At 43.5% G+C, this 142,536-nt stretch overlaps 4 protein-coding genes and 1 long non-coding RNA gene across 9 annotated transcripts; 2 read left to right on the plus strand and 3 right to left on the minus strand.

Moving 5' to 3' along the window:
- The first annotated feature begins 271 nt into the window (after positions 1-271).
- On the plus strand, positions 272-1,729 carry LOC146389290 (uncharacterized). The gene is made up of 4 exons (XM_084924733.1): positions 272-401; positions 539-790; positions 1,282-1,299; positions 1,470-1,729. The coding sequence occupies exons 1-4, from the start codon at positions 272-274 to the stop codon at positions 1,727-1,729; spliced, it is 660 nt and encodes a 219-aa protein (XP_084780859.1).
- A 21,838-nt stretch (positions 1,730-23,567) lies between these two features.
- On the minus strand, positions 23,568-44,391 carry hao1 (hydroxyacid oxidase (glycolate oxidase) 1). Its single transcript, XM_084927070.1, has 8 exons — positions 43,625-44,391; positions 42,849-43,000; positions 37,598-37,868; positions 37,314-37,486; positions 35,398-35,489; positions 28,860-29,018; positions 28,688-28,757; positions 23,568-25,589 (listed from the first exon to the last, which is right to left on the minus strand). Exons 1-8 carry the CDS (start codon positions 43,753-43,755, stop codon positions 25,522-25,524), a joined length of 1,116 nt encoding a protein of 371 aa, XP_084783196.1. The 5' UTR covers positions 43,756-44,391; the 3' UTR covers positions 23,568-25,521.
- Positions 44,392-51,585: 7,194 nt separating this feature from the next.
- Positions 51,586-109,196, minus strand: smg1 (SMG1 nonsense mediated mRNA decay associated PI3K related kinase). 5 transcript variants are annotated; one of them, XM_084927069.1, is made up of 65 exons: positions 108,965-109,016; positions 107,458-107,473; positions 106,753-106,901; positions 106,190-106,342; positions 105,614-105,750; positions 104,669-104,727; positions 102,265-102,478; positions 101,537-101,662; positions 101,361-101,433; positions 98,853-98,950; positions 98,071-98,244; positions 97,204-97,425; positions 96,798-96,899; positions 96,168-96,446; positions 94,499-94,629; positions 91,390-91,551; positions 91,105-91,223; positions 90,932-91,019; positions 90,713-90,814; positions 89,683-89,823; positions 89,218-89,444; positions 88,838-89,037; positions 88,263-88,424; positions 87,379-87,533; positions 87,132-87,265; positions 86,599-86,910; positions 86,184-86,325; positions 83,045-83,195; positions 82,654-82,774; positions 81,980-82,228; positions 78,589-78,743; positions 77,747-77,882; positions 76,233-76,377; positions 75,950-76,088; positions 75,098-75,316; positions 74,790-74,970; positions 73,597-73,758; positions 73,011-73,225; positions 72,720-72,874; positions 71,413-71,635; positions 69,983-70,229; positions 68,407-68,642; positions 68,053-68,298; positions 67,794-67,932; positions 67,321-67,430; positions 66,481-66,699; positions 65,867-66,060; positions 64,651-64,823; positions 63,329-63,608; positions 62,372-62,644; positions 61,005-61,239; positions 60,692-60,903; positions 60,437-60,593; positions 59,623-59,812; positions 57,683-57,963; positions 56,867-57,076; positions 56,475-56,612; positions 55,556-55,708; positions 55,291-55,470; positions 54,444-54,671; positions 54,039-54,250; positions 53,830-53,930; positions 53,518-53,691; positions 53,122-53,228; positions 51,586-52,790 (listed from the first exon to the last, which is right to left on the minus strand). In XM_084927069.1, the coding sequence occupies exons 4-65, from the start codon at positions 106,203-106,205 to the stop codon at positions 52,713-52,715; spliced, it is 10,599 nt and encodes a 3,532-aa protein (XP_084783195.1). In that variant the 5' UTR covers positions 106,206-106,342; positions 106,753-106,901; positions 107,458-107,473; positions 108,965-109,016; the 3' UTR covers positions 51,586-52,712. The 5 variants fall into 5 exon arrangements, with proteins under 5 accessions (XP_084783195.1, XP_084783194.1, XP_084783192.1 ...); XM_084927068.1 differs by lacking the exon at positions 107,458-107,473 and having other exon boundaries at positions 68,413-68,642; positions 78,589-78,740; positions 108,965-109,196; XM_084927066.1 differs by lacking the exon at positions 107,458-107,473 and having other exon boundaries at positions 78,589-78,740; positions 108,965-109,196.
- A 9,076-nt stretch (positions 109,197-118,272) lies between these two features.
- On the plus strand, positions 118,273-121,943 carry LOC146389293 (tripartite motif-containing protein 16-like). Its single transcript, XM_084927071.1, has one exon. The coding sequence runs from the start codon at positions 118,544-118,546 to the stop codon at positions 120,056-120,058; it is 1,515 nt and encodes a 504-aa protein (XP_084783197.1). The 5' UTR covers positions 118,273-118,543; the 3' UTR covers positions 120,059-121,943.
- A 4,125-nt stretch (positions 121,944-126,068) lies between these two features.
- On the minus strand, positions 126,069-135,706 carry LOC146389294 (uncharacterized). The gene is made up of 3 exons (XR_014800137.1): positions 135,608-135,706; positions 135,478-135,529; positions 126,069-126,474 (listed from the first exon to the last, which is right to left on the minus strand). It is a non-coding gene; the product is annotated as an uncharacterized LOC146389294 (long non-coding RNA).
- Between the last annotated feature and the right edge of the window lie 6,830 nt (positions 135,707-142,536).

The raw sequence follows: 142,536 nt of genomic DNA on the forward strand, positions 1-142,536 counted from the left end.
CTCCCGCGAAAATTTGGAAGCAGATTTGCGTTGCCAAAACGCACGTCAGTCTAGCGCGTTTCAGGCGTTTGACTTGCGAAAAAAAACCACGCGCGTGAGTTTTTGTGTTGCATTTTGTGCATACGCGCGTTACGCGTCTACCGCTCGAGTTGGAAAAATCTGAACTCCAGCGTCAAATCGCGCCGCGACAACCAATCAGGAGCCTGGTGACGTGGCTCTGACCTAGGTCAAAGGGGCAGATCCAGCCAAAGCCCTTCATTCTTCATTCAGTATGGAGGAAAAGCTCATCAGTGCCGTGGCTAATCACCCCGAGCTATATGATGCTAGCTACTACTTCTACCGAGACAGGAATAAAAAGGACCTAGCTTGGAGACACATAAGTGAGGAGATCGGGCAACCTGGTAAGTTCATTCCTCCTTCTTTTTAATTTTCAGACCCGATGAAGCCGCGCAAAAGCTAGCAAGCCCGCCTACTGTCCCGCGATTTTCCCACTGATGTACAAATACCTTTCCGCTAACAAGATAATGCGTTTATTCAGAGGACATCTGCAGGAGAAAGTGGAAGAGCCTCAGGGACACGTATAATAAGGAGAAGAGGACAGAGAAGGAGAAGAGGAGTGGGTCTGCAGCAGGTTCGGGGAAGAGATGGAAGTTCTTCGCGGTCATGGGGTTTCTGGACCCCTTCCTCACCCCGCGGGAGACAAGCGGCAATATGGTGCGGACCGTGGAGAACGTCTCCCCCGAGGACCAGGGACAGCCCGAAGAGGCAGCAGGGGAGTGTCAGTCAGAAGGTATGTTTACAATGAATTAATGTAGGCAGTTAATTTATGCGTGCTGTCATACAGGAATATATTTTGTTTATTAATAAACAGTATACAGTAGTCCCGCTGTTCATCCGTCACTGCCTCGCCTTTTCGCTGATTTTTTTTATTGCACCGTACAGCTTTCAACAATGCGCATTGCATTCTGCAGCCCAAATGACAAATCTCCTCCGTGTTGTGTCTCCTGCGCTTGCCAAACTTATCATGTTTGGTTTTGATAACCATCACGTCCAATAGAAAAAAACAGCACAAAAACACTCTTAACTATGACCCTCATTCGGAAATAGACACCTGCACCGCGAGGGAAAAAGGCGCACGAAAGTGGCGCCGCAGACGGAGAAAAACCGCGGCATAATACTTTTACGTTTTAAAATCGACAAAGGTTTGCACTTTGAGAATCAACTTGTGAGAACTGTGACTACTGTTCATGTGCTGCAATAAATGAGAGACCACTGTATATACTGCTGCTGCACCCACAGGTATGAACATCAAGCACTGATAGCTTTTTACTTGCTTGAATCCCCTTGTGATCACCTTTACTAAATATCTACAACCAATCTGTTCATATCCTGGTTTTTTTCAATTTTGAAAATGAAAATCTAGTAGCAGCCTTCTCATTACTTTGTGTTGTTTTTGCTGTGTTTTACAGGCCCACAGAGGAGGACAGCTCGAAGGCGGGCGAGGGACGGGTCCCAGGACGGTCCGTCGGCGGTGGAGCTGGCCATCCTGGAGTCCCTAAAGAGGCCACGCCCGTCTCCAACAGAATATTTTCTCCTCAGCCTTGTTCCTGCTCTGGAGAGCATGCCGCCTCAGACACGAGAATTCGTGAAATTTCAAATTCATAAATTAGCTTTTGAAAGCAGCACAGCTGTGTTAAATTTGGGAACATTGGACCCTAATGATCAGTAGTTTTCTGATGAGGCAGCAATTTCCCTCCAATTGCCCAGCCAGTACCACTCACTCAACTGAGGGATCTAAAACTCTACACAGATGATCTAAAAACACAAAACCTCTACACACTTCTAATATGCACATTTACACAACTAAATGGCAGTATTAACAAAAGGAAAAACATTCAACAAATCCCTTTAAACCTTAACACAAACAAAAGGAAGCATCTCTATGGACAAAGAAACCCCTCCACTTGGTTTGACCTGATGATGTCATCATCAGGACTTTAAAATGAGGAAATGCCAGGCGGGCGTTTCCCCACACCTGACCCTTATGAAGACTGAAAAGACAAACAAAGTAAGTATGAACAAATGACTTAATCTGTAACATAATAAAATATAAAGAAACATAACTTAGTATTTGTCTTAATTTGCAGAATGTTTGATTTGCCGGCAACAAAACGCTTCCACAAACAAACCCGGGATAGTGAGTGAAGCAATGTTACTTGACAAATAGCAAATCATAGCAAATACATAGAAACAGAATAATGTGTAAAATGTGCAAAAAAAAAAAGGTAAACACATATGGGACAAATGGAGAGAATTACAACTGCTCCTCCACTTTGTCACAGGGCTGTCTTTTGGATGAAATAGATGAAATGGTGGATTTCAATGGAGGAAACCACTACACCAACGAGATGTATAAGGCGGCCCAGAAGAAACTCGAAGGAGAAAGGCTGAAGAGGAGAAAGGAGGAAGAACAAAGAAAAAGGGAAGAAGAGGAGAGGATCGAATTGAAGGAGCGGTGTAAATTCTTCAGCCTCGCTTCCCTGGGATTATTTGGCGCAGGAGCGTACTTTACATCTTATGTTCTCATGGGGCTCGGTGGAGCCCTTGGATATTCTCAGTTAAATTGTACACTGGCGATGTTCGCTTAGCTAAACCCACCCGGTTTCTCCTTGTTACACTATGAAGGCTGAGTTTCATTTCACTTGTTTTCTAGGATTTCTAGTTCTAATGCAGTCTATGTACTTACTTACTTACTTACTTACTCACTCACTGAATGTTTGCCTATGCTGTAGCTGTTCTATGAAGTCGCTATAAAACAACAACAAAAAATATAAGCCCCCCTTTCTAGTATTTTCAATAGAAGGCGATTGTCTCGTTCGCTCCGAAACTTTTTTTTTGTCAAAACCTTCTCCCTCGCTCAATACCGAGGGAGATAAAAAGAAAAAGATGGACTCTGCACCCCTGCGTCGCGACGAGGAGGACAGTTCCTCGGACGGCTCAACTGACAGTTCCTCGGAAGAGGGAGAGATACTGTCCGACGCGGAGTGTGACAGCGGCGGGCGAGCGGCAAGACGCCGAGCTTGACGGTTGGGCGTCTTCTTTACTCGTCGATACCGTGAAAACTGCGTAGGTGTATCACCTACTCGACCTAGTGATCAACGAGTACCGCACCGAAGCATGCAACGGGTGCAAGACCAATCACCCCAGCCAGAGACAACACGAGTGTCTGCGAGTCTTGGTGTCAGGGTCCCTGTGCCTACCCGGTCGGCTCACCTGTGGGCTTCTGCCCTTGGTCCACGCACCTGGTCGCCATCACGCACCTGTGGCTCGTTACGAGAGTGTTCCAGCTCCTTTATAAGACGGCAGCTCTGTGTTTCTCGTCGCTGGACCGTTGCCGACCCGCATTCCCTGGACCAACCCCTGTGTTTCCTGAGTGATTGAGTGTGCGAGGAGTGGAGTACGTCATCGTGTTTTCTGTGGAGTGTGGAGAGGAGCGTGAGGAGTGGACGGAGTGCGTGTGGACTTTCAGCGTCTTTTCCCTTTGTGTGTGGACCCCCGGAGCCCGGCTTCCCCCCTCATCTCTGTAAATAGATCACCTGGTGTGCTGTAATAAAGATTCTTGTGTTTCCCAACTCAGAGCCTGCACGTGTGTCCGTTCCGTCCCGCTGTGACACTTGGAGGATGACTTTTACGCTGAACATTATTACAGCATCAGGAAAAGACTCCTCACGCCTCGTTTCATTCCTTCCATTCAACGTCTCCTGATCATGTATTCACAGCCACCGGAGGCGCTGTACAGCACCGAGAACCTGAAACACGGACAGTTTGTTGATATTGTAATCAAAAATACAGCGTTTTAAAAACGCACCCCCCCCTATTGCGCATGTCCCTAAATGGTATGGCCTTCCAGATTGCCTCAGTTGTATTGTGAGTGTAATTTCAAATAAAATAAAATGAAACTCAGAAGCGTCTGTGTTCTGTATTCTTCTTTTTCTTCATCTTCATCTTCTTCTTCTTCTTATTATTATCATTATTATCATTATTGTGATTATGCTTCATTTTCATGTACTGGGGTATCAATGACCCCCACGCTGCCGCAGCAGCTTCTGTGCGTGGCCCCCAAGTGCTACGTTTTCTTTCCCAATCCCCTGACGACCCCAAATGATCGTTCTCTTTTTTTTTTCATTTTCATTCACCTGTCTCTACTGAGGGTGGGGTACTCTGGGACCCCCGGGGTCTGGGGCTGCCCTGAAGGGGAGCACAAGGGTTAACAGCGGCCTCCCATGGACGAACGTGATAGAGCCTGGCTGAAACTAGGAGAAAAATTGAAACAGGAGTGGCATTCAGGGAGGGAAACGTGGGTGTACGGGGCGCGGGAGCCAACCCTGATGCGCGGCCTGTGAAATGTGACCCAGGGGTACTCTGGGACCCCCGGGGTCCGGAGCTGCCCCGAAGGGGAGCACGAGGGTTAAAGGCAAACTGCATGTTTTGTAATTTTAGAGAGTTGTCACGGAAACTGTTGAAATGCAGACTTACCTTATTTTATGCCCAATTCAGTGCACAGCTGATTTCCTTTTGTTTTAAGCCTTTGTTGAACAATGTTATTATCATCGTATCTTGAAAGGTTAAGTGTAACAACAACAGTCTAATTGATCACCCACCTCTTACACTGAACATAAGTAATTAACCAGTAAATTACTAAATCTTTTTATGTGGCAATTACACTAAAAGCATCGTCTATTCAGTGCCCACAAATAAAATATGTGTAGCAAAAAATACACTTCTTTGATATGAAAGAGGTGAACAGTAGTTAATAAATAAGTTGTACTTTAGTCATTTATTTTTAATGCTCTTTTTTTTAAATAAAAAAAAGTATTTTTGGTACAGTCATAGGAACCAGCCAGAGTCGGATACTCCTTTCATCATCATCAGATGACATATTGCAGCAAAGTCTAAAAACAACAACAGAAAAAAAACATATCGGGATCAAAAAATATCCCGACAGTAGCAATATAGAAAAGAGAAATAAAGAAAAAGAGCGACAGAAAGGATGCAGGCTGCTCGTAAGCTTTCAGCTTGTCCATTTGCTGAAATGTATACAAAACAATTACTGAACAGTTTAAATTTAAATCACGTTTCACCACTGTTGCTAGCTAGAATGAATTAGCCAGACAAAAATAGTACTGATTTGGTTTCGTACAAAACTAGCTTTCCTTCTCTGATATGTAACTTTCACAACATAACCGCAACTTAATATAACACAACTGTGGCAAAAATATGAACAAAAGGGAGAAAAAGTTAAACTTACCTTGTGTCGTTAGGAGCCTGAACCGCAGTAAAACTCCGGTGAGGTCAATGACCTTACGCTCTCCCACTGTCACACGTTGATGACGTATTTGGAAATCAATTCGGGTGGGACATGACAACAGCGCCACCTGCAGGAAGATTTTCTCTCTGTCTGGTACCTTGTGTTCTGATACCTGACAACTTTTTTCCTGACAACTGAGACCTGACAATTTTTTGTCTGATACCTGACAACTTTTTTCTTGAGACCTGACCAGTGTTGGGTAAGTTACTTTAAATTAGTAACTTAGTTACATTACTAGTTACTTCTATCAAAAGTAACTCAGTTACTTCAAGTTACTCGTTACTTTCAGAGTAACTAGTTACTAGGGAAAGTAACTTTGGTTTTACTCAGAATTCTCTTGTTAATGTGTTGCTTCTGTAACTGGATACCCAGCCAGATTGCCAGTCTTCTAGCTTGCTTACTTGCCACAGTGCACTGTGCCACCTACCAATAGAAAGGAAAAGATAATGTGCATATTTCCATGAGAGAAATCCCACGCCTGATTCTATCCTAGCCTGCTTTTTACATCCAACACAAAAACTGCAGTCGTGGTGCTTTGATTGTACTCAGAACTCGGAAATTCTGCCTTCTGAATAGGAAGATGTAGGTAACACCAGACTGAAGATGAGCTGCATACAGAGCTGGACTGGGACAAAAAAAATCGTCCCGGGCATTTTGACTAGAGACCGGCCGCCAATATAGGAAAAATCATAAAGCCTTTGAATAAAAATAAACACTGTTGTGACAGTGATGTACACTGTTCTGATGGTATATATGTATCAATCTATCAATTGTTTGTTGCAAGACTCAGATAATTATTTTTTTAAAAGTGAGACATTTTAAATGAGAATAAGAAAGTATTTCCTTGTGCCCCCCTTTCCCTTTTAATTCCCTACATGGACCCCTGGCAACACTTTGCTAGACCCGCCCCTGCACAGTTACCAGCTGTCAGCTACTTAGAAAAGGATCCTGGTGTTATTTGTCTCTCAGAAACAGTTCATAACTTCCCTTCAACTCATTCATGTTAACTAAAAGGTAAACCTGTTTCTCCATCACAGCTCTGATGATTCAGTAAGGACATCTCCTGGTTTCATCTTCATGTTTCCCTCTCATCACATAACCAAACCGACATCATGACCAGCAGCTTTACAGCTGTGGCTCCAGCAAACATCAGCTGATACTAGGAATTAATATTAAATAAATTCTAACAACAGCTGATCAAGCTTAAAAGTGCTGCTGTTGTTTACTGCGACATCCGCTGGTTTCCTCTTTCTGGCGCAAAGTGGGCGATAAATAAACAAGAGAGAAAAGCCGATCAGCTGATCATTGATCAGTTTCATGATTGAAGTAGAAACAGGAGAGGGAGGGGAGAGAATGAGAGAAGAAGAGGCAGCTGTGCAGCGTAAACACAGAATAAATCCAGCTTTGTGCCTTTTTCATTGTAGCTGAAGTCCGGGACAAACTGTTCCTTTTCACGTCAACACGAAACGCGTAATATTTTCTCTGAATACGAGACGATTCCGTTTTTTACGGGACGGTTGGCAACTCTAATAATTAACCTTATGAACAAAATAAAGTTCAACATCAGTAACATAGCACCCACCCAGCTGTATAGAAACTCCGTCATGCTAGCTAGCACGCAGTACGAAAAAATGAGCATAACGAAAATAAACTCCACCTAAACTTGGTTTATATCTGACCCAGATGGACTGCAGGTCATAACTTCTTACCTGAAGTTCAGTTCACCTGACACTCTCGGACCAGCGGCCGCTTCGGGTCTCTCCTCTTGCCTCCCTTTTCCTTCATCCACCTGCTGGCTTCCACCACTTGCTAATGTTATTGAATCTGTGGAAACTCCGCGATAGCCACCACACGAAGTAACGAATAACGAGCCTATCTAAATCCCAGTAACGAGTAACGCGTTCCCGGTTTTGGCATAATAACTAGTTACCGTGCTCGTTACCACAATAATAACGTAGTTACTGTAACGCGTTACTTAATAACGCGTTAGTCCCAACACTGGACCTGACGATGTCCTAAAATGTACACTGTACAGGACAGTGGTAACAACAGCAGGCTACAAACAATTTTAAGTTTTAGATTTTAAATAGGCTGTATAACTTTAAATGGGAGCAACAGGACGGTCAGATGTCGCTGATTTTACTACACGAGGACGTAGGGCTGTGCGATATGACAAAAATCCCATATCCCGATATAAGACATTTATCGTCCTGACAACAATATAAATCACAAAAATGTAACATTTTCAGTGAAATTCTGTGAATCTCGGGCAAATTGACTTGCGTTTAGTTTTTCCAGTTTGGCGTCCTTTACCTGGATTCGAGTGTTTTAACTGATGCATGAAACTATACATTTTTAGACATAAGTTGTAACGGCCGCCATTATCTTTCAAAGTTTGAGTCTAAACTTTATTTTTTAGCACCTGACGGCTCTTTTTTGCTTCTCATCCGTAAACACTCTGCATACTCTTTCACGTGATTCAGTTTATTGTGAAAAGTCTCAACAGGATCTTGAGCTTTATTGTGAAAGATTTACGTGGAAAACAAACAAGCAGACACGTGATGGTTTTACCGTCATTGTTGCTAAAGACAACACGTAAAAACAGGCGCTTGTCCGTCCGTAATGTGGTTATAGTAAATATAAGAGAAAGAGAGAACTTAAAGAAATTAATATAGCCACTACAGTGACCATCAAAACGGTGAAAAAATATTGCTGTAAACAGTATATTTTAAGATACCACGAAACAAACGATAGCGTAAAATGAAACGATAGACGATCGTAGCTCAAGAGTTGGGAGTTCGCCTTGTAATCGGAAGGTTGCCGGTTTGAGCCCCGGCTCGGACAGTTTCGGTCGTTGTGTCCTTGGGCAAGACACTTCACCTACCGCCTACTGGTGTTGGCCAGAGGGGCCGATGGCGCGATATGGCAGCCTCGCTTCTGTCAGTGCGCCCCAGGGCAGCTGTGGCTACAATGTAGCTGCCTCCACCAGTGTGTGAATGTGTGTGTGAATGGGTGGATGACTGGGTGTGTAAAGCGCTTTGGGGTCCCTAGGGGGGGACTAGTAAAAGCGCTATACAAATACAGGCCATTTACCATTTAGACGTTTTTATATCGTCATCCGATATATATTGTTATATCGAACAGCCCTACGAGGACGGATTGTAGGGTAGCAAACATCGTCGGAAAACACGTTTTCAACACTGCAGGTTACCTGGGTGTAATGTTTTTCAGCTAAAAAGAGATAAGAGTCCTGTTTAACTATATAAAGATTAACTGAAGGTTAAATGCAGCTAACATGTCCTGTTTTAAGCCAGGCACTCACACATCCGCTCAGCTGCGTCTCAGCCACCATCGCTCTGGCAGAAAGGGCGCTAGAGCCAGAGCAGGGGAGAGGCGAGCTGGAACAAACCATTTTGGCGGGGGGGGGGGATATCTATACTTTTGTTGTTAAAATGTTCCGTCTCAATTAAGTACTGTATGCTTTTTATATTTTTAGTAGTGTGTCACTCAAACAGCAAATATTGTCAAAAAAAGTAAGAAATCTTTGGGGGTGCTTTGATTCATTTTGGGGAATGGGCTAAACTCGCCCCTGTCAAGTGTTATGAAGAGAGTGAACTTTGCTGCATGTGCGTCATAGCTCACAACAAGGGAGTTTCTGCTTTGCACCTTTTGTGTAGAGTGTGCATATAGACCACGTGACTTTCGCGCATTGCTTTGTGGGTACCCGTGGCAACAAAATCAAAACACTGCATCAAGTAGTGATGGGATTTCCGGCTCTTTTTAGAGAACCGGCTCTTTCGGTTCGGCTCACTAAAAAGAGCCGGCTCTTTCGGCTCCGAACCGGCTATTCAGGTTGTTTTGTTGCTTTAATTAATTTATTATTAACAATAATATAAAATTATGCACAAACGGAATTACTAATGTAAAAAAAAAAGTGGTTTTATTTATATATGTTTATATATAAATATATGCGGTGGCTCCTAGAGACAAAGCACGTACAAACTCCAAAACACATTTCTAGCATGAACTGAACTTCCAAAACAGAGCTACCTAGATCACTTAACTTACACAATTGAAAGCATGAAAGCATATGTGTATTGTTTGTGTATTTATACACAAGCATTCATATATAGTCAAATAAAAAAAATAAAATAAAAAGTTCATTTACCTGTTATTACCACACACCAAATCCGGTCGTTGGTACTTGCTGGGTTGTGTAGCCACTAGGTAACAAAAGCTCAACACTGCCCCTAGCATCCTGGAGCACTTCTGTGGTGTTTTGTACGTGTTTTGAGTTTTTATGTGCTTCAGGGTTTGTACGTGCTTCAGAGTTCGTACGTGATTTGAAGTTTGTATGTGCTTTGTCTGTAGGGGCCACCGTAAATTTACTTTTATTTATTCACTCCACATAAAATGTAATAAATAAATCATATAATACAAAAATCAACTATTCACATTTCAACTTTTAACTATTTAAATTTTCAGCTTTTTCCTTTTACAAATTTAAAGTGAAACAACACAAAACACTGCAAACCACAACACAATTAAATATAAATTAAAATATGAAAACAAAAAGAAGATGCACATTTTCTGTCATATGGGCCTGCATGAATAAACTTTCTGAATCCTTTATCATCTGCAACTGAAAATAGTTGTGGATGATTACTATACCTTTCTAATGTGACGTTGTTGTCCCTGGCTCTCTTTCTCTCTCTCTCCCTCCCGCTCTGTTCCTGTGCTACTGAGTGTAACTACCGCCCCTCCCCCCTCTGCCCAGGGCAAAGCACAAGGCTCGCGTGCAGAGTGAAGTGGAAAAAAGTGCGAGAGAGAGGGTGAGAGAAAGAAAAAAAAAAGCCCCACGGCTCGCGATAAGAAGCCGGCTCGCGTCGTTCACGTCAAAGAGCCGGCTCTAAGAGCCATTTCGTTTGCGACTGACCCATCATTAGCAACAAGCGCAAGCATTTGCAGCACTGGTAATCATTATTTCTGCGGTTTTAATCCCTACTTGCATTTTATTTGGCCCTAAAACAGTTATGTACAAAACGACGGAGAACACGGCAGCTCCGTACAAAGACAGACTTGACAGAAAGGAAAAAAAAAAGTACAAGGGCAAGATCAAAGGAGTGAAATGGTGAGACCCATAGGACGTTAGCGAGCTGCCAGAAGAATATAACAGGCACCTATATGGGGGTGGGGCTGGTGGAGGGGGGGTATGCCCCCCACTCCCCATTCCCGAGCTTAAAAACAGGCACCTTTTGCACGTACGAGCACGCGCACGTGTACACTCATGCACACCCGCTCACTCATCTAAAATGCGGCACTTCCGGGCCATGCGGTTCCACTGTGCACGCTCTGTCTTCTCCTAGCGGGGTGTGTTTTAATTAGGTTCATCATCCGCTGTGTGCATTTTGGCTTTTCATGGTAAATTTATACAAACAGGAATTACTTTGTCTTTTTATCCTGACACTATAGAAAGACTTTTGTTGTTAGACAGTCGAGCTGAAAGGGCAAATTGTGTGTGTGTGTGTGTGTGTGTGTGTGTGTTGCATTGCCACATTGTTTTTAACAACTGCGCTTTGTTGACTGTTTCAGACTTTAAGACACCGTGTATCTCAAGAAATGGTGAATAGAGAGATGGTGTGCTTAGGGACCAAACTTTATGATATCCGTTTCATCAAATATTTGCATCCCCAAAAAGCCTTTCACCTAACAACAGTGCCGTTAGTTCGCATAAATTTCCAGTTAAATTTAAAATTATTAAAGCAAAAATACGCGTTGACTTCCCATGCCTTCTTTAAAACACAGATGTGCAACGCATTATTTAATTTATGTTTATCAACCGCTGTGTGCGTTTTGGTCTTCAGTGTGAATTTTCTATGCAAGTCTAGAATTACTTTATCTTTTACCCTAACAACATGGATAAGTCTTATAGAAAGAATGTGTGTTTTAGACACTCGAACTAAAACAGCATTAAAATTATTAAAACAAAAACTTCGTGTTGACTTCCCATGCCTTCTTTAAAACACAGATGTGCAACGCATTATTTAATTTATGTTTATCAACAATGTGTGCGTTTTGGTTTTCAGTGTGAATTCATATAAACAGGAGTTACTTTTGTAAATGCAGGATCAAATTTTTTAATGGAGACACTCAAACTGAAACGGTAGATTGTGTGAAGCAGATTTTCCCTAATTTGCGCCGCCGACCAAGTATTGTTTTTAACAATAGCGCTTTGCTGACTGTTTCAGACTTTAAGACAGCGTGTATCCCACGAAATGGGGAGATTAACTGCTTTTTTGTTTGTTTGTTTTGAGGGTGGAGGGAAGAGGCATAAAGTCTAAAACGAGCCGCGGAACTCTTTCCGGCTGGAGATCAAAAAATGTTTGAACAACTTTTGAAAGGTTTTTTTTATATGGCATATCCTCTCTTCAATTTGGTTGCGGGGTGTTTATTCTGTCTGTTCTGTGCGATGTTTCATCGCTATTTATTGTATGTGGGAAATAATCACATCAAACATCTGCTTGTCTAAATTTCAAATTGTTTAGCCAAAATACGCATTTGCTTTTGATGCCATCTTTAAAACATAGATGCGCAATACATTATTTAATTCTGTTTATTAAACACTGTGTATTTTTGGTTTTATCAGTGGCAAGTCAGCCCCCAGCTCAGTTTTACTGGTTGGCTGGCTTCTGCTTACGTGTTTTTTTTCCACGCCACCCCCCCCAACTGGCTTTTTAAAAACCCGCAGTAGCCTAGCCGAGTTCTCTTACATTGAACAGCGACAACGCGACTCTTTGCATCCAACAAATCCCAGCGCAAAAGACACCTTTTCATCATCGACGTGGACTCCAGTAAGTCTTGCATTTTTTTGTCTGCTTTGCATTTGCATGCTTAGTTTTTTCCATGTTGTTGTTGTTGTTATTATTATTATTATTATTATTATTAATAATAATAATAATAATAATAATAATAATAATAATAATAATAATAATATTATTATTATTATTAATATATTTTTTTTTTATTCAAAAAAAGCTTTTTTCTTTTGTAAACCAAAAGTTTGATTGTAGGCGGTGTTTGGATTAACTCCACTGAGAGTTTACCTCCAGCCCAAAACCAGAAGAGGCAGCATGATAATTCTCAAGTGATAGAGGACGAGAATATCCGGTAAATATAGAAAGCCTGACAATACACATAATTTTAAATTACTATCAATTTATAATTCGGGTTTATAACATGTATATTATTTTAATCCTGTCTCCAGGTTTAGCGGCCAATATAGACATCACCAACCATCTTTCTTGGATGACCTCGCCAATATTCACTGGTCAGAGGAGTGGGACAGTGTCACTCCATACCCCGAGAACCCTAATCAACCGATTTTTTTCAAGAAACATCGGCCTCAACAAGTTCAGTGCCCGCGTAGACGGAGACACACAAAACCTGCTTCTTAATGAGGTGTTGGGAAGGGAGCATACAAGTACTCCTGCTGGTGAGCCATCTCCTTCTTCTTCTTCAAACGATGTGTTGCCTACTATTCCTACATGTCTCAGGAAGGATAGGAATCTGGATGTAGAAATAACTGATGCAGAAATCTCAGATACTGACATGCTTGAAGCCTGTAATGCTTGTAAGAATTCATTCGCCATCTGTGATCGTGTGTTTATTCAGCAACAGGAACAACAAAAATATTTTGAACAATTTCTCAAACAGCAGAAAGAAACAAATCAAAAATTAAAACAACTTCACAGACTCTTTCAGGAAAACCGACAAAAAACAAATCAAAAATTAGACCAGCTCCACTCCCTTTTTCATCAGGACAGGCAAAAATCGGACCTGATCCTGAGCAAAATACAAGAAATTGAGGGGATTGTTTTTAGGGTAAAAGAAATTGACATAAGCGTTGCAGAGCTCTTATTACAGTTATCAGAATCAACAATCTCCTTAGCATCCGCAATTTAAGAGCAAAACCTACATTTAAAAAAATGTCTTCAGAACCACCCAATAAAATATTCAAGCGCAGGGATGGGTGCGGTCAGCCTGCTGATACTCCTTCAGAGAGCAGTCTAAGGAATAGCGACCAATTTGACATTAGCAGTTTTAGAACCAGGTGTGCTGAGCTGACCGATAGATTAAAACACCTTTGTCAGACACATGAATCCCGGGCTAACTCTGCTGTTTCTGCTCCTGTTTGTACTAGACCTGTCACTGTTAATTCTCATGTTGGCAATGCTAATAATCTGGGTGATGGTGATGACAGAGATGCAGAATGCTTTGATGCAATTGGCAATATTGACGCCACACCCTCTGCTGGCCATTTTTGACATTGATGAGCTTCTTTCACAATCTGTACTTTGGTATCAAGCAATTGACAGTGTTAATGATGACCTTCTATCGCCACCTACTGCGCATTCTGATGCAATTGGTAGTCTTGATGTTGTGGCCTCTGCTGACCATTTTGACACTAATGAGCATCCGCCTTCTCCTAGCGATGATTTTGATGCAGCTGTTGATGTATTAGATCAGGGGTGTCAAACTCAATTGCACAGGGGGCCAAAACTCAAGGCACACTTTAGGTCGCGGGCCAAACAAGATAAACATTTATTGAACACTAAAACAATGTTTTTTAAACATAAATATGGATAAAAACAGACAGGAATATTATTCCAGATTAAATAAACTTAAAAAAATAAACTTTAACTTGAAATGTTTTGCTCTTCATAAAAATATATCCTGTCAAAATTATGCAAGTTAGAAATATGAACATGCTGCCAAAACCCCGGAAAAAATAAATGAAAGCAAACACAAGGTTGGAGCCGCATGTAGACGGAGCTGGGCGTTGCTTCAGGGATGGAGCTAATAAACTGTGCGGGCCATTCAGTGTCGTACTTTGCCTGAGTGCATCATTACACTGCAGCTCCATCTGAATCTGCACAGGTGCAGCTCAGCAAAGTCCACTGACTTGGTTCAACATTACTTGGCAACAGGGAAAGTGAGGCAGGCTGCACTGGTGCATTTGTGACAGCTTGAAATGCCTTCACCGCATCATACATGTCCATGAACTGACAGGTTTCCTTGCTGAGCTCAAAAACTCTATTGAGAACTTTTATCCCAACTCAGCCAACAGACCTCTGTATGAAGGAATGTCTGCAAACTCTGAATCTATTTCCCACATAAAAGACTGAAACTGACAGTGATTTAAACTTTTAGCTCAGATAAAATGTACGGTTAGGGTTAGGGTTACCACACAGCCTTTCCTGGTGTGTGATGCAGTGATATGCTGTTAACTCACCGGTACAGTTCTCCTCCTGCATCTTTATTCGCATCCTGCTGACTAGTCCGCTTTTTCACCGCACAACACCGGCGCTCCATGTAATGTAAGTCCAACAAGTTTGTCCCAGGGCAGTTTCATGTCGGTTACACTTTGACATACATTTTAAAAAATGTCTTTTCCTGTCGTTGTGCATCGATTTAATGTTCAATATTTCCTCTCCACGGATGAAGATGGTCAGCTGTGCAATGTCCATAATGTCTGTACTTTCATCCACAAAGAGTATGCAATAAAGTTTTTGCTTCTTTCACACAACTGTGTTCTTAAATCAGTGGCCATCTCACAAACCCGATCAGCAATCGTATTTCTGCTCAGGCTCACATTTGCCAAAATCTGCGTTTTGTCTGGACACAAGACGTCGCACAGCTTCATCCTGCAGCTCTTCAGAGCGGTACCGGGCTGATTTGGCTCCTCTGCTACGATAAAACTTGCTTTCACAACAGCTTCACTTTGTGATTTTGCTCTGGTGAAAAACGTCTGCTGAAATGTCAGATTCTTCTTTAGCTCTTCTACTTTCTGTAGTTTCTGCATTTAGGTTTTTCAGCTTATCCTGACGTTTTGTCTCGTAGTGCCGTCTTAAATTAAATTCCTTAATTACAGCCACATTAGCTCCACTAATAAGACACACGGGTTTACCAGCATGTCTGTGTCATGATCGGAGGCAATAAGACGCAGGGTTCTCAAGCACGAACCGCTTTTATTGAATTGTAGTAGCAGTGTACGTGGCTACATACATTTTTTTGGGAAAACATATACACACCAGTATTCTAGCGACCTCTAGTGGCTGCCCCCATGGTAGCCTTACTAGGACAACATAAACAGATTTCACAACATCTCCCCCTTTAACAAAAGTACTTTAAACATAAAACAGTGTTGTCAGAACGCAGAACATCACGGGGGTAGACTACCCTCAGTCCTGATAAGGGATTATTCTGCCCATAGAACATAGAAAGGAGATAGTCCTCAGTCTCTGAATCTGAGAGGTACTTTAATCATCCGCCCCCTGGAAGTCACTCTCACAGGTGTGGTAGGGCAGAGAGGAGACCCCGGGACAGGGATGGGCAATGCCTGCCTTACTGGTGGTTCTTGGGAGCTGCAGCATCTCTTTGGCACACCGTGTCCCTATTGACTGGACTGGGCAGCAATGTCTTTTCGAGTACTGGGACGGTGGTGCGGATTTGACATCCTGTCATAAGTTGAGCTGGGCTTGCACTGGTTGCTGCAATTGGTGTAGAGCGGTAACTCATCAAGGCTAATCAGGGGTCAGGCTGTTTGAGGATGTACTTGGCCGTTTGGACAGCTCTTTCAGCAGCTCCATTTGACTGGGGGTAATGAGGGCTCGACGTAGTGTGGGTGAAGCCATAACTCAGTTTGAAGGAACTCTGATGATGTGAACTGTGTCCCATTATCACTGACCAGGGATGCCCCATCTAACGAACATGTGTTTAAGCTTCATCATAATAACAAAGTGCTGGTGCAGCCACGAGCACTGCTTTTGCTTTGTTGAATGCTTGCTCCTGAGGCTCACCCCACACCCATACAGTCTCTTTTTTGAGTAGGTTGGAGAGGGGGTGCAGCACCATGGACAGGCCTGGCAGGAATTTTCCAACATAGTTTATTAATCCGAGTACCTGCCTGAGTTGTTCTACATTGGTGGGGCTGGGCATCCTGGCAATAGTCTCCACCTTGCCATCATCAGGTTTCACACCATCCGCACTGATGATGTGACCGAAGAACTGTAGCTCATTCTTCCCGAAGTGGCACTTGGACCTGTTAAGCTTAAGGCCTGATGCTTTGATTGTCTGTAATACTGCATCTAAGCGTTGGTCATGCTCCTCTTTGTTAGCCCCGAAAACCAATATGTCGTCCATCACGACGACAGTCCCATCTAGGCCCTTGAGCAAGGTGCTCATGAGCCGCTGGAAGATCTCGGGTGCTGAAGTTATGCCAAATGGCAGGCGTCTGAAGCAAAACCTGCCCATGGGAGTTATGAACGTGGTTGGTTTTTGGCTGGGGTCCAGTGGTATTTGCCAGAACCCACTGGAGGCATCCAAAGCGGAGAAAACTTTAGCCCCTGCTAACTTGGGAGTTATGCCATCCAATGTGGGCAAGATGTACCGTTCGCGCTTTACTCCCTTATTCAGACGTTTTAAGTCCACACACACCCTGACCTCATCCTTGTTGCGCTTTGGAGCAGGCACCATTGGTGCACACCAGTCTGTTGGCTCAGTGACTTCCTCAATGATGCCAAGTTTGAGCATGCGCTTAATTTCCTTTTCCACTTTTGGGAGGAGAGGAAAAGGCACCCGGCGTGGTGTGGTTACACTGTACGGCACTGCATCTTCGGTCGGCTCGATTTTTACAGGTTCACAGTTCAGCAGGCCAATTTCTCCGAACACATCCTCTGTTAAGTCACTACTGATTTTGTTAACTCTAGCGATTAGTCCCATGCGCTTCGTCACTGTCTTCCCCAGTAGGTTACTTGCGTATTGCCCTTTTATAACTGTAATCCAGTACTGGTACTTTTGGCCTTTGTACACTGTAGTAGCAAGGAATTTACATATTGCACTTGACTTTTCCACCAGGGCTGTACACAGTTGGCTTACACTGGATAAGTTTGGGTCTCTGCTGTAGCTTATTAAGGGTCGTTTCTGTCATAACAGTGGTGTCTGCGCCTGTTTCAATGCTGAAATCAACTGGACTGCCATTTACCAGTAGCTCAATGTCCCAGTCGGCATCTGAGCCTGACTCCTCAATGACTGTTGTTTTTGGCTCAGTTACTGCTCCCAGGAAAAGCTCCCCTATGAAGAATGAATCCTCATCTGAGTCCTCTACAGCCTCAGCCCTGACCTCTTTTAGCATTTTGGTTTTGCATACAACTTCAAAGTGTCCCAACTTATTGCACTTTCTGCATCGTTTATTGCGGGCTGGGCAGTTTTCTCTTTTGTCATGCACCCTGTCTTTGGCATTTTGGTTTACTCTCACCATGTTGTTGCTCACGTACCTGACGAGGTTGGTAGTAACTCCTTCTCATGCTGTTATAATGCCTCTGTTTCACCTCATTCACCGTGCTTTCCACTCGCTCTGCACTTTGCTGTTTGACTTGTTCATTCTGCCGCGCTAGTTGAATAGCTCTATCCAGAGTTAAGTCCGCCTCGAGCTGGAGTTTTTGTGAAACATCTTTGTCAATTAATCCAATGATGATACGATCCCGGATCTGCTCGTCTTTACTGCCGCCAAACTCGCAGTGCTGCGCGAGCTCATACAGGCTCCGCACGAAAGCCTCGACTGTCTCCCCAGCCCTCTGGCTCCATTTGTGAAAACAGGCGCGGTCGTGGATAACGTTTCTCTTTGGGACAAAGTGCTCATCGAACTTTTGTATAACCAGATCATACTCAAACTGCGGACTTGGCCTGGCCTCCGTAGCAGCAGGAAACACAAATGAGCCATATATTGGTTCAGCATCTCTCCCCATGGAGTAAAGAAGCGAGTTCACCTGCACTTCGCCGCTCTCCATCCCTAGCTCTCCATCCCTAGCTTGGACGCCACTCGAAAACGGGAGAATCTCTGCCGCCATATCGGCCACTCTGCCGGCTGTGTAAAGTCGAACGGCTCCGGAGGTCCAAATTTAGCCATTTCTTCGTGTAACTCGGCGTGAAGTCCTCAATTCTGACATCATGTCATGATCGGAGGCAATAAGACGCAGGGTTCTCAAGCACGAACCGCTTTTATTGAATTGTAGCAGCAGTGTACGTGCCTACATCCATTTTTTTTGGGAAAACATATGCACACCAGTATTCTAGCGACCTCTATTGGCTGCCCCCATGGTAGCCTTACTAGGACAACATAAACAGATTTCACAACAGTCTGTAAACATATATTCAGTCACCCACTGGCGCTGAAAGGCTCTGCTTTCAGAATCAACTTTTCTCTCCACCATTGTGAGCGGCTAGCTTCGCAATTACAGAAGTTTGACTTGATTGACGCAGGAATGTTCCCAGTTAGCCTAGCTAAGGATTACGCTGCATTATGGGATCTGTAGTTTGTATATTATTAGCGCCTCATATCGCCGGGCCATGCATAATAATAATAATAGTACATCTATTAGTGATGTGCGGATCGATTCTGAAATATCGATTCCTTCGATACCAATCATTTATGTTCTAGAATCGATTCTCACATTAAAATATCGAGATTTTAGTAATTTAGGGTAAATTTGTATTTTATCATTAACAGGAACACAGTGGAAAGAAACTATAACATTCGGATTGTCTACATTCGAAGGAACTACTTCCTCTTCCGCCTTTCAAAGTCATGTGCGAAATACGGCTGTATAAACGTGTTGCAGCCCCTTGGCGTGCGCACTCACAACAATGGCTGAGTGTAAACAGAGTCATGTGCGGACGTATTTTACCTCCACAAACAGCTGAGACGTGGTTTGCGATACATGTGGCAAAAAAGTGAGGTGTTGTGGCAACACCACTAACCTTGTCCTTACCTCAGAGTAAATCATATCACAGAATATGACGAGCGTATGTTGAGGCGAAGAGGAGGAGAGGGACAGGTGCTGCTAAGGCGAGACAGACGTCTCTCATGTACAATGTTCCCTCTAATTTTTCATGTGTCTGAGCGAACACACAAACTCCCTGAGCGGTCCCTTGGACCACTGTGAGCAACAGCAGACGTGTGCACTGTGGTCACGCCAGCATTGAATCCATCCAAGTTACATGGTTTATTAAAATAATCAAATTACAGCATTTTCTGCAGTGATGCCTGGTGACTGTGTGGGGACATGCTTGGCCTTCCTTATAATGAAACAAGTGACATGTGGTCTCTGGGGCTGGTAGCTGTGGAGCTTGCTACAGGGGTGCCACTCTATCCTTCGGAGAATGACTATGACTATCTGAAATTCATCATAGAGACTCAGGGTCAGTCACCAGATCATGTTCTAGACTCTGGCGTGTACACTGAAGACTATTTCATTGAAGACAAAGACAAGCAACAGCGCTGGACATTTGAGACGGAAGAACAATTTAAATGCTCTGTTCCAGGGACAGGACATGAATCCCTGGAGACAAGATACTTAAAACTTACACATCTGGATGATCTTGAACAAATAGTGATGTTTAGACAAGGACCAGAAGATGGCCAACGTTTATTTGTCAGCCTAATTAAAGAGATGTTGGCCTTGGATGCACACCAGCGGATAACACCCTCTGAGGTTCTCCGGCATCCCTTTTTCAACCCTGGCCTCTCTAACAGGTTCCCATGTATCAACATTGAAAGACCATACAGAATCAATCTCCAGCATGGCATCTTCCACCCTGGACAAAAGTGATGAAGACACAAACTGGGGTTGAAAAAGGATATTAACAGCAAATTACACTGGAAAAATTAATTAAGCTGCTCCAATAATTATCACTTTGCCTTTTTTTTGGTTTTTTTTTAAATTTTCACTCCCCCCACCCCAACCAGTCGCGGCAGATGGCTGTCCCTTCCTAAGCCCGGTTCTGTCGAAGGTTTCTTCCTTTTTAAAGGGAGTTTTTCCTTCCCATTGTTGCTAAATGCTTGCTCATAGGGAATCGTCTGATTGTTGGGGTGGCCAAAACTCTAGGGGAAGTAGCAATTCTTGTGAAAATTAAAAAAAAAAAAAAAAGCCTACCAATATTCAAAGTGGAGCCATTAGTCCTCTGGCTTATTGCCAGCTACCAGCCAAATAGCTTGTGCACTTTATTATCTTAGTGTGTTAAAGATTCTAGCTCTTATTCTGGTCAAACTGTGCTTCTTTTAGAGTGGGATAAAGACAAAAAGAAACAAGAGAGAGTGGATTTGTAGTTAGAAATCCAAAGTTGCTTCTGTTTTGCCCACACACATTGATGATGATTTGGACCGCTTCAGCCGCCTGTTCCCGCTGGAGGGTCTGAGGGGCCCGTCCAGCCTTCTGCCTCCGCTGGAGGGTCTGAGGGGCCCGTCCAGCCTTCTGCCTCCGCTGGACGGGCCCCTCGGACCCTCCGCTGCAGCGCCACCACCTGCGGCTCCCACGCCATCGCCTGCAGCGCCACTGCCTGCGGCTCCCACGCCGTCGCCTGCAGCGCCACCGCCTGCTCCTCCATCCGCGGCTCCCACGCTGTCGCCTGCAGCGCCACCGCCTGCTCCTCCATCCGCGGCTCCCACGCCGTTGCCTGCAGCGCCTTCCTCGTCTGGTCCGGCCTCCAAGTCTTCACCCTCGTCTGGTCCGGCTTCAGCTACAGCTTCATCCCGCCTGGTCCGGCTTCAGCTACAGCTTCAGCCTCGCTTGGTCCAGCTTCAGACTCTTCACCCTCGCCTGCAGCAGCCTTTGCTTCTGCCTCACCTCGTCCTGTCCGGCCTGCACGTCCTCATCCTGTCCGGCCTGCACGTCCTCGTCCTGTCCGTCCAGGCTGTTGGCTGGACATCGTCATTGTCGCGGTCGGCCTCCGAACCTGCCCCGGCGTTGCCGTCCGCGCGGTCGGCCCCCTGAACTGTCTGCCCGCCGTTGCCGTCCACGCGGTCGGCCCCCTGAACTGTTCGGGCTCCTGTGCTGTCGGCCCCCGGGCCGGCCCCCTGAACCGGTCTGTTTTGGACTCGTGTTTTGTTTTTTGGCCCTCTTGGTGCTCCTTGTGTTTCGTTTGTTTCTGTAAGTTCAGTGTGTTATGTTTCCTGTTTTACTTTGAAAGTCCTTGTCTCATGTAAATGCGTCTGGTTATGCTTCCTTTGTCTCGTTAGGCCTGATTTGCCCCAGCTGTGTTTCCCTCCTGTTACCCATTAGTGATGCGCGAATCATGAACGAATCGTTCAATACTCGAGAATCACTTTACTGACTCATGAATCATGATTCACAAGCCCAGTGTGTGAATGTGTGGATGACTGGTTGTGTAAAGCACTTTGGGGTCCTTAGGGACTAGAAAAGCACTATACAAATACAGGCCATTTACCATTTACCATAACTGACTCACTGACTCATCCCTGTTGCTGTTAGCAGCAATGTATCTAGCTTATAATTAAAATTGTGGAGAAAAACACAACATCCAGTATCTTAACAAAAACATTTCTGCTCTGAACTGGAAGAAAAAACCCTGAGTAGAAGCTCACATCAAGACAATAGCTCCTCGGTTCACAGTAGCATCGCTCTGCTAACATGCTAACAGCACATTTGAGCTACTCACCCCCTCCCTTCCTGTGCTGAATCGACAGCAAGGGGTATCTTCATAAGGTGTGGCACTTGAGGAAATTGTGGATCTCAAGTCCATCACTTTATTTACAAAGTAATTAAGGAAAGTATTAAAATTTTCATCAGAAAGTAACAGAGCATGCTGGGTTGGAGGAAAAACAATACTGTTGACGGTATCAAATAGAACTCTGGAATTATTTTTATGACGATTTATAATATTATTGAAGTAAGAGGATCTGGCCTCTTTGACTGACTCATTATATAGGTAAAGTAGTTCTTTAAAGTGCTCACAATGGACAATCAGACCAGTGGACTTCCACAGACGCTCTGCTTTTCGATAGGAGCGTCGAAGACCACGAGTCTGATTATTGTGTGGTGTGCGGGAGCTAACAGAGCAACAACTGGTTTTGAAAGGAGCAACCTGATTTAGAATGGCAAGACAGTGTTCATTAAAAGAATTAGTTAAAAGCTCAACCTCGTAAGAAGAACTTTTAAAATTAAAAAGAGAGGAAAACTCAGAAATTATAGAGTCGTCAATAAAGCGCCTGCGCCTAATAAAACCTTGAGGATGGGACTCTGAATTAACAGATACAGTAAAAGAGACTGACTTATGGTTGCTAAAAACAACTTAATTTAAATGCAAGTGGTCAAGGGAAACACCATAGGTGAAGACCAAGTCCAGAGTGTGCCCAGCCGTATGAGTAGCCCCTGCTACATGCTGAACAAAGTTGAAAGAGTCCATAATGCTCAGGAACTCCTTAGTGGTACTGTTTGTTGAGTCATCCACATGAATGCTGAAATCTCCAACAATGATAACCATGCCCATTTTAATAGTGGAAGTTAAAAATTGTTGTCGGTCTGACAGAAAAGACGCGGCAGACCCAGGTGGACGATAAATTAAAATGCCGTATAAGGGCTGTTCTCTTCCAATTTTTATCATAAGCATCTCAAAAGAGTTGTAGCAGCTTGAAGAAATCATCTGGCATAAAAATGTATTTTTAAAAACATTCTGTCTGACTACTGACACTGTTTCACGGACAGGCAGTCACAAAGCGCTGTACACAAATACATGTATGACATTTATTAAACATAGATTTAATGAACCCAATCCAAAGAGGAAGTCTGGAAGTCCGCCATTTTGAATGTAAAATGATATTTTGGCACGTTTTCCAGGCATCGCTGGTTTACACATTCGCCTGCGAAGTGAGAGGTCACTGGTTAAATTCCATTTGGTTACTTCAGGAACTTTTTGGGGTTACGTCAGAAAGGGACATCTTCGTCAAAGCCATGTTTGTGGTGGAATTTTGATCATTTACCACTGAACACAAGATTTTCATCTCTAAAAATGTATTTTGTCCAGTCTGTCCCAAACTTCACATGTTTGATGACAGTCTGGCGACGACTACATGCCAATATCTGGTCACACATGGTGCCACAGTTCTCATATAACATTTTAATCAAGACTGTGATTGAAGTATTTCTTGCAAAACAATCATAACCAAACAAAACCTTTCCTGTACTGTAAATGAACAGTAGGACAAAAAGAGACCTGCTAAGAAACAGATTGTTTTTATGGTATTTTTTTTTACTATGACTACAAATACGGATTTTAGCCATCTAGAGCAAGGCAGAGTGAAAGATGGAAAACAGAACATAGAAAAAAAACAGAGGTTAACGTTATTTATTGTCTCAAAATATCTCAAAACACCCACAGATCAAACTGGAAGAGGACTTACACCCTGTAACAAAAGAAAACGGCAGACGAATGAAAGAGAAAATCAGAGAGATAAAGGCTGAAAAAAGTAAGTATACCTCTGAAAACACTCTGTAAACTACACACGATTGGACGTTCAACCCTGTTATTTCAGTCAGTGTTCGTAAAGACCATTTCAACGTGCACAGCTGTCAGGTCAAAATTCCTCGCTACGTAACACGTCAGCCAAAACTGTCATGCGCGCCCCCGCTGTTTCGTGAACGCGGTAGCTCTGATTGCATTCAAATACTGTAGTAATTTTAAAAAAGAGAAACAACCTCCCTATAGGAGTTTATTCATGTAATAACACAAGGTAATAACTTGGCATTTTTATTACTTGTCGTCCTTTCCAACATCTTGAGACAATGTTCCACATTTTGACTGGCTCTGCAGGACATGGCTGGCTTTTAACTAATGCAACATTGCAGTCAAGCGACGGTTCGGCAGTCCAGTGCTATGCTGAAAGTTACGAGTTACCAGAAAGTCACAAGTCAACATGGTGGGAAGTAGATAATTTTTTTTCCCATTTCAATGCGGTGTGTGTGTGTGTGTGTGTGTGTGTGTGTGTGTGTGTGTGTGTGTGTGTGTGTGTGTGTGTGTGTGAGTATATAATGACTAATACATGAAATCATATAGGGAACAAAATTCAGCTGCCTGTTATATTACTTGATTTGGAAACGTTTCATTTAAATATAATGTGTCTGACAAGATAACCCCGGACTGTAAAGGAACACTTTGCCCCACACAAACTCTGTGCTAGTTTGTTGGGGTCTGGTCGCCCTGGTCAGCCTGTACAGTCTGCTTAGTATTTGATATCAAACACCGATGTAGCTTAAAAGCAAATACAGTTTCCACAAAGTGCTGTTCACGGAGTTCTGTTTTCCTTCGTTTCCCCATTTTAACAAATCAGCTGGTGCGTTACGGAATATGACATATTTTAAATATTGTCACAAGCGAGAGGAAGTGTTGGTGAATATGTTTATTGAGACTGGGATATCTACACAACTGTGTGAGTCAGTTGCCTTCAAAAAGTTTAGCAATGCACCCGGTGCTGCAAGAGTTAATAGTCTTATTGGGGCCAAGATATATCTTTTATAGTTGCCTGCTATCAATGGTTGTTCATCTGCCCTCATTTTTTATTTTTTTAAAGAACCCAGAGGTTCCCCTTAGGTGGGAATGTGAGTTGTCTGTCTCTGCGTGTTAGCCCTGCGACAGACTGGGGACCTGTCCAGGGTGCAGAGTATGGTAGCTGTAATAGCAACATACCCAAGGATAAGCAGAAGAGCATGACTGGTATGATGAAACTGGGATTTTGTTACACTTAATTATTGCAAACAAAACTAAAACTATAACTGAAACTAATCAAAACTAAACTGAAACTAAGGATTTTCAAAAAAATAAAAACTGAACTAAGCTAGCAAACAAATGGTAAAAACTAATTAAAACTGATATAAAATTGAAAATCTGAAGTCAAAACTGAATAAAAATAAAAACTCTTGAATTTCGACTTTGCTAATGAAACAACTTCATCCTTAAGTGTTTTTGACGGGGCTAGATGTGATGTGACTCGAATGTGTTTTTCTCAATCAAACAACATATTTATATTAACAATTCACAGTTAGATTTAATCTCAATATTGAGCGTTTCAGTTAAAAGATACTAAATACAAGTTCATTACTCACAATCAGCTCCAGGGCTCGTCTTATGGGAGACTGTCCAAAGATTTACGGCCCTGTATTTTGTATCAGTTTTTACATGCTCTAGTCAAAAGCACCACTTTAAAAACATTACCTTTTAACAGGAAACATAGCACTTTGTTTTGACATCAAGAATTCATTTAGTGATTCATAAAAAAATGATTCGTGTATTCTTCAGTTCTCTCACATCCTCGAGGTGAAGTCCATTCTCCTGACCAGGGACCTGCTTACTTCAGAAACTGAACGACAACCTGGACACAAACACACAAAACCATGTTTGTCATTGTAAATAGTCTCCAGTGATGACAAAGTCTGACATCTGAACTGATGTAAATGTAACAAGACTCAATCAGGTTAAATATATTGATACAATAAAATAGCTTACTTCATCTTGTGTTTTCAAGATTGGAGGAACCAAATATTCTAGAATAATTTCTCCACTTTTAACAACATATCACAGTCTTTGACTTTAACGTTTTAGTTCTGTTAATTATACATTTCTAATCAGTTTGTTTTCATATTCCTTCTTACATCTCTCATTCCCAGCAGAAAAAACCCCTAATCAAAGTCATATTCTGATGCTGACTGAGAGAAAGTCTCCGAGCTTTAAAGTATTTAAGGACTGGGCAGTGGGAATGTTTCACTTAATACTTCATTATGTTTTTTGTGGATTCTTCAGTATAGAAAATTACATGGTGTCAAAATCCTGAAATGAAAAAAAAAACATCAATACATATGAATGAAATTAATATAAAACAATTGCAGTAAAAAGGCACATGTAATGTAAAACTAGCAAAGCAGATCCACATAATAAAACAAATGTTAAAGCTTCTTAATAAAAAACAAAGATCTATTTGAGCTGCATCATCAACACATGCTGATCACAGAGCTCTACAATCAGAACAATCAGAGCTTTATATTCATGTTTGAACTTGGCTGAAGGTCGACAAATATCTTATCCATGGCGTAGAGACAGAGCCTCTGAGAGTCTTCACCTGGAACTCCATGCTACTGTTTTGGGATATTGTGGGTGAAAACCAGCAGGAGGCAGCAGAGACCTGAGCAGACCTGGCATACACAGGCCTCCTCTGTCTGTCATACGGGAGATATAGTAAAGATGGGCCTAATCTGGGTTGTCTTTCATTTTAAATACGTTTATTGAAGATTGTTTTTATCCTTGCATCCTTGTTTATGCATTTAGTCATAGACATTGGCAGCATAGAACATGTAATGATTGATTCCACAACAGTTCATTGTTGGCGTGTAGTTTGCACAATTCATCTGTTTTTAGAGTCATTTTAACAACAGATAGGTAAGGCTGTCTTTGGCAACTTAAAACATTGTTTAAACAGGTGGTTCATTCTTTTGAAATATTAAAAAAAGGAAATATTTATAGCCAGAGGTGTTGCCAAATGAGCACCTGGGGAGTTAAACACTTTCATTTGGACAATGTCCACTGTCATAGACAAATAATGACATTTTGGACTTAATTAGCTTATTCTGTTGTCAGAGATATGAGGGGCGAGGGTCCAGCCTTGGCATGTACACACTGGTCCTTTTGAAGTGTAACTTTCCAGTAACATATAACGCTTTAAATATTTTTTAAAGGTCTAAAGGGATTCCATCTGTGCTGGGTGTTTTTCCTGTGTTTAACGTCTCTGTGGCATTTGAATGTTCACTCACTGATTTCTGTCCAAGCGCTTTAGACCAGACTGTAATGTTTTCATCTGCAGTTCATTTATTGTCCTCTCATTCACTAATGATTTTATGCGCCATACCAAAAGCTTGGTTTTATGTGCCAGATGGGCTACAACTAAAAGTAACAGCTGATTAATGGAGTAGTCCGATAGGAGAACTCTTTTATATGAACAACTGTTAATTCTGGGGACAAGAGAGTTCTAATTAAGGAAGTAACCTATAGGACTGCAGCTATTGTGTCTGGTTGAATGACAAGAGTATTTTCTCATTGTTGGGTTTTCTAGTCTCCGTATATCTTTAGTTCGGACATGAATTGTTGGATAACCCGTCTGCTTTCCAGATGAGAAGAGTGTAAACCTATCACCACAAAGAGCTGCAGTATAAAGGAACAAAGTGTTGTAAAGACTGGAGACCATACAGATTAACTAAAGTCAGGTTCATCAGTGAGCTTTGTATTATGATGAATCTCCCTGTGGGGTCTAAGATTTGGTTTTGTTTTAAATAAGTATTGCTACTCCCCTAGCATGTGATGAGATGTGTGCTAGAAAACACCTGACTTAGCCATGTTGTAATTTTACTCACAAGTAAGTGTGTTTCTTGGATAAAGACTACTTTTGAGTGATACTGTTTGAGTCTTTTCATAACTTCTTTTAGTTTGATAAATTTCCCAAGGCCTCTTGGAGTCACTACTCATTCAGTTTATGCCCTTAGTATCTTAACACTAACTGCCTTTTTGTCTCAACGGTAGTGGAAAAAGCTCCAATTACATCCTTTATTTCTTGATGCGATGTTACAACTTCCCGTAGTTCTAGACAGCTCTAGACAAACAAGCAACTGCTGGTCAGCCATCCAGATATAATGGTGGTTAACAAGAAGCAGAAGATCAGTTGTAGTAATCCCAGTGGACAGCAGATAGGAGGAGCATACTGGGAACAGAAGGCAGAACTGGAGCAGGTGTGTACAGTCCAAAGCAATCCAAGTAGTAATAGGAGCATTAGGAGCTTTAACCTCAGCAGATTCCAAGCACAACATCAGAGGTTTCTGTCCAGACGAGTGCAGTCCTATGAAAAGCTAACATACTCTGCAGAAATCTCAAACTCATAAGCCTGTGGTAGTAGACTCGAGCTTGAGGAATACTGGCATCGGACCAGGCAACATTGCACACAATCTTCTACAGTTCACATGGTGAACCCTGTTCTTAGCTACTGGAGTGATACTGGTATGTTCTTTTGCTGTTGCAACCCAATGTGCTTGATAGATGCTCTTCTGCATACCTTGGTTGTAACGGGTGGTTATTTTTCTTAATATAGCTAATATACTTCCTGTGAGCTTTAAGCAGTCTGGCGATTCTCCTCTGACATCAGCAAGGCATTTCATCGATGTTGCATTATCAAGCAGTTGAACAGGTATACCTAATGAAGTGGCCGTGAATAAGTATATGGTTCACATAAACTAAATAACATACAATATAATTCCTTTTTAACAAATTAAGATAAATTGCTGCTTTCTGAAACCAAACCTTAACCCTAGTCTTCACTTTAACATACACAATGTGCTTTTTTTGTCCACATTTGTGTTTATATTCAACGGGTTTGTAAAAATAGTTTATAGGTAACTTTTCTGCAAAGTACATTTCCTGTGTTCTTGTTACCTGACAGGGCCATAGCCAGTCGCAGTTCATCTTTCAGAAGCTCCAGAAGCTCAATAACTCCTTGTTCCCCCTGGGCAGACATAGAAAACCAAGGTGATGTTTTTATAAATAACCATCTTTATTTTGGAGCCCAAAAATGTGATGGTGGAAAAAAGCTACTGAAGTGCTTCACCTGACAGGCAAGGCCCCACAGCACAGGTCGACCAATGAAAACAGCCTTTGCTCCCAGAGCTAAGGCCTTTAGGACGTCTGTCCCGCGTCTCACTCCTCCATCCATGTAGACTTCACATCGACCCTGCACTGCCCTCACCACCTCCTCCAAGGCATCTAGCTACACACACAAAACACACAGTGATCAACTACAATGACAATTATTAACTCAAATCATATCCTCAAATTCTAATGTATCAATGTTCCAAATGAATTTGGTATAGATGTTTAACATTTTGTTCAAGCACACGTCAAGAAATAACACTAGTGTTGAACTAAAAAGTAAACTAAATGTCTACAGGAACTAAAGTTAGCAAATACTGAAAACTCCAACAAGAATTCAATAAAACTTGAAAAGAAAAATAAAGACTTCTAAACTAAACAAAGAATTAATCTAAAGCAGGGGTGTCAAACTCAAATACACAGTGGGCCAAAATTCAAAACTGGAACAAAGTCGCGGGCTAACGCTAATATTTATTGAAATATATTTATTCCTCCAGATTTAAGAATGAATCTTTTCTTATGGACTCAAACACGTTTTGCTGAAAAACTGAATATGGAACAAGCAAAGCTTAATACTAAACAAAATATATATTAGCTGTATAATACCAGTAGGCCAGCTCTAATAGTAATTTGTTATGGCTTCGCGGGCCAAATGTAATAAGGCTGCGGGCCAAATTTGGCCCACGGGCCAGAGTTTGACAGCTATGATCTAAAGCAACAACTTCACAAACAGTAAACCAGGTATCACCTAGAATAAAAGACAAATTGACTCCAATCCAGACGAAAACCAAAAGTACACGACACAAATTACAAACTAAATGAACTTTAACAAAATGTAAGGAAATCTGTGTTTGGTTGATTATTCATTGCAACCACGTTTCCTGGCAATAAACAGTCTTTCCAACAGTAAGATTCATTTCCCCTTAAATGTTGCCACATTCTTAAAGAAAATACATCGATGGGTTGAGCAGAGGACTTACGTCCTCTCATACACCCCTTCGTACATCAAATTACTTTTTGCACAGCCCATTGTTGCATTTGCATTGTTCTGTTCTGTCTGGTGTTGCACCGTCTTTGTTTTGTTTCTGTTGCAATTTTTGCACACTTGCACTTTATGTATTCTTGTGTTGATTGCCTGTTATATGTAGCACCGTGGTCTTTGAGGAACGTTGTCTCGCTTCACTGTGTACTGTACCACTGCACATGGCTGAAATGACTGTCAATGACTTGACTTAAGTGACTTGACTTGTTTTGAGCTGCTGGTATCCCAAGTGCTGACAATTAAGAGTCTGATTGGTGCCTGAGTGAGCATGTCAGCAGTCAGTTGGTGTCTGCTCCCATCATGCCAAGTTTGACTGATCTGGATAGGGCCTGTGCCAGAGGGCATTTTCAAGCTGCTGTTCCTAAAACAACCAAAAACCCCAAATTACAGCATTATTTGGAGTGCCCTAGTACCATCTTCAAATTGAAGGCCAAGTTGCATATAACAGGGGATGTCAGACACAGGCCATGAAGTGGGCGTCCCAAGATGACGACACCACAAGAATAACATTTCCTCTCCCTGTCAGCACTTAGGAAACATAAGCCTTCAACAGATTTGCAGTCAAGGTTTTCAGGACAATATGGTTGACTGCTCTCTACCCAGACAATCCAGAACAAACTGCACACAGCCAATGTCTGGTCTCTGCCAGGAGTCCTGCCATGACTGCCCTTCATCGTCAGGCCCATATTTCAGCGATGAGTCCAGATTCTGCCTATGGCAGGTGGAAGTGGGTGGGTAGAAGTGTGGAGAAGACTTGTTGAATGCAATACTGAGGGCAACATGTTTTGGTGGAAAAGGTGTGATGATGTGGGGTGCTGTCTCCCACAACGAGACAAGGCTTGTCATCATCTGAGGTGTTAGAAAGCCCGTTTACATGTTGGTTATTTCTCTATAGTATTATGTTTCATCCACTGATAGTCTGTGAAAGCCATCTCTATACTGGAGCTCCTTCAATGCACGACCTGTGTTTGATGCCATGTGGTGAATGTTTATAATGTCTACTTTCTCCCATTACGGCTGCTGATAGCACACATCTTTTTCTTTTGCCCTTTTTACTGGATAGCTGTATTTTCTTGGTTAACTGCTCTGTGTGAATGCCAGAAGGTGAGTTCTGATGATGTCATGTAGATTAAATATTAGCACATGTATTTGTTCACTTGTGTATAAAATAATTATTGTGGGTGATTTTAACATCCATGTAGATGCTAAAAATGACAGCCTCAACATGGCATTTAGTCTGTTATTAGACTCAATTGGCTTCTCTCAAAATGTAAAAGAACCCACCCACCACTTTAATCACACTCTAGATCTTGTTTTAACATATGGCATAGAAACTGAACATTTAACAGTGTTTCCTGAAAACCCTCTGCTGTCTGATCATTTCCTGATAACATTTACAATAATTGATTACACAGCAGTGGAGAGTAGATTTTATCAAAGTAGATGTCTTTCTGAAAGCGCTGTAACTAAGTTTAAGAATATAATCCACCCACTGTTATCATCTTCAATGCCCTGTACCAACACAGAGCAGAGCAGCTATCTGAACGCTACTCCAACAGAGGTCGATTATCTTGTTAATAATTTCACCTCCTCACTACGTACGACTCTGGATACTGTAGCTCCAGTGAAAACTAAGGTCTCTAATCAGAAGTACCTGACTCCGTGGTATAATTCTCAAACACGTAGCCTAAAGCAGATGACTCGTAAGCTGGAGAGGAAATGGCGTGTCACAAATTTAGAGGATCATCATTTAGCCTGGAGAAATAGTTTGCTGCTTTATAAGAAAGCCCTCCGCAAAGCCAGAACATCTTACTATTCATCACTGATTGAAGAAAATAAGAACAACCCCAGGTTTCTCTTCAGCACTGTAGCCAGGCTGACAAAGAGTCAGAGCTCTGTTGAGCCAACCATCCCTTTAACGTTAACTAGTAATGACTTCATGAACTTCTTCACAAATAACATTTTTATCATTAGAGAAAAAATTACCAGTAATCATCCCACAGATGTAATATTATCTACAGCTACTCTTAGTACCATTGATGTTAAGTTAGACTCTTTTTCTCCAATTGATCTTTCTGAGTTAACTTCAATAATTACTTCCTCCAAACCATCAACGTGTCTTTTAGACCCCATTCCTACAAAACTGCTCAAAGAAGTCCTGCCATTAATTAATTCTTCGATCTTAAATATGATCAACCTATCTCTAATAATCAGCTATGTACCACAGGCCTTCAAGCTGGCTGTAGTTAAACCTTTACTCAAAAAGCATCTCTAGACCCAGCAGTCTTAGCTAATTATAGGCCAATCTCCAACCTTCCTTTCATATCAAACATCCTTGAAAGAGTAGTTGTCAAACAGCTAACAGATCATCTGCAGAGGAATGGTTTATTTGAAGAGTTTCAGTCAGGTTTCAGAGCTCATCACAGCACAGAAACAGCTTTAGTGAAGGTTACAAATGATCTTCTTATGGCCTCTGACAGTGGACTCATCTCTGTGCTTGTCCTGCTAGACCTCAGTGCAGCGTTCGATACTGTTGACCATAATATCCTATTGGAGCAATTAGAACATGCTGTAGGTATTACAGGTACTGCGCTGCAGTGGTTTGTATCATATCTATCTAATAGACTCCAATTTGTGCATGTAAATGGAGAGTCCTCTTCACACACTGAGGTTAATTATGGAGTTCCACAGGGTTCAGTGCTAGGACCAATTCTGTTTACATTATACATGCTTCCCTTAGGCAGCATCATTAGAAGACATAGCATACATTTTCACTGCTATGCAGATGACACCCAGCTCTATCTGTCCATGAAGCCAGATAACACACACCAATTAGTTAAACTGCAGGAATGTCTTAAAGACATAAAGACCTGGATGGCCGCTAACTTTCTGCTTCTTAATTCAGATAAAACTGAGGTTATTGTACTCGGCCCTGAAAATCTTAGAAATATGGTATCTAACCAGATTCATACTCTGGATGGCATTACCTTGGCCTCCAGTAACGCTGTGAGGAACCTTGGAGTCATTTTTGACCAGGACATGTCCTTCAACGCACATATTAAACAAATATGTAAGACTGCTTTCTTCCATTTGCGCAACATCTCTAAAATTAGAAATATCCTGTCTCAGAGTGACGCTGAAAAACTAGTTCATGCATTTATTACTTCCAGGCTGGACGACTGTAATTCATTATTATCAGGATGTCCAAAAAACTCACTGAAAAGCCTTCAGCTAATCCAAAATGCTGCAGCAAGAGTCCTGACAGGGACTAGAAAGAGAGAGCAGATTTCTCCTGTTTTGGCTTCCCTTCATTGGCTTCCTGTTAAGTCCAGAATTGAATTCAAAATCCTGCTCCTCACATACAAGGTCTTAAATAATCAGGCCCCATCTTATCTTAATGACCTTGTAGTACCATATCACCCTATTAGAGCACTTCGCTCTCGCTCTGCAGGCCTACTTGTTGTTCCTAGAGTATTTAAAAGTAGAATGGGAGGCAGAGCCTTCAGTTTTCAGGCCCCTCTTCTGTGGAACCAGCTTCCAGTTTGGATTCGGGAGACAGAAACTATCTCTACTTTTAAGATTAGGCTTAAAACTTTCCTTTTTGCTAAAGCATATAGTTAGGGCTGGACCAGGTGACCCTGAATCCTCCCTTAGTTATGCTGCAATAGACGTAGGCTGCCGGGGGATTCCCATGATGCATTGAGTTTTTCCTTTCCAGTCACCTTTCTCACTCACTATGTATTAATAGACCTCTCTGCATTGAATCATATCTGTTATTAACCTCTGTCTCTCTTCCACAGCATGTCTTTTATCCTGTCTTCCTTCTCTCACCCCAACCGGTCGCAGCAGATGGCCCCGCCCCTCCCTGAGCCTGGTTCTGCCGGAGGTTTCTTCCTGTTAAAAGGGAGTTTTTCCTTCCCACTGTCGCCAAAGTGCTTGCTCATAGGGGGTCATATGATTGTTGGGTTTTTCTCTGCATCTATGAAGCGCCTTGAGGCGACTTTTGTTGTGATTTGGCGCTATATAAATAAAATTGAATTGAATTGAATTGAATTGTATACACTAATCTTATGCTAAGGCACCATTCATGCTACTAAGCTAATTTATGCTAGTTTTAACCCTCCTGTGAGGTGATTGTTTACGTTACTGATACATTTGATTGCTGAATACAGTCCTGTTCTGTAATCTTAGTTCTAGGATTATGTTTGTGTATAGAATATATGTCGCTTGCTTGCTGTACTGATTGTTTAGTTGTTTGTATTATTACTACAGACTACAGCAGAATCAAGCCTAACCTAACCAAGCTGCACCTTACCACTTTAGAGGACATGTCTCCACTGTTCTGTGCCTGTCCTTGTTAGGAGGCAGTCTCTATGCAAAGTGATATTTGTCAGGCGTTGTGTGGAGGCGAGGAAGAAGGAACCCAAACGCAGGACTCGCAGGTAGGTGAAGACTGGTGAAGGTTTATTATAAGGAGTGGATGAACAGAACAGAGGTAGGAAATGGCTGGCAGGCTGGACGACTGACTGAATGGCTGGCTGGCTGAACGCAGGCGGAAACGACAACATAACATCACATGTACATCAATGACACGACAACGATCGGATGGAACTGAGGACTTAAATACACGCTGGGTGATGAATGATTAGAAACCGGTGAGTACGCAGCTGAACTTAGCCTGACTAATGATACATGGAAATAACTGGAACACAATACGCAGGCGGTATGCTGGCACAGAAAACATAGATGTGAAAATAAACTGAACATGACAAAACGGAAAACACTGGGTCAGCGACCCAGGAACCCTGACAATATTAAGATGAGATTGACAATCCTTTATCTCCATAGTCTGGAACCAAACTCCAACCACGCTCGTGCCCACAGAGTGGGTTTTTATTAAAGACTACCTCCGGTGGAAAGGATGGAATGGTTTCCTGCAGTTCTGAATTTTATATGCAAGGCCACAAGAGAGGCACAAAATGATAACTACAACCAAAGCCCTCAAAGATAAATCACTTCCAAAACCAAAAGGAAACATGAACTCAAACTCAAAACTGTCACCGTAACACTGCACGCAGAGTAGGAAGTGAGAGTCTTAAGAAAAGTAGATAAGATTTCATATTTAAACATATTTAAGACAATGCTGGGTTCAGCAGTCAGGTCCTTCTTCAGCAGCCCCAGTTTTATCCAAAACAATCATTTCAGTTCACCTCATGCATCTGTGAAGCCACTTTTACTGGATGGACGCACCGAGTATAAAAAGAGATTCAGGTTATGCATTTTTACTATTATTATTATTATTATTATTATTATTATTATTATTATTATTATAAGATCAAACAATTAGGGCTGCATAATGAAAACTTGTATTTGTCAGAGTTCAATTGCAATCCACCCAAAAACAGAAAAATTCAAATGCACACACACACACACACACACACACACACACACAGACCGTGGCAGAAACCCCGTCCAGTTGCCGAGCTCCGTGATTGGACACCAGGATGCCACTGACACCACAGTTCACAGCCTTGGCAGCATCCTCACCTGACACAAAAAATCAGAGAAAAAAGCTCAGGGTTTCTGTGTGATGAGCATATTCTGTATTTGAATACAGTTACTCTTGATAGCATTGTTTTCCTAGTACACCTGTGAGGAACCAGTGTGTATGTACCTCACCAAATGTCTGGGACTTTCTTTCATTTTCCTAATACTGCCAAAATATAACCACTGATGTGTGCAGCACTGGATGCTTTAAAGTCTACTTGAAAAGCATCTTAAGTCAAATTTATTTGTATACAACTATCCAGACAAGCCAACTCAGAGGGATAGAAAGGAGTATAAAGATACATGTATACAGGTCATGATATAAACCGTACAAAACTAATCAGAGAAATAGAAAAGTCTTGTTTCTTTTTTGCTTCTAATCGGAAGAGTTGTTTTCTGTGTTTGCAGATCTGCAGTAATATACATTTATTAGAGATTAGAGGTTATTTCTGCGACAACTTTGGTAAAAGTAATGTCAAAACAGTTTATTACGAGAAGATCCAGTCCTCTGTAGACAACTCTTAGTCTGCTCTCTGACATCTAACTTTTAGACCACAAAAAGGTGAACATGAGGGACCACCCACTAGAAATTAAATGGAATCAAATCAGTTTGCAGATGTGGTTCATTAATAAGCTACTTCCAATAATAAAACGTTTTGAGGCCTGATTTAAATGAAATAAAACTCGATGATTTCAGGGTTTCAGAAAGTTTGTTCCACAGTTGAGGACAAAAAAAAGACTAAATGATTTTTCTTTGTTTTTTTTCTTGATTGGGGATATTTTGAAGGTCTGTTACTGCGAGTTCAGTACATAGTGTAAGTTACAATGGATGCCTTAGTATTAAGCTGATTCAGTCCAAGTCCATTTAGTTCTTTTTAAACTAGTAGAAGAGTTTTAAAATACATCCATTGTGACATCAGATGCTAATGTATAGATTTGAAAACAGGACCAATGTTCTCAACATTTTTGAACCTAGTTGATTCAGCTCCAGCATCTGAATAAGCTGTAGGAGTCAGATCTTTTGCTAAGACCTGTAAGACCTAAAAACCGTTTTATTTTCTAAAACTAAACGAGGGTAGGAGCTATGGTTCTGAGTTGATGATAAAATATAGAGTTGTGTGTCATCAGGACTCTGTGCCTGCCAGTCAAGTTCTTCCACACCACACTCACTTAATCTTGTGCGTTGGTGCACAGACATGTTGGAACACAACGAGGCCATCCCCACACTGTTCCCACATAGTTCTAGGTATGTTCTAGGTATACTGAAGCATGAGTTCCTTTCACTGTAACTAAAGGGCTGAGCCAGCTCCTGAAAAAGAACCCCACACCAGAATCTTACGTCGGCACAGTGTAGTCAGACAAGGCTCCTGACCACATCCAGACTTGTCCATGGAATTGCCAGACGGACAAGCATGACGTGTCACTTCAGAGGACATGTCTGCACTGTTCGACAGTCTAGTGGCGGAGTGCCCCACAACCCTGCACTTTGCACTTGCTCATGTAAGACGTAGATGCAGCTGCTTGGCCATGGAAACTGAGCTGAGAGCGACCCATCCTTTCACAAATGTTTGTAGAAGCAGCCTCCAGGTACCTGATTCCATGTGGCCATGGAAGTGACTGGAACACCTGGATGGGTGAGTGAACAGTTTTGGTAATATGGTGGATATATGAGTGAGATGGTGACTGTCATGATCCCCAAGCCTCCAACACTGTTGTTGTTCTCTTTCCTCACTCCGATCTGTGTGTGTGTGTGTGTGTGTATGTTTGTGTGTGTGTGTGTGTGTGTATGTGTGTATGTTTGTGTGTGTGTGTGTGTCCATCTACCATTTAATACTCCTTTTACAATCACAGGGAGGCGTGTGTGTTTTTTCAGCCACGTGATGTCATCCCAACAGATAGAAGGGTCTATGGCGTTTGCAACATAAACAGCCAGGCCACTGTCATTGCCGTAGTCTCCCTCGGAGAAAGCCAGAGAGGCTGTTGAGAAGTTAGCCATGCTGGAATCACACATGCACAAAGACACAGAGAGAAAGAAGAGTTCAGAGTTGGATGCTACAAAGGAACGTGGTGTAATTACACAGCCTGTACTGTTCTTTTTGTTTCCCTACCTCAGGTGTGGGGGCATCTTAAAGCGGTTGCGCACATCATCCAATCTCTTCCCTAGGTATGGTGTATCCACGGTAACAAAGATGGCTTTATAGCCCGCCTTCTCGGCCCGGCGCACCAACGACAGCGTGAGCTCTCTGTCTTTATAGATGTAGAGCTGCAGCCAGAGGACACCACCACTGCCCAGTGAGGTAGTCATTGCTGACATCACTTCCTCTATTGTTGAGGTGGCCCAGGAACTCAGCATCATCCCAGTTCCCATTGCTTTGCATGCTGTGAAGAAATGTTATATTACTGGTGACCAGAGATGGGCAGTAACGCGTTACTTGCAACATTCCAGCACAACACGCGTTACTTGTAACGCGTTACTGTAATCCGATTACTTTTTTCAGGTAACGAGTAAAGTAAGGGATTACTATTGCAAAAACGGTAATTAGATTACCGTTACTTTCCCGTAGGAACGCTGCGTTACTGCGTTACTAAAACCGTGATTTTTTTGCCAGAATGTCTCATGACAGTGACGTAAGCGAGTGTGACGTTCGTGACAACAGCTGTGTGCAGATCAACAATGGATCATATATCGAGTGCGGAGAGAGTATGAGCGTGCAGCGTTTAAAGCGTGGAAGTACTGACCTTACTTTGAGTTTGATTCCATAAAAAGTGACAAAAACATTAGTGTCCGTTGTTCGTGGGAAGAAAACTTCTTTTTACAGCGAAAAAAACCCCTAAACTTCCGAGCAAGCTCTGAGTGCGCTGCGACATAATGGGAAACTCACAGAGAAACTCGCAGATTCTTCCACTGACCGCTGCGGCACACCTGCACCAGGGTAAGCCTCCGCCTACCCCACTCCTGCTTTACAGGTGAAAATAGAGCAACAGGACCGCTGAGTCTTTGACTTTATTTATTTTCTGCTGTGTTTTACTTGCATCTATTTGAAAGACTGAGTGTAAACACACAAAAAAATATATATATTTTATGTGCTGGAATGTGCAGAAAATAGGTTTAAATGTTAAACAAATTTCTTCCAGTCACGAATGTTGCATATAATTAAATTTTTGCTTGATGCATAAAGTTAAAAGATTAAAACTAATAAAACAAGTTTTAAAAAGGGACTTTTCCATTTGATTACATTTTGTATGATGGATTATGCAGAAAAAGTAGAATTGGGCTGAAAGATCTATCGCTTTATCACCTATTCAGGTTGTAAATCATGTTTTTAAAAAGTAACTAAGTAACTAAGCAACTAAGTAATTAATTACTTTTGAAAATAAGTAATCAGTAAAGTAACGGGATTACTTTTTTGGGGAAGTAATCGGTAATTAGTTACTGATTACTTTTTTCAAGTAACTTACCAACACTGCTGGTGACAATGGTGTTTTCCAAAGAAGTTTCAAAGGTGGTTATGATAATACTTTAACCTAACTAACCCAACTCAAGTATTCAGTAAAGATCTCGCCCTCTCCCCTTCCTCACCTACCTAATAATTTTTCCATAGATCTCTCCAGTTGCCCTTTGCCCACTAGTCGTCTCTACAACTTAACTGAACCCAAATGAACAGCTATGGAGAAATATTTCACTCACTCTCTTGCTTCCAGTATAATCCGCCCCTTTCCTCTCCTATTGGTGATGTTTTTTCTTTGTTGAAAAGAGACAAAGATAGATTTCTATGGCCTCAACAAAATCACAATAAAGAACAAACTCCTAAACACCTCTAAACTCCTACAGGGGCATGTCATACATGTGACGTGTGAGGGTTGTGATGCCCCAAATGCAGAGGCTTTGAGGCAGTGTAAATTTAATCGAAGACTAGCCGCTTAGTAGGCTGACACAAAAAGTGAAAAAATGAAAATAAATTAAACTTGAAAACTAACCTATGAGTAGGGAGCAATGGACCGAGAGACACGAGGGAAATGTCCTCATGTCAGGTTTTGGGGTTTTTTGTTTTTTAAATGATGTGTCACTTTTATACAGTGATACTTAACACTGAATAATATATTAATCATGCAAAGACTATAATATAATTATTTAGGATTACAGAACAGAACAAGATAATTATCAGAACAAACTTATAGAAGACCTTGATAACACTATTGCCATATTTTATAGATATATATGTTCTGACAACTGTAATTCCTTCATGTTCCTATGATTTTCAAAGCAATCACATGAATCCTTTTGTAAGTAATGTACTTACTTTTTCGGGGGTAGTATTTGTCTTCAATACAGAACTTTTGAATAATCGAAACAGCCACCGTGAACATGTAGCACCACATGAGGCACAGCAGGGAAGAATGTACCTTTTTTATCTTAGTTCTATTAATTAACTTTTAATCAGGACACAGTGTTTTTCTGTGTGCTGATGCTGTGTTCATGTCTTCAGCGTGCTGGAATATTCATGTTCCTCCCGTGGGGGGCACTCTTGAGTCACACAGAGAAAAAGTGAGTGAGAGTTTTGTCAGACAGAGAAATGACCAGTGTAGGGACTAACGCGTTATTAAGTAACGCGTTACAGTAACTACGGTATTATTGTGGTAACGAGCACGGTAACTAGTTATTATGCCAAAATCAGGAACGCGTTACTCGTTACTGGGATTTAGATAGACTCGTTATTCGTTACTTCGTGTGGTGGCATCGTGGAGCTTCCACAGATTCAGTAACATTAGCAAGTGGTGGAGGCCAGCAGGTGGAGGAGGGAAAGGGGAGGCAGGAGGAGCAGAGACCCGAGGCGGGCGCTGGTCCGAGTGTCAGGTGAACTGAACTTCAGGTAAGAAGTTATGACCTGCAGTCTATCTGGTCAGATATGAACCAAGTTTAGGTGGAGTTTATTTTCGTTGTGCTGACTTTTTCATGCTGGGTACTAGCTAGCATGACGGAGTTTCTGTACAGCTGGGTGGTGCTATGATGTTACTGATGTTGAACTTTATTTTGTTCATAAGGTTAATTATTAGAGTTGCCAACCGTTTCCTAAAAAATGGAATCGTCTCATATTCAGAGAAAATATTACGCGTTTCGTATTGAGGTGAAAAAGAACACAGTTTGTCCCGGACTTCAGCTACAATGAAAAAGACACAAAGCTGGAGTTATTCTGTGTCTTTGCTGCACAGCTGCCTCTTCTTCTCTCATTCTCTCCCTCCCTCTCCTGTTTCTACTTCAATCATGAAACTGATCAATGATCAGCTGATCGTCTCTCTTGTTTGTTTATCGCTCACTTGCCAGAAAGAAGAAACCAGCGGATGTCGGGTTAAACAACAGCAGCACGTTCAAGCTTGGTCAGCTGTTGTTAGTAGAGATGGCACAATACCACTTTTTTATGTCCGATACCGATATCAAAAATTTGGATATCTGCCGATACCAATATGAATCCGATATAGTGTTTTTTTTAATCAATAAAACAGTTTTTTAATATCTTGCTGCTTTTTGTATAAGTTCATACTCAAGTTAAAAAAAAAAACAATTCCACTATTCATTCACACACTGGTGGAGGCAGCTACGGTTGTAGCCACAGCTGCCCTGGGGCAGACTGACAGAAGCGAGGCTGCCATATCGCGCCATCGGCCCCTCTGGCCATCACCAGTAGGCAACAGGTGAAGTGTCTTGCCCAAGGACACAACGACCGAGACTGTCCGAGCCGGGGCTCGAACCGGCAACCTTCCAATTACAAGACAAACTACCAACTCCTGAGCCACGATTGCACCTTAAAATACAGATATTTGGAAAAAGGCTATCACCAAGGGATAGGGAAAAGAAGATCCTCCTACCCTGGACCAGTGGACACAGATTGTAGAGGAAATCTACATTATGGAAGAGGTGACACACCAAAGGAAGCTCAGCACAAAGAAAAAAGGACTAAATGGACACTTTATAAACCAGAACAGCAACAAAAAATTCAGAACAACCGGAAAGGAAAATTTACCAATAAAACTAAAGTGACAAAAAAGGCTCCTAACTCAGAGGATGAATCAAACTTGGCAAAGACTTTTCACTTGCTTGTTTAGGCAATTTTACTGGCAGATGGTCACAGAATAAATCTATGACAAATGCCAACGATAACACAGTAACAGACAAAACAATATTTTTGCACCAACAAGGTGATTCCCAAAGTTTCCCAAAGTATCTCAGTTGGAGTATGTCCTAAAGAAAAGATCTGAGGAAATAACTGAACCCTGTGATCGACTAATAAAACAGTAAAATAAAAAGATGAGAAGGCAAAGAATCTCTGAATTGAAATTCTAATTCGAATGTTTTCACTCGGCTTGAATCTGTTATGAGAATGAGAACTTTTTAGCTGTTGTGTGTTTGAGGGCGGCTTTGCTTCCACAGAACAATGAGAACAGTCAGGGGTTAAAGTGGGAGCCTGAGATCTGTGCAGTGTCTCACAGCTCGCAGTGATGTGTAATGTGAGCTCCAGGACAGGCTGTGCAGGGTGTGACCAGCTGACCATTGTGGATTTACAAAACTGAATCCAACAAGACAGAAGCAGACGTTTCACAAGCTGTCCTTTACAGCATGCTGTTTGTACCATCTTTATCCACTGGGGATAGCCCACTACCATCCTTATACTGTATACAGTTGTTATAAAGGTTGAATTAAGTGGGTTAATCTAAGCATTATCATCTTAAATGCTAAGTAACCTACTGCGTAACATAACTCTGACCATAAGCAACAGCCTAACAGTGCTTTACTAGGAATTCACCTCAGTACAGCACAAAACTACCCAGTACTTTGATGCAACAAATTGTAGGATGTCTCACAATATGAAAATACATAATTTATGAAAACACCCCATATACAGATTCAATTTGTGATGAAACATTATGACATAAATATGCAGTTCTTCCCTTCAAATACAACCTCTCATCTTCCTCTCTTTCTTAGCGTTCTCTGTCTCTGACTGCAGATATCTGCACGCATTTCTCCTCCTGAGAAATCCAGCAGCTGGACCTTCAGCGAGCATCACACTGTGCAGCAGATTGCACAGTTTGTGTGTTTGTTGTTGTTTGTTGAGCCAACAGAAACATTGCCACTTGTTTTATGATTGCTCCTCTTCTGTAGCACCAGATGCAGAAGTAATAACCATAACTTACAGACACCTGCACACTCTGGCTGATGTTGTCTCTACATAGCACAGCTATACTGTGACAAAACGATCTGGGTTATGTTATCCATTCATTTTAACTGATTGGAAAACCCAGGTTACATTTTTTCCATTTTGTGTTCCCAGTTTTGTGCGTGTGTCTTTAGTGTGTGTTAACCTTTTGCTGTGGCTGTCTCTCCTTCAGGATGAGCCATCCTCTGCATTGCTGTGGCAGCGACGCAGAGAGGCATGCTGAGCTTCTCCCCCAGCACTGAGACAGACAGATCCACTGTAGACACATCCCTCAGCACTCGAGGAACCAGATACCACCTACACACATGTGTGTAATAGTGGAAGAGATCATTCTACAGTTACACTTCTTCTTTTTACTTACAAAGATTCATTCACACTCTGATGTCCATTGAAAAACGGAGACAGACTGATTCTGAAAAGAAAACACGTTTTTATTTCTACAGCTGAAAGCTTTGGTAGAAGCACATCAATATACAGATATAGACAAAGTACTGGGCTGTTACATTTATCTGAATTACATATTACACAGCTGTTGAAAGCCATTAAGCTTCCAGCACACAGGAGGCTTGGAGCTCTGCAGGCTTGCAGTAGTGTGTTTGTAAAGGCAGCCTGCATGGCTAACTCCTGGATTTTATACACCTGTGGAAATGGCACAGAAAACACCTGGATCCAAAGATAAACAGGTGTGGTACTTATGTCCCTATAGTGTAATTCATCACACATCAAACGTACCTGTTAGCACATAAATAATGTAAAATGATAAAAAGACAAGCATCAGAGTCCAGAGCAGCTGCTGTGTGTAATTTCAGCTTTGGATTCAGGCTCCAACACTGTTTGTAGAAATTCTTACTCTGAATGTTCAGTTCGGTATTTTTGTATTACCACATCAACGACAGTGACCTCCACACGTCTGTGTTTTACCTGTTGAAGGCAGCCACATTGTCAGCTAGTGTCTTTTGCTCATCAGCTCCTGAGCGGTAGTAGTCATACACAGCTTTAGGAAGAATTTTCCTGGCTTCCTCCTCAAAGTCCGACACACACACACGCTGCATTGTTTTTCACTTCGAACTACCAGAAAACTGAAAACTGCAACCTCTCTGTGATTTGCAATAAACAGAACTAGTTTAATCATTAACCTGCCAGAGGTTTCACAAGCTGTGAGCCTGTTCACGTCCTGACTCCTGTGCTTTACTTTTCTCTTCAGCCCTTATTGATGGCATCAGACGCGACGCCTCCCTGAGCCTGATTGAGCAGAAGGTTTCTTCCTATTAAAGCCCAGTTTGTCCTTCCTGTGCTTTGATTGTTTTATTGTTGGGGTCGACTGTTGTTGTGACTCTGTCCTATAGAAATAAATCATAAATGAATTAAACTCAGAGGAGTTTCTACTTTGCTCTGTTTACACAAGATAAGACTGCAGCTGTGAGGATTCCACACCATCTGGGCCTGTGTGTTGCCAGATTAGAGCGTTGCCATGTCTAGTGCTGACTGCCTACGAACTTTGAAACTTCATGTGCCTTCTGTGAACTTTGAACCCAATGATGTTTTCATTAAAAACAGCAGAGAGGTGGTACTTTGTGGATACTTTGTGTCAAACCAGTGATTTATAAGGGTTAGCGTGTTTTGGGGGTTAAAAGCCACAGAAACTCAGTGTTTAGAAAAAATGCGTCTCAGCTGTTCTGATACTCCTGACATGTACGGGATCACTACAGGTTTTCTCTTAGGCAACGGTCGTCCTTCTCTCCTGGATCGGCTGGAGCTTTCTTTAGGAGTCTTCCCAGCTTTGGCAAAAGTCCAGGTGGGACAACTACACTTACTCAGGGCCTTCTTGATGTGCTGTTCTTCTGCCTCCCTTTTTGTATTTTCACCACTGAGCAGTGACAACATTTTCTCATGATAGTCTTTCTGGTTTAGCAAAACTGTGCACATACCCTTGCCTGTCATTACCAAGTGATGTGAGTGCTTTCCTCTCCTCCATGCTGATGTTGGATGCTGGGGGCTTTGCATTGCTGAGACAGGCCGAAACTTTTGTCCGTAGTTGCTCTGCTTCCACTTTTGCAATATTGTTGCTGTTTCGAATTGCAGTTTCTGTGGCTGTGATCAGCTCCGATCAGATTTGTCTCTGCGTCACAGCAAAATTCAACCCTTTAGCAAGGATGTTTTTCTCTGCTTGGGTGAGCTGTCTGTCAGACAAATTCTTCACCCACTTGTCCACATCCATGGAGTGGCATCCTTCTCTCTTCTGGCCGCTGAGGACACTCGCCGTATTTGGCTGTGGTTTACGCTACATGCAGATGAACAGAATCAACTTTTGGGGATTAAATGATGCTTGTACTACTGAAAATCACTTTATCCTTAAAAACCACGTAAACAGACATGAAGAAGAATGTGTTTGTAACACTAACATTCAGTAAAAAGGACTAGATGTTACAGTCCCTGATAATGCATTGCTTTAGATGGAGAGACTCTTGAGGGATGGCTGTTATGAGGAAAGGCAGCCCAGAAACTTTGCCAGCAGCACACATCGTTATGTGCCTCAACTTTCGGTCTTTTACCCAGGCTAATCTGCCATTTTCCCTCCTTGGTTAGGTTTAGGGATTACAGATCTGATCTAGATTATCATTTTAAATTTGGGACACATCGTCAGTAGTGGACCTTGGATTCATCGGATGTTTCGGCCATTATCACTAGACACCCTCATCCAAGGAGGCCCTGCCAGGGTTGATCAGGCCCCGGAGTGTGTCACTGGTTTATGTTAAATTGTTATTTCTCTTCTTCTTTCTTCTGTTTAGTTTTCTAAGTTTATTTTCTTCTATCTATTCACTGCAACTGAGAAATAATACTTACCTCTTTAGCATTTATGGAGCCTCACTTCTTCAAAGGGATAGAAAAGGTGACAGAGAGAAGTAAGACAAAAAGGACACGATAGGAGAGAGCAGAGAGGAGAGCCGGAAGGGGGGCGCCCGACCTGGCTTCCCACACCTCCCGACCAGATTGGGCTGTACGCTCTACCTTCCCACTTTCGCCCAGAAAAGGGAAGAAGAGCAGAGGGGAGTAGAGCGGAATATTTCTTTTCTCTCGCAGTTAGCTGACTGCCTTAGGTGCCCAAGTGATGTCAGCCCTTTTTAACCATAGCCAGTGACTGGTCCTCTGATCCCAATCTCTCTAAGCAGCTTTGCTGTTGTGCTGGCAACAAAGCCCCTGCACCCCACTTCCACCGGGCGCACCTTGATCTTCCAGCCTCTGTCCTCTGCCTCAGCTGCCAAGTTGGCATACCGCAGCTTCTTACGCTCAAACACTTCCTCAGTTGCTTCCTCCCATGGTACCGTCAGCTCAATGATGTATGCAAGTTTCGGGGAGTTAGACCAAAGGACGAGGTCTGGTCGCAGAGTTGTTGTTATGATCTCTGTGAGAAAAATTAGCCTCTGATCCAAGTTCACCTGCATCTGCCAATCCCTGGCAACCTTCAGCGGGCCCGGGTCTGGGGTTGAGGGGCTCGTCCTCGGCTTGTCTCCTTCCCGGGCAAATGTTGATGAAAACTGACGCTCCTCTTGGTTCGTGAAAGGTTGAGCGTTGGTGGATTTTCTTTTGCACTCAACTTTCTTGGCTAGACACCTGAGAACCTGGTTGTGTCTCCATGTGTGTCTGCCCTGAGTAAGGCTAGTCCTACAACCAACCAAGATGTGCTTGAGTGTTGCTGGGACTGTACACAAGGGGGAGGATGGGTCCTTTCCAAACCACAGCTGCAGATTTATTGGAGAAGGTAGCACATCGTATGTCACGCGGATGATGAAACTTAGTCTATTAGACTCCAAGCCCCAGATTTCACTCCATGAGAGTTTCCTCTTTTCCACACTCTCCCAATTCATCCAGCGACCCTGTTTGGCCAGCGCTATGGCTCTGGCATGTCTGGCTGTTTCCTCCTGTCGCTGCACCTCCTCCACCACCATTTTTCGACATTCGGTTACAGATGCCTGTTGCCACCGAGGTGTTACTGCTCCAAGACCAAATCCACCTCTGCCCTGTTGGACGTGACCCACCACGTCACGATGCCGAAGAGCAGATTTGGCCTGTAGCACAGATGTGACTGGGGTCCACTTCCTCCCCGTTGCTAGGGTGGGAGCAGCGCCTCCCACTATGGGGTCCCGGGAGTCCGTGAGTGACATCTCAAGCCTCACTTTTGCACATTTAAACTCTGCAACCAGGCTGGGGATAGGCAATGACAGTATCCCGTCGCTGTAGACTCCAATGCTGCTGAGGCACTTGGGAAGTCCGAGCCACTTCTTAACGTAGGAGCTCACTAACCTCTCTAGTCAATTGGCATGATTGAGTGAGACCTAGTAGTAGTCTGGGTAATAATCCAAACTGGAAGCACCAGAGCTTCAGTTTCCCTGGGAGTGCAGGGTTGTTAATCCGCTTGAGGTCATCAGCCAAGTTCTGCCTTAATTGTTCTAGTTGCCACGTATCATTGAGGTCTGCATTGTACCACCGTCCCAGGCTCTTTCTGGGCTTCCCTAAGACTGTTGGAATTGGTTCTCCACTGATATAGAATTGCTTGGCTGTCAGTTTTCCTTTTATGATGGAGATGCTGCAAGATTTACTTGGCTTAAACTCCATCCTTGCCCATTGTTTTCCAGGAGCTTCTGTAGGAATCACCTAGTACATGGTTTTGTTGTTGTAATGATGGTCATGTCATCCATGTAGGCTCTAATGGGAGGAAGACGCTGAAATAGTTTAAGGCCATCCACAAGATCTCTTGTGGGACTGACCCAAAGGTGTTGGCAAGGTCTAAAAAGACCACATGAAGGTCTCTTCGTTCTTTTTTGGCAGTTTGAATCTGGTGCCAGACGACGCTGGCATGCTCCAGACATCCCGAGAAGCCCCGGATGCCAGCCTTCTAAACTGATGTGTCAACATAGTTGTTTCTTTGCAGGAAAGCAGATAGTCTTTGGGCCAAATCACTGAAGAAGATCTTTCCCTGTACATTCAGCAGGCTGATCTGGCAAAACTGGCTGATGGATGAAGAGTTCTTCTCCTTAGGGATCAGAATACCTCCTGCTCTTCGCCAAGCCTTTGGAATCACTCCTTTCTGCCACGCTACCTTCATCAGCTTGTTCTAGTTGCCACGTATCATTGAGGTCTGCATTGTACCACCGTCCCAGGCTCTTTATGGGCTTCTCTAAGACTGTTGGAATTGGTTCTCCACTGATGGTTCTCCCACGAGTATTTGAGGACTCGTGGGGTGTTTTTATAGAGCCTATATGAGATGCCATTAGGTCCTGGGGCCGATGCTGCTCTTGCCTGCTTCACTACCTTCTCCACTTCACTCCATGTAGGTGGTCTTATGTCCATTTGGTGTTCAGGTGCCTGGATGGGCGGCATATCAGTCGGAATGGTAACTGGCTCATGCCTCTGATCATAAGAGTAAGTTTTCCTCAGATGATCTTCCAGGTCTTTTATGGGCATTTTGAGGCACCCGCTCTGCTCTTCAACAAAAAGGCCCTTAACAAAGTTGTATGGGCTGCTGTAGAAAAGGGTCCTTGTCCGTTCTTTCTTCTTACGTTGTCGTCTGAGGTGGTCTGCTCTTTGCAGCTTAGTAAGTTGTTGCTTTATTTCCTCCTGCAGGGCAGTAAGTCCCTCCCTTTCTGTCTCATAGGCCCTCCTCCACTGTTGCCTCAGTTGTCTTCTCTCTTTCACTAATCTACCACTTTCCCGCTGTCTCCTAGACCTTAACTGGTTTAAATGGCCTTTAAACCAGTAACCTCTGAGAACTGTTTCTGCTATTAAAACAGTTTGTTTTGATAACCCTGAATGATTCTTGGTCACAACATTTGCACCATCAGAGAAAGCTCATTTTACTCCACACATTTGGAAAATCACAGTTTGAACATAAAATCCCAGAATAATTAGTATTTGAGATTGCTGCAGCAACAACATTAAAGAAAAATATCTTTTCATGTTGCTGTGTTTTCATTTGAAAATATAAAATGTTAAAGTTTTTTATGTAAAACATAAAAACAACAAAAACTTAAGACGTTAAAGATGTCCTGATAAAATCTGTGAATGTCTCAATTCATCGGTGTTTCCATCTGAGAGTCTACAGGGTGAACACTGAAGTTGGGTTTTAGAAATACAAATGGCAACAGGACACGGGTTAACTTTGACCACACTAACGTCTAGTTTAAGGTGAGAGAAGTAAATGCATCACAGAAGCTAAAAGGAGCTGCTAATAAGACCCATGAGATGGTTCACATCATCTAACAAGACTTCAACAGAACCTGGAACATTAAAGTTCACTTCCGGTCTGTGTGATGATTGTACTTATATTACCTGAGCTAATGTGGATGCTGTAAAATCAGCCGGGCTGAAAAAACAAGTACACATTTGGTCAAACTGTGCTGTAACTTCACATGTTGTGAAATCTTTGAGAAAAGAAAAACAGAGAAGTCATAAACTCCTTGATATGTTGACATCATGTCAGTAATGCACACAGACGTATGTTGGAAGGGTGAGCTTAACAGTTAAGATACAGTCCTCCATACAGTCTGTACACACTTTGTCATAGATAATAAAGGTGTGATAATAAATAAAACCATAAATGTTAATCAAGTCATTTGATTTTTTCTAAATTGGAAAATTATTTTCCAATTTATTTAATTTCCACCATTTTTGCGACTAACTGTTTCACTTCCAGGTGACTGTTGTTGTAAATGAAACTGGATTCAAACTTCTGCTGTGCAGCTTACTTAGTGTCCTCTGATGGGCAGTGTGCAGTCACACAAAACAACAACTTAAATGTCCCCATAACCATGACTGCAGTTTGGAAATGTAAAGGACATTATACTGTAACTACTACTGTAAAATCAGTGCTGTGACTTTAAGATCACAACCTGATTCCAAACAGTCTAACGTCAACATTCTGACCCCTGGAAACAGAATGAGATCACAGGATGGCAACAAAATGGACTTTAAAATGAGATCTACCCAAACAAAGAGTAAGAGCACCTATGTAAGAACAAGCATCACTGCTGTGGAGTTTGTTTTACATACAGACTCGGGGCTGCTCGTCTCCTCTTGGCATTTTCTTATTTAACCATTGGTGACTTGGAACCTCAAAGTTTAGCAACAAAACACTTTGTTTCCTTTTTCCATCAAACATTTCTTTCAGTCATCTGCCATATCGCGCCATCAGCCAGAGGGGCCGACGGCGCGATATGGCAGCCTCGCTTCTCTCAGTCTGCCCCAGGGCAGCTGTGGCTACAACCGTAGCTGCCTCCACCAGTGTGTGAATGTGAGAGTGAATGAATAGTGGCATTGTAAAGCGCTTTGGGTGCCTTGAAAAGCGCTATATAAATCCAATCCATTATTATTATTATTATCTGTGTTTATCAGTGACTAATCTTTATTCAATAACCACAAAGTACACAAATACAAGATTAAATATTTTATTTTGCTTTATTGGTGGATCAGGGAGGAGTCCCAGCTCGGGGGTCGCACCGTGAGTCAGATGTTACTTTACCCACACCGGCTGCTGTGCGACCCTCTCGGGGATCCTCACTCTGGTACGATCCTCTAATGAGGTGGAGCGTTTTAATTCGGACTTTAATCCAAAAAAGGAAAATCGATTCAAACAAACAAATAAAACGAGTTAAAGCCTTCCAGCGGGGCATGCAGCCTCCAGCTCCCTCCACCCTGTTACAAAAGCACTGGTTTAATTAAGAATCATAATATTGGAAATATTTCCAAAATAATTATATTGGAGTAATAATTGTAAAGAAGGCCCAACAGCGTCTCCAATTTCTAAGAATCCTCAGAAAATGGACCCGAAGAAGGAGCTTCTGATCGTCTTCTACTGCTGCTCCACTGACAGTGTGCTCCACCTGTGGATGGTTCTCCCGCTGCAGCATCCTACGGGACCGTCCACACCCAGGACATCGGGTGTTTAAGCTGCTGCCGTCTGGCAGGATGTTCAGGCTGCTGAGGTCGCGGACAAACAGACTGAAGGACGGCTTTTACATCAGGGTAACAGCCCTAATCAATGCAAACAGCTGAGCTGATTGAATACCTCCCTGGACTTTACTATTATTGTTATTGCCCACACAATAATAATGTGCAATAAACATTCACTCATTTATTTATTAAGTCATTTCATTTTTTTTTTACTCGTACCTTTCTTGCGCTTAAAAAAGTCCACTTCAAGTTACTGTGTTGTGCCGACGTGGGACAGTTTCCAATTTCGTTGTCTTATTGCACCATGTCTGACTGCAATGACAATAACGAGCATCTTATCCTAATAACCTTTTTACTGTGGTTCAACACATTTTCTCACACAGGTCCATAAAAACCTTTCAAAAAGTTTACTTTTTGACAAAAAAGTAAACTTTGTCTTAAAATGACAACAGTACGACATTATGATTTATTATTCCACCATTTTAATTTGTCTCAAACATCTGATTCTTGCCATATTTTTATGATCCAATTTTTGGGGGTTTTATCAGAATTTTATGATATTCATAAAAATGAGGACTCCCATTAACTATTACTTTAATACTTACTAAGTCATTATTCATTTGACAGGGGGCCATAAATCACTGGTTTTGACATAAGGTGTCTAATATCACTGTCTCGCCTGGATGAGCTTCAGAAGAGCTGAAGAAATTCAGATGCAACAAACAGATCTGACCTGACTGTACAAAATCGACCCCGGCAGCTTTTGTCGACCCCTCTGGTTGAAGACGTATCTGTGTCGTAGGTAAGTTAGCATCCCTACTTAGTTGAGCTGGGCGAGGATGGTCATTTCCAGCAGACCCCTGTTCTTTTTTTTTGAGAAAGCACCAGTGTAATCGTTCAGCCCCAGTTAGAACCATCACAGAAAACACCACACCTCTCTGTTCCACGTTTATTTGGCATCCAACAAAATCCAATAAAAGCTTTAAGAATTAACATGTTTCACCATCACCAAAAACAACATTTCTCCCAATAAAAATGTAAAACTAGAAGGTCAGAAATCATAAAAAGCAAGCATTACGGCTTGGGGTGTAAGTACATGATGCAAGCAGCTCGAGACAGGCAAGTTGGAAAAAGGCAGAAATCTAATCCTACTGATAGTAAAGCACAACACAGATTAAAGATCCACACTGAAGAAAATCAAGCAGAGGTTTTCCCTTCAGTTGACTCACAGCCACCTGAAACTAACATGACAGGGTGTTTCAGCTGTAACCACAAAAAACAGAAAAGACCTCCTGAGAAAACAATTCTACTTCATCTTTTATTCGGTGAAATCTAACAGCACTTCAGAGTCAAGTTTGTTCTTTTTAACAACCAAAGCAAAGTTTGATTATTACGTTTCCACCGTGCTTGCAGTTGGATTGAAATAGAGTCTTTTAAACCCCCATTTCACTCCGTCCTCCCCACAGTGTTACCCACTGGCTGCTCAGGATGATAATGCCAAAAGTTGAGAGAAAAACGCGTAGCCGTGTAAGCCATCTAACCGTCCACTGAGTTTCAGCCACAGTAAAGTCCCAGCCAGTGTGTCAGCTGTGTGCTCCGGAGGAAAACCGCTCACCTCTCGCTTCATCTCGCCCTCTGCTGGGCTCTGACGGCCACAAAAAGATGCAGTGATGTTTATAGGTACAACTTGACAGTCAGCTATGTAGGTGAGAGAGGGAAGGTATTTTCAAGTTGAGGGTGAGGTGGCTTTTGCCTTCCTTCCCTCCTTCCTCTCCTGGTGCCACCATGCCCACTCAGACCCCAAAAAGGAAGGCCGGTCAGCAGGCGCACCAAGTGCCGTGTTAGCCCAATCACCCATTGTTGGGGGGAGTGTGGTTGCAGCAATGCTACGAGGTTGCTGCCCCAGTTTGGGTACCCAGGGGTGCGGGAGGGTGGACTAAGCATCCACGTCCCATATTCTTCCCCTAGTATGGCCTGGTACTGCTGTTTTGACACCCAAGTCCCGCTGGACTCTGGTGGATCTCCAAGCCTTCGCTGGACCAGACATGAAGCAGCAGAGTGTTCACACCCATGCAGTCCAGCCCTCATACAGCTGGGCCAAGTTATCCATGTTGGTAGCCTCCTTGATAACAAAGTCCACCTGCAACCAAAGCAGATGTGGTCAGTTTTAAATACAGACAACGTTACTGTTACGATATCTGACCCTTTCATAATGATTATAATCTGCTCAGATGATCTGATTCCAGTCTTTGTTTAAAACTGGACTTTGCTGTGCTCAGACTCATGCAGACCACTGCTGCTGCTGCTGCATTACAAAGGCTTCAGACATCTGATAAATCCATGTGACTCTCACGGCAGCAGACATCTACTTCACACTGTGTTTGTTTCTTTTAAACAACGTCTTCATCCTGTCACGAGGCTGCTTTGACATGCCTCCCTATTCTCCTGGTGGTTACTAAATGATGTGCTACCTGCTCGGAGACACTCATCCTCCTGTTGGGATCGATGTCTCGGCCCTCCAGTTTGGCTTTCACTCTCTTCCACACGCTGACCGCGTAGGAGTTCCTCTCTTGGACCGCTGAAATAGAACAAAGTGTTTGTTCAGATGAAGTCTCTAATGTTAATGTTTGTTCTGCACAGGAACCTGTGTAGACACTGGGATACAATTTCATTTGCTAAAGGTAGGTATGCACCAAGCCTACAACTCCTGCTGAACATAAGTACTGAGACTAATCCTCACTCTGAGAAAGGGAACGAATGCTCTTCTGACCTCAGACTGCTGCATACATATTACATATTTGTGAAACCTGCTGCTTTTTCAAAAGCCCCAGTTTCCAAAGATTGTGAGGAGAGTGAAGGAAGAGTACCTCGTCCTGTTTTGGGGTCTCGTACAGCCCTCTTGGGGCTGGAGTTGAGACCTTTACTGCTCACTAGAGTACTGGGCGGGGTATCGGTCGGGGTTCCCAGGTTGCGTGGGGGAGCCTTGCGTGCATTCTGGGACATCGAGTCTGGCTGGGTTTTCACCCCACTGCATCTGACAGCTAAATGAAAAACATAACAAATACACACACATGTGTGTACGTGCCACATGTTCACTTGACAGGACGCACACTGACACCAGTGAAAACCCATTTTCCCCACCATAAGGTGTAGCATGCTACAACATCGGGAGGCTATACCTGCTGCAAAGCTCGACTGTGCTGCAGAAACAGGACTGGAGCACTCAGTGTCTCTGTCGGTCACCAGTGGGGAGGCAAAGCCCACCAGGCCGTTATAGACGCTGTTGGAATAAACGGATGCATGCATTAATAACGATTATTAATAACAATTAATACGATTTTTATGTGAAAATTAAAAAGATCAGTAAGTGTGTGTGTGACCCAAGCACCTCTGGCTCTGTGAGTGCAGCTCTTTCAGAGTACTGGGGATTTCTTCCAGGAGTTCGAGCTGCTCCTGGCTGAGGTGCTGTCCACTGGCCTGGACAACAGTGAACAGCACTAACTGGATGTTGTCTTGCCAAGCTTTGTACTCCAACAGGAAGTGACGCACGCTGCCCTCGTATGTCACCTCTTCACCATCCGCCAGCGCTGCCTCCTCATCCTGTACGACATAAGAAAGAACAGTGACGACTGCAGGTTCACAGCAGGATGCAGCAACGTGCAACACACGTGTGGACCATCTTTAAACCTTTGTGCTCGCTCATCTTCTACACTTATTCAAATGGCAAACACATAATAGTGGTGAAAACACCCCAGATTTTAAAATCAGCTGTGTGTGTGTGCCTCAGGTGTACCTTGGCCATGGCCCTCAGCAGGTGCTTGACGTCAGCTAAATGGCGGTTGTGATTAGAGAGAATCGTTTTGATCGAGTCCACCAGCAGCTGCAGTGTTTCTCCACAGGTCTCCAGCTGCTGCTCCCGTTCCTCCTGATTCCTCTGCTCCATGTTTAGCTCATCCTCCAGCTGCCTCTGGGCACAGCTGAGCCACTCCACACTGCCTATAGGCAGGTCTAGCACTGGACTCTGTAGCAATGGAAAGCACATCGCCGTCTTATCAAGTTTCTCCAAACTCACTGGGTGATCACTCAAAGTGTTTCAAAGAAATGCAGCTGAGGGCAAAGAAGGATGTAAACATGGTGGCCAATGATAGAGAAACAAACATCTGTTAGACTGTGAAGATGAACTGTGAATGCAAACGGAAACATTTCGTTTCAGTAGGAACTCCAAGCGTTACATGTCAAAAGCAGGTTTGGAGTGGTTAATGTTTCGCTAGCACCTGTAAAGTCTGGTTGTCCAGACACCGACAGGAGAAAACTGACCCTCGCTCTGACCTCAGTAAATGTTTGTTTATTAACTCAGCTGATTGTCTGACTGCATGCTGAGAGTTTTAATAGAAAAGTTTTAATAACTTCCTGAACTCGGTGTTTTTAAATGTATCATAGCCTGACAGACTTGTTAAGGGCTGGCTGGAACTAGGTTTAATATCCTACATGTGACAGCAGAGCATTACATGTGGAAATGAATGTTATTAAAGATGAAGGACTAATTATTTAAAATGTTATCAGTGCGTGTGGTACAAAAACAAGGCTGCACCAGAAAAACTTTGTTGTTGACAGAAATGTAGGTCAAAGGTCAAACCAACCAGTCTGTGCAGGAGCTGGAGTTCCAGTGCAGACACCGTGCTGCTAAACTGGGCAGCGTACGAACACGTCTGCTGGCAGCGCTTCAGCAGTTCAAACAGGGCTGCGTCCATGCTGAGAGCCTCGGGGGATCGGGTCCGAAGGCCTTCAAAGTTGAGGATCGTGGAGCACAGGAATGTGACCTGGAAAGGAAGAGTGGCAAAATAGGCATTTTGTCCAAATGTGGTGATCAGTGACAGTAGGAGGCGAACACAGCAGCGGCTGTACCTGGCTGGTGCGCTGGTTGTCTCTGGCCACCATGGCGCGTCTCTCTCTGATGGTCATCTCAAAGTCCTGCAGGACAGGCGCCAGTGCTGGGTTGGCTCCACCGGCCCACTTTAAACGCTGCTCGATGCTAGCCTCCAGCGACGCTAGCTTCTCCTGAAGACACCACCAACGTGAATCACAGGACAGGAAAAATGTTTCATACAACTCACAGCCCTGATAACGATAAGCGGAAATATTATTACAGTCATAATGAAGCTCTGAGAGGAATACTTTGCACTGAGGTGGATGCACATGATCACAGCATCGTTTCCATGGTAAAGAAGGAAGAGAGGGTGGGTGCATGTGAGATACATAGACTGGTTTCCCATTACAACACAGTGTGCATGCTTGTCGTCATAGCAATGCGACATGAACGCTACAACAAAGGGGGCGTCGCTTGCTTAAAATCAGGCTTCAAACTTTCCTTTTTGCTAAAGTAGCATCAGTGAGCGTCTCACCAGACCCCCCTCCTGCGTTCTGAATGACACCTGACGCTATGCACAGGCAGGCCGTAGCCCCTCCTGCATTGGTGTCACTTAGCCAGCCTGCAGGGGCTGGTGTAACAGCAGCTTCTGATGAGGGGCGTCCCCATAGTGAGACACTCACATCTGATACTCAGAGAACCTGGGTTATATACATAACCTTAAGTTAGCTTGAAGGACTTTTGGTTCGCCTGGCCTGGCAACCCATCAGGCTTTTCCTGAATTTCACTGACATGCCTTTCAGGTAATGTTACTGAGCTGCTGCAGTTTAACTTTACTATGAGAGTTTCCTGTAGTAGTTCCTATGTTAAATATACTAAAGTATGTTTAAAAATGTCATTGTCCTAAAGTGGCCAGAAACTATTATGGTTTTGATCTGGGAATGAAGACAAACTCACCTGAATGGCAACGATGGCTGCTTCATCCTGACTCAGCTTATACAGCTTCTTCTTCATGTTGCTGAGGATCACAGAACGAGGAGGAATGCTGACACTTAAAGGCTGATTACTGGGACCCAGAACATCCTCGTGCTGCCACTGAAAGAAACGTACCAATAAAAACAGTGGTATATTTGGACAATCACCAAATGACACGAAGTTATGTCAGAGATGATCCAGACATCAATTACCACCGATTCTAATACAGCTGACCAGAACTCGCCCCTGTCTTTGCAGCACTTTGTGTTAGCTTCACTGATCTTCAGCTTACACCGCAGGCGACTGGAAGTATGTTTTGTGATGTGAAAAGTGATCACAACTCCAAAAGCAGCACTACACACTGGTGCATGTACCTGGAACATAGCGATGTGCAGCTGGCTCCTCTGCAGGCTGGCCTTGGCAGCTTCCAGGTTGCTATCCAGCCTCCTCAGCAGGTCAAATTTTTTCCATGCTGTGTCATAGGACGACACCAGCACTGTGGCTCTGTTCAACAGCAGCTGGGAGACTCGACCTGACGTCAGCCCCTGCTCCACTGCCTTCTTACAGAGCTCGTCCAGAGAAACCTTTGGAGAAACACGCATAGCAAAGGTTACTTTATGGTATTCTTTACAGTCTTTGAAAACTGGAACAATAAATGTGTATCCACTTTGCATTTACACTAAAACATTCAACATTTCACACACACACAGGTTTCTTTTGTAAATAAGGTTTTTCCACTTTTCCACGATGGAGTACGGTGAGTAGAATCTGGTGAAAAATGAAGAATCCATCGTGGAAAAAGGTTGCAACATGAAAAATATTTGGAACAGGTGACACATGAGTATGAGATCCAGAAAGGGCAATGACTGCCCGACAGTCTGGGGGAGGCTTTGAACGAACAGGTTATTAACTCAAACCCACTGATTACTGCAACTCTGCAGCTGAGAGAGCGATACTTATTTTTAAACAGGACTGCCTGACCAAGATGGGCAGCAATGATCAACAGATCAACCAACCTGAACTAGAACGCAGCCAACAGGTGCTCAGCATTTCTAAAGACTCCTTTAAGATAGTTGGAAAAATTCAATAATGAACACTCTTTTTAACGTTGACATGGAGAACATGAAGGTTGAAAAGAACGTTGAGAGAACAAAGATACTGAACACCACATAATTCCACACAGATCATACCTTGCTCTCTGCACCAAAGTCTTTTGCTTCCACCTGAGCGACAATGTCCACACCGAGGGCAGAGAGGGTGCTGCAGAGGGCCAGACTGAGGGCTTGGCTGGGCATACCCATAAGCATCTGCCGGACAAACTCAGCAGTGAAGGCCTTGATGGGACGAATCATCTGTTCCTCACTGACCACTGCTGCACCCGACCCAGTGCTGCTGGGCCGGCCGTACAGGGACTTCCCCAAACCAACGGGTCCATTTGTAGGTAACAGGTCCTCAGCTGGGGCGCAGGTACCTGCAAAGATTTGTCCCACAATCATCAGACATGCCGCAAGAATATCTGGTTATTTAAACCACGGAGCTCACAAATACCTCGGAAAGCTATGTTCTCTCTTTCTATGCGAAACACTGAGCACAGTCTGACTTTGTCAAGGTGCAAAGATCCAGAAACACTTCATAGTGGAAGAAGAAAAGGCTGTAGGTTATGGCTAAATCAATATTTTAACAATGCTCAGCCCTCTCTATAGTGTTCATGGCATCAAGTGGGTGCTTTTAATAAAGTGCAACAACATGATAAGTAGGGCTGGGTGTCGTCACTGATTTCTAGAATCCATTCGATTCACCATTCGATTCAATTCGATTTGGATCTGGGAAATTTTGCCTCAGACAGTCAGAAACATTATAATCAGATCACGCATCAGCACATTTACATAGTTTTGTATCTATAAAAAGGAAGCTGACACTTTCCAGACTTTATCAAAGGTGTGAGCGTCACAGCAGAGGCCTTTGTGTCAAAGCAGCTGAAGATAAAACACAGAAAAACATGAAGGAGGTTTTCCTGTTCTGGGATTTTATAAAAATATTCTTCAGTACATCAAAAACGAAAGAAAATCATTAATCAACATATGAACGTCACCTGATGCTGCTGAAGTGAAGCAGAGCAAAGTTACAGAGGTTTTAGAGACACAGCATTTTGCAATTTTGCATCATTTTAAAAAGTTTCAATTTGTTCAGTATTGAACAGCAGAAACGAGGCTTTGTTTTCAGAAGTTAGTAAAAGGACAAAAACAGCGGCCGACAGCCTGTAAACAACATGTGCGAATAATGCAGAGAAAAGATTTTTAGATGGGAAACTGTTCATGAAGTATACTGAGGGAGAGAGGGGGGAGAGAGGGGAGAGGGAGAGGGGAGAGAGAGGGGAGAGAGGGAGGGAGAGAGGGGAGAGAGAGAGAGAGAGAGAGGGGAGAGAGGGGGGAGAGAGAGAGGGGAGGGAGAGGGGGGAGAGAGAGAGAGAGAGAGGGGAGAGAGAGAGAGAGAGGGGAGAGAGGGGGGAGAGAGAGAGGGGAGAGAGAGGGGAGAGAGAGGGGAGAGAGGGGAGAGAGAGCGAGCTGTGCATGAAGTGTGATTTTATCGTGTTGGAAGCAAAACAGCGACAGTCAGAGTGAGTCCATGACGATGTTTATGTGAAGCGTAGTTTGGATCTTCTTTTGCTGCTGGTTCAGTCGATAATGTTTGGAGAGAGATCAAACCTGCAGCTTCAGAATCAGCGCAAAAAGGCCGTAAACACAAAGCTCGACCCACCGATGGATCAGAGTCAGCGAGCTGTCGGCTTTCAGCCCCGACCGTGTCCGTGCCGTCGGGTGAGAAAGGCGACGTCTCACTGATCCTGATCCGTCGGCGGGTCTTTGTGTTCACGTCTTTGTGCAGAATCCGTGTTCCTGCTCTCATTTACTGTTCTAGCTGTTTGGTGGTTGTTGAAATGTTGTGAGGTTTAACCTGAGATTCTGGCGTTTTGGGCAAAATAAATTTATATAAAAAAAATCGATTGAGGATTTTAATGAATCGATATCACGTTATCCAAGCTAGAATCGATTTTAATCGATGAATCGATAATCAAAACCCACTCCTAATGATAAGTTCATCCTCAGTCTGTGTGGCCGTGAAGAGCTCTTACCAGAAAGAGTCTGAGCAAACGAGGAACACAGCCTGAAGAAATCCCTGATGGTCTGCAGTCTCTTGATGAAGAACACTTCCTCCATCAGCTGACGCTGATTCAGGCTATCAAAGAAGTGGAGCTGTGTGGCTCGGGCCTCCCTCAGAACATCCACCTTTCTCCACAGGGGCGGCACCTCTAAAGAACTCAGCTAAGGATAATGCAGAGCAAAGTAATATTAGTCGCTCCAGGAAACAACAGCGTAAGAAACACAGACTAGTTCCTGAAGAGCAGGTTAGGACTGGATCCAAGCTTATCCTGCACTGTGTTTCCACCTGCTGTCAGAATACAAAGTGCATTGTTGTTTGCTGTGTTGGTACACAACCGTGCCTGTGTAGTGTGTTGAGAATAACATGGAACCTGGTGGCCAATTATGGTACAGAATTGAACTCAATATTTAAAATAAACACAAGCTATAAAATGCACCGCGAGTCATAAAAATATCACGTTACAGACGTGACAAGGATTTCTGATGTCATTTTAGGTCTTTCACTGCATTGTTCTGCCCTCTGCAGCCCCTAATCTCTTTGCAGTGGCAGTGCAAGAGTGTACAGGTGCTGCTAATTGACCAGGTGTGGATAAAGGCCTACCTGAGGCGGGCTTTCATAAAGGCTCACTAGTGTTTGTCTTAGTGGTACCAGCTATTTGAGCCAACTTGTTATGCGATTTAAAATAAAAGCTCTTCTCTGTGAAATTCTGGTATCAGTCTCCATGTTTATGTCGCAGCTTTGGAGCCGGGTCGTAACACGCATTCACTGAATGTGCAGAAATGTACCTTTTCAGTCAGCTGCCCAAAGGCCGTCTCCAGCTGAGTGAACATGCCATCAAAGGCAACCAACAACATTTGACCTGCAGACATCTTTGGTGTGTCCTGGCCCTGTCCATCCATGCTATGAGGCTGGATCAGTTCAGAGTACTGCACACGCAGCATTCTGACAAACAGACACACACAAAACAAACTTTAAGCATGCAGGTTAGCAGCAAGTTAAACAGCACTGTGTCCGCTAAAAATGCACGACAGGAACTCCACCTGGTGATGTGGAGGCAGTGGTTACGGCCGTTGTGGTCCAGGCCTGTGCCGGTTTGCAAACTATCGGCCAAACCTTGCAGGCCAAGACCATCAGAGCTCTGATCTACCAGCTGCTCCAGTTCTGCCAACATGGACTCCAGAGTCGGCTCTCCTTTGATCATACATCGCAGAGCCTCTGGAAAGATGATCTGACGGAAATTGGTGTTCAGCTCCTGCAATAAAAAGACGACAGGCCAGAGCAATGTCAGCAAAAAGACTTTACACGGCCTCAGCCTGTTCCTGCGCGGCTTCATAGTTTTGCAGGTGGACCTACCTGCAAGCACGTATACACAGCACTGGCCAGGTAAACAACCTGGGTGGTAGCTGAAGGTGGAGGGAGCTCCAGGTCATGAGTTAAAAGTGGGCAGCGTTGCAGCAGTGTTACAAGCCCATTGATGTTTCCAATCATACTGCATAGCTCCTCCAAAAACCACGCCCCATCCCGAGACGTCAGGTCCACGAGCTGCTCCCCGGCGCTGGTTGCTGCACCCTCCATCACCAGGTTGCGTCTACGGTCAATCAAACACAAGACAAAAGTGGGTTCACTGTGTCCACTGCAGCTTTTATCCACCCACTCGAACCCAACCACACCGAGGTTGGACTGATCTCATTTCCAGCGCTGCTGAGGACCACATCGTTTTTTATTACGTCCCATTAAAGCCCCATAAGTAAAAATGGTGCACTCTCTTTTTCACATGACTGCATGCTGCTATAGACACTTCACTTTATGCACAGAGCACTTCTCGCCATGTGACCTTCTGCCCACTCTAATGTGTGAGATCAGTAACAGTAGCACGCCTGCTAGCTTCCATGGTTATTATCACAGGTGAGTTGGCCAAGTCTCACTAAAGAAAACAGAGTCCTACATGATCTGACCAGGACTCAGTCGTGCTGACAGCAAAGATAAATCGCCGAGAGCTGGATGAGGAGGCCTGCTTCCAGTCTGTAGAGCAGCCTGTGACAATGCCAACAGTCTAGCAGATTGCTTCGGGATACAACCTTTAAAGCTCTGTGCCAACGCAACAACAGGCAGCAGGATGATTTTGTGGAGCGCTCGTGCAGGAATCATCTTCTTTAAAATGTAAATAATGACTTCAGACAGAAGAGGACCGCTACCTGACAATCCAGTCTCAAAAATAACTGAACAAATAAAAACAACATCATCATTTTAAATACAAATATTCTTTTAAAAATTTGTTTAGCATTATTTTGCAGTCTTGAACTGTAGATCCCACAAAGGTGCCAGTTGACAGGAGTGACCATCACCATGTGGTTCAGATTAGGGCTCGTTTCTTTCCTCCTGCTTTATCTTACCAAAGATCTCTTTTCCAGAAACAAAGACTTTTTTAAATCTTTTCAGTCCTAACCAGTGGTTTGAACCTTAACCAGAGCTTTAAGTGGTCTTTCAGGGTTTTTAGTGCCACTGAGTGGATTTCTTCAGATTACTGACTCTGTGGTGTTAGGTTTGAGTTTTTCCCACCTACGTTTGGCTGCCTTCACTTGCATCAGCATGTTTTTGGACCTCATACTACCAGATTCTTATTCATCTGTCTGTTGACCTACAGTACGGACACAATTAAACCCTCACAGACAGTCACAGGGACTGAAAACTGTGAGACAGAATGAAAATGTGAATGAAACCTGCAGAGTGTGCAGAGGGCAGAGGTGATGATTGCAGCCAGGCTGAGAGAACCTGGCTCTCCATTCTCCCGCAGGAAAACTGTGATGCAGTGCTCAATCTCCTGCAGCTGCTCCTCACACGCTGCTACTGTGGTGCCCTCAGCCTTCAGCCGCTCTGCTTGGTGCACCACGCGCTCGTTGGTGTCAGCCACTTGGTGCTGCAGAGTCAATTCCACACTGGAAAGAAACTGGCAGGAGGCAGCAGAAGGTTGTGGAGCAAACAGCAACTCATATCTGGAAAGAGAGACACACACATTTAGCTGGTATCATGAGTTACACCATGAGGAGCAGAACATAAGCTTGGATGTGATTCATGGTGATGCTGCAACCTGTCCTGTCTCATGAACTGCAGGTATCTGCAGGTAACTCAGGTGAAGGGGCACACAGGATGTTTGCCGAGTTGGAGAGAACTATCATAGGTGATTTTTTAGGTGTGTAACTTGGACCTGACGGTGGGTCTCAGGGGTGCTTCTTCACCAAAAACATTTTAGGGACTCTGCGAGGACTGGTCACCAGTAAGGCTGGTACCAGCTAAGCCAGCGGTCCCCAACCCCCGGGCCTCGGACCGGTCTGTGAGTCGTTTGGTGCCGGGCCGCGAGAGTTGAGGCTCAGGTGTGAAATGTATAGTTTTCAGGGTTTTTATCGGTTTCCAGCGTTATTTTGTTATCGTTTTTATCGTTTACTCGGTTTTCCTGGGTCTTTCACGTGTGTTATGAATAAATTTTCTTTTTTTGGTACCGGTACCAGTTTTATTTTGTTGTATTTATCCGCGACACCTTAAAGGCCGGTCCGTGAAAATGTTGTCGGGCATAAACCGGTCCGTGGCGCAAAAAAGGTTGGAGACCGCTGAGCTAAGCGACACATACAGTCCTAGGGTTAACCAATGAAAATGAGAAAAGACAATGCGTGGCTCCTTACTGTCTGTAGATGTGCTGGCAGTGATCTGCTGTCATGTCTCTCAGCAGCTCTTCCAACCAGGCCTTCCACTGATGGGCCCTGTGGAATACTAGGGTAGCCCGTGGGTACAGCAAAGCCACTGTGGCATAGCTGTGAAGCTGCTCCAGGGAGCTGCGGAGGGCTCCACGGCGCTGCTGCAGCAAGGTGCTCACCTCCGCCTCCAGGCTCTCACATTGGCTGATTAGGTGGGCCTGACCTGCATTTTGCAGGAAGGCTGTAGCTGGCACATAGCTGGGAGGGCCTGATGGGACAGCCAAGAACAAGACAGCACAGCTCAGTACAATCAATGCATTTTTACTGAAAACTGAACCACAAGCAGTGTTGTTTAATCGTAGTGCTAAAAGGATAAGCAGGGATAAATCATCAATATCACATAAATAATTAACATTGACCCTGACAGGCGGGCACACAGTTAACCATCCAGCTCTTCAAGAACAGCAAATGTTCACGATGACATCACTAGAGACAGAAAAAGCATTCGACAGAGTGAACCTGAAACGTGAGTTTGGAGAATCAATAACTGGATAAAGGGCCATGACACTCAACCAGTGGCTGTAGTTCCACTTCCACAGCACAGATGTTCTCGTTCCCTCCCTTTGTTCCATTTACAGAAACACTGACAGCAGGACAAAAGGCAGAACTCACACTTTACTGTACAGACAATACTCTTCCAAGACCTTCAATAATCCTGAAAAGAGTCGTATAAACATGTCCCTCCCACTGAAAACGCTACATGAAGGCAAACAATCGCGTTCCTGGGATTTCCTGACCTGGACGATTGAGCTCGTATTCAGACAACCTGTGTCTGTTTCCACTGGGTGAGGGAGTCCAGACCAAGAAGTGGGACGCACAGGTGGAGCCCCAGGTGTGTCATATGCAAGCTTATTGGCTGCTGACTACATATTAAAACAGGCTCCCTCCAATCAGGTCAGGAGCAGCTCAAGAGCTGTGCAGTTATTGTGTAAACATGCTACGACTAAAATAGAGGGAAAAGCATATTTATTGTATAGAACAGCTGCCAACCTGCTTGGCCTTGCACTACTGAGCTGGTGGGACGTACTGAACATCCTGGGTAAGGCGAGTATGCCTTCTTATTTATTGTTGTTATTCTGTTTTAAATGGAGGTTATATAAAGTTTTTACCCTGTTTTAGAACTAAATGTCAAATCATCCTATTTTCATTTTATATATTTCTAAGTAAAATATACCAAAGCAACACCCAGAAATATGTTGAAATACACAATATTCAGAAACCTGAGGAGAGTATTTTACACAGACACTGACCAAGATCGATAGGACTGCTGATGTCCTGCAGCAGGCTGGCGAGCTGTGTGGCCTCCAGGCTGGAGAATGCTGCCTGGTACTGGGAGATCCACTGGTCCAGTTCAGTCAGTTTGCCCTGAATGGCCTCCTGCACGGTCCGCTGTCGTGACTGCAGCTGGGTATGTTCAGAGTACCTGTGAGTAGGAAGGCTGGGTGAGTAAGAGTTCAGAATGTGGCGATGATGTTTGTGGATACAGTATTTCTGTTATCTTCCTGATCTCATCCATCCCAGGGGTGCTATTAAATTTCCTGCACGTAGCACTCGGCAGGCGTGCGCACAAAGAAGCCATCGCACACGCGGCTGCAGTTTCACATTCTCGCCACCAGCTCTCCGTGTCTCGGACTGAAACCCTGCTCGCACGGATCAGCTGAGTTTGGAATGGGCGGAGCAGTGCAGAGGCTTCAGAAATCTCCAGTTTCAAACATTTCCTCAGCAGTAAATAATCCAGTGACAGCTGTCAGCATCTCCACTGCTACACAGCAAACTGCTGATAATTCACTCTGCACACTTTCAAATTGTAAACAAAGTTTCAAATAGTTTTTCTGTTGTTGCCACAGTGTAACTGTTTATAGAACTATGATCATCTATTCAAAGCGACCAATCGCTTTATGACCCCGCCCTCCTTTGGGCTCCGCCTCCAAACATTCAGCTGATTTGTGTTCACCCAGCTCGTCTGTTACAGATCTGCTTCCTGATACAACCATCCCGCCTGCACCAGGAGAACACCCCTAAGAGTGGTCTCATTAACATATGTGGCAACTGTTGAATACTTAACTAGAGCCTGTGTGCAGGCTGTGTGTCGGCACTGCTGCAAATGAGCGTGTGATCTGAACCATGGATTTATTTTACAGAGTTATATTGTTCTTCATGTTCTGGCTGCTGAAACACATTCGTTTCCTTCCTTCAGGGGTAATAAAGCTCATCTTATGCTATAAGTGTGACCACGATGTTTCCAAGCAACAACATCACCTAACTTTATCTGTCAATTAATAATTTAAAAGCCACATTTCCTTATTTTGTTGTCTGTAGTGACTGTTTAAAAGACGATCAAATATCCAAACATGTTACAAATTCAATGAGTCCACTGGACGTACCTTTCAGTCTTTCAAATGTATATCCTTAAATGCACCTTTTGGCATGCATTTGAAAGAACATGAACAGTGTGCTGTGTCTGACCTTTGCTCCAGGGTGAAGATGTCGTGGTCAGGGTGGTTCTCTGCCCCCTCTAAGAAGGCACTCTCCTCTTGTAGTTTAGCTTGGCGTTTCTCTCCTTGGCAGAGAAGCTCCTGCAGGACCAAGTACTCTTCCACGGCTTCTTCTACTTGTGGTAGGACCGCTAGCATTTCGTCACGATTCTTAAACCAGTTCACCTGCACGAGGCCCACACAGAATATCAATAACACATTAAAAATATGAAATACAGGAAAGGATTCATTCTACAGATTGCAGGGTTGTCAAAAACAAAGCCAACCCTACTCCTGCCTATTTAGACAATGTGAGCTATAAGAGAAATAACTGTAGTGTTAGTCAGCTGTGGATTAACCTGGAATGACAGATAAAGCCCAGAGTACTGCTTTGATATCACTAATATTCTCCTTCTTTACACTGTAACGCAGTCGTTATTTAACTGTCTCCCCTATTTATTGTTCTCACTGCCAGACAAAGTGAAGCAACATTGACAACTGCAATTAAAGAAACGGCTGCAACCATGGCAACCTGAGACACCACCACAAAACCGACTGGATTTGCTGATAAGGCGCTGTAGGATTATTTGACATCTGTGAACTCACCTTGATCTCAGCCACCCTGGAGGAGAAGAGAGAGCGCGTGATGTCTCTCTCCATGTCCCGCTTGCTCTTTTTGCTGTCAGCCTGTTGGCCTCCCCCTCCGTACACTGCACCAGCAAATCCTACCTCTCCCCCCGCAGTCCAGTCCACCAGAGGGTCGTACACGAAGGCCTCCAGCAGGGTCAGTAAGGTCTCTCTGCCTCGTCGCATTATCTGAACCACCTAGAAACACACATCCCACTTTATTTTTTTCCAAAAGTGTATTTTGACTTCCATCCTGTCACAATAGCCGACAGCTCTAACATCTCCACGTGCTGTAGCAGCACACGTCCATGTTTCAGTGCATGGGAAATATCCCGAGGTACAAAACGTGCACTGGCTACATCCCTCTAACAAACAGCCTGTAAGCTGCAGCAAACTGTAAAAACAAACTGTCACTCCATCTACTGGTTGATTTTACCTTCATTATTCTAAACTGTGCAAAAAAAGCCACTCGTCTCAATATTTATCAATTACAGCCCAGTGGGAATACTTTCCAATCGTGACCCTTAGGGAAAACAATCGTCTCAGGCTCATGTGTTCATTTTATAAGCTCCAACATATTGAATACTTTGAACTTGGCTCTCGCTTCATCAGCAGCAAGAGATGAAGATCCTTATTCTAACAGCAGAGGTGGGCGGTGGTATGGTGTACCTGCCACGGGGCACACTGTGACTGTGCTACGTGAAATTAGTCCAATCTGTTACAAGGTGTGTGAGAAATGCTACTGATGATAACATAGATGGGTGTGTTTTAGATACCCTTTCACAAACGGTTTTATATGCAGTGTGATGTGAGAGTAACCTGTTCACAGGACAGCCTGAAGATGCCCTCCACCCCAGTGACTCCCAGAGCCATCTCGATGTTGTGGGTCATCCTGAACGGGACCTTCTCTGGCACTCGCAGGCTTTTCCCTGGCAACACACACACACTTTGATACTGTGCACCCAGGAAAACGAGCAGGTCACCCACTACATGGAAAATCGATACTGTTCCACGCTAGCAGCCAAAAATAACCCCTCAGCTGGGTTTCCTCCAACATCTCAGTGTGCGATAAAGAGCTTTGCGTCTGATCATATTATGGGGGACTGTGGAGGAAAAGAGCTTTATTATATCTGCACAGAACAGGCTGACTAACTGTTGTGAGCACTGTGTGAGTGGTGTTCACCTGTCACTTTGCTTCTATCACATGCAGCACAATTGTTTTTTACCTTTTAATAAATGTGGTTCTTAACTATTCTCTTTGAAATGAATCGCAGCAACACAGTTAAACGCACCTTTTTCAAAGCATACGTTGTAGTCAATGTGCACCACCTCTCCAGTGGTCATGTCAATCAAAACGTTGTCAAGGTGACGGTCGCCAAGGCCAATAATGTATCCCACCATTGACATGACAGCAGTAGATCGGGCGTAGGACTGCAGACAGAGAAAAGGAAACAAAGAAACATCTGGATTACATTTCTGAGCATCTGTCCTTTTCTGAAACAGGAGACAGGGAAGAAGGTGAGAAACGCTTTGAATGCATCTCCTCGCTACCTGAGTGACCCTCCACCACTCGCTCGGTGTGGTGCAAGAACACCAGAGCTCCTTGGACAGAAGGTTGGACGGCGTTGCTTCCATCAACTCTTTCAGAACCTCCTTCATAACGCTGAGAGGCCAGTCTCTCCGTGTCACATCCACATTCAGCCCCACTGCCTTTAGAGCCGGCCCGATGCGACTGTAGTACAGTTCACTGGGGCGGGGCACTGGAGGTATAGGCTGCTGTGGGAAGGAGTCCTGGGCCTGCTCAGAAAACAAAGTCACGTCACTAACCAGTAATACAGGCCCGAAACCAGAAAGCGCTCGCCGCCTGACCCAGTGTTAAAGCCCTGCGTTACAGTGCAGACAAACCTCTACCTTCTGAGCCTGCTGCACAGCCTCCCTCTGCTGCCAGCGTTTGTAGAGGCCAAAGAGGGGCGTGGCACCGTCCACCCACTGGATCAGCCCTGAACGAGTTCCAAGCGGCGTGACAGAATAGTGTCGGGCATGGAAGTGTGGTTGCTCCTGCTGATTGATCTTGGTGAACATGGTGTTGACAATTGACAAGAACTGCATGATGCGCTCATCCAAATGCAAATCCTCCAGACCTGAGAGAAACTTCAGTCACTATTTCATCACAAAGGAAACTTTGACATTTTTCTCTTTGCTTTCTACGCACAACACACAGCTCACGAGCTCAGAGGGATCATTAGCGGTTCACATAAAAGCTTTTTAATGACAACTCTGTCTTGATAAAATGACACTGTACGAACGATTTAGTATGAACACCCACAGAAAACGTTTGTGCTAATCTCAACTTAGCCCCAGCTTCTGTCAGGTCTGCGTTTCTTTTTCACGTTCTGTATTTCACATGTACGTGCTGACTCGAAAAAACTCAATCGTGGACACAAATCTGGGCGACCCCGAGTTTACATACAGATGATGTACGTTGAATGTGACGCAGGAAACAAGCAACTAGAGAGCCTAACATCGGGTCAGCTGGTCGAATGATGAAACAAACAAAATATATATGAAAATAAAAAGAATTGGATTTCTTACAGACCTTTTTATAATAACAATCACTATAATGCCAAGTGTCAAAGGTGCTCTTGGGAGGACCCTGTCTTAAAGTGCTTGGACAGATTTTATTTTTATAATTTATTTATGACCCCATTTGTTAAAAATTAAATTAGGCATCTGTCACGCAGGCGTGGGGACCAGCTGGCAAATATATAAATCAAAGGCTGCATTACCCAACCTTTGGTTAGCACTTGTTGCTGCTGGTTGTCACTAGTTAAAATTAGCTACACCAAAAACCTTGTGACTGCCACAGTCACGACTTATTTGCTAACTATCGACTGTTAGCAAAACTTGACAAAGTACAATAAAAACTGGAAACAGAACCTTCACCTTCAAAGTAAAAGCTGCGCCTCACTGCTACAGGAAACACTTTTTGGTTGGAATACCATCGTCACTATTTCGCTACAATGTTGCAGATAAAAGTCTTCCATGCAAATTGTGGGTGACCATGGCAACTGCCACGTTTTGTGGAGTACCACCATCTTTATGACCAGCTTCACCTTACAACTGGCCCCACCTCCAGCAGCCAGCTGGGGAATATTCATTTGTCCTGTTTAGTAACACAGCTTGTATTCAAACTGCGTCAAACACAGAAGATGTTCTCAGAAACTACAGACTCCACGGGTCGATGTGCCTCTCTCATACTTCATGTTCTAATGACTTTACTAACATTACTTTATCTGTTTCAAAGCACTCCTCTGCCTACTGAAAATCAACAAAAATGAGAAAAGCCAGGCTTCAGTTGTTCACAGAACACAACTGTCAATATTACCAACTGAATGCTAATGCAGTTTTTACGTTTCCTGTTCCCTGTAGCTTTAGAAGACTGTTTCCATCTACGACTGCTGCTGCGACCGAGTTTCCCCACCTTTAAAGAGGTACGGGTAGTTGTGTCCATCTGAGCCCAGGAAGAACAGTTTCTTTGGCTTGGTCTTGGTTGGCAGTATAGTGATGGTGTTCCCTACACTCTGTATGGTCACTGCATCTAATGCCGATGCCTCGCCAGGTAGAGCAATCTCTGTTGTAGTCATGGAAACCAGGCGGGGACTAATCTCATCCAGATGCAGCAGATAGCTGGTTCTCTTCTGAGCACGCTGTTGCAGGCTCATCATGATCTGTCCAACACAGACAGCACATCAGTCAGGTTGGGAACACCTACACAATATAAAACTATGTAAATATCAATGATCCTACATCCGTGGAAGTGATGCATCGCAACATAACAGATTACATACACAGGTACATCTTCACAGGTGCTGGGGAAACAATTCCTGTGTATATTTAACACACACTGCACACAAATACACAGTTTGTAAGGACAAAATGACACTCGGTGGATCATCAACCGTTTGAGAGCTGGATTTGAAATCACACGTAGAGTTGAAAGTGAAAACTGAATGTGCAGACTGAGTGGGCTCTCCTTCCACACCTGAACCAGGACATCAGCGAGCTCGGGGGCAGTGGTGCTTTTTGGCAGAGTCAGACGCACTGATGTCCCACAGGTTCTCAGTTGGACTCAGACCTGGGGAACATCAACGCCTTCATCTTCCAGGAACGTCACAGACACAATGGCCATGTGAGCTGCACACAGTCCTGGACCAGGAGGAGACCAGGGCCCTCTGCACCAGCACCAGGTTGACAAAGGCAATGAGGAAATGATTTTACTAAGTTAAACCACACTCTATCACGTCTGTCACAGGTGCTCCCATCCATGAAGGGAACACTGCACCTGTGGTGGGGTCGCAAGTTCTGGTGTTTCTGCTGTGAACAGATTCCACTGAAGGATGTGAGGCCATTCCACCTGATCAGAAACTGTACCTGTAGCCCACTGGTTGGTGTGTCATGCTGCAGGGCTCGGGCAGTACTACTCTCAGCCCCCCTCTAACAAAGGAGCAAATACCAGGCCCTGGGTTAAAACCTTGTTATTGGCCTGTTTGAGTTTCCTGGTGTAACAGTCCATCTCTTGGCAACTCTTCCACAGTCCTGAGACTTGGCTGGGAGACAAAGCAAAGCCTTCTTACGATGACATGCTGTGCCAAACGTGCAGCAGGTGGGACGACACGTCACTGTCAGCAGTGACACTAACAACACAAAACCGAGCTAAAGTCAGTGAGCAGGATAAGGTAAGCAACCACCACCACTGGGTCTTTAAGGGTCGTCTTGTTGTCGCCTGTTCAGTGAACCTGTTGTCACACACTGTTCATCAGTTTCTGCTCCCACTGCTATCCCTGCAGCTTACAGAACTTGAATAATTTGAAAATAAAACCATGGTCATCACTAACACAAAGCACATCATACCTGTTTGAAGGGAAGCCAGCTACTGGCTGGATTAGCTGGGTTTACGGGGTTTCTTAGACGCTCCAGGGCAGACGTGATGGCATCACCGTAGGTCTGCTGAAACCAGGATTCATGCGGCGTCTCTGCCGGAGCTGCTGTGATGCTGCACACATGATCCAGGGCAAAAACCACGGGACGCATCAGAGCGGAGTGCTTTTCACGCATTATGGCAATCTTTTCATCCCTGCAGATCAACAAATCGTATTGGGAGATCAGACAAGCCCAGTAAGAACTTTACTTTTCATTGAACACAGAAAAATACAGATCAGCAACTGACTAGTATAAAACTGCCAGCACCAGCCCTCAGCCTCCTGAGATCTCCCACGCTGCTCGCCCAGCGGGGTGACGACAGTAACCCAAATCAGCCTTTTACAGCTGAGGGGTAATAGCTTTTCCACAGGCTGGTTTTCATCATGCCATCGCTGAACTGTTAAACCACCAGTAACAAATGATTAAGGTTCTACAGGTTCCACAACAGATGAGACCGGGAGCATTGAAGCACCTACAGGACATGGACTGTCAATGGAGTCCAGAGTTTTAGCAGAAGAGGGTGGAGTTCAGATGTTCTTACCTTTGAGGTGGATCACTCGGTTAGGGAAATACGAGAGAAACGTAAATAAAGTGCAGCTTACAACTAACAATACCAGTGCAACCATAACCTGCAAGGTCCAGTAACGACTAGTGCACATCTACAAACCAATGCGGGATGAGCGGACTAGTTGTGCACTGGTGTGTTATATCACCATTCTTAATTCAAGGTGCTGAGGAATTCTAGGAGCGCACCATCTGTGTGACATCAACCAAGGTTTGAAAGATTGTGTTTTGGACCTGAAATGTTTCTAAAACAGATGAAAGTCAGAAGGTTCCAGAATCTGTTTTGGGTCACGAGGAGTTAGGAAGGACGTCTAAGTGGTGTATGGTAGCAGCATTGTTCTACTCTGAACATTCAAAGTGCTTTTTACTACAAGCACATACTGACACTGAGGTGGACAGACTGGGCACCAGCCTTCCACCTGGTAGAAAACCCCTCCTGAGCCACAGCCATTTGGTATTAGTGGGTCTATTTCTGGTCACTCAAGAAAGCACTTTCCATAGTGAGACCTTTGCTTATTGTTGGCTGCATGGTACTAAATGAACTGTGGGCCAGCAGCGGTTTGCTTTGATTTTCCTTTCAGCAATGATTTGCTGTTTGAGATGTTTTTTCAAACAACGATGTACACAGAAAAAAGCAGACCCTATCCTGAGGGTGAGGTCAAAGCAAGTCTCACCTGCGCAGCGTGTTATTGTTCTGCACTCTCTTGACCTCATCCTCCAGCTGCTGGATCTTGCGTAGGACGTGCATGTGCTGCTGTTGTAACACACCTAGCCACAGTTCATCCCACAGTAATGTGACTCTGCGCAGCTCACCCACCAGCTGCTGGACCTGGGCGGCACACACAAGTCAATCATTTAAGAAAATCACATTTTTTTAACTGAACTTTAGCTGTAGTTGATTCAAGTATAAACAGTATAGCCCCCCCCCCCCCATACAAAACGTGTAACCGCGGTCAGCCTTCTACCTGCAGCACCATGCTAGGGTTGGCTAAAGACAGCTTCTCCACAATCTTGCTGTAACAGTCCTGCATCATGGCTTGGTCTTGACTTGAACAGGTCGCCAGCTCTTCTGATGATCTGCCTTGTTCATCACTCCCAAGCTGCTCCTCTTCATCCACACCTAGGTCCTCTCCTTGTATGCTCCCCAAGAAGGTAGGCAGAGCTGACGGCAGTTTGCTCCCTGTTTGCAAAATTAACCAGTCGAGAGGATTATAATATGTGAAGTCAGAAAAAGGAGCACAGGGTGTCTGATGTCAGAGACTCATGTAAAGTCATTTTCCATCGAGACTCCCTTTCAAACCATGCAGACTTGTTTCAGAATATTAACTGTAACCTGCCAGATCACATTTATACCACCATTAACTGCATTAACTGCTAAGGATTTTTTATACAGTCTCCTATTTTTCTGACTTTATGTATTGTCATATCTTACATATATGACTAATACCGAATGAACAAGCAAAGTGAAATATTTGAGATATTAATGTAGAACTCTTTAAACAGCTGGAGAGAACATGGCTGCAACAAGAAAGAAAAGAAAAGTAAGCCTACCTGCATGCTGAGCTTCCCCTCCCAGGGAGAGTGAGCCTACAATGGCAGGGTAGAGGATGAGGTGTGGGGAGTCCTGGGCCACACGGCACAGCAGGCTGCATATGCTTTGTCTTATGTACGCCTCCGGATGGTTGAGACGCGAAAAAAGCTGTGGGATGATACCTAAAGACAACACAAAGAATCAGTACATGAAAAGCAACAAGTACATACTTTATGACTAGCTAAATGCAGCGTTTGTTGAAAGTGTGGTCTTTTGGTACCCTTGGCTGACCGACATAAACAAGAGTTTACAGCAGGAGTCTCCAACTCCAGTCCTCGAGACCTACTGTCCTGCAGCTTTTAGATGCATCCCTACTCCAACAGCTATATCAGATGGTTGGATTACCTCTTCAGCATGCCATCAGGTTTGGCTTATTATCAGGTGTTTGCCATTCATTTGATTCAGGCGTGTCAGAACAAGGATGCATCTAAAAGCTGCAGCACGGTGGCTCTCGAGGACTGGGGCTGGACACCGCTGATTTACAGCACGGACCAAACATTCCCAGGACTGCTCTAGAGTTCGGAGCTTGACCACAGAGACATTCTCATGTCTTTATTACTCGCAGAGTAACCCTAACCTATCACTGTGGCTCTTTTTATTCATTACATTATGTAAACCAGGCATCACTGGACAGAACATTAGTAACCTTTCAGCAGTCACTTGGTACCCTGGAGCCAACAGAGCACAGATTGCCCCCTGAAAACATGAACAGCACACATTTCCACTAACTTCATTTCTCTTCTTCCCCCAGTGAACTCTGTGGATCAGACACCCTGTGCTTGTTTGCCAGTTCTGGCCGGGTTGGGAGACACGGTTAGAGACAGACCCCTGATGGCATCAGGCTCTGAGGACCAGTGGCCTTCACATCACGATGAAGGTGTTTGTTACAAATGGACAAGACTGTTTGTCCACTGTGTTTGTTTTCATCTTCACATGCACTTCTTTTCCATCTCATCTGTCCCTCACTGCCATCAATTTCCATCAGGGAATGGAGAGGTTTTCACTCCAGTGTTGGGAGCTCTTAATGTATGTCTAAGCTTCAACTATGAGTACAGTGAAAAACCCATGTATTACACACACACACACACACACACACACACACACACACACACACACACACACACACACACAGTAAACCTGCATTAGGACATACCCCTCCAGGGCGCCGTAGGAGTCGAAGCTAAGCCTAGCTCAAGCCCCTCTCTCAGTTCACCGGCATGCTTCACCAGAAGACGCAGGAGACGCAGCGTTGCCATGACAATTACGTCATCATTGCTCTGCTTGCTGCTGTGATATGAAAGCAGCACTTTGGGGTCATCTTCATCTACAGGGACCTAAAACCAAACACACACACAGAGTGAGGGAGTGAACAGAGCGCTGCACTTACATCTATGTCATGATCTCCACATGGCAGTCACTGTTTCACAGTCATCAGCCTTAGAAAATGGAACTCAGCCTCACGTGTCCAGCATTGAGCTTGAGGAAGGTGAAATAGGCCTGGCAGGAGATGCGGTAGAGACCAAAGATACGGTCCACGACCAGTCTCCAAACTCGGATCAGACCGTCTGTAACCTGCTGGCTGGCCTCCCCCAGCCAAGGGCACGAACTGGTGAGCTGCCGCCAAATCACGTCTACCATGTCATCCTCATCATCTTCCTGCTGCAGAGCCATTTCCTCATCCTGCCATAAAGCAGAACATCAGGGTTTACACAGGCTGCAGAAAAGAATCCAAGAATATACAAACAATGACTGTTGAAAACACCAAGCGTGCACTGAATACAAGCTCGAACAGAACAAAGCATGTAAGAAGAGTCCGGACAGAGGTCAGAAACAGCAAATGTCATCCAAACACAGCAGTACAAGCCGCGATGTGTAAGACGTCCCTGTTCCAAGTACGTATACCTGTGCATGAGAGCAAATCACTACATACGACAGCAGCAGCCAGCAGCAGCCTGCAGGAGCTGATGGTACCTCTGACAGACATGTACTGACCAAGCCTGTTACTGAAGTGTACTACGCAACTGCCATCGCCTCTTCAAGCAGTGAACACAACTGCAGAAACTGACGCAATCGTCTTTTTAAAATAAGCAGGTAAATGTGTCAAACACCATTACGGCCATGGTCACAAGTCAGTATTTTAAAAACACAGATGCTGAGGTAGATGAAAGGGAAGCTGACACATTGGAGACGGAGGCAAAGGTGGAGAGAAAACCCGAGCACAGGTCCACACGTCTCAGGCAGCAGCTGGTGTCCTCACAGCGCTACTACCCCAGTGTACTATATGTACGTACTATCAGCTGTTCGTGACTTTACCTGGATACCAGTAGGTCGACACATGGCCTGTCCCAGAATACTGAAGATCATGTCCTTGTCTTCTTCGCTTGTTGTTGCTGGCAGCAGCTCCTCTATCTCCTTCTTTTCCCCAGGAAGAAGAGGCAGTCCCTCCCCTTGGCTGAAGAGGAGAAGCTCCATTAAAAGTAATGTTTCCACTGTGTTGTTGGGCCACCAAAGACATTACGCAGACCAGTGTGTGTGTGTGTGTGTGTGTGTGTGTGTGTGTGTGTGTGTGTGTGTGTGTGTGTGTCCGTCCACTAACCTGGCATTATCGACTACCTTCCTGCCCCAGCGGTAAGCCCAGCTGGCCAGGGCTGCCCAGGACTTTGCCACATCTGGAGCCAGACTGGTGGACAACTGATACAGCTGACCCAACACAAAGTCTGGCTCTCCAACACCCACATTGACTGTACAGGGAAGAACATTAACATCAAACACTTTAGAGGGTTGTGGATATTTCAGTATTCATCTGCAGGTACATGGTGTCTCATCATTTTGAGTAATTTATCCTCCTGAGCCTGGGATGCATGTTTAACTTCTCCTAGTTATCTGGGATTAGTTGGGCTGGAGAAAAACTGAACTATGTTTGAAAAGACAGTGTAACAAAACTATTCAGTGTTTGTTAGTTTAAAGATTTTAAGTGTTTATCATGTGCAGAAAAGCCAACACGTACTGCCGACATAAGAGGACAGAGTGTCAGGTTAATACAGACGTACACCTGTCAAAAGTTCAGACACACCGTCTCATTTAATGGTTTTTGTTATTTTCATGAGTAAGTAAAATTTATTTCTATAGCACTTTTATTTATTCACGTTATTTCAAAGTGCTTCACATGGGAATATAAAACATATAAGACATTGTAGATTCTCACTGAAGGCATCAAAACTATGAATGAACATGTGGAAATATGTAGTAAACAAAAACGTGTGAAACAACTCCAAACACGTTTGATGTTTCAGATTCTTCCAAACGGCCCTTTGCTTTGATTCCTGCTCTGCTCTCTCTCAGCGTCTCCATGAGCTTCATGAGGTCGTCTCCTGAAATGGTTTCCAACAGTCTTGAAGGAGTTCAGAGATGCTGAGCACTTGTTGGTCCTTTGCCTTCACTCTGCGCTCCATCTCATCCCAAACCATCTCCACTGGGTTTAGGTCAGGTGACTGTGGAGGCCAGGCTGTCTGGTCAGCACTCCATCACTCTCCTTCTTGGTCAGATAGCCCTGACACAGCCCAGGTGTGTTTGGGGTCATTGTCCTGTTGGAATTTAAACGATGGGATGGCGTGTCTGCAGGATGGTAGCCATGCTGGTTCAGTTTGCCTTCAATTTTGAATAAATCCCCAACAGTGTCACCACCAATGAACCCTGACAGGCACACCTGTGAGGTGAAACCATGTCAGGTGACTACATCATGAAGCTCACCGAGAGCAGCTTTTGCAGCTCTGTCAACAACGCAAACAGTGGCTACTTTGAGGAATCTAAAATATATTTAGAGTTATTCATCAAGTTTTTCTTTGTTACATAATTCCATATATGCTGCTTCATATATTTGATGTCTTCAGTTTGTATCTTCGGTGTAGGAAGTCGTAACAATAAAGAAAAACCATTAAATGAGAAGGCGTGTCCACACTTTGAGTGGTAGTATAGTAGACTGGGGAATTAAAGTGGTACATCCCAACTCTGCATTATTGAGAAGTCATTGATTTAGAGTTAAGAGGGGGACAATCAACATTACTGCAGCCCAGAGATGTCCTGTGTGAATACATCAGGTTCCAATGGTACCTGAAATCTCAGCAGTGACTGATGGGATGGCCTGATCCTCCAGGGGGAGCTCCAGCAGAGCAGCAATGTTCCTGCTCAGAGCCGACATGCTGCCCAGAGCGCTGCATGAGTTCACTGCTGCAGATTTCTTTACCACCTACAAAAACATTAACAGCCTGAAAGCATGCATTTTAAATATATATCCACACAATCACATCTGCTATATTACACATATTTTATTCTTTTCTAAAATGTGTCGAAGATGCTTCAAGAAGCCCTTTACCCTATTTTTTATGTTTTGGTTAAATATCTTTAACAGGACAATAAAGAAGGGGGGGGCAGCACATGCCTCCATGGTGGATTACAACCTGGGCTTTTCATTTTCCTTATGGTACATGCGGCACCTGTCCACCCCAGCAAGATAATCCGATCGCCTGCACCAACACTGAACACAATCTTCAAATGCTGGAGATGGAGTGCACTTTGTGGGCTGAATAAAGTGATCAGGGAAGCTGGCTCTGCAGCAGCCTGGACACGTCAGAAGCTTCTGGTGGAGGAGACAATCAGCACCACCACAAGCTGTGTGTCTCCAAAGTAGGTGTGCAGGCATATCTGGCTGTTTAACACAGACCGGGGTCAGCTTTCACTTACTTAGACTTGAGTAACAGAGGAAATGTTGCTTCTCTTAATCGGGACAAATATCAGCTGAGCCAAAGCAGGTTACAGGGTTAGGTCCCGTCATCGGTCCGATTCTTACATTTAATGCTCCTGTGTTCTATTAACTTTACTGTACTGCTTTCACGTTAGGCACAGCTCTTTGCATACGTGATTATCATTACCAAATATTCCAAAAAGCAGTAAACCTGTTTGAGCTGAGGCGTCATGTCCTTCCAGTCGGCCAGCAACCATTTGCAGAGTGTCAGCAGCGAGCGGCAGGCGGCACCTTCATTCTTCCCCAAATGGCAATAAGACAGAGCAGCTTTGCTCAGCATCTCCATGGCTGTCAGTGACTGACCTGCTGAGAAACAACCACTTAGTAAACAGTGCCTCAGGACCCTCGTCAATGCTCTGCACATACACCTGGGTTTTGTAAAATAGGGTTGGGTGAGGCTCTCTGTCACATTTCAGAGGCATTACTGCAAACAGCTCGACAGGGACTTGAAGGGAGAAACTTCCATATTTGTTTTATAAGATGTCAAACTGTGTGTGCTTTTTAAATTATTCTGCTAAGTGGACTCACAGCCTCTGTCTGTTTTTCTGATGTATTGATAACTAATTAATGATTTATTATTTTTAATTATTCATCATTTACCATCATCATTATCATCATTATTGCTTCCAGCTGCTGGCAGCAAGGACAGAGGAAGGCTGGCAGACCCCAGGTCAGGTCTGCCAGGCTTTCTTCAGCCAAGAGAACCAGCTGACACTCAGAGCGCACACACGAGCAAACTCATCTCTGTAAAATTCAACTGGAGGAAAGGCGTTTAATATGAATGCTATTCAAAGTAGCTGTGCATAATTTTACATTCATGAGAAGGTTATGAGTAATTTCTTCTCTCTTACTGAGAGAGCAGCAAACTCTTTTTCCAGGCTACATGATGGTCTTCTGAATTAGTGAGACTCAATTTTCTATCCAGCTTCCAAGTTATCTGCTTTTTAAGGCGTGCGTCTGAGAATTATACCACGGAGTCAAGTACTTCTTCAGAGGAGCTACAGTGTCCAGAGCCGTACACAGTGAAGATGGAAGGGAAGTTAGAAAACTGTATCCTTGATGCAAAAAGACTTCAGGTTGAGATGCACACCCGTGTGGAGCATGCATAGGTTTATCGCATGCTCAGGCTGCCTTGAGATCCACTCATGATCGTATCCACTGCGTGGCTTGTCCACACAAACTGCTCCACAGTCGGGTAGCTCACCAGGCTAACCTGTCAGGTGGCTGCTGCAGAGCAAGGCGAAATGGAGATACCTGAGGATCTGGCTGCAACACCAGGCGTGAGCTGGGCAGATGAGACCCACAGACCATCACTACCTCTTTCCTGTTGCTGGAGCCACATGGAGGATGTGAGGGTTTCTCCCCTGCTGGAGTTCATATGGGAGGAGATGCTACAAGAACAGGGAGGAGATTTTAACGAGAATGAAGAGGAGTCGGCCGACTCACAGTTCCTGCTGCCTGACAACAAGGAGGTGGACTCCAACTCCCTGGCTAGCATCAGCTGGGCTGCAAAGCACTCAGCTACCAGCTAGGTTGATAAACCTGCAATGGCGTCTCCCCTGGATTTCGACATGCAAGATGTGTGTAAGCACGCAGCTTACATATACAAAAATCAGTCCATCTATCATTTACCCAAAGTCGTCTTCATCTTCATAGCCCCGTCCCTCCCCTGGAAGGAAGGCCGCTTCCTTACTGATAAGTGCTACAAAGCAGCTGCTCTGTCAGCGAGAGCCCAAAGTACCTCCTCTATGCTAATGGCTCACCAAGCTGAGCTGGAAGAGGACATGACAGCTAAACCAGACACCAGTGTGTGAGAAGAAATCTGCATCTTCACTGACCACGTCCTCTGCCTCCACAAATTAGTGGCTACTGGGAGAGCCACAGGCCTGGTGATTCTCCAGGAGCAGGCACGCTGGCTCAGGCTCACCAACCTCACAACTAAGGAAAAAGAGGAACTCCTTGACAGCCCTTGTCAAGGAGTTCCTTGTTGACAAGATCAATGTCTCCGGTGCAGTCGTCAGAAGAACAGATAAAGAGATGGAGATGAGATGTGAGGAGAAAAGAGAGATGCTGAGGCTTTGAAACTGTGGCACCGTTTCAGGATCCCTAAAGTAGAGAAGGTGCAGGGGCTCTCAAGAATCCACGGGCTGGGAAGCAGTCTTTGGGTGGATGTTACCATAGCCACCAGAGGGAAACCGATGCAAAGTTCTCCGTGTTGTTTTACAAGCACTTCTTCATGCACTCTGTATTAAAACTGTCCCATTACGTGCATCCAGGCAGTTTGCCCACAGCGCTGTCACGTTTTGTAAAACACATGAAAACATTAAACAGGCTGAAAAACAGAGCAATGCTGTCGGCTATTACACAGCCCGCAGAGGGTCGCGTTTCCATGGCTGTGACCATGCAGACCCCTCGCTCACTTGTCATGGAGGTAACGGGGCACCGGGACAGCATGTCTTACACACTTGACCACAAGAGGGCACCAACATGCTATCTGTGGCAAAGTGGTCAGAGGAAATACAAATGCCTGTTTGGTCAAGCGTGTAGGAGAGAAGCTCTCCAAGAGCATCCGTCGTGCATTCAGTTCTCCCAGAACATACAAAGATCAATATGCGGCTTAATCCCCGCATTGAACCGGCGCCTTTTAGCCGCCGTCTTTCGTCTCAGAGGAACAACAGCAGCTGGATACCTTGTGTCCTGTCTGTGCATTTATATGGACAGGACCTGGAGTTTTAGGTCGTCTGAGTAACTGTCTATAAATAAAGTGAGGGTATATTACACATCAGTGAATGATCACTGAATAATTCTTGAAAAATGAAATTTGTCATAAACTGCTGCAGAAACAGTTTTTAATAAATGAAAAGTGATGTGAGAGCAGACACAGAGTCAGCTGCCATCCTGATATCACAGCTCAGTAAACTGTCTCTGATGTGCTCTCCACATTTCCACCTTCACCTCAGAGTGAACTCAGAGACGACCGAACGAAATCAGCTGTTCAGGAACCAAAACCTCCGTTTATTTTTAAGCACAAAGTTAGGCCAAGGTGCCGCTTGGACCCAGATCTCCCAGCTGTTTCCCCTTTCTAAATAATCACCTCACTGATTACAGTGAGGATTTTTCATCACATTACATTGATTTTAATTGTTTTGTTGGGTCTTCCTGAGTTTGGAGTGTGTGTGTGTGCAGACAGGTATTAACATCTTCATGGGGACCAAAAATTGGTCATTTACTATACTTGTGGGGACAAACAGCCCCATGAGTTTGAAGGCATTTTTGAGGCTCAAAATGTGGTTTTAGTGTCAGGGTTACAAATAGGTTACGCTTAGGTTTAGGGTCAGGGTCAGGGTCAGGCATTAATTTTTAATGGTTAAGGTTAGCGTAAGCGGCTAGGTACAGCATTAGGTCAATGAGATGTCCCCACAAGGATATAAATATACACACGTGTGTGTGTGTGTGCATTCACAGAGCTTCGAGGTGAACAGGTCCTTTTTCCCATCCAATGGAGTGTAAGGTAGAGTAAAGTAATGAAGATGTTTCCTCACCTGCAGTTCTTAGGACTTTGGCTTTTTCTATCTCCACTTCTGGTCCCCATTTCTCCCCCAGGGTGCCTTCAAGATTAAGACGCCTGAAGGCCTTGCACAGGTGATCTTCCTGCTCTTCTTCTTGTGTTTGTGTGTCACTGAACTGTCTGAGCAGGCGAGATGCCAGTGTAATGTTGCCTTTTTTACGGGCAAATTTGACAGCAGTCAGACAAAGCTCCATTAGGTGGCTATCAGTGGAGGAGGAGTAACCTAGGCAAGAATGAAGAGAAATGTCAGAGGTTTACATGGACAAATACATCCAGCATGTTTCCATGGCCCTTTGTCTATGCAGCACAGTGATCACGTTCAGCCCAGCAAAAAGTACGTCCGCAGCACAAAGCTGGATTTGGGACTTTGTAAAGTAACGTCAGGTCCAACCAACTTCTCCAATCCAAGCTCAGGCTTTTTGGGGACGAGCTGAGGTACCAGCTGGACAGCCTGACCGATCATCCAACCACTGTACCACCTGGGTTAACCCTCAGAGATACAAAGTGGCTTCATTTCTTTCTTGGAAGAATTGCTCTGACAATTTATGAAGCGCGCATAAATGAAACTGTTTTTTTCTTCTTCGATGCTGCTGAAATAAAACTGAGGTGTGATTAATTCTCTCAGAAACAACAGGACTCAATGGTTACCCTTAAGTTTGTGGAGGAGTTGTCTCTGAAATGTGCTGTATCTGAGCGCATGAAGGAACAGCTGGGCATCCTGCTGCTTACAGGAGTTGAGAGCCTCACTGCACAGAGGAATCACACAGTCCTGTGAAGAACAAAGGGTGAAGATAAGCCACGTTTCTTTAAACTGGACAATTAAAGTTCAAGTTGGTGCTCATTGCAGCTGCTCCGTCTGAAGTTAACGCTACTTTTATGAAAGGCAACCAGAACCTAGAAAGTGTGTGTGTGTGTGTGTGTGTGTGTGTGTGTGTGTGTGTGTGTGTGTGTGTGTGTGTGTGTGTGTGTGCGCGCCAAACTGACACTAAACAACTGTAAAGTCGTTTTTGATGCAAATGAAATGAGTTTATTTATGAACCTCTTGTCCAGTGAGAGCATTCTCCAGGGTGGCAGTAGAGTGGAGCTGCAGGGTGGGAAATGTGGGCAGGGTCTCAGAGAGGGTGAGGGTCGACAGGCGAAGGGGACCCAAGCAGATCCGTCCGGTCTGTTTCAAGCAACGCACCAACGTACTGCAACATCACATCACACGATTTGTTACCAGTCTGAAAATGGCACTGTGCTAAAAATAAGTAACACATTTTAAACATTAACACTTGGAAAGAAAACAGACAAGAGACCGTTTTCTGCAACCACTCCAAAATTAACTGACTGTTTCCTCCTTTTTGGCTCTGGAATGGAGGCTTTGTTGTTCAGTCTCACTTTACAGAATCAACCACCCCACATCCACACGGGGGCAGGAAATGGACTGAACATACCAAGGATAGATGAGATTTACACTCTTAACCCCATTTCAGCCTAAAGAGTTCTTTCACACGAGCACAGAGGACAGTCTGTTGCTGTCAGTCTCTCCCTCCTACCTTGGACGTGCTGCTAAACATGCTCTCTTTTATCTAGACGTTTAAAACGTCTCAGTTTTCACTGTCATGCAAAAGAATTAACAGAAGTTGGCATCAGAGCAATGAAAAAGTAGCAGCACGAAAAAGCTAGATCTCTGAAGGAAACCACATCCAGTTTATTCCAGCAACACCTGCCTTACAGATAGATAGATAAGTATTTATTGTCATTGTCAGAGAACAATGAAATTGCGTTTGGAGCTTCCGTACAACCCATAAATACAATAATAAAGAAAAAAACTGATGTGTACCTATATACACATCAGTGTTTGCCAAGCCTGGTTGTTACTATATGACCTTATTCTGTCAGTCTGGAGTGTAAACCTACTACTGCTGCTGACGAAAGAACCTAATTAATAACAACAATCATATACAACACACAAAAAAATGTATATTAAGCAACAAAACCAATGTTCAGTAAACCGTATGCGCTCAATGCTGGGAACAAGCGTGTTGGCCTAGATGAAAGAAGTGTGCACTATAGCGCAGAGTCGTTACACCTTGGAGGCAGGGCTGGACAGGGAGCGCGAGTGAGACCACACAGTCTCCAGGAGAAGGGCTGGACTTTGGTTCTCTGCTGCTTCAGGTCAGGGAAAGGTTCCTGACCAGCTGACTGCAAGTATGCAGCGAATGAGTTTTCCTAGAACTGATTCCATTGTTCTACTGGGAAACTGCAAGACCTAGATTGGCGTTGTATTGACGGATTTGCTATGACACTCAGGCAAAGAGAGGAGCTGAGCTGCTAACTGGTCACCCCCTGCTGATGAGTTAGATCAGCTGCTGTGAGAGGAAACTGGACAGGCCCGGTGCGCCTAAATGGGACCCTCCAGAACAGAGACACTACAGATCTGTGACAGAGGGTCGGTGCCCTGTCTGACAGACGGCACAGTCCACAGCATCTTCCTTCCCAACCTTGGGTGTGGAAGAAGTTCAGCTCAACACAAGACTTTTGGTCGGACTCTAAGCAATTCTGGCAAATTGTCAGGTGACTAAAAGCAATGCTCTACTCACACAGTGTAAATATATAGTGTGGATGGGGTGATGCTGCCTTTAACTGGAGGCAGTGGAGGGAATAGTTGGAGCAGAGTCTGTGGATGAGGGAGGCTACTTGCTGATCATTAGGGGTGAGGTCATTGAGGCAGTCAAACTACTAGCTTGTAGGTAGTTGGGCTGTTGGGGGTGGATGAGTTCTCTATGGTCCTGGATGCTGTAGGGCTGCCTTGGTTGACACGCCTCTGCAACGCTGTGGAGATTCGGTTGTCTGCCGTAGCATCGACTTGTTCCCAGTGGGTGCTACGGCTGCCCTCTGTCACGGATTCAGTTCATCATTTTTTATTAAATTATGAACGTTATTAAAGGGAACCAGCAGATCAGAGCACAAAGTCTCTCTTCATACAGATGACAAGTTGTTTATATCAGACCCTCGTTTGTTGTTGTTACTTTAAACATTTGGAGAAATATCTGGTTATGAAGTTAATATTCAAAAAGGTGAGTTAAGGCCCCGCCCTTCTGCATGCGAGGGACAAATTGGATCCAACTCTTTCAAGATTAGCCACAGAAAATCCAAGTATTTAGGTCTATGGGTAACACGTGATGTTAAGGATCTTTACAAGTCCAATGATCAACCTCTGCTATCATCAGTGGTTCTTCTTCTACAGAACGAGCCTCTTACTTTAGGAGGAACAAACAACTCTATCAACATGTGTTCGCATCCTAAATTTCTTTAAGTGTCCCCATTTTTTTAACAAAACCTTTCTTGTCCAGTCGTAATAGCCAGAAATCAACATTCATATGGAATAAAAAGCAGCCAAAGATACGTAAAAACGCATGTCACTTCCAAAATTCATATTATATATATTATTGGGTAGTAAATGTTAGAGTATTAATATTATTGTTCTGGGTGAAGAGGGATACCATCAGCCCCAGTTGGTAGTCACTGGGAGGAGCTTGAGTTGTGCACACCTCCCCTGTAGCCTCACTAGGTTTCAAACATCCAGTCTCAGACTGTATACTCAACCCAGGTGTAATTCATACAGTTAAAACTTGGAATCAGTTTAGAAGAGCCTTTAATCTTACTGGGTTGTGATTATCTGCACCAATAACAAAAAGAAAATGTTTAACGTTTGATGTCTGGCTGCAATCTGGGATTCGATCACTGCACTTCTTGTATATAGAAAACAATGTAAGCCTGCACAGAGTGCACTGGTAACATCCCAGAAACAGTGTAACACTTGTGTCCCTTTATAATAATATTTAGGTTTGTATTTATATCTCAATAATCATCTCTTTACATCTCTATTTCTATGCTTTGTCTTATATGGCTGCTCGGTTTTCTGTTGTGTGTATGCTGCCATGACTTCATTTCACTGTGGGATTAATAGCTTATTTAGTTCTCCAGATACAGCCATCAGAAAATGGTCAGAAAAGGCTTGAAACGCCCCGACTTTATCACAAAAATACTTTCTGAGCAAACTGAACAATGGAAAGCTAAAATGTGGCAGTTTTCCTATTAAGAAGGGTTTCATTACCCTAATGGGGTTTCCCCCCTGAAATCAGAGATGGTAAGGCATTTGACAATGATTGACCCATAAAAAATAAACTCACTCTGAGTTTGGTGCTGCTCTCTGATCCTGCTGCTCGCTGACTTTGGTCATCGCACTTACAGCGCTGCGAAGGAGCTGCACCTCGATAGCTCTCTGCAGCTCAGTTGGATCTGGACTCATTGAGGGCAGGAGCCTTTTCAGATCTAAATTTGAGCACAAAGAGAGTGTTAGAAATACTAGCAGCCACCAGTAGATGGATCCCATGGTATAAATCTGACTTTCAGAAAAGCTGACCTTGAGGTCAAGGTCACTGAGATTCAAAATGTTCCAAGCCTTTTAGCAGATACCTGTGGCATTACTTTGAAAATCCTACATTACATTCTGGGAAAAATTACATTGTACCAGTTTTACTACAAATGCACAACTCAGTCACAATCCAGACGTCTGTTAAGACTCGGGGTTGTAAGGACACTTACCAAGTTTGTCCTTACTGCCAGAAAGAGCGGTGTAATCCTCTCCAGGCAGCAGCTCCAGTTGAACCCCACATTCTGCTAGATCGCCCTCCTCAAAGTGACTCAAAGCATGGATGTAATTGAAATCTGTCTTCAGGTTGATGCTGACTGGATTGGTCGAGTTCTGTTTGAGGGTGCTGACAGTGGCCTGCCACTCCTTAACAGAAGCCCAGTCACAAAGTGCCACATAACACTGACAGGCTTTGTTGGCCAGAAAGTTTAGCACCTCTGGAGAGCACTCACTCGACTTCAGTAACACCGTCTTCCTGCTGTCACCTGTTGAAAATTACACCAAGCATCATAGCATCAGTGAAACTTAAAGGAAAGATGAAAAAACAAAGAAAGCATCAGAAAACACACATTTCTAAGAGTCAGGTGATCCACAGCCTGCCTGCAGTGGCTGTGTGCCTCACAGCTGTGCTACAGGAACAGTTAGAAAGCTAGCTGAACAAATAAACATGCTGCGATCTAAGGGGACATGGATGTTTGCTAGTTACCATTGCTACAGTGTTTTGGACTGCTTGTGTTGCTGGAGAGTTTGAGCATGAAGGAGTCAGAGCCTTTGATGCTGCAGTCCATTCCTGTAACTGCAGACAGCTGGTCTTGATACTCCTGGGCTGCTTTCTCAAACCTGCACATACAAACATATGCACAGTTGATTACAGCAATGAAACTACATGAATCTATTACAAATGAGTATCTCAGTGAACCATGAGGATAATTGGTTAGCGTGCCGGTCCTTACCGTCCCTCAGCCTGCAGCGCAACCGATGACAACCAGCCCATACTCTTGCCTGAAGTTGAGGCACTCCAACTTGCCAAGCCCTGGATGGCCTCGGGACAATGCAACTCCAACAGAGCCTCCACAAGCAACACCACGGGCACCTCCAGCTCTGGACCCTTTAAAGTCCACAGAACCACAGTTCACCCAGACAGATGACACTATTTATTACCACAGTATTTGTAGGATGGTCAAATGATACACCGCCTAATCTAACACTCAGAATTTGCACAGACAAACAGAATTACTACAGCACTTATTCACAGCACTTCACTCGTTCCACATTTTGTCACGTTACAGCCTCTCGGCACACTCTCCCGTTGTTCTATGCAGAACCTCGGTGCACAGCCATTTTCACATCTGTTCAGTTCAGATCAAGTTTGAACTCTGGCTGGGACACTCTCTTGTTATCTTGGTTTGTGTGCCTAGGATTGTTGTCCTGTTGGAAGACGGGACGGGATGGTATTGACCAGGTAATAAGCGGTAGCTGGTTTCCTCCAGACATGACCGAAGGGTCAGGTCAAAGAGTTCCTTTTGGTTAACTCTAGCTGAGCTGGCAGTTTAAGGTAGAACGCTATGTTAGATTCCTCAGATGTTAAATATGTCATCAGCAAACAGGAAGATGGTCAGTGAACTGAGGAGAAGGGTTGTGCAGCATGGTGACCTTAGCTAGTTAAATCCAGTGGCTAGCATCCTAAGCCTCTGACAGCACTGCAGCTGTGTACGACATTCAGTGCTGATTATTGTAACATGACAAACAAGTGAAGTAATATGAATATTTTCACTGTATATACATCTCTACTACATCTAATACATAAATACATAGAGGATACTCTACTAATACAGACCTGAGTGCCACTGTTTTTAATCTCTGCAAGCAGATCGAACCCATGGCGAATAGTTACTGCTGGCTGTCCAGACAGAAGACCAACTCTCATCAGTGCCAAGCGGATCCTCGTCAGCCAGTCCTGGCACGTCTGACGGTTCGTGTAGAAGAAAGTCCGAATTCCCTGAGAAGCGGCGAAAAAGGCACGCGTGATCATTTATACACGCGACTGATTATTAATCAATCAATCGTCAATCGATCCAGGACACTAAATCCCAGACAGAAAATAGTTGTTTCAATTTTATTATGTGACATTATAGAGGAGGCTATATGTAAGGTTTAGCAGATTCAATCTTTGAATTAGCCAATCTGTCAGCAATGACAATCACTCCCTGCAGACAAAAGATTAAAAACGCCTTCATACATTTTGTTTGCACTTATAAATTACTGATAAACTGTGACTCAGTATCTTTTTCCTTTATCACAAAATTCAAGGACACTTGTAGTAATGATAAAACTCTATCATCTCCTTTAGTGTCAAAATGTTAAACTATTTAATTTCCAAGGCCCAGTGCAGTGGAGTTTGTCTTTGCGCACCTTTGGTGGAGCTGTCAGAGCATTGGCACAGCCCTCGTAGGCATTGTACATGAGCTTCTCCAGGTTCTCCAGGTACTGAAGCAGCAAAGTGAGGCGGAGCTGATTTAAGTGGTGACCATCACTGTCACTTCCACTGCCCGCCCAAGCTCCAACATCCTGCTCGGGGTTCAGACTCTGTGCAGCCAAGCTCCGGATCATACCTGCAACAAAGCAGAGAAAATGGTTTGTGTCTGAGAACTTTAGATGAACTGTCCCAGTTTTACTTCTTTACCAGACAGCATCTGTATGTGTCTGAGAAACCTCTTCTGGAGGTTACAAAAAAGATCTTGAAAGTAAATGACAATTCCTGTGAATGCAGTCACATGAACTCTTCACTTTACCTTCAATGGTCTGGAAGGTGTCCTGAGCTCGCCCCAAAGGTGTTCGGAGTTTGGATAACACAGTGAACTGTGCAGCCTCCCACACTGCCCACTGCCATAGCAACACCTCTGTTTTCAGCAGTGCCCGTGTCACCACGTCTGGCTTGCTACCATCAGTACTTCCACGGCCATCCTGTTTCTCAAGGCGTTGGCAGCTGTAGTACAGACGCTCCAGCCAGGAGTCCTTGCTGTAGATACAGGATATGACCACCTTTATTCATCACAAGTCCTATCACCCATAAAACCAAGCGTTCCCTTACATTACACAGACCTGACATGAATCTCTCACTATAGTTGACTCAAAATCGTCATGATACACACATCTGTGTAAACCCACAGCACGACTACCAAAGATCAAAAATGACCATGAGACTGTAAAACAAAAGACATTCTCAGAGTTCTGTGCAGCTGTCACTGTGCCATTACCCTCCACGGTGCAGGACGCCATATAGGATGAAGCTAATAAGGTCACTGAAGTCCTGGGGGTGGAAAGTGCTGCTTGGAGCATGGCTCATGTGGTGGCGAATGGCCAGAGAGATCTTCCTCATTTCAGGATGGCTGTGGTTACTGTGAACAACCAATATACACGCATATGTTGAGAACATGCATCCGATCTCCTGATGGGTCACAACTGCGGTTCAAATCTAACACCAACTGTCCCCTAACTATGACAGTGCTGATGAAAAGCAATGACGTTTGTGAGTGTGCAGCTCTGAGAGTCATAGATGACTGTACAGATTGGTTAAAAGACTGAGCTCCCTTTCATACGTTTAATCAAAACTATTTAATTTTATTTATTTGAAAAATGGCAGTCAGGCAGGATGCAACAACCTGCACTCACATTAGCTGTGAGACAGCGTTAGCCGAGCAGCTGGTTAATGAATTGGGACCTGCCGGGTTGCAGTTAGACTCAACTCAAGGCTAAGTAATAACTCTGTATAAGTAGTAGTCTGTAGTTATTAACCAGGACCACTTATTGTTCAGACTAGGTACAACCTTAGCTAATCATTAGCCAGACCCACACTCTACTAGATACAGGAAAATGAGCCAAAGGAACAGCAGGTTTATCGACTGCCTTTCATTAAAGTGGAGCTCAGAGAGTTCAGGCTCTGTATAGCCAGGAGCCAACAGCTGCTGTAGCACCAAATGCTTCATAGCTGGCCCAAGTCTGAACTTGGTGTTTTGTAGTGGTCACAGAGATGGATATATTCGGCTGTATGGCGAATACCACAGCTTTCATCCCAAAGGCAAATTATCCAAACATTTCATCCTACTGAGTATGAACCGACGTCAAGAACAAGACTGTGGAGCTGGTTAGTCTATCAGATGCTGGGTGATGCCTCTATATTACACCAGAGCAATCGGAAAGACATCCACCGCTAATAACAACACATCAACGATGTATATATCACATCACGTGAATGAATCAAGTTTGCAGTAGTACAGCGAGTCTTACCTCAGAGCCACATCAAGAGGGATTGTCCTGAGAAGTTTACCATAAGCTTGCCTCACCCTCATGGCCGAGTGGACCAACTGCACTCTGCACACATCTGTACACCTAAGACACCCCCAACCCACAACACACAGACACACACACAGAGGCTTTAATACAAGAGAACAAACATTAGGCATCATATGTTTCCACATACGTGCAGGTCAGAAGCAAGCCGTTCACCTCTGCAGCAGCTCAGTAGACAGTGATGAAGAAAGGACCTGTAAAGTGTGGCAGGTCTGGAGGCAGATACTCTGATCTTCATTCAGAGCTGTCCACAGAAAACGAGGACAGCATTAAACATCCTGCTCAGTGGTGAAACCTGTGTAAAGCACAATTCTGGAGTTTATTCTCACCGTTAGCCAGAATCCCTCTGCAGAACTTGTTGAAAGAGGGCAGGGAAAAGAGGGGGCTGTAGGTGTCTGACTTCTTCATCAGCAGAGAGATCTCCTGAGCCCAGGTGAGAAGCAGTTTCCTAACATACCAACATAAGACCGTTATAATAGCTGTATCCAATATGTTTCAGATGTTGAATCTGGTTTACAGTCATCGTTAGACAGCTAATGAGTTATTTAGCTAAACAGTGAACATTTAGTGATAAAACACTGAGCTGTGTTTGGTTAAAAATGGGGAGAGAGAACCTGGCCTCGGGGTAAAGATGCTCCCGGGACAGCAGACCTCCAAGAAGACTAAGCAGTGTGCTGAAATGCTTCTTAGTTGCCGTGGTTACAGTACTGATGACAGCACCATCAAACAGAGAGGGAGAAGACGACGATAAGCTGGATGAGATGAAGTGATCGTGCCTGCAAACAGAGACAGAGGAGGTCATCTGATTAGAGAAGCAGCCATAAAACAGAAACATCGAGAGACACTAACCGTTCTTCCAGTTTGGTCTGGGAGCCAAACCTTCACACGTCTCTATTTCCTCCACAGTTGGTTGTTAGAGTTCACTCAAATAATCTTCAGTGACAGAGACAAACTTGATTTTCTTCATTCAGCTAGTTTTACAACACCACCCATTTAATATTAATCAGGTTTGGGTTTCCACGGTTACTGTTAGAATGTCCCATGGCAACCACTTGGACATCTGCTGCGTGTCCTCCAAGGCGGTAACATTGGAGGACACGGGTGGGCGTATAACGACACAGGCCCACCACAGCTGAAGCCTAAACTGCCACAGTAGACGTCCACACCAAACCTGGGTCACAGCCAAGAAACCAGTCGGTCTGAACAGGTAGGACGCTGCACCTGAGGGCCATTCATCCATCCATTTTATTCCGCTTATGCGGGGGCAGCAGCCCAAGCAGAGAAGCCCAGACCTCCCTCTCCCCAGCCACCTCCTCCAGCTCGTCCGGGGGAGCACCAAGGCGTTCCCAGACCCGCCGAGAGATATAATCTCTCCAGCGTGTCCTGGGTCTGCCTCCTCCCGGTGGGACATGCCCAGAACACCTCACCCAGTAGGCATCCTTGTCAGATGTCCGAACCACCTCAGCTGGCTCCTTTCGATGTGGAGGAGCAGCGGCTCTACTCTGAGCCCCTCCCGGATGGCCGAACTTCTCACCCTATCTCTAAGGGAGAGGCCAGCCACCCTTCGGAGGAAGCTCATTTCCGCCGCTTGTATTCGCGATCTCGCTCTTTCGGTCACTACCCACAGCTCGTGACCATAGGTGAGGGCAGGGACGTAGATCGACCGGTAAACTGAGAGCTTCGCTTTTACACTCAGCTCTCTCTTCACCACGACGGACCGGTGCAGCGTCCGCAGCACCGGTCCGTCTGTCGAGCTCTGGCTCCCTCCTCCCATCACTCGTGAACAAGACCCCGAGATACTTAAACTCCTCCACTTGGGACAGGGTCTCGTCCCTGACGCGGAGTGGGCACTCCACCCTTTTCCGGCTGAGGACCATGGCCTCAGATTTGGAGGTGCTGATTCTGGTTCCCACCGCTTCACACTCAGCTGCGAACTGTTCCAAGGCGAGCTGGAGGCCATCACCTGATGAAGCCAACAGAACCACATCATCTGCAAAAAGCAGAGATGAGATTCTGAGACCACCGAAGTGAAAGCTTTCCGCCACTTGGCTGCGCCTAGAAATTCTGTCCATAAAAATTATGAACAGAATCGGTGACAAAGGGCAGCCCTGGCAGAGCCCATCACCCACCGGGAACGAGTCCGACTTATTGCCGGCTATGCGAACCAGGCTCTTGCAACGGTTGTATAGGGATCGAATGGCCCGTAGCAATGGGCCAGACACCCCATACTCCCGGAGCACCCCGGAGCAAAATAAAAGCAGAATCAGAGCCATTTCCAGATTTTTTCCTTTGGTTTCTTTTTCTGTGCGCCCTCTCAGTAGGATACATACACTGGTAATAATGAAGCTTGGATTTTCTCACATGGCATTCTTCTGTAGCAACAATTTTTTAGAACAGCCACATCGTTCAGACGATGCAGAGAGCTACGAAACGAAATGATCGTCCCTTTTCAGACAGACAAGTCAGTGGTTTCTGGGGGCATTTTACTCCTCCTCCAGAAGACTTAACACCAGAACAACCAAGAGGATATTCTAATGAACAGGTATATCTGTAACTGTTCGGGTGCCTCTGCACCATCCCTCTGCCCAGGGAGAGTGCGGCACGGCAGGATGCACGACGGATGTAATCCGTGACAATTCTGACCGCGTTGAGGAGGGAAACAAAGAGCTGTCATCGTGGCCGGTCAGCGGAGCAGCGGCAGCACACTGGGCCGACGCGGGCTCTCCTGCTCATCATCCGAAAAACCATGAATGTCCAAGCCGATGCCCAACACAGCATCATCTTCTTGACCGTTAGCGTTCCTGCCTGGTTCCAGCTCATCTTCAGCTAACCCATCAACATATTCCATGTGGTCAGCCCACCTAAATGCAGGAGCATCCACCAGACACTCCTCGTGTTCGGACTAGGACAAAGCTGGGGCCCCCGTCTTTCCAGGGTCGAGTACCGGAGCTGCAGACAAAACGCACAGGCTTCGGGCTCCGTCAGTGTCCTCCTAGTGTGGACAATCCCCAGGCAGATGGGCAGACATCGTAGTGTTTGCTGTCGTGCAAAGAGAAACTGAACCTCTGAGGACAGGGGTGAACAGTGCAGGCAGCACTAACCACTGCGCACTAACTGCACGGTGGAGGCTCACACCAACACGGACAGTTAAGCCAACCTAACTAGGAGCAGCCCGACTCAGTGAGGTGTAAGAACTGAGGGGTGACTGTGATGACGGGGGTATATGTGCAGGTGGGTCTTAAAGGCATGAACAAAGCTTTCTTCAGCCAGGACACGTGGGGGCGTGATATCTCACACTCATGTGTTGTGCTGAGTGAATCGACTGAAAGGGAGCTTCAGGATTCTTCAGGATAACGGCTCTAATTCAGCATTACTATGACGGTGAGCAGCAATCAGCAAAACAACTGCTTCTACTTATAATAACAGCAGTTACAGTTGGTGGTGGAAGATCTAGAAGGGAAGGATTTTGGTAAAAGGACTTGTAATGGTGGCATGCTGTTACAGCACCTAGCCTGAGAAAAGGATGGCCTGTTCTTTCACAAGTGTGCATAAAGGCACACCGCATGTCTGCTTGATTTATACACCTGTTGCAAGTGGACTGAAAACACCTGAATAAACAGATTAAGAGGGGTGGCCCGTCCCTTTTGTAGTGCATGTCTGCATAACTGAGAATGCTGCAGTGGACAGCAGTGATTCTGTTCACAGTACATGTGGGTGTATTACCTGGTGCAGTGAGAGTACAGGGAGTAGAGTACGGTGTACTGGATAGCAGGGTAGTAGACAGCCAACTCAGAGTGGACCAGCATCAAATTGTGACTTAGAAGAGCAAAGACTGTCGGCGACAAGGCCCACATCTAGATAAAACACACAGAAAACCACTAATGAACCAAAAGAAGATGCGGACACAGACCATGGACTGAATCTTGTGGCGGTGCAAACATTGTCACATCGAAGTGCTGGGTCATAAATCTGAAGAGGTGAAATCTTAAAAACGTGAAACAATTGCACGAGCGCTGCTGATTGGCTGAGGAAGAATAAAGTAGTCGTGGTAAACCAAGCCCCTCTGGGGTTGTTGGTGCCTGGATCTTGAAGTACAGTGTGTGTATGGGGAGTGTGATTGTGTACTGTGTCCATTCCTGTGTGTCTCCATGTTGTGTGAGTGTGAGAGTATTTGTATGCATGTGTGCCTGAGGGTGGGAATGCATGCTTGTATGCTTGCATACTTCAGGCCAGGTGCTACACTCCACCTATCTTACAACATCTCAGGCTCCTCGTCCCTGCTGTGGTCCTCCTGGGGCTCTCATGCTCTGGGGGGCCTCTGGGGGGCCTCTGGGGCCCGGGTGTCCTCCACGCCTGCTTCATGTCCTGGGGGCAGGGCTGTTATTTATGCATATATTGGTTGTTGCTGTGGTTTCACTGGTGTGTTTTTTTCCTCAGCAGGTATCGAAGCAGATTCTCACTGTGGTTTCCTCCTCCCCGTCTTTCTCTCTCCCCTTCTGTCTAACTTTTTGCCCACTTTCTCTTTCTTTCTTCTTTTCCATCCGCGGTCTAGTCCGTTATGATTTTGATAACTCAAAATAAAAACACTAATAAACTAAATAAATAAAATATGACTATCAAGTGGTCCATTATTGGATTTGCTATAATGGTCCACTGGGGAAAGTAAATCTTTTGGGCATTTTTTGGCCTTAAGAGAACAACTCTGACAGACAGGCAAAAATACATTGTTGGCCTCCTATCAGCAGTACTGTGACATCATCCATCCATCCGCTTCCGCTTATCCTTTTCAGGGTGCGGGGGGCGCTGGAGCCTATCCCAGCTGTCATAGGGCGAGAGGCGGGGTACACCCTGGACAGGTCGCCAGTCTGTCGCAGGGCCAACACAGAGACAGACAACCATTCGCACTCGCATTCACACCTATGGGCAACTTGGATTAATCAATGAACCTATCCCCACTAACTGCATGTCTTTGGACGGTGGGAGGAAGCCGGAGTACCCGGAGGGAACCCACGCAAACACGGGGAGAACATGCAAACTCCACACAGAAAACTCGATGGTGGAATTGAACTCAGGACCTTCTTGCTGTGCGGCAACAGTGCTAACCACCGTGCTGCCCTACTGTGACACACTGTGTTAATTTTGTGAGTGTGACAGAATGAAACTGTGAGGAATATCAGCATGGCTGTCATGCAGACACTGAGTGACGCAGGTTTAACAGACTGATGAACCCAGCAATGATGCATGTCCCAAAATGCGCTACAGGAACATATCTTCAGATATATTAATGAGTGTAAAGTTAATATGAACCTTTTACCACACCAGTCACATCAAAGGAAGTACTGCGACATTATTACAGTGCTACTGTGATGTTTAACAATAGACAACGGCTCACCCCAATCAGAGAATTCTTGGTGTTGCCAATGGTGGTAAAGGTGCTGAGGTTGAAGATGATGGTGAACTGGGCTTTTTCTGGCGGTAGGGTGAGGGGAGCAAAAGCAGGGTGCTGGATATTAGGGCAGAGGGTCCCTGGTTTCAGGGGACCCAAAGTCTCCATCAAGCTGTTGAGACCACACGCCATCTCGCCCAACACCATTTTATAAGCTGCCTCCAGTGTTGGGATGTTTTTCAGGCTCAGCAGCGCCTGGTACACACCGTGTACAGCTGACATGACCTGTGCAGGGAGCACACGGACAGGGATTACACTCATCAACAGAGAAAATGCTCAAATTATTGTCACTCACCCAACCTACAAATGAGCCAAGAACACACGGAGTCTATATAACTGAACTTCATGCATGTTCCTGCTCTGATATATATGTAACATGTTTTTCTTGGTAGAATCTTAGCTTGTTTGTAAGGTGAAGGCCTTTTGCATTAGCGAGCCACTTGGGTTCAGTACGTTGCCCGAGGATATTTGGTATGCGGACTGGAGCGGCCTTGGATTGAGCCGCCAGTGTATTAGATGTGTAAAATATATGCCAAGCCCATTAAGGTGGTACAGGAACACTGAGTGAAGCCAAACCTCTTTCTCTTGATGAAAGCGAAGCTTCAGCAGCTGGGAGTCTGGTGCCAACAGCTTCTCTACAAAGGACACGGGCAGCTTGGTGTTGACCTGGTCTACAATCTGAAAGGCAACACGACCTTCATTAAAAAATTCCAGCAGGGACTAAGAATGTGTGGGGGTGGAGACAGGGGGCTGTTACAGGAAATCACAATGCTTAGTGCAGAAAGGGACAAAAACTGGCATCTGCAACACAGACTGTGAGAAAGCTGCAATCAGCTCATCGCAATTACAATCATAACAGGTCAAACTACAGCATAAAATATCAGTGTAGGGTTCATTAGACTTTGTCAATCAGGCTGTGAGCATACAAATGAACACATCTTATTCTATGAGTATATATATATAACCCGTTAGGTGACTGTACCAGAGTGAGGAGATTGAGCACTGCCAGGTTGTAGTCTGAGCCACAGGCCTGGCAGCAGTCCAGCTGGTCTAGACCGTAGGCAAGGACAGCATCCATCAGCTGCCCACAGGGCTCCACACTGGCCAGCAGCACACCCACACACTCGTTCCCTGCAGTGAGAACGGCCTCGGAGAACTGCACCTGCTTTGCCACAGTCACACAGGCCAGAACCCGGTTAAGAACCTTTGGAAAGATCAGGAAACAGAACAGTGACTAAAGTGATGAAGCCCAGACTGTGAACTTCACAGATTGTAATAATAAAACGTATTAGAGACCACAGAAACGTTTTGTAACCGATTTGAAATGTAAAGAAATATTTTGGCTTAACCTGTATATGCTAACTGCCTTGCTACAAATCTGCATCTTTCTTTTAACGGTCAAATTCACACGTGAGAAAAGTTAAATGTGCAGAAAAAAAGAATGAACCTAAATGTCCACGAGCCTCAGTTACTCTGAGTCATGTAAAAAGAAGGTGGACTAAATTCTGATGTTCTGCTTGTTGTGGCTAAAATCAATATCTGTGTCCAATCTGTCATTATCCAACAACACAGCACGTTGTGTGCACACTTCAGAGGACCGTCTTATTGACGAGCTGCTCCTCAGGCTTTCTTAGAACAAACTAAATACTACTGGAAAATAAGGCACTGTGGTAAATATAGTGTATATTTAAGTACTTCATCAAAGGAAACCTGGAAGATATGCTCCTTTTACCAACAACACAATGTTCTCCACGCATTTTAACAGTAAGTTATTTCCAAACTGCGATCCACATTTGTCAGTGAGTGCTCTCCAGATCTCCTGTTTGGTTGTCAGAGGTGCAGCTCTTACGTCTGTCACATAGACTTCAGTAATAGGAGGTCCTCTGAACGGGCTGAATCGCTCTCCGATGCTGCGGACCACTGTGCTGAAAACTCTCAGCAGGGCTGCCAACTTGGGCAACGACACTGAGGGAGGGGGGATATCTTCATCGAGCACCTCTCCTGAGACCACGTGGCTCAGATCCTAAAGAGAGCAAAGAGTCAGCAAAGCACGAGACAAACACAGCCATTAGCTCTATGGGGCATTATTTAATTTTTATTATCTGGTAAGAGAATCCAATTTTATACCATCAAGGATCTTTGAGGGTTTCCAGTCTGAGCATAAACTGGACCCAAACACACTGGCTGCAGTTTGTTGCACATTTAAATAAAGCCTACTGAACAGTATAAGGTGCAGTGAAGTCTAGAGACTTAAATTTAGCTGATCTACAACAGACCGCCCGTCAGGTCAGGACCGCAGCGAGTCCTTTCCCCGGGGTCTGAGCTTCAACATGGCTCATTCACCACAGTCCTGAGGTTTGGGCTTTTTCCAACAGTACTTGTGCTCACTCTTCACCATACTTGCCAGTACTGAGCACGGCTGAAGTCCTAACGTACATCATTCAAGTACAAGTGGTCAGACCGAACTCCCAGGGAGGGATCTAACAAAGCAAACCGTAGCAGTTCTGGAAGCAGCTTAGAGACCACCTGGGACACGGGCCAGGTGAAACTCAGTACTGCAGGTACCTGGCTGCTTCTCGTCACTGCACCTTCTAAATAAGTATAACTGGCCGAGAGGCTCGGTGACGTCACCTCGGCATATGCTTCCATATCCTCCAAGAACTGTCCCAGCAACGTGGTGGAGAAGGTCAGGTCGGCCACCCAAAACTGCTCCAGGCTCTGTAACCAGCCTAAGCACAGACAGGGAGAGCAGAGCTGCAGGTAAACGAGCTGAGCTGCATTTATGTTTACACATCAACCCACCCACCCAAACACATGACCCACCGCTCCTTCCAAACGTGCCGGGAGAATCAATGAGAACTTTCCAAGCCCAAAGAATATACAGCATGTACATCTTTAACAGTTTTATTCATAAAAAATGAATAAAAAGAACAAACTGTAGAGTTTAATGCTACTCTGGGCCATGAAGGATTTTAATCTTAAAATCAATTCTCAGCACTTCTTACAGTAAACAGCCAGTGTAAACTCATGAGGGCTGGAGAGACAGGGCGTGTGGCTGCTGCATTTTGCACAAGTCTAAGGCTGCGTTCACACTGCAGGTGAAAGCGCATCAAATCCGACTTTTCTGACCCTCTGCGACCATCTATCCCATCATGGTGACAGCGTGAACGGCACAAATCCGATATTTTCAAACCCGACCTGGGTCACTTTGGTATGTGGTGCTGAATCCGATACATATCTGATGTTTCAGAAAGCGACTGCTGTTTGATGGTCACGTCGCATTAAATCCGTCTTTTACGCCACTGACACAAGACAGACGCCGATTATCAGCGCCGGAGAAGACATCGTGAACGCTTCCTGTCCATCCGGTGAAACTGCTGGGAACAACGTTGGAGAAACATGAACATTTTATTTGTACTGTATAATCTGCAGCTATCCTCTGAAGCAGCGCTTCAAACAGCAATCAGGATCATTATTAGGCCAAATGTAGATAACACAATAACTTTATAACTTAAAGAAAAATTGGGAAACGTAAAGTCCGAAGTCTTTATATTAAGGCCATCAGTCAAACAACACTGTTGGTCTGGGTCTAAACAGAGCGCATTGTGTGTGACGTCTTCTTTTGCGCATGCGGCGCTTTGAGCGTTCACACTAGAGCGCGTTTGCTGTCGCATTTTATTTGTAGTGTGAACGAGCAGACAAAAAAATCGGATTTGATCAAAAAATCGGAGTTGAGCATCAAGACCTGCAGAGTGAACGTAGCCTTAGTGTTTTCCCACTGATGTGTATTAAAACACTATTATAATAATCCAAGTCTAAATGTCACTCGTGATATTCCTCCAGTGGTAGCAGCAGGACTGGGTGACCTTGCTTTATCTCACAGGTGTGCCAATAACAAATCTCTTTTACTCAAATATATTTTTATAAGTTTCTTAACATCCATTTGTAAGGTTGGAGAGCTTTGCTGAATCCTTTGATGTTACTGCTGATGGAGCCGTGAGTCAGCAGCAAAACAGGTCTGCACTCATCGAGTGCTTTGAATAATTCAATTATAAAAACAGTCTCTACAACTTCTGATCATTTAACGCATAGCACTATAGCATGCTGCTGTGTTAAACACTGTAAATGCGTTTCACCCACATTTGCAACTAAAAGCAGAGCTGCAATGCAAACATATTTAGGAGCAGCTTATGAATAAAAAGTCTGACAACATCAAGCCCCCACAGCTGAGGTTCAGTAAAAGACAATGCAAAACAGCAGCGCTGTTTCTGTGATCACCATTGAAACCTTCACTTGGAAAAACTGACATGAAGAAAATTAACCTCGAGCCTTCCATGAAGACAGAGTAAAGGTACATTTCTTATAAATTAGTTTAGATTGTGTATACATCTTATTTTATTTGACATAATTCATTAAAAAAGAGAAAAGAAAACATTTTCCGGGAAGTAGCAGAAAAAAAATCTAAATCTGAATATAATAATCCTTCTGTGTTAACAGTCATTTTTGTTATGTACACATAGAACTTAATGTTATGTTATTTATCCATAACTATTGTTGCAATTCATTACAGTCTGTTTAAACTGTATTGTTTGCTGCACTGAGGCTGCTGAGAAACAGTACTTGGTCTCAGGCTGGGTAACACCATACGAAATGACCATAAACTCCTGAGTACTAACGATGCATTCACTTTGCAAATCAAAACACACAGCTCTCCTCTGCATAAGCTCAGGATTAGTATCGGTGACACTGGCCCTGTATGTACAGCGTCACACAGCACTGGGAGTAGCTTTCCTTCTTAATGTGTCCATGAACGCAAACATTAAGGCTGTCATTTCTGGTCTCTGAATATTTGCCTTCTTTTTTTAATCCAGGGTACTGGCCAAGTAGCAGCTTGGTCCTTACATTTAAACAGCTGCAGCAGAATCTAAACTAGATGTACAAAGGGGGTAAAAACCACTGCTCGGTGTTTCAGGGTGTGAGGCAGGAGGAATCCCAATGGTGGCAGGGAAAATGTGTGAACATGTCGCTCCCGTTTTCTCATGAACCTTTTCAAAGCTCTTCCTTCCCACTGGGTTATAAATAAGCCTGCTGATGTCAAACAGCTGCAGAAGTACTGCCCGCTAACATGCGCTTACTGACCTGAGACTTGTTGGGTGAGTGTCTGCTTCTGTGTGTGGTCAATGTGCCAACCCACCAGGATGTCCACAGTGTCCTGTGAGACAGCAGAAGACATCAGGACAGTGGCTGGAAAGACCAGAGATGCTGTGATCTGAACACAGTTCACCTGTTGGTCTCGGCCATGGAACAATACTCACCCTGAAGTTGGTGCTGAAGACATGTGGGTAGCAGTGTGCCACCTGAAGAATACATTTGACACTTTGACAAAGCAGCTCTGGAGTGTCCACGTTTTCAAGGATGGACTGCAGATTGCTCATCACCATCTGAAACACACAGCAGGCCCCATCTACTGTACATCTCTGCAGGGCTTTGCATCGTCTGCAATAACATTGCTATACACGTCTACGTGATGTGAAAGTATGATATGAATGATATGGCAACTGGTTAAAAATTGACCAAAATATGATAAACATCCCAGGCAGAACATGTGTTTACTATGCAAAACACTGCACGGCTCTTTGAAGACTGTTACTGCAGCTCTTAATTCAAACTGACTGAAAACAATACCCACTGCCATGGCGCTGGCTAACAGCAACCAACCTTATGCATGGCATGAATTTCAGTGCAGGTGCTGTGAATAGTTTAACAGATTACTATCAATAAGCCTGTACAACACTCTCTCTGCAAGACTTGCACTCCCTCTGCTGTTCCAGCACTAGTATACACAGGCATGTAACATAAGGGTTCTCACACCTACATCTTACAACATCATTAGTAGTATAAATGCAGGCTAACTGGCCCTGGGTATCTGTAGCCTGAAGCTGTAACAGTGAATAGCTGCATGGTGCTGATGCAGAGACGGGTCAAAATGAACTGGACAGATATTAGAGCTGCACTCGTGAAAAGCATCAGGCCATGTCTTTACCTGCATAATGTGAGAAAAGGCCTTCCTCTCCCCAGCAGCCTCCAAAGCGCGCTGTGCTGCCACCAGGTACAACAGCTTCACCTCATCACGACTGCTTGAATTGAACTTGACAAAGAGCCACTTGAAGATGCGCTCTGCCTCATAGCTGAGTACGGTGCACAGGATACCAAGGCAGGCTGCAGCATCCTGACGCAGCTCCCACAGCATCTTACTGCTAAAAACATCAACACAGGAAAAACAACAACTTTAGAGCGGCCTGACTATTATTTCGATCAGCTTGGATGGACAGCGTCGGTGCACAGCCATGACTCTTCAACCCTGATCGCTCAGACTCGCCACGCAGGAAGCTCTAGGAAGAGTCCTGGTGGTTCCAAGCTTGTTCCACATATGGATGATGGAGGCCACTGTGCTCCTTAGGACCGTCAGTGATGCAGAGACTTCCTCAGATCTATACACTCCTACCTCAGAGGTCTACGGAGCACTCCCTGGACTTCATGGCTGGGTTTGTGCCCCGACACTGTCACCACAGATGAACTCCAACAGAGTTGAAGAATGATGTGACAGATGATCAATGGAAACAAGAAGCACCTGAGCTACATTTTGAGGGTCATGGCAACAAAATAACAACCTCAAATATAACCTATTTGCTAGAATTTAAAGCTTCGTCATTATGGACTATTTCATTGAATATAAAGGAGAAAACTGAATGTAATTCATTTTGGAAAAAGGTTGTAACCTGACAAATATTTGAAACAAACTTCTGTAATAATTTCTATTAAACAGTAGAAAAAAGAACAATAGATTGAATGCCCAGAGAGCACAGCTGGAGTCCTAATGATTAATGCCAACTTTAAAACTAAATTTAAATGTACAGCCAGGATACATCGAAGGTCAACCTTTTTTCCAGCAGTGATAGTCAGTCAGGTAACAGTTACAAAAGTCTACTGACTTCAACCTCACCAGCAGTACATCTGAAACATTCCTATGATCCACTCCTCACGCGACAGCTTCCTTGAGGCCTCGGGCTATCGTTATAGCTTCATCTGTGTGGTCGTCAGGAAACTAGCCTGGCTGCTAACACTGACCACAGAGTCTCTGATGAAGTGAACTGGTAAGCTCATACAGGGATGAGGCTTTTCCACATATGTTGTGGATTTCCTCCAATACTTGGGTTTGTGATACAAATGAGGCAACTTGACTTGTGTGAAGCGTTTTTGAGTCAGGTTTTGACCTATGAATGAAACCATTGATAGATGTACGCTGTAATGGCCGCTATGATCTTTGTGGGGCTTTATCATGCGGTGTGCAGCAGCCTGCTCTAATGTTTGAGCCCCTGATGGCTCTTTTCTGCTTCTCATTCCTAAAATCATACTGTGTCACATGAGTCTTGCTTAACTGACAGGTTTGTTGCGTTGGCGTCTGTGGTGGGGACCGGTTTGCACAGTACGGTTCTCTGCTCCGTGTCAGATTTTTCCATGTTAGGAATAAATAGTAGGATTTAAGATGGCAGCATTGCATCTACAAGGATGCCAGCTGCCATTAAACACCAAAGAAGAAGCAGCAGCAGCAGCAGTCCCCGGCACCGCAGCTGTGTCCAAATTCGGGGGCCGCATTCTTTGGAGACCACATTTGTAAGCCGATTACATCACAGCGTGGCCCACCATAGCGCGGCCCAGCTAATTCCAGTTCCCAACAATGGCGGCAGCTAGTTAGTTTTAATATTACTCTTATTAATCTTTCTGGGTCGCAAAATAAACATTTAACATCTTTTCAGAATGTAGCTGTGTAAACTTCTAATATCTGCTTGGTTTATGAAGACAACACATATTTTCAAAAGCGCTCCGACGTTTTCAGAGCCATCTGTTACCCACCAGCTCGATAGCTGACCGGGAGGTCAAGGGTCACTAGAGCCGGTGAGAACAGCGGATTCCCGGCACATCATTTTCAAACCCCCCGGAGTTCTTTCCCTACTCAGGTTAAACATGATACATAAGTCACTCAGATAACTTAAAAATGTTCGTGTTTGGCTTTGTTCAGTGTTTTATTTGTTCCTGAGTAAATCGGCTTGGCTGAGATTAAAGTTTTAGTTTTTACACAGCTGAATAAACGTCAAGCAGACGACTGATTAAACGGTTAAACATTAAAAGTTTAATAAACTATCATCTGCTCTTTATTTTTAGTTAGCACCTTAAACACTTCCAGCTGTAAGCTAATGATAGTTATATAAGAGCAGATGCTGCTGGTGCAACAAGCTGTACGTTTTACGCCCAATGGATGATGATGATGCTACTGAGCAACAGTCTGAGTTTATGTGAATATTTTAATCTCCTTTCTATTTCTACAGCCCTGAGTTATTGAAACTTCCTGTACTGCCAATGAACCCACGCACCCTGCATCCTCTTACCTCTCATTTAAAATGTCATTCAGAGTGCTAAGGATGGTGTCCAATTGTTTGACCAGAGTCTGTGGAGACAAGACAGAAGTCATTAGGATTACACAGTCTCAGTAATTACTCATTGTTTATCGAACTACAGTCCCCTTTATGTATCAGTCACATCTAGCTAGCTCAGGCTCATATTATAGCAGCCTTCACATCAAAATATGTCTAAACAATCATGTTGCTAGGCAACTCAGTGTATGGCAGTAGTTGTTTTACGTTAAAACTAAAGTCCCCTGCAGCGCTGCAGGTAAAAGCAGTCATAATGTTTTTGTCCTTTGTTCTCACACACCTCAACATTCAGTATTTAATGAATAAGCCCATTTTAGGAAAAGTCAGGAAAACTGAGACGATAGGGTTTTATCTTAACACAGTTACAGGCCCGAGGGTCAAGGTATTCATAAATACATGAGTACTAGAGCCTACGAAGGGCCTTTAAGGAAAGGTAAATCAACAGTCCAAGTGGTCATAAGGTAGCTGGTCAGGTGGGGTGGCTGTAGCTCAGGCGGTAGAGCAGGTCACTACTGATCGGAAGGTTGGTGGTTCGATTCCTGGCTTCCCCTAGTCTGCATGCCAAATATTCTTGGGCAAGATACTAACCCCAAATTGCTCTCCGATGCATCCATCGGAGTATGAATGTGTGTGACTGTTAGCTAGAAAACACTTAGAAAAATGTGCTTTCACGAATGGGTGAATGCACAAGTTGTATAAAGCGCTCTGAGTGCTCAGAAGAGTAGAAAAGCACTATATAAGAACCAGTCCATTTACCCTTACAGTGTGTGCTGGGAGAAGTAAGTATGTAAACACATCGTATAATGTATTCTAATACAGTTTGCTGCACCCTGTGAGTTTGACTGTAGTGACGTTGCTGGCTATCACGGATTGAAACACCAGGAAAGTAATCTGACTGACCCCTCTGCTCTCGCCATGGCTGATGAATTCCTTCAGCTGTTTGATTGTAGCCAGCCTCCGGTCACGATCATCTTCCCTGGAGACTCGGCGCAGGAGGTTGGCCAGTCGAGACTCCTCTGAGTGAGCCATTCCTCTGTCTGCAACGACACTCCGAGTGAACACACATGATCCCACTGCAGCTACACCAGTATATTAGAAAAAACTAAACTACAACCACAGCTGGAGTCCCTCAGCATCATTTCAAAAGTATACAGATGTAACTACTGCAGAAAACATGTTGGGAACATGCTCTTTAGACACAAGCTAAAGCTGTTAATTAGCTAGTCAGAGCCTAGTGTTCCCATGAAAACTGGGTAGGAACTGCTAGGAAACCTAAATTTAAGTCTTAATACCATTTCTCCACTTGTGTTAGAGTGGAAACTTCAGTTAACCAAATCTGGCATTACCTTTTTCCAACTGTCAGTGAATGACTCAGGCAAACCCGATCTGAGCACAACGCGAGCTTATTTTTATAAGCTAACTCCTTTGAACCTGCGTTGAACGTGTGCTTCAGCATGCATTTGCTGCACCACTTACCCTGCGATTTCCTCATGTCCTTTGAAGCTAGAGCACGGTTTCCATGCTTAAAAGGAATCAAATCCGTTGTCAAGTCATCTGGCCTCAGCTCTTGCCCCAGCGACTTCCAATCAAACGTAGTATCACAGACACCTTGACCAGCTTCATATCCACCTAAGAGACATTTCATAGAAAGGCCAAGTACGCATAAGCTGCACTATTCAAATACAATGTGTGTTTGTTCATGTAAACAGCCTTTTTTACAACTTGGTTTAACCAAGTGAAACTGAGTCAAAGAGGAGCTGACCTGCAGAAGGCTCACCGACAGACGATAAATCATTCTTTTCAACATTTCACTTTAATTAGAAATCTGCATCTGTATCTTTGCTTCTTCGTTTGTCTTTAGACGTGTCAGTGACTAGAAATGAAAATCTGCAGTTAACATGAATGATGGGAGTTTAACTTGAAATTTTGACCGTGAAACTGGAAAATGTGGAAAGTGGGGCAAAAGGCTTCCTTTTTGGGTTATTTTCAGCCAAAGTCTAAGTAAGAAGTAAGAGTTTCAGCTTAACCACAGGCCTCACCCTCTTCCTGATGGGTATCTGCAGCAGCATAGACATTACTGGGCACTGCTGGCTGTTCAGGGCAACTGGAGGCCAACACGTCGTACAGTGGTCCTGAACCAAACTCTCTAGACTTCACCTCGTCCTGGCTGGATGACACACTGTTAACTCTACGGATAAAACAAACACAGACAAAAGAAAAAGACCACCAATGTCACAGCTGACTCTTGATCTAACTCTGAACTCATCCCATTGCTACCAGTTTAATACAGATGAATGTCACAGTTCAACTGGAAAGTTTCAGTGCGTGACTAATGACACTTTCAACTGCAATGATACCACAGGTTAGAGCGTATGAGCTACAGGTGTACTTTAGTGATTCAAGCAAGTGCCACTGCTCAGCAGTTATTTTTGTCTGGGAGTCGATCATTGCTAAAGCATGACCTACAGAAACATGTCATCATCTGTAAGCAGGTGCACAGCTTTTACACTCTGTGTGTGCTCATTCTCTCTGCCCAATCACAGGTGGCAGAGTATTCTGTACAGGTAAACATCGAACTAGTCTCCAGATGAGTCGGTATAAAGTAAAGATAAACCACAAGGGACTGTATGAAAAGCATTTGGTGCATATTCCAACTTATTGGGCAACTTTAAGGGTAAACAGTCTATTGCATTTTTAATACAGCAGAGGGAACAACTGCATTAATCACACGGTATAATACTTACATCACATCATGGCATACTGTTAATCAGAAAGAATACAAACAAAAATAATCAAACAAACTTCATCATTTCGCTATTGCATCCTCTCACAAAACATGAAGTGTCGACATAACTGGTTGACTCTAAGCGTTGAAGCTTGCAGTATTAGTGTCAGCTTAAACGCCATTGTTTAATCATTAACAGCAACATTTAAATCTCACTTAGCCAACTAACCAGAAAAAATCACTAAGGATGGCAAATGAAGCAAGACACCAAACAAAATAAAAACACACTAAAGCAGGAAGTAAAAATAAACTATTTAGCTGGCAATTCTGTGTATGTGGTGCAATGCTGCTCGGTAACAAGGCCTACATGGTAACTGCACTGGTTCTTATATTACAGTGTTTTACTCTACTGGAGCACTCCAGGTGCTTTATACAGCATGCCTCATTCACCCATTCACACACAGATACTCCGATGGATGCATCAGAGAGCAACTTGTGGTTAGTATGTTGCACGAGGATTAATCTGACATGCAACCTGGAGTAACTGGGATGAAACCACCAACCACCCAGTTAGGCGATGACCTGGTCTACCTGAACTACAGCCACGCCAGAAATGAAAGGCTAACATTAGATTAGTTTAATGCCCAAGAAAGAACTGATGAACAGACTGTCATTTTTGTTGTCATACTACTTTAATCGTTTAGAAATTCTTTGCAAACAGATGCAAATCAGGCCTACCCCCACCCCTACAGGAGCAATAACCTGCTGCTGAGCCCATTCTGCAGTCTTCATTTAGTGTGTGACTACAACAACAGGCACCTGACGCCGTTCACACGTCTCACACACACCCAAAATACCCTGGGTCGACACGGGAGTATGGAAACATGGATCCCGTCTCTTACAGAAAGCTGCAGTGAGCCGCATTTCAAAACTAAGCGAGGCCTTCGGGCAGCTGCCACGCTCACAGCCAGCAATGACATCTCCTCTTTTACTCATTGCCCAGTTCGTTATTATAACGTCAACAGGTTAAGAAACCAACACCATCGTACACCTTTCTGTGCAGAAGCTGTAAAAAACGTATCCGGAAGTTATCTGAGGAGTTGATAACATTGCTTTGGGTAGTCTTTCCCATTAGCTAACCATATGTAGCCAGCGCGAAGACCCACAGCTCACAAACACTTTGAGCTACCTTGTGTTTAATTTTAAATATCGCTCATCAGTAAAATACATAAAAGATCAGTATTATTTTTTTAACTGGCGTGCTTTTGTACCAAAGCCTCACAGTTGATTAGCCATTAGCGTTAGCTTGTTAGCAGCGACAGTCCACGACACAGGCTCGTCAAAACCAAGCCCTACGTTTACCGTGGGTCAGTCTCTACTGCGTAAACAAGATGGTTTTATGGTTTTCGAGACAGTGCAGTTACGGTCTGTTAGTATTAAGCGTTTAAGCACAAACAAACAGTGCTTCCCTTCCATGTGGCCCCAGCTGAACACAACAGCGAGCCGTAGGCCCACAGAGCACCAACCTGGACTGCCAGTCGTTCCAGTGTGGCCGCAGTTTGTGGGCGCCGCTGAGCCGAGACCCTGTGGCTTTACGGCTCATTACCTTTTAGAGCGCTGCATGACCTGCTGTCAGCGGTAACTTATCTCTCCGCAACGTTACTTTTCTCTATTATGCTTTATCAAACCTCACAAATAGGTTAGCAACTTCTTGTTACAGCTAGCTTACGGCACTCCTTCTTCTTTATGTTTTTTTGGCAGTTGTCAAACTAAAGAACGTGCATTACCGCCACCTATCCGGATTCTAAGACAATTACCCAAAATTCTTAGGACCAAATTCAGTTGCCTCAATGAATGACAATATTACATTATTGAATACGTTTGCAGAAAGTCTCGTACACTTTAATCTGTGTGTCTCTACGCCGCATGTTTATTCTTTGGCTATATGGCGTATTATTTAAACTGTGATCAAAGCTGAGCAATGATATAAGTGACACATCTCTCCTGTTTCTTCTGTATCCATAATCCTAAGCAAAGGAATTTACTACTAATAATAATATCTTTATTGTCAAAAAAAATCTAACAAAAACTGATGCAACCCTATGACTGCAAACATCTTTAAAGGCTTAAAATATGTCTGTAAAAATAAAACAGCAAATAAATAAATAAATATAGTAGAAGGTCTATAACTATGCATAAAAGTCTCAAAAAAGTAACCTTAAAAATGTCTGACAAAAATTTGTACTTCTGTGTGCTTGCTGGTGGTACTTTGTAACCATAAACCCTTCTACAAGCCCTGAGTCATAACCTATGCCCTAATGTGACAAGGACTGCCATAGAAATGTAACAGCTTGTTGGGTTGCCACAGCCTGTGATTGGCTTGTTCCATTTCTCTTATGCATTTCTAGCTATTTTTTTTTAAATTACATTTTATTCATTATTATTCAAATCAAATCAAAATTCACATGTTTACTTTGATAGGGCTAAAACCAATAATAAAGTTACAGACCGTGCTTATATCAAACATGTGTATACTTACTGCACTTGATGTATTTTAACCATATATAATATATATTACAGAATATGCAGAAACGCCTGCATACGTGTAAAGAAATGGCTTTGATTTTGCCACCCCATTTGATTTCCATGCCACCAGAAGAAAGTTTCTCTAGATCCGTCTTACAGTACAAAGCACCTTAAGGTGATTGTTGTTGTAATTTTGTGATATATAAATAAAATTTAATTGAAAAAAATGGATTTTGTTTGTAAATATTCTAGAAAACCCTAACGAATGTTATTAGCTCACTATTAGCCTTGTACCGTGGCCCCACCCTGGAGCCAAGCCCCATGAGAGGGTGCCCGAGGGCGAGCGTCTGGTGGCCGGGCCTTAGTCCATGGTGCCTGGCTAGGCACAGCCCAAAAAAGGGACAAGGGCACATGTTCCTGCTGGCCCACCACCTGCAGGAGGTGCAGTAGGGTCGGGTGCATTGTGAGCCCAGCGGCTGCTAGGAGTGGAGATCCTGGCGGACCGATTCCCGGTGCCCCTGGTGAGAGGCAGCGGGCTTGGGTGGGTATCCTTGCTGCCTGTATGTTGGGGTTTCTTCCAGTGGATGAGAGGGTTCATTCTCTGTACCTCTGGGTCGTGGGTCCTATTCATTGTCTGCGCTTATCCGCCGAGTGGTGGTTCAGAGTACCCAGCCTTCTTGGAGTCCCTGGGTGGGGTACTGGAGGGTGCTCCGCCTGGGGACTCTGTTGTCCTACTGGGAGATCTCAATGCTCACATGGGCAACGACAGCGAGACCTGGAGGGGCGTGATTGGGAGGAACGGCCTCCCGGATCTGAACCGGAGTGGTGTTTTGTTGTTGTCTTAGAAATGAACTTTTACAGCATGATTGGAATATTGTATATGAACAAAAAGAAGTTAATAAAGCTTATGAAGCATTTTTAAGAACATTTAACTCATTACTTGAGAAAAACTGTCCAGTAATTGAAATTAATAGGAAACACAACTATGCCAGAAGACCATGGATGACTAAAGGACTACAAAATGCCAGCAAAAAAAAAAAGAATACCCTATATATACCTATAAGCTCAATGTTTTTAAGAGCAGTGGAAGAGAAAGATTTATGACATAGTTAGAGGACTTAAAAACACAACCAGTACAGATTGGAATGATATTGATATGGTAACAGTAAAGAGAGTTATTGATGGTATAGTAAAACCATTAAAATATATATTCAACTTGTCTTTTCAAAAAGGAGTTTTTCCACAAAAAATTAAAGTTGCTAAAGTTATTCCCATTTACAAAACAGGTGAAAAGTATCAAATTATGGACCAGTGTCAATACTCTCCCAGTTCTCTAAGATACTGGAAAAACTTTTCATAAAAAGATTTGACAGTTTTGTGGAAAAACATGAATTACTGACAGATAGTCAGTATGGGTTCAGAAACAACAGATCAACAACTTTGGCATCGATAGACTTAATGGAAGAGATAACAGAATGTATGGATAATAAGAGGTACGCACTCGGAGTTTTCTTAGATCTAAAGAAGCCGTTTGATACTGTTAATCATGAAGTTCTATAAAAAAAAATGGAAAGGTACGGGTTTAGGGGAGTGGTTTTGGACTGGTTAAAAAGCTATTTAGGGAATAGGCAACAATATGTACAAATAAATGAATATAAATCTAATTTGATGCATATTGCTTGTGGAGTAGCTCAAGGTTCAGTATTGGGTAGTAGTTAAAAAAAAGATCAAATTATAGCAGAGAAATGTGTAGGAAAGGCAGCTTTGAGAACATGCCCTGCTGGATCTGCAGCTCCACTGCACAGACATTGATTAAACCTGCCTAATAACACACACATGCAATGAAAATCAGCTTGTTATCTTTCATCAGTGTTACATAGTGTAAATTTAACACACTTAAAGCCTGAAGTTGAGGAATAACTCAGGGGAGTTGCATGACAATAGAGTGACTTTTGTGAAAAGGAAAAAGATAAGCCAGTGATTTAGAACAGTGAATTGGAAGTGCTCTCGTGCTGATTGAGCAAAAGAAGTGATTATGGTAAAAATAAAAATAATTTAATCATGTGGTAATGTTTTAAATATGCATTTCTCTTGTCAAGGCAACTTCTTGAGATATGACTCAGTATGCAAATTAGTTGAATGAGTGGTGACAAAAAAAAAAGAAGAACTGAAGTTTCCTGTCGGGCCGTGTGAGTGCAAAGAAACATGTCTGTGACTGCGTGAGCAGAATTGCTTGGTAAAATATATAATGGTAAAATACAGGATAATTAAATAAAGCGGTCAGTCTGTGACTAAGTGCAGTAGTGCAGATCGGAAGAAGAAATTTATAATTTAGTGATGACACATTGTTATAACGTGTTTAGAAAGTGCTTAATGGGAATATTACTCTTGTGCAAACTGTGCGGCTTTTAACAAGATTTTCTGTGTATTTAGCAGGTGAAATTATGTCAGTTGACCTCAGACGGTCAGGACGCTGAAGAACCTGAGGCCAACCACTGAGACATGAGGTGGGGAAAATTAACAGCGGGAGTGATTTTAAGTCTGATTTCAGACCATGTAAGTATTAGTTAAGCCAAGAGTAGGGCAAAACCTTTGTGGCCCCGAAGTTCTAAACCCCACAACATATTGATTAGTAAGCAAAACTGTTCTCTGATTAAGATTTTGGGGGTTGTTGTTTTAGTGATGGGTTGATTCTGTCAGTTAGGTTTGGGTTGTTTTCTCATTTCAATAGAGGGAGTTTTACTAATCATGGACATGTTTATAACGGGCCCATTAAAATTGTAATAGTGCACTTAGTGAAATCCTGTCAGGTGATTATGTTTTGTGTTTTGATGAGCTAATAATCAGCTCTCTTTTTCTCAGTTTTGTTCTAAGCAGGCCTGCACGATTGAATTAACAGCGCTGTGAAACATTTTCGGGAGAACAAACATAAGGTGAGCTTTTCCAGATTATAATGGGCCGAGGAAAAGCCGACCTGTGGGAACTGATGAGCGTTTGAGTTGATGTTTAAGAGGATTGTCAATCCAGTTAAAGATTATAAAGAACTTTCTTCTAAAAAATAAAACAAATGAATGAGCTCATGTTGCTGAGGGTGGAGAATCTGATTATTTGCGTGGGAGTCTCCACTATCAGCAATATCTGGTGTGAATGTGTGACTGAACTGATGATGTGGACTAAAGGTTTGACTGACTTGACACTGAGACCAAGACTGGACCAAGGTTAGGATGAATAAATGTTGACAAACAATTCACCATGTCGGGAAGAGAAAGGGGATGCTTTGCTTTGCTATGTTTTGCTTTGCCATGAGCAGGAGGAGAAGAGAGACCAGAAGGGAAGAGTGTAGTTTCACATGAGTGTGGAGCTGCAGACTTAACCCTGGGGCTGCTAACTTTGGGTTGCTGATGTTTGCTTTAAGGAAATTCTGTTTTATTGACTGGGCTTAGATTATGGTATTACAGTATATTGTTGGGAAAATGCTAAAGGGGAGAAAATTTTTGATATTACTCAGGTTACCATTAACAAAAGCAGGCCACTGTAGAAGTCAATTAAATTTTATAGAGTGAAATAGTCAGAACCAAAGCAATATTTAGGAGTTATATAGGGGATTGGTAGACTTTTCACATTAAGAATAGAGTTATGGAATAACAAACACTGGTCTAGGGCAGCGGTCCCCAACCTATTTTGCGCCACAGACCGGTTTATGCCCGACAATATTTTCACGCACCGGCCTTTAAGGTGTCGCGGATAAATACAACAAAATAAAACTAGTACCGGTACCGAAAAAAGATTTATTCATAACACACGTGAAAAGACCCAGGAAGACCGAGTTAACGATCAAAACAATAACAAAATAACGCTGAAAACCGTTAAAAACCCTGAAAACCATACATTTCACACCTGAGCCTCAACTCTCGCAGCCCGGTACCAAGCGACTCACAGACCGGTACCGGTCCGAGGCCCGGGGGTTGGGGACCGCTGGTCTAGGGGACCGAGGGTTTTTCCCATTAAAACAGTAAATTATTAAAAGAGCACAATCGGTAAGGGTATGTGATACGAGGTGGTACTGGAGGGAAACAGGAGCAAAGTAAGGAAAGTAAAACACATTTTGGTTAGCTCTGATAAAGTCAAAATTAAAAGAAGTACCATGACACTCAGAGGATCGAGGTGAAATTAAAAAGGTATGGAAATTTTGTATGAAGCAAATGACTGATAACTGTCTTAAGTTTTGTTTCTTATAACACAGATTGGATCATAAGTGGGGAAAACTGAGTTTCAAATGTGAAGTTCAGGTTAACACACAGGTTTGTTTCTAGGCAGGTCCGAGGATGCAGGCTCTGGATGGAGCCAGGAGTTCAAAAGATTTAACATGATACTTAAACTGATTTTATTCCTTAACACAGGTTTGCAGGCCCGGAGCAAATATACTCGAGAGGAGAATTGCTGAGGTGTTCTGAGAAATAATATGATTAACCTTTTTCTTTTCTTTTCATTTCCTAATTGTGGTTTTGTTCGACACATGGAAATGTGTCAAAAAGGGTGAGTTTTAGGTCTAATGTGGAACAATGGATTATATGATCATTTTATGACTTTTTGTGTGTTTGATAATTTAAGTGTGGTAAAACTTAGGCAGAAATCATTACTTTCATGTTTAAACCAAAGGATTAGAATAAACTGAATCCTTTTTAGAAGATAAAATGCCGGTGTTCATAAGAAGCTGAATACCACACTCAAGGGGAAACTGTGGGACGGCAGCTTGAATAAAACATATCCTTTGTGAAAGGAGGGAAGATGTTAGGATTGAAAATGTTTGATTTCTTTTTGATTTCTAGAATAAGCGTTTATTATCATTTTTCATACACACATTGCAATTGTGCTCATAGGAGTTCCCACTCAGTCTTGTGAAGGTCATAAGCTTTGTTCAGCGTGACTGTCTGGATTGAAATATCGTAGGAAAAGGACTTAGAGTGCTTAGGGGTGAATGCAAACATGCTTACAGACACAGACATGACGTAGACCTATTTTTAGGGTAGAGGTGAGACATATTTTGCTTGTAACTGCATTTGTGCCTGTAAAAATAACAGTTTTGTACAAGACGTGCTCGAGATGTTCCAGAGATAAGGGTGAAGAGAGCAATGACAGAAAACAACTGGAGCGGAGGCGGGGAAATTGTCTCTTTAAGTGTGTTAAAGGTTGTCAAAAAAGGAACTGTGGCGACTGTCACTAACTGTAACTTTTTGCATGTTAGGTATCTGCTTGAAGCACAAAGGGGCGTAAACCCTGATAGACAAAAACCATTTGAAGTGTGCTTTCTAGTGGAGATTTATGCTGATATTGTGATGGTGTATATCTTCCCCTGGGTGTGTCGAATAAAATTAAAAGCGTCGCTTACACACATAAAGAACATGGAGATTAAATACATATAAAGGATGGAGCCCAGAACATGATAGTTTGAACTAACTTAGGACAATTTAGATAACAATTGATGAACATATTAGAATATTGAGGCGTAGCAGGGAGAGGTGTTTTCGTTTTCTGTCCTTTACAGAAGAAGGAGCAGATTCCAGAACCACAGCAAAACTACGAAGGGGTTGGCGAGAATCCAGGAAGGATCAGTCCGAACGGATCGGGCCAAGAGAGGGGGACACGGATGTGACCCAAAAGAAGCACAGAGAAACCTCTCAGAAGAGCAGTTGTTTAGATTGCAAAGAAGATCAAAAACTTGTTACACAGAGGTTATAATGTGAGCATAAAGTAATGAAGAGTAATGAGAGGGACTTTAGTAATAGTTTGTAGGATTTTTATGTTATGTAAATTGCCCAAAAACAGTGTTAAGGCCGGATATGCGCTACCCGTTGAAGGGGGTGAAGAAAGCAGGAGTAAATTTTTGAAAGAGGAAACAGGTTAACTCTATAGAGGCTGTTTCCAAAGGCTGACAAAAGTGATGTAGGACCAGAAAAAGCTAATTATATCTGTTTTTAGTTCACAGTAGTTATTGAGGGAGTCAGTTAATTAGGTTAACTAATAAAATTAGTTAAAAAGGGGGTATGTTACGAAATAAATATATATTCTTAGTGCTTATTTTCTGATTATATTGTTTTATGTGTTTTAATAAGAGAGGCCTTTAGAAACCAAGCCCAGACGAGACAAAAACTAGGTCAGAGGGTGACAGGTCGCCCTGGCAACAGACTTTAGAAAGAGGAAGTTTAGTGCAGAGCTGTGTGTGTGTGTGACGGGCTGCAGAAATATAACCGTGCTGGCTGAATGCAGTAGTCTTTGTGTGTTCAGGCCTCCATTTCCAGAAATGTAAAATAAAGATAATTTTTTTAACTTTGACCACTCTGAGTCCAGTCTGTTTCTGCCGCCAAAAGAATTCAAAAGAACCGAATTTAATACTACTATCTTGAACCGAAAATCCAAACAAAATAATAATGATTGTCTTTTCTATTGTTTATTGCACAAATAAAACATTGTACCAAAAAATATGTCCGTAAAAATTCCCAAAGCCCAATTATATTTAGGTTTATAAGTCCTTCAGTATATAGGCTCTCAGGAAGAGATACAGTTCAATGGATTCATCTGCTGTGCTTGGTGGAAGTAAGAAGTTCTCTGACATTATAAGGAAACACAAGCTGAAAACGGTTTCATCACAGATATAAGGTCCTCTCTGTTGGCCTTCTTGCTTACAAGCATCCACCGCCTCCCGAGAAACCTCTTTCAGATGATCCTGTCCTCCAATGAGATGAGAGATGGTGTACATGAGAATCGGACGTCCACTTGGAGCAACTGCATTTCTGCTTCTGCGTATTATGTATATGTGCAACTTGATCTCATATCAGTAAAAGAACACATTTCTCTGGGCTCAACATGTTACCCAAAAGCACCACACAGTGACAGTCAGAAAAACAGAGTTTATCAAAAATACTCAACAACAAGAATAACAGTGGTAGACACGTGATACTGTGGAAAATTTAAAGTAATTATTAAACGTGAATTGTTTTAGACAGTCTGATTTTATGTTTCTGGTCAGTGAAATATGCATTTTTTCATATCCTGAACGCAGTGATAATAGGGATGGTGCATGATGGGTGTTAAAGCAAACTTTTTATTCTCTCTCCGTGTCTCTCTTTCTCTCTAACACACACACACACACACACACACACACACACACACACACACACACACACACAATGACTCATTCAAAGAATATAAACATGGTTACGTACCTCGATGACGTTCAGGCACGTAAACAATATGAGCTGCAGTCATTGTCTTTTAGTTCCTGGAGACGATTTATCCAGTGCTGAGCATGATGTCGTCTCAGAAAGGCCCACCAGCCTTCAATACGCTGACTGTGATTGCTGGACCCAGTAATAAAACAGTTTCTGACGTTCGGATCCATAGTCCATCACAAGAATCGTTGCATCTCCGCCATTATGACATTTTCTGTTCCCAAATCAGAGCGAATCCTAGCAGGTGTTCCCATCCTCTTTTCAACTTCTGCTATGAAATATCCAGCAATGACTTTGGGATCATTGTTTGTTGAATAGGCATGAAGCCAAATCATAACTCTTGAAAAACCATCAATAGCTCCATTTATACAGATTCCAAAAGGCTTCCGTTTGTCATAGGAGTCAATATGCCACATAAAATTTGGTCCAGGATTTGCATACGTGTTATATACATCGCATAAGGGCCAAGATATTTCAGTAAATGTCTCACAGTACTCTGCGTGACAACATAACCTGCCTGAATGCAGTTCAGGTGGTGTAGTTTGTATCCATGGAGCCTCCCGTGTCCCTCCAGTTGATCAATAAGAAATCCTGCTACCTCAATCGGATCGGACTCATTCTTTCTCCTGTACAGTCCCATGCGTTTTAGGTTTCTTCTAAGTGTCCGCATGCTCATCACAATACTGTCCAAACTGCTCAATAACAGCAAAATCTCCCCATGCCTCAATCCAAGCATAAAATAGAACTTAATTCATTCCAATAAACGAGCCTTTTTCTCGCACTCTGATCTGCACTGTCACCCACTTCACTGTGTTTTATGGCAATATATCATGCTCGAACAATACAATATGTTACAAAGTGAAAACTTCATTGTTCAAACAACATAATTATCACGTTCGTACAATATAATATTTATATTGTATGAACGTGATAATTATGTATATTGTAATAACGTGATATTATGTTGTTCAAACGTGAAAAGTATCTTGTTAGAACAATAAACTTTTCACGTTATAACGTGATATACTTCTGTTTTTCTTTTCTTCTGTACTTCTTCATGCTCACATAAAGAGGAGGAACTTTGCGCTTCCTTTGTACCTCTGTGTTAATTGTGTGCTGTTGCTTTAAGAGACCAACCCTCGCTGGATTACTTAAGCTAACTTTCAGATTTCCAGACAGTCAAACTTCTGCAGTTTTATATCATCCAGCAACAACATTTGTGAGTTTGACCTGCTTATTATCCATCAAAGGAATAAAGCTTTCCTGTGTTCTTCCAACCGACGTTGAGTGTTTGAAACGAGTTGGATTATTGAGGCGACAACGAGCTAAGTTACATTTAGCGTCCCGGAAATGGCGCAGCGAGAAAACCAGGTGAACCGAGACAAACTCTGCTGCTCGATCTGTTTGGATCTCCTGAAGGAGCCGGTGACTATTCCCTGTGGACACAGCTACTGTATGAACTGTGTTAAAAGCTACTGGGATGAAGAGGATCAGAAGGAAACCCACAGCTGTCCTCAGTGCAGACAGACCTTCACACCGAGGCCTGCTCTGGTGAGAAACACCGTGATAGCAGATTTAGTGGAGGAAACAAAGAAGACTGGACTCCAAGCTGCTAAAGCTGATCTCTGTCATGCTGAACATGAAGATGTGAGCTGTGATGTCTGCACTGAGACAAAGCTGAAAGCTGTCAAGTCCTGTCTGCAGTGTCTGGTCTCTTACTGTGAGCAGCACCTCCAGCCTCACTATGAATCCTCTGCCTTTAAGAAACACAAGCTGGTGGACCCCTCCCAGAAGCTCCAGGAGATCATGTGCCCTCGCCACAATGAGGTGATGAAGATCTTCTGCCGCACTGATCAGCAGTGTATCTGTTATCTGTGCTCCATGGATGAACATAAAGGCCACGACACAGTTTCCACTGCAGCAGAGATGAGCGAGAAGCAGACAGAGCTCAAAGAGAGACAGCAGAACATCGAGAGGAAAATTAAAGAGAAAGAGAAAAGTGTGAAGGTCCTGCAGCAGGAGATCTCTGAGCTGAGGAGGAGAAAAACTGAGCTGGAGCAGCTCTCTCACACAGAGGACCCCACCCAGTTTCTACACAACTACACCTTGCTGTCACGTCTCAGTGAAGCTCCAGAGTCAGCCAGCATCAATATTCATCCTGAGAGCTACACCGAGGATGTGGCAGCAGCTGTGTCAGAGACCAGAGAGAAACTGCAGTCCAGTGTTGAATGGACCATAACTGCTGTTGAAGAAATTCAAGGGAATGTTATACATGTTTATCAGGCAGAGGCAGAGCCCAAGACCAGAGCTGAATTCCTAAAATATAAATGTGAAATCACATTTAACCCAAACACAGCACACCAGCGTGTTGTGCTTGGGCCTGGCTTAAAAGCAAAATATAGTCATACTCAGACAATCAGGCGCTATGATCACACTGACAGATTCACTGACTGGCCTCAGGTGTTGAGCAGAGAGCGTTTCACAGGACCTTGTTACTGGGAGGTGGAGTGGAGCGGGGATGATGTCTTTATAGCATTAGCTGACAGCAGGGTAAGCAGATCAGGAAAAGAGAGTGCTTTTGGAAACAATAACAGTTCATGGGCGCTGGAGTGTTTCAGTGGCGGCTATACATTCAGACATTCAGGCAGCAGCACTTTCATTAAAGGTCCACAGTCCTCGAGAATTGGAGTGTTCCTGAGTAATTTTAAAAAGGGTTCAGCTAATTACATTTTTCTGTTCTTCTACAGCGTCTCTGAAAGCACTCGAACCATGACTCTTCTCCACAGAGTCATGGCTAGGTGCCCGCTCCTGGTTGGGCTCAGTGTATACGGTGGTAGCGCTGAAATCTGTGAGATTTTATGTTAAAACGATAAAATTCATAAAATCATTATCTTATGCAACAAAAAGTAAAGGCGCTCCATAAACAAGATACTCACTTATTTGAAGGTAAAATGTCTTTGTTTTATACTTTTTCATGTTATAAGTAGTGGATTAGTAAAAACTGGCAAATGATAATTCATCAGTTCAATCTTAGAAAATAGCACATTTTGTACAATAAAGCTTCATTTCTCTCAACATACTAAAGCATATTTTTAAGTCTTTTCTGATTCGTGTCAGACTTCATCTTGTAGTACAAAGTGCTATTAGACAAAAGCACTGCTCAGCAATACTTCAACATTTCTGCTGATATCTCTTCAACATGATCCACAGACGTTTAGGAGAGAAAAGAAGAGCACTTTTCCTTACGGTTTGATGATAGCTTAATTTCAAGTTAATTTTAACTGTTTTTAATTAGAGGAATTTTAAATAACTACCTCAAAAGAGTCTTTAATTAAACATTAAACACACATCAAACCAGGAAGCAAACCTTTTGTCTTTGCTTCACAATAACTTCAAGGATTAGGTGTAAGAGTGTATGACTACACCGGGAAAATAGTGCAGAAAGTGTTGAGCACCCCTGTGCAGTCATAAATGTGTGCTTTTTTCAAGGATATAACATAGTTGTGAATAAAAGTTTTATAAAGAGATGACAAAAGTATTTAAACTATACTAAAAGATAACAGTCTGAGCATGAAAACATAGTATGTGGCCATACTGGGATGGAGACGGGCAGCAACAACACTCAGGTAGGCTGTGACGTTTAAATGATGCTCAGTTCATAAAGAAATGTGCCAAGAAAATATTCCCCACACCATCACCACCACCTGCAGCCTGAGCTGTTGATACAAGGCAGGATGGATCCATGCCTTCATGTTGTTTGCATCACCTTCCTACCATATGAGTGTCGCCCCAGAAATAACGACTCATCACACCAGGCAACATTCAGCCGTCCAGTTTCAGTGAGCGTGAATAGTTTCCTGTTCTTAGCTGACAGCATCATTCTCTGTAAATCCTGGAGATGGTTGTGTTTAAAGCCCCACGAGATCCCATCAGTTTGTCTGGCACTGGTGGTGGATTTTGCTGTGATAAACTGACATTTGGACCAGTCTTCTACTAAATATTGCAGTGTGGAGGCTTCCCATTACAGTTCTTCATAGGTTAGTCTGAAGCAGGAAATATTAAAGCTAACAGCGTGTTCACACTAACTCTGTGTTTGGATGATTTTACTGACAGGTCAGCAGAAGGATGACATGATCGATCTGAGGGACTAAGAACCTTCTACAAATCCTGACCTCTCTGTCCTGCCTTAGACCACATCTTACAATGATGTATAATGTAATATAATGTAATAACATATAATGAACTATATAACTATAACTGAAATAACCCAAATATAAATGAATAAATAACAGGACATGATAAAGAAGAAAAAATACACAAAATAAGATGATCTTTAATAAAACGATGATTAAAAAAGGCATGTAGGTCTACCTAAAGCAAAAGTATTTCATTATTACAGAATCATATAGGGCACATGATATTATTGGGCTAGTCATTAATGTGTATGTCAGTTTAATGTTACAGCAAGAGATGAAGTAACTTGTGCAGTGTAGTTTTATCCACAGTAACACAACCAGGGAACACAATAATTCAGGTAATACAGGAATTTAACTCCATCCCAGGACACTTGGGTTGGCTTTATGTGTTGTTCAGTGCCGTCACCATAACAGATTTTTTTGACATGATGAAAAGAATTTACTTTGATTAAATTATTGGATTTGACTATATCCAATTTATTTTATTATTATATTATATATAAGGCTGAAATTTGTTTACTGTCTTTACAGATTAAAGCTGTCTGGCTCATGAATTCTGGCTGATGCAGAAACTAATTCAAAACCCAGATCAATCAAGATGCTGATATTTGGTAATTAGAAGTTAATTCCTTTAACACATTTTGATCTCCTTCTTCATGTTCACATAAAGAGGAGGAACTTTGCGCTTCCTCGGCGTAAAAACGCCTTTACATTTGTGTGCTGTTGCTTTAAGAGATCAACCCTCGCTGGATTACTTAAGCTAACTTTCAGATCTCCACAATGTTATGACTAGGGCTGGGTATCGTCACTGATTTCTAGAATCGATTCGATTCCGATTCACAAGGTCCTGAATCGATTCGATCCACGATTCGATTCAATTCGATTCGATTCGATTTGAATCTGGGAAATTTTGCCTCAGACAGTCAGAAATATTATAATTCAGATCAGTACATTTACATATTTTTGTATCTGTAAAAAGGACGCTGACACTTTCCAGACTTTATCAAAGGTGTGAGCGTCACAGCAGAGGCCTTTGTGTCAAAGTAGCTGAAGATAAAACACAGAAAAACATGAAGGAGATTTTCCTGTTCTGGGATTTTATAAAAATATTCTTCAGTACATCAAAAACGAAAGAAAATCATTAATCAACTTATGAACATCACCCCTGACATTACAGAGGTTTTATTAGAGACATGGCTAAGCGTTTTGCATTTTGTATAATTTTTAAAAAGTTTACATTTATTCAGTAGCCTGTTGAACGGCAGAAATTAGGTTTTCTTTTCGGAAGTACACTCTAAAAAATATTCGTTGTGTTTGTCGGTAGAACTTAACAAAAAAACATTTTTCTGCTAAAAAAAGTAAGTTGTCTACATGTACACGTTTCAGTGAGTTGAATAATCAATGTTAGAAGTCAGTGCAACACAAAAATTTAAAAACAGCCCCTTAACTTAAATGTTTGAGTATATTGAATAAAATACTTTTGACTTCTAGCAGCTCAAAACTCTAATCAGGCTAAGTTCAAGTATGCACCAAGGTTTGACAAAGTTCAGCATTATAAACAAGTTCAACAAAGATCGAAGAGGGAGACACGAAAGGCAAACTGCATGTTCAGTCCTAAGCAGCAGCCACTGAGTGTAGGACCTCCAGCCTTTTGTAGCCACAGGTGGGCATGATCAGCCACTGATTGCCTCTTGGAGCATCACGGGATCCCCGGGCAGCCAATCGTCCGCGTGGTCTGGCACACTTCGTTCTGCATAAAAGAGGGCTGGCACGGGTCTCCCAGTAACCAATCACTCACGAGTCATAGCACACTTGGATTTGCATGAACAGAAAAGGGCAGTCTCACTCCCTCCAAGGCCCAGGGCCGTAACAACAGAGACAAACTTCTGCAGTTTTATATCATCCAGCCACAACATTTGTGAGTTTGACCTGCTTATTATCCATCAAAGGAATAAAGCTTTCCTGTGTTCTTCCAACCGACGTTGAGTGTTTGAAAAGAGTTGGATTATTGAGGCGACAACGAGCTAAGTTACATTTATCATCCCGGAAATGGCGCAGCGAGAAAACCAGGTGAACCGAGACAAACTCTGCTGCTCGATCTGTTTGGATCTCCTGAAGGAGCCGGTGACTATTCCCTGTGGACACAGCTACTGTATGAACTGTGTTAAAAGCTACTGGGATGAAGAGGATCAGAAGGAAACCCACAGCTGTCCTCAGTGCAGACAGACCTTCGCACCGAGGCCTGCTCTGGTGAGAAACACCGTGATAGCAGATTTAGTGGAGGAAACAAAGAAGACTGGACTCCAAGCTGCTAAAGCTGATCTCTGTCATGCTGAACATGAAGATGTGAGCTGTGATGTCTGCACTGAGACAAAGCTGAAAGCGATGGTGTTCTGTTTAGTATGTTGCTTTGTTTTTTTTGCTTGTTTTGTCTTCTTTCTCTCTTAACAGGTGATCCAGGAGATTTTTTTCCCCCTTTCTCACTGTCCCTCACCCCTTCTGTTTTTCTTTTCCTTCCTCTCTTTCTTTCTCCCTTTCCTATCCCGCACTCATGTCTGTCCCGTCTGTAACAACTGAAAATAAAATAAAATAAATAATAAAAACAAAGGACCAATACGGCAATGCCATGATGATCCATTTGGCAAAATAAATCCATTGGGTATCCTTGTTGGTCTTCAGGCAACAATTCTGACGGCTAAAGAACCAAATGGGACAGGCAAAGGTATTGTTCCCACGGAACTGGCACGTTGTATTAGCTTATTAATCTCCCACAAATACTTCACACTTGACAAACTTAACACCTTGATCCAGAAATTTCCATACATATTTGGTGATAAAACAAACCGACCTCATGCCATGCCACATACTTATTCTTCAAAAAAACACAACAGGGGGCAATGCTCATGAAAATTGGTCCTTGCTGAGATTGCTTCCTTTAATCATAGGACCACTTTTACCAGTTGATGAGCCAGCATGGGAGGTAATTCTACATCTTAAACATATAGTTGAGTTGGTTGTTGCCCATGTCCACACAGATGAAACCATAGCTTACCTTGAGGTCTATGATCCAAGATCTATAATCACAAGCAGCACTATCTTGATCTCTTTCCACATGTAAATCTGTTGCCAAAGCATCATTATTTGGAGCACTGTCCACAAATGATTAAATGCTTTGGACCTCTCATTGCTCTATGGACCGTGCGATTCGAGGCAAAGCATAGTTTTTTCAAGCAGGTTGCACGACATACAAACTGCTTCAAAAACATACCTATCTCATTAGCTGTTAAACATCAGTTCATGATTGCCCATCAGACACATTCCTCTAATTACAAGAAGTCATCCTTGGAAGTTAGAAATGCCTCTGTTATGCCCGTTGAGGTTCTTAATGACAGAGTAGCATCTGCTTTGATGGAAAGATACCCGTCTATTTCTGAAGTTGCTGTGCTGAAGAAGGTATCCAGCAATGGTATGCATTACAGTCAAGGCATGCTTATTGTTCATGGAACTGTAAATGGGCTGCCAAAATTTAATTACAGCCACAAACATGAATCAATTTTATTGGAATTCCACGTGAAAGACCAACACAAAGTGATGTACACGTGAGAAGTGGACTCGTGAATCTCAACCCAGCAGCAGCGGTAAAGTTTGTATGTCCTCTCCCGTTAATACGGCAGGTAAATAATCAACTAACAGTGCATATTATGTTTGTGTTATATTACAAAACCTGCCATTACTGTGTGCTGCATTTAAGAGACCATGATGAGAGAGACAGACAGAGTCTGGCTGGCGCTTGCTGGCAGTTGTCGCTGCAGTCTACCGGTAGCGTCTCCTTTGCAGCCATTTGCCACAGCAGATACCCTCAATTTTCGGTAAGTGAATGTGTTTAATTGTAGGCAGGGACATTACTGAATATTCTTGTGTAATTGCTACAGAATAATTTATGTTATACTTTGTTATTGCTACAGAAGAATATTTATTTTATTATTTTACATTTACAATTTTTTTCCCCGGGGACCCTGTGACACCCCATTGAAGAGCCGTAGGCTGGATCTCTTAAGATCTCACTGTTGGGTTTGTAAGGCCATGTTACTCCTAAATTTCTATCTTGTTCAAAGAGAAGATATAAAACAAAGTTCTAAGCTAATCGACCTTAGTGTTCTCCTTTTTTAAAAAGAATCGATAAGAGAATCGATAAAGAATCGAATCGTTAAACAGAATCGAAATTGGATCGGAATCTTGAAAATCTTATCAATCCCAATCCCTACGCACATCCCACTTTGCAGTTATTTATTTGGAATGTATGATTCCTCTTCTCACGTGTACATCACTTTGTGTTGGTCTTTCACGTGGAATTCCAATAAAATTGATTCATGTTTGTGGCTGTAATGTGACAAAATGTGGGAAAGTTCAAGGGGGCCGAATTTTGCAAGCCACTGTATCTACAGGGTGGGCCACTTATATGGATACACCGCAATAACATGGGAATGGTTGGTGATACTAAAGTCCTGTTTGTGGCACATTAGTATATGTGAGGGGGCAAACTCCTCAAGATGGGCGGTGACCATGGTGGCCATTTAGAAGTCGGCCATCTTGGATACAACTTTTGTTTTTTCAATAGGCAGAGGGCCATGTGACACATCAAACTTATTGGTAATGTCACAAGAAAAACAATGGTGTGCTTGGTTTCAACGTAACTTTATTCTTTCATGAGTTATTTACAAGTTTCTGACCACTTATAAAATGTGTTCAAAGTGCTGCCCATTGTGTTGGATTGTCAATGCAACCCTCTTCTCCCACTCTTCACACACTGATAGCAACACCGCAGGAAAAATGCCAGCACAGGCATCCAGTATCCGTAGTTTCAGGTGCTGCACATCTCGTATCTTCACACCATAGACAATTGCCTTCAGATGACCCCAAAGATAAAAGTCTAAGGGGGTCAGAGCAGGAGACCTTGGGGGCCATTCAACTGGCCCACGACGACCAATCCACTTTCCAGGAAACTGTTCATCTAGGAATGCTCGGACCTGCACCCATAATGTGGTGGTGCACCATCTTGCTGGAAAAACTCAGGAAGCGTGCCAGCTTCAGCGCATAAAGAGGGAAAAACATCATCATGTAGCAATTTCAAATATCCATCAGTATGGCCTTGAGGTTTCCATTGATCAAATCAAATCAAAATTTATTTATATAGCACATATTAAAACAACAGTGTTGACCATAGTGCTTCACAGTCAGTAAAAGCATGAGACAATTAAAACAAACAATAAAACAGGACAACAAACAATAGGTAACAACACAACAAGCTAGAACAGCCAACTAGTTAGAATCAAAAGCGAAAGTAAAACGATAAGTTTTAAGACGTGATTTAAAAGACTGGATAGACTCGGCAGTACGAATATGAACAGGGAGGTTATTCCAGAGTCTAGGTGCCACGGTTGCAAAGGCCCGGTCACCTCTCGACTTCATTCGAGACCTAGGTTGTGCTAGGAGCCTGTGATTGGATGATCTAAGTGCTCTGTTGGGATTGCGGGGCGATCGTGGCTCAAGAGTTGGGAGTTCGCCTTGTAATCGGAAGGTTGCCGGTTCGAGCCCCGGCTTGGACAGTCTCGGTCATTGTGTCCTTGGGCAAAAACACTTCACCCGTTGCCTACTGGTGGTGGTCAGAGGGTCCGGTGGCGCCAGTGTCCGGCAGATTTGGTTGAACCAAAATAAATGGATTACGTGGAAAACCTGCCATCAATCAAATTGAGTTCATCCAATGACTAATTTTTATGTGTGGCCATTTTTAACTACTTTTACATTTCACCTTTAAAAACTATTTACTTTGCCTTGTTTGGTATCATTCTTTTCAGCACAACCTCACGTGTCTGAATTTACAGTTATGTTTTCATTTTGACAGACTGTATTAACACAATTGATCTAAAATCAGACAGAAAACATAAATTTTACATTTTTTACTGTAACAACCACAAACATGTTTATTGAATCATATTTCATAACTTTAAATGCAAATATAAATTGTCAATTTTAAAATCATATGCACAAGTTTTGCAAACAAAGTTATTTGCAGCCATTTACCTTTTAAACTATTTACATAACCTTCAGGTGTTCTGCATTCAATAAGATGCCACACAAATTATTTGTGCCACTCCAAAAAAATAGAAATGTCTGTCCACTTGTAACGTTGGGTTGCGTTTAGTGGTTGAGAGGAGGCGGCAAAACACTTAGCAGGGTAGCCAAAAGAATACACACTCACGCTGGTGTTGGGAATTCCACAGTGTGTTCTTTAATATACCTTCTCTTCATCAACCATATAAGCCTGGTTGAACGGCTGCAGCTTAACAAACATAGCGCACAGTGTTTGTACAACCCATAACGTTGCAAACAAAGATGTCTGGAGAGGTAAAACATAAAATCCGTCCCTCCTCATGCACTAGCGTGCAAGCACATGTCCACACAATCACAGAGAGACAAAGAGAGCAGTGGCACAAACTGATGACACCATCAACCCTCGACTTGGGTGTCTTAAAGGGACACCACACCATAGTGGCTGTTACACACTATAAAGGAGAACATCACAGCCTGATACCTGCAGGTCTGACAGCATCACTCCTGTTTTCCAGCAGTCGCCTCATTGTTGTGACACACAACACAAAACTATCCACAACACAACACACTAACTACACAACACAACACATTAACTACACACTCCAAACACGCTAAACATCACAAATCTTTATTAATCGTCACATCGCAAAACTATCTCTCTCTCTCTCTCTCGCCGTCACTCCTAAATCTTCCTCCTCTTCCTAAACAACCAAATGTCATGTTGCCATATCATTTTTGATTGGTCGACATGGTGCACTTTTCCACCAACACGAAAGAGCTGTTTTTTGTTTGTTTGTTTTGTTTTGCTCATAAGCAGAGTGCTCGCTGCGCTGTCCTTAGACAGTAAACGTGACGAAACTATTGAGGAAAAACAGGCGTATATATTGTTTATCAAGACTCTGGTTTTACGTGGCCTATCAACACAATTTATAAACTGGTATAAATCACCTCGTTGCTTTGTCATCTTGAAGTGATCATGTGATTGGCTTACCACGACTACTTTATTCTTCCTCAGTCAAACAGCAGCACTCATGCGATTGTTTTGCCCCCTGAGCTCCAGGTGTTGTGCCAGAAAGTGATCGTCTGCTAGAAAGTGATAGCCGTCCGCGGGAGCGCGCAGCTGCTTAAAGCTGTAGTGTCCAGATTACTTACAGCTACTTCTGTGGAACTGATATAAGATGCGGTAACCTGAACACAGCTTCAACCATCTGTTTGTTGAAAAATAGTAACGCGACCGCACCACATTTTCTTGTTAGTAACGGTAACGGCGTTGTAACGATAGGAATAGTAATTAGTTAGATTACTCGTTACTGAAAAAAGTAATGGCGTTAGTAACGCCCATCACTGGTCATTAGTGTGCGCCACTGCCCTCTCTGTGATTTATGGGAGCAACGTGCTTGCACTCGAATACGTGGAGAGAGAGACAGACTTTATATGTTTTACCCCTCCAGAAACCCTTTGCAACCTTACAGGTTTTATGATCACTGTGTCATGTTTGATAAGCAGCAGCTGTTCAACCGGGCCTTGTATAGCTGTATGTATGAAGATAATGTGCATTAAAGGATACGCTGTGGAATTCCCAGTACCGGTGTGATTGTGTATTCTTCCTATTATCCTGCTAAGGTTTCTACCGCCTCCTCTCAACCACTGAACACAACCTAATGTTACACTGCGGAGGCTTCCTCTCCCTTTTTGAAATACTTTATTGAAAAAATCTCAGCTTTCGGGTCTCCACATTCACAGACAGTGTTAGATCTAGAGACATATTCTAAATGCTCTGCTAGTTTTCAGCATTATCTTCCTCCTAAAGCCCTAGAAATATGTATTCATGCCTTCATCACCTCTACATTGGACTACTGACATTCCCTCTATTTGGGTCCTGAGCACTCAATCTCTACATTGCTTGCAGTTAGCCCAAAATGCTGCTGCATGTTTTTTAACAGATGTTAGAAGGTATGAACACGTCACTCCAGTTTTAGCAAATTTACACTGACTCCCTGTCCATTATCGCATTAATTTTAAGATTCTTTTACTTACTTTCAAAGTGTAAAAATGGTATGGCGCCCAGTTATTTAAGCAAACTCCTCAACATATATAACTCCCAAAGAGCACTGAGATTGCCTAGCCAGACGCTCTCGCTACAGCTGAGGTCTCGATCAAAGCATAGAGCCATATCGTTGCTCAGCGTCGATTTGGGTTTGTGGGACACATCTTTGGACTGCCCCTTCACTGGCTGGCCAAAGTCGCCATGACATGGTTTCTAGGCAGAGGGAAACGCAAAAGAGGACGACCTAAGACTACCTGGCGCCCGACCCTAATAGATGATCTGGAGCATGTTGGTGTTAACTGGGATGAAGCAGAAGCAATTGCCGCTGATCGTCGATGATGGAAAGCATTAGCTGCCCAATGCACTGCACGGTGTAGGATGAACTAAGTGGTAAGTAAGTGTTTGGAATAAAAAATATTGCCTCTGACATCCTTGAGTGGCTGAGAATGGAGAGCTCCTCCTGTGCAGCATCATCTCTGGCTAAATATTGCATAAAATAGTTAAAATCTGGAATCAATTTAGGTGCCATTTTAGGAACCATGTTTCAAGACTTTGCCCTAATCGTTTAATGACCTATATACCAAGGGTGGTTTCTCTTCCTTTGAACAACTTATAGCTAAATACAGGAGCCGCACACCCACTTTTTTCAGGTACCAAGAGGTTTGTAGTTTTATTGGATTAAACTGGTTTTCCTTTTTTTATTTTTTTTGCCTGTCCCGTTTGGTTCTTTTGCCATCAGAATTATTGTCTAAAGGCGAAGAAAGATACCCAACGGATTTACTTTACCAAATTGACCATCCCAGCCTTGCCGTAATGGTCTATTTGATTCACCTTTTATTGTTTATTTTATTTATTTTTTATTTTCACTTGCTAGATACGGGACAGACTTGAATGAGGAAAAGAAAAGGGAGAAATGAAGAAAATTCATTTTCAAAATTTCAAAAAACAGCGGAGAAGAGGGACGGGGATAAAGGGCAAAAAAACAAAAACCAACTAAATAAGCAGACAAAAAAAACACATCTATCAATCACCTGGATCACCTGTTGAGAAAGAAAAAAACAAAAAACAAAAACTGGTTTTCCTTCTATTTCTCCTGAAGGTCTTTCTCTATTAGGGTGAGAAAGTTCTCCTACACTCTTACACTAACTTGTAGTGTTCCACAAAGTCTAATCCTGGTTCCGTTATTTTCCATTCTCATTCCATTAGCCAGCATCGTTGAGTCTTATTCTGGTATTTATCATTTCTATGCCTATACTATTCAGCCGTATAGGTCTTTTAAACCCCACAACAGTTTAGCCACTGTTGCCAAGTCCTTCGGATAAGATTTAATAAAGCCAACTGTGACACTCTGAGACAGAAGGGTAAAAAAACACAAGACTGAGTTCATGTATGAGACACTGCTTATTGCTGTCTTTGCTCACAAGCTCAAAGTCTGTTAGTTGTCCTTCGTACAAGGCTGATGATTAGAGGGGTGCAGAACCTTTTAGTCTGTGGGTCCAAGGCTCTGGAACAGTTTACCATGTCAGCTCCGTTTAGCTGACTTTGTGGATTCTTTTAATAATCAGTTACAAAAAAAACAGTTACGAACTTCGATCAGACCTTTTGTTGATATTCTTTTGTTATTTTGTTATTTATGTTTTTGTGGAAGACAAAGTTTTTGCCGCCCTATAAAATTTTTCTGCTTTTTTTTTTCCAGAGCAAGGGATTTTCAAGAAGCTTGAAAAGAAAAGTGACTGGACTGCTTTTGATTTCTTGAAGATGTTTCACCTCTCAGCTGAGAAGCTTTATAGGTTGAAGAAGCTTCAACTCAAAATATGCCGCCCTTAAAGAGATGCTTCTTCGGCGCTATGCCCTCTCCGACGCAGAATGAGCCAAAAAGCTCCTCACCCTGCCAGGCCTGGGTGGCGGTACGGCTCTCGAGTTCATGGAGAACATGCTGTTGTTGCTCGGGTCAGATGACGGGGGATTCCTCTTCGCCCACCTCTTCTTCCGCCAACTGCCGGCTGCCGTGAGAGCTGTCCTCACCAACTCCCCGCTTCTGGTTGCGAAGGATTATCGCTCCCTGGCTGAAGAAGCGGATCGCATTCTTCTGGCTAGCCGCACTTTCGACGTCCACGCCCTGGCTATGGACCCGCCGGCGGCACCTTCCACACCTCCACCTGCCTCCCCCGGAGCATCCGCCCCTTCGCTGAAGGCAGGGATTGCTACACGCCGGCACCGAGGAAAGAGCCCCCCCCCGTGTTTCGATACCTCTGTCCCCCCCAAGGGACAAATTTTCTGTACCTGGCCCTGTGCACCACTGCTTGCCTGACACCTTTGTTCCGAGGTCGTTGCACTCTGCTCGTTTCGTTTTCGTCAGGCACAATGTCCATAGGACTCCGCTGCGTCCACCATATGACGGGCCGTACAGGGTTCTTAAACCGGGCAAAAAACATTTCATTTTGGACTTTGGCGGTCAGCAGGAGGTTGTCTCTGTTGACAGACTTAAGCCTGCACATGTTCTGCAAGATGATCAGGTGGTCCCGGCTCAGGCCCCTTGCCGCGGCCTGCTTTTTCCCCTAGGAGCGCCCCACAACCAATGGAGCCCGAGTTGTCTGCAGCTTTTTCTGACCGCCAGTGCCAGCCTTGCTCCCGGGCTGGGTTTCCTTCAGTCAGTTCCCCACCCCCCTGGTTCAGCCGTTCCGGCCGTTTGCTTAATCCCTGGGTCCTGGACTAGGTCTGCTGGGTGTTTGGGGGGGGGGGGGGGGGGGGGGGCGTATGTGGTGGACCACTAGAGGGCTCCACTCACACCCAGTGTTGAGGAAGTGTGTTGCTGTGTTTTGTGGCGCAATGTGTTCAGTTGAAGTATGGAGAGGAATAAAGAAGGAGTGAGAACTAAGAGCTCCGTGTCATCCATGCTTACCTCCACATTATAGTTTTTATGGACAGAATTTCTAGGTGTAGCCTCAGAGTCTCATCTCTGTTTGTTGCAGAGGATATGGTTCTGTTGGCTTCATCAGGTGGTGGCCTGCAGCCCATGCTGGAGCTGTTTCAGCCAAATGTGAAGTGGTGGGAATGACAGTCAGCACCTCCAAGTCTAAGACCTTGGTCCTCAGCCAGAAAAGCTTGGAGCGCATACCACGGGTCAGGCTCGAGTTACTGCCCCAAGTGCACGAGTCTATCTTGTGCTTTTGTTCATGAGCGAGAGGAGACGGGAGCAGCAGATTGATGCTAGCAAGTGAAAGTATTATCATTTAATTTGTCACACATTTCTCACCATGAAATTATTGACTTCAGTAACACTTATATCACAGGTAGGCTTTCAATTTTCAGTTCATTAAATATACTTGCTGAACCAATCTGGATCATTCACCTTATCATAACTAGATTAACCACCAGAGGGAAGAAGAAAACCACAAATAAAACAAAAGCGTTTCAACTTTGCCACTCACTTGTTTTCATAAGGCTCTTAGCTGAGTCAGTCATAACTGGTCAATTGCAACAAAGATTTGAAGATGATCTGTTTTTGTAAAGAAGTAATAAACAGTGCTTCAAATACGATTTTCTCCCTCAGTCAACATGTGAGGCTGTTTAAGTTTAGTTATTCAAACCAATTTATAAAACAAAATATACAGAGGAAAGACTTATGTGTTTATTATTAGAACCACACAGGTTTATCTCAGGGCTGAGTAAAATTCAGTCTTTGCCATCGTTGTCCCAGCATGAAGTTTGGTTGGCTTAAGGTTTCTGGGAGTTAGTGTCATCAGGTTTGTTGTACACACTGTTAAACATAGCATGCAGATGATGAAGCGTTAGGTTTTATTTTTAATTAATTCAAAATAAATGTTATAAATACATTTAAAAAAAAAAAAGACTAAATATGTTTTAAGTTTTCATGGGCTCATTCTGACCAATCACAGCACATTTTCACACTTTAAATCTGAGCAAACGTGTCTGAAGCAACCTCTGAACCTTCACTTTATTTCCAGCCTATACTGTTCTGGATGATTGACAGGGATATGATGTTAAACAGTGTGTCTGCAGGTCTGCCCCAAGTTTGTGTGCCCTCACAGCTGAATTCTACTGATACACTTAAGTTGAACTAATTTATATACTTTGGTAACTAAAAACTCAAACATTCATATTGCTGAAGAGTTATTGCAGCTTGATTATTTAGTTCACAGTAGTTTCGTGCTTCTGCAGCAGGACTGAGGATGACACTGGGTCAGACTTTGGGAAATACCCCCTTGTGTCTCTGAAACTAAAAACAGCTAAAAGTCTTAAAGCTATAAAATTGCTAAATAAATGGAAATGTGTGAAGCATATTGTGTGGTCACAGTCAGCTGCTCTAGTGTCTAGTGAGTTCATTGATGCATTTCTGCACTGAGAGAAAATGTGTATGAGAAAGATATTTTCATACTTTTATAAATGTGGCTACATTTCCCTATCAGTAGTGATATACCACTGATTCTGGTCCTGTGCCTGCAATTTGGCAAAAAGGAACTCTTACTTCAAGGATGGATGTCAGTTACATATGGACCCAGCAGACTTGAGTTTGCAGGATATGTCTTCCCAGCGTCAGTGTTATCCACACGAATCAATTTAAACCCAGGGTATTTTCTTTAACAGCTTTCTGATGTCTATGACCTACTCCCTGGTGTTTCCCGACACTGGTTTGTTAGCTTAAACTGTAACCCAGGTAAGAGCAAATCCGCCTTATGAGCTGTTTGGGATGGGCAGCCTGGTTAAAGAGTTTCTCCTCCTCCCTCCTGGAAGTCATCACCTCATGGTTGGACTGGTCCCTCTTTGCCTGTTATTGCTACAAGCTCTGAAAGAAGGAGGAAGCGGAGCTCCCACCCTACCCCTAATCCACACCAGTGGAGCTGTGGATTCAGGTGGTGGAATCCACAGCTCCACTGGTTTATGCTGACACCAGGTCTCTGGTGCAAACTTCGAGGATGAACGTTTCTCCTGTGCTCTTTACGAGTCTGAAGAAATTAAGCCTGACTATTATGAGGAAGGGTTTTCTGTTCCAGACCCGGCCACTGAAGCAGATATGCGTTTTGTTTCTGACCCTGCAAACAGTAGAAAACTGAGTTAAATGTTGCTGAGCCTACTACCTGCTTTTTGTGAGTCTTTCCCATGCTGAAGTTCATATCTCTAAATTGTGTAATAAATTTTGTATTTCCAAGCTGTCCGATAATTATGTAGCGAGTAAAAGCCACCGAGTAACCGCTAAGGGCCTCTATACTACTCGTGCAAACTTTCAGGCCCAAAGCTCTTACAGCAACGAGCCCAGAATAAACGGGACAAGAGGGTCAAATATCAGTCAGATACGTTAAAATTTATTATTTTAAAAGAAAACAAAGGGTTTGCCAAAGGCCTAAAACATCAAAATGGAAAAGGTCACTAACGACCACAATATAGTCTTATTGGTGCAACCTGCCAGCAATGCAACGATCACCTGAGGGCTTGCTCTCCCTCGGCGGTCCCAGATGCTCGTTGCTTTAAAAGAAACAAATCCACCCCAAATAAATACGAGCCCAACAGAACACTTATCGCATGCACTAAGTGTTTTAGTTCAGGCAGTAATTGGTGGCACTAAAATCACTCTTAATAAAACTTATTCACCGCAAATCCACACGGAGCACCTCTAAAAGACCTAATTCCCCTAAGGTAAGAGCCCAGCTCAGGGATTGCACACTGCCCGACTAATATTGCACCAGCCCATTGGAGATCAACACAAACCCAGCGTAAAAAACAAACAGTTTTAAGAGGTGACCCTACTCTAAAACCAACTTGGGAGAAAAACACAACGAAAAAGAGAAGGAGGAAAAAACAGTGACAAATTCACATGTGCAGCCTGTCCTGCAGGAGGCAATACAATATAAATTAGATTGTAGCGCATAAATACACTTTTTTTTAATGTCAAATATATTAAGTTAACATACCTCCAGCAGACAACTGTTTGCTGCACACCTGGCTTGTCTTCTAAAATCACTACTAGAAACATAAAATACAATAAACATCAAATACATTTCAACAAATTTAAAAAAGCACTAAAAGAAAAACAGCCTGTACCTCGAACCTCTGCTGTGGAGGTTTAAAACAACCGTTTGTGCAGAAGACAATTAAAACTTCTCAGGCTCTTCACCAACTCACACAACCATTGTTCACAGCTGCTCGTCAGTACAAACGAGAGAAGAAGAGCACCTGCTGCTACTTCCTCTTTTATACCCTCCCTTGGGTCCCCTGGGTCCTAAAGCCTTCCTCATTACAATTAAAAGGAGTTTGGTATTTCATGGACAGACATTAATGCTTATTCAGGTGGTTCTTAGGCAAGCAGTGATACCTGGTGTCTCCGAAGCCTCAATTAGTGACGTATGCACTGGTGTATGTGCTGTTTCTGAGGCAGCTAGAAAAGAAACAATATTTTCAGCTTCAGAGCCGACAGTTAAAGGGATTTCGTTTTCTGTGGAGGAGCCCAGGCAGCTTATTCAGGGACAGTGTTATTCAGTGTTTTATGTGTTTCAATTGTTAAGTGGGCTCACAAAAAATATTTGTCTTTTGTTCCTCAGTGTAGAAACTATTAGTGAGATTCCTGATTGCCCTGGTTGCTCTGCTCCTGTTTTGGCCTCCTCTGCAAATGTTGACAGTGCATCTGAGCTGTAAGCTGTACTGTTGCCTAGCATGGGGCCCCTGCAAAGAGTGTTTATTGTACTCCTGAGGTCACATTCTCTAAGACAGTTCGTATTCCTGAGGTCTACAGAGACTCTTGTTTGTGCTACAAAACTGGTTCTCTCAGACTCTGTTTCGTTGCCCAGCGTCTGCCCAGGGACCAAGCCAGAGGCCTCGGTTTACTCTGGACCCCTGGAGAATTTTAAGCCAATACAGCCCCAGCCTCCAGTGTTAGCTGGGTGCTCTGCTGAGCCTGTGGTTATTCTCCTTTGCCATTGCCAGCCACCTATCAGCACACCTTTGGTGGTTTGATATCACCTTTGCCAAAGGCGGCCCCCCACCAAGCCTCCAGAGGTGGTCCGTCACCTCTACCTTCAGCAGAGTGTCTCTGCCACTTCTGGCACCCTGTCCGGCAGCTTGGTGGTCCGGCAACTTATTACATCACCTTTTTCGCCACTGTGAATATCTGGACTTGACTCCAAAGGGTCTCTGCCAGCAAAGTCAGCCTCTATCCAAGCCTCCTGAGGGCCTCCGACGCTGTCGTCAGCCACCTGTTTCAAACTCTTCTGTTGGGATAAATCACAGTATTCACTGGGTATTTGTTGAATAGTTGAGTACTTATGGAGATAAGCTCATCAAATAGTAATTAGTTACTAATTACTGATTACTTCTCCAATAAAGTAATCCCATTGCTCTACTGATTACTTATTTTCAAAAGTAGTTAGATACTTATTACTTATTATTACTTATTACAAAAACATGATACACAACCTGAAAACGTAATAAAGCGACAGACCTTTCAGCCCAATTTCTTCTGCATAATCATCACATCAAATTGAATTAAATGGAAAAGTCTCTTTTTAAAAATAGTTTTATTAGTTTTAATCTTTTAACTTTATGCACATTTCATCAAGCAAAAATTTAAGTATATGTTACAGTCTTTCACATGAAGAAATTCTTTACCATTTAAACCTTTGTTCTGCATATTCCAGCATATCAAATAAAATAATGTTTTGTGTTTACACTCTTTCAAATAGATGCAAGTAAAACTCAGCAAATAAATGAATAAAATCAAAGACTCAGCAGCTCCTAAATCTATTGTCACCTGTTTAGCAGGAGTGGGGCGGGTGGAGGTTTGTCCACAGCGGTCATGTCAGTGGGGGGATCCGGGGGTTTCTCTGTGAATGTCACGTTCCCGTGGCAGCGTGCTCGCTGCTTGCTCAGAAAGGAGTTTTCTTCCCACGCAGAGTAACAGCAGACGCTAATGTGTTGTCACTTTGTACAGAATCAAACTCAAAGTAATGTGAGTACGTCCAAGCTTTAAGCGCTGCATGGTCGTACTCTCTCCATCACTCCATATTATCCATTGTTGACCTGCACACGTCTGTAACCACGGGCACAACATGCTCGTGCGTCACTGTAATGACACACTGTCACAAACTAAATCACGGTTTAGTAATGCAGTAACGTAGCGTGCTTAACGGAAAGTAACAGTAGTCTATTTTCTTCCTTGCTATAGTAATCCCTTACTTTAGTCGTTACTTGAAAAAAGTAATCGGATTACAGTAAAGCGTTACAGCCCATGTCTCATCATCCTGTCCCACTTGTTGTCCCAGTTTTTTCAAATGAAGGCTGAGGGAACATTCTTACTTTCTTTGTGCTTTTAGAAAAAATCTGTAATATGAGAAATGTTTCTCTTCTCTGGCGTCTTTGCAGCGTATTCTTACTCTAACTCAGTCTGGTATTTTAGAAAGAGATGGTCAAATTAATTGACTAAGTGAAAGCATCCTTCTGCTCTCTTGACATTTTACCATTGTTCAAAAATATCTTGCAGTCTATCAGTCCCTGTGTGCTCACCATAATCAGCACTTCACTGGTAGCTGGTCAAGTCCCTGCTTATTTTAAGAACGGTTAAACCCACCTACTTTCAAAAGACAAAACAAATCATGTGTGTTTCACCACATGAACCAAGGTGTGGAATTAAGGCTTGGGTCATTATCAGCAGAGGTCTTGGGTAAAACCATTGTGAGACCTCTGCCATGTGAGGCAGTCCATCGTGACTTTAAGAACTGAAGGTCAGTCAGTCAGAAAATTGCTAAAACTTCGAATGTGTCCCCAAGTGCAGTCACAAAAACCATCAAGACTACGATGAAACTGTCTCACACGAGGACGCCCCAGGAAAGCAAGACCAAGAGTCGCCTCTGCTGCTGAGGATACGTTCATCCGAGTCACCAGCCTCAGAAATCACAAGTTAACAGCAGCTCAGATCAGAGCCCAGATAAATGCCACACAGAGCTCCAGTAGCAGACACATCTCTACATGTTCAGAGGAGACTGCGTGAATCAGGCCTTTATGGTCAAATAGCTGCTAAGAAACCACGACTAAGGAAAAGCAACAAGAAGAAGAGATTTGTTTGGGCCAAGAAACACAAGGAGTGGACATTAGTCCATCTGTGCTTTGGTCTGATGAGTGCAAATTTGAGATCTTTGGTTCCACCTGATGTGTCTTTATGTGACGCAGAAAAGGTGAACGATGGTCTCTACATGCATGGTTCTCACTGTGAAGCATGGAGGAGGAGGTGTGATGGGGATTTATACAAAACTGAAGGTACACTGAACCAGCATGGCTACTACAGCATCGTGCAGTGATATGCCATCGTATCCGATTTGCTATTTTTCCAACAGGACAATGACCCCAAACACCTCCAGGCTGTGTCAGGGCTATCTGACCAACAAGGAGAGTGATGGAGTGCTGCGCCCGATGGCCTGGCCTCCACAGTCACCTGACTTAAATCCGTCGAGATGGTTTGGGATGAGATGGACTGCAAACAATGCTCGGCTCCACAAAGCAGGGTTTATCAGGGACTACCTCCAGAATGAGTGAGTGGAGAGGGTGGAATGGGCTGCCTGCAGTCCTGACCTCAACTCCATCAACACTTGTGGGATCAGCTTGGGTGTGCTGTTCATGCCAGAGTGATCATTGGCGAGACAAGACATTTGGTTTCTTTATTTTAATGTATTCAACCCGTTTTAATTAAACTTAAATCTCCTTGAATCTACTGAATCTAATTTAACTATTGGTTACTTCTATTATTTACCTTGTTGCTGTCATTTTTTGAAGGAACCAGCCGATCAGTTCTGTTAGCGTGTGTGCTTTGCTCTGCTGCTGCCATTCTTACAAAACTCATATTTGTGGATAGCTGTGAAACAAGAGGACATGGATATTGTGGACAGTGAAAATATGAGCACTGACACTTAGCAGCTGTCTGATACAGACCTGAAATCTTTCTGGCCCTGCCTTGTCATGGTTCAACTTTGAGAATGGCAAAGCAGACTCCACAACCAAGAGAAACAAGACAACCCGATATCATGGGAAAACATGTAATAGACCCGCCGGGCCACTGTGTCCATTTCAGGCTTTGCCTCTCCAAAGCATCAAATAGACACCCATGCAGAAGTTGCAGTAAGCTGCAGTATCAGCAGAGGGAGATATTTTATTTCAAGCCAACATTGCAATAATCACAGGAAGGCATTTACACAGACATTTGTAACACATTTACGCATAAATACTTGTTAGCTGCCTAGCGTAATCATTTCTGGTGATTAAATAGTTTTACATTTATTAAATATATATCTCCCCCTGCTGGTATTGCAACTTCTGCATGCAGTAATTGAACTTGTGCACATGTGTCCATTTGATGCTTTGGAGAGGCAAAGCGTGAAATGGACATGGGAGCGGCATATATATGACACGTTTCACTGTGATACTGAAGAGTTTGGTCACAACCATCTGGAGATGAAACATGACAAAAGACGTTATTTAGAAGAGGTCACTGTGACCACAAGTATAGCATCATGGAGAGGACATGGCAGATGGGGAGGATGCTGTCGGCAAGGCTTCACAAGGTCCAAAACACCAACAGCACTGGCCCAGTTCATACTGGACCAGGTGAATTAGATAAAGGTGGCCGGTAGCTAGATGGTTATTTTCCTGAGGAATCTCAGAGAAAGCCTTTAAACATAAAATAAATATATATAAAGAAATAAAGTATATATATTATATACTCTTTTTGCACTTTCACTCATTTTAGAATCCACCCAAATACTGAGCCAGAGACTTACATCATTTCTCAGTGCACACACTCACACACACAACTACACAGTGGTCTGTTCCTCAGCAACTGCACAGTTACTAAGAGACTGAATGCAAAGAGGCAGTGTTTCCATGGCAATGCTTGTGGCTGAGTCATCTCCACTGCAGTACATGCTTGTATATGAGTTCACATATATTTGACTGTGATTCAGTGGACACTCATTTGTATGCATACAGTTCTGAATACAATATGCAGAATGTTCAAACCCAGATTATGACTTGTGTTGATAATGTCCCACAGCACAGGGCTGTGGGCTGTACTGGACCCACAGCAGGCTTTTAACCTGAATTTGAATAAAGTGTAGGATGACCCAGGGATTAAAACACCAAACTAATTGCCACCATCCCCCCCCCTTTTTTTAAATACATATTTTTTGTTATATTAATACATTGCTGGTGAAAAAAGAAGCAACTTTCCTTTTTATTGGGTGAGTAAGCATTTCGTATTAGGCATGTGCATTTGAATACTGATTTTCAGTTTCTGCTGCCTACTTGTAAGGCAGAAGAACAGCTTGAGTAAACCTGTGAATGGACACTAAAGGTGACCTTCCAAGTGTTTCTGATAGAGTTGTAGTAGCCCATCCTTTCATGGAGCAGAGTTAGGCAGCACAAATCAATGTTATTTAATTTAATCCTGTTTTAGATTAAATTTTGTGCTGATTCTTCAGGTAACTCATGAATACACGAGAGCTTGGAACATAATTTGCCTGTGTGCTCCAACACAGTGGATTTGAAATGAAACAATCAAGATGTTGATGATTGAGGTGCAAAAGTACTCCTATTCAGAGGTTCAAGTAAGTGGGCAAACTAAAACGCTTTTACATAAGATTGGTTTTAATAATGTGCTTTGTAATCAATCACTGCTCGAAGTCCAGAGCCCCTGGATGTCACCAGAGGCTGTTGTCTCCTTCAGAGGCTTTACCCTTACTACAGCTTTCAGGTGTTCTTCTAGTTTGTCTTCTGTAACAGAAAAAGCAGTCTTGACTGGACTGATATCCTGGCACCTTTTATTTCACCAGCACCATGGAGGCTCTTTAAATGTTTGGTGCCACTCCAACCCGGTCTTTCTGTTCCTGAGTGTAATCAGTGGTCTGTGCTTTGTTGTATTAAAACATGACAACATGAACATGACAGTGATGGAGTCACAACCTTCAGAGACAGACTGTGTGTGTGTGTGTGTGTGTGTGTGTGTGTGTGTGTAAGGTGATGCCTTTCAGTTATCACTTTTGAGCCTTTGAAATGGGGCTGTAATTAGGTATACAGAGGAAGATGTCTTTAAAAACTAAGCACAATCACACAAATTCATGTTAAAAATGACACTAGTGTTTTCCCACTCACAATAAGAATCGAAAAGCTCTGTAGACTCTGGAACATTTCATGAATTTTGCCCATTCTGTTCAGCACTCGTGTAGTAGGAGTGTGGAATATAATTAATAAGACAGTTTATAACAACAATATGTTGTGATACAGTTTGAGATATTTTATACGTGTAATTGGTTGTTGGAAGGTGTATATACTTTACCACACCACTGTTTTTCTTTAGACAACAACAATTTACCGGAAATCTGCAGAACACCATGACAACAAATCCATCTGACACTGACTGATATTTCAGACCAAAAAACTAAGTAGGTTTCAGAGCTCATCACAGCACAGAAACAGCTTTAGTGAAGGTTACAAATGATCTTCTTATGGCCTCTGACAGTGGACTCATCTCTGTGCTTGTCCTGCTAGACCTCAGTGCAGCGTTCGATACTGTTGACCATAATATCCTATTAGAGCGATTAGAGCACGCTGTAGGTATTACAGGTACTGTGCTGCAGTGGTTTGTATGTAAAGACCTGGATGTCCTCTAACTTTCTGCTTCTTAATTCAGATCAAACTGAGGTTATTGTACTCGGCCCTGAAAATCTTAGAAATATGGTATCTAACCAGATTCATACTCTGGATGGCATTACCTTGGCCTCCAGTAACACTGTGAGGAACCTTGGAGTCATTTTTGACCAGGACATGTCCTTCAACGCACATATTAAACAAATATGTAAGACTGCTTTCTTCCATTTGCGCAACATCTCTAAAATTAGAAATATCCTGTCTCAGAGTGACGCTGAAAAACTAGTTCATGCATTTATTACTTCCAGGCTGGACGACTGTAATTCATTATTATCAGGATGTCCAAA

Source organism: Perissodus microlepis, chromosome 4, assembly GCF_051167445.1.
Source record: "Perissodus microlepis isolate ML-2025 ecotype Zambia chromosome 4, ASM5116744v1, whole genome shotgun sequence".
Lineage (NCBI taxonomy): Eukaryota > Metazoa > Chordata > Actinopteri > Cichliformes > Cichlidae > Perissodus > Perissodus microlepis.

Excerpts from the sequence above, each read along its gene's own strand:
- LOC146389293 (XM_084927071.1), top strand. The coding sequence starts at position 118,544 with ATGGCGCAGCGAGAAAACCAGGTGAACCGAGACAAACTCTGCTGCTCG.
- smg1 (XM_084927065.1), bottom strand. The coding sequence starts at position 109,041 with ATGAGCCGTAAAGCCACAGGGTCTCGGCTCAGCGGCGCCCACAAACTG. Across the intron at positions 83,196-86,183 it reads AGAGCAGCACCAAACTCAGA|TACGTTGGTGCGTTGCTTGA; the intron begins GTGAGTTTATTT and ends GTGATGTTGCAG. Across the intron at positions 72,875-73,010 it reads ACCCTAGCATGGTGCTGCAG|GTCCAGCAGCTGGTGGGTGA; the intron begins GTAGAAGGCTGA and ends TGTGCCGCCCAG.
- hao1 (XM_084927070.1), bottom strand. The coding sequence starts at position 43,755 with ATGCAGCGTGTGTGTGTGTCGGACTTTGAGGAGGAAGCCAGGAAAATT. Across the intron at positions 37,869-42,848 it reads AGAGACAGCCACAGCAAAAG|CATGCAAAGCAATGGGAACT; the intron begins GTTAACACACAC and ends ATTTCTTCACAG. Across the intron at positions 35,490-37,313 it reads TGTAAAAGGAGTATTAAATG|GTGAGGATGCTGCCAAGGCT; the intron begins GTAGATGGACAC and ends TTTTTGTGTCAG.
- LOC146389290 (XM_084924733.1), top strand. The coding sequence starts at position 272 with ATGGAGGAAAAGCTCATCAGTGCCGTGGCTAATCACCCCGAGCTATAT. Across the intron at positions 402-538 it reads TGAGGAGATCGGGCAACCTG|AGGACATCTGCAGGAGAAAG; the intron begins GTAAGTTCATTC and ends GCGTTTATTCAG.